The sequence below is a fragment of the Peromyscus eremicus genome, chromosome 19, assembly GCF_949786415.1.
Source record: "Peromyscus eremicus chromosome 19, PerEre_H2_v1, whole genome shotgun sequence".
NCBI classification, from domain to species: Eukaryota; Metazoa; Chordata; class Mammalia; order Rodentia; family Cricetidae; genus Peromyscus; species Peromyscus eremicus.
The window spans coordinates 30,938,003-31,081,322 of record NC_081435.1 but is presented as its reverse complement, the minus strand read 5'-3'; the positions used below and the strand labels follow the sequence as shown (position 1 = coordinate 31,081,322).

The 143,320-nt window shown below is 43.8% G+C and overlaps 2 protein-coding genes and 2 long non-coding RNA genes across 9 annotated transcripts in view; 3 read left to right on the top strand and 1 right to left on the bottom strand.

Annotated features, from left to right (window-relative positions):
• The window catches only part of Plac8l1 (PLAC8 like 1), a 14,615-nt gene extending 11,747 nt beyond the window's left edge, over nt 1-2,868 (top strand). The window contains exons 3-4 of the mRNA XM_059246766.1: nt 664-800; nt 2,621-2,868. Coding sequence (XP_059102749.1) covers nt 664-800; nt 2,621-2,761 — 278 coding nt within the window. The 3' untranslated portion in view covers nt 2,762-2,868. The remainder of the gene's footprint in view (nt 1-663; nt 801-2,620) is intronic.
• A 24,679-nt stretch (nt 2,869-27,547) lies between these two features.
• Nucleotides 27,548-133,177, bottom strand: Sh3rf2 (SH3 domain containing ring finger 2). Of its 5 annotated transcripts, none has more exons than XM_059246762.1 (10): nt 133,067-133,177; nt 131,439-131,925; nt 79,222-79,491; nt 77,175-77,270; nt 70,011-70,334; nt 43,694-43,785; nt 42,107-42,277; nt 34,300-34,562; nt 30,407-30,765; nt 27,548-27,895 (listed from the first exon to the last, which is right to left on the bottom strand). In XM_059246762.1, the coding sequence occupies exons 2-10, from the start codon at nt 131,814-131,816 to the stop codon at nt 27,620-27,622; spliced, it is 2,229 nt and encodes a 742-aa protein (XP_059102745.1). In that variant the 5' UTR covers nt 131,817-131,925; nt 133,067-133,177; the 3' UTR covers nt 27,548-27,619. The 5 variants fall into 5 exon arrangements, 4 of the variants coding, with proteins under 4 accessions (XP_059102745.1, XP_059102748.1, XP_059102746.1 ...); XM_059246765.1 differs by having other exon boundaries at nt 34,318-34,562; XM_059246763.1 differs by lacking the exon at nt 133,067-133,177 and adding an exon at nt 132,595-132,698.
• Nucleotides 38,486-81,991, top strand: LOC131896178 (uncharacterized). Its single transcript, XR_009375373.1, has 3 exons — nt 38,486-38,866; nt 53,998-54,182; nt 81,794-81,991. It is a non-coding gene; the product is annotated as an uncharacterized LOC131896178 (long non-coding RNA).
• On the top strand, nt 40,895-43,212 carry LOC131896177 (uncharacterized). 2 transcript variants are annotated; one of them, XR_009375371.1, is made up of 2 exons: nt 40,895-41,496; nt 42,229-43,212. It is a non-coding gene; the product is annotated as an uncharacterized LOC131896177 (long non-coding RNA). The 2 variants fall into 2 exon arrangements; XR_009375372.1 differs by having other exon boundaries at nt 42,057-43,212.
• Nucleotides 133,178-143,320: the final 10,143 nt, after the last annotated feature.

Here is a 143,320-nt window from a genome sequence, read left to right as displayed (position 1 = left end):
TTAGATAGAATCCATATTAGAGAGTCCACTCAGTCTGTGTAGCAACCCCTACCAATAGTGAATGGTGAATGAAGTAATAAGTGGAAACCATTTCCAGTTGACACTCAAGGGTCCAGTTGCCTAATAGTTTACAGATTAAAATGGACAAATGTCAGTGGCTCTGTGAAGCTAACAAAAAATTAGAATAACCTCTGACTTGAGAAATAGAAACCTGATAAGAATAGGAAACAGATTCAGTGTCTACCCAAAAGTTTTTGTATCATTTTTATAGAAAGGGATATCCATTATCCAAGAATAGTCTAGTCTTCTAGGTCCATGTTAAGTAATGAAATTGGATAGAAAAGCATAACAAGTATGTTATGATTAAAACATTAGTTAATGTTTTTGACAGAAAAAAAAATTCAGTTGCCATGATCAACAGTAACAGAATTGTGTCAGATTCAGCTTTGCCAATATTTAACAAAAGAACACAGTTTTGATGTGGCTAGGTAATGGCAATTTTCTAGCTCTGAGTTTTGAGAATTGTTATTCATTCTTTGTCCCTGGTTACAGGCAGACAATGCAGTGTTGAATTGATGGCACAGGGTTGCGAATCTGTTTAAAATGGGAAGTCGTTCCCTGAATATCTGAGAACACTGGTTTCCTTTTATGTGCCGTTGACAGGTTTCTGTGGTCTCTTTTGTCCCATGTGTCTTGAGTGTGACACTGCCAGGCATTATGGAGAGTGTCTTTGTTGGCCACTGTTACCAGGGTCTACCTTTGCATTGAGAATTGGCACCAGAGAGAGACATAAGATACAGGTAAGGGCAATTGAGGCATGTATGAATCTAAATATTTGTGAGAATTTGGATGCATTTCAAACCTTTGATTTCCCAAAGTGATTGGGAAGGAGAGAAAGAGAGAGGGAGGAAGGGAGGGAAGGAGGGAGGGAGAGAGAGAGAGAGAGAGAGAGAGAGGAGAGATACATATCAGTGAAGATGCTTAAAAATCTCACATTAATGGAAAACTGTGGAGAATAAAAGTTCTGATTTCATTATTTACTAGGAGTTATTACTTAACTGAAATGCTGTATAATGAAGGATATTTCCAAGAAGAAATAATAATGCTGGTTGTTGGTCAACAGGTTTAGTCAAATCACTGGCTAACTTACACTTCCCAGGATGTACTTTGATGCCCAGAAATTGGAGGTTGTAGCCACTATCCCCTCCCATCTACAAAAATAAAACCACACCTAAGTCTCTTATTACTTCAAGACAGGGCAGATGGACTCAAACCTAAGTACTTTTTGGGAGGTCCAACTTAAAGTGTAGCCCATGTGATACATGTACAATTTACTTTGGTGGTTCCTTGGCATCCTTAACTTCTAGTAGAGCCAAGACTGAAGTCTGTGAGAGGGTGAGGAGAGGTGGGTGACAACACACACAGACACAGAGGATCTTCAAAAGGGACACTTCTGCACTGGATACATAGGCACAGGCACAGATAGACAGACAGACAGACAGACAGACAGACAGATGCTCTCTTTGTTTCTCACACACCTAGTATTTAGGTATTTTGTGGGATGATCTCTACAATACCTTCCTATGTGAACAAAACAAGACACAGACTTGTGTAACTATTCACACATAAGGATGATACGTGTATATGTTTAGGCCGATAAAGTTTGCCTGGAAATGTAACTGGTAACCAATGATTGTCTCCAGATTGGGTGGCTGGGGACAGCTCTGGGGGAGGAGAGGGGAGATTTTCTTTTCACTTCCATCCCTTTTTACTATGGGGATTTGGGACCATTCTATTTATTACCTGAAGGGACACTAGCCCTTCACTAGAGTATGTGGCTCTGGTAGGCCTTGCCCTTCTCCCCAATTCCCTCTGCCTTGTTAAAAACCATTAGATTACATTCCTGAATCTAACCCCCAAGGTCTATTCCATTATTTGGCCACTTCCTCCTCCTGAGGCTGACTACCAGGGTCCAGCTATGAAAATATTGAAGTCTAACAATCAAAAGCCCCCTTGGCTCATCTAATTAACATGCTCAATTAAAATTAAACACCTCACCCTAACACGGGGTTTCCCATTTTACCTTTAAAAGCTGCCATTTTCTTATGTGCCATGTCTGTCTCCTCCCGGTCCAGTGGCAGTCCTTTGTCTGTCCCCGCTCCCCAGGGATAAATACTCCTGCCCTTCTCCCTTGTTCCCTTTCCCTTCTCCCTGGTCCTCTATCTCTTGGTTTGTTTTTTCTCTTATTCCTTGTCCTCTGTCCCTCTGGGCCTAACGAATCTTTGTTCTGAGAACTTAGTTTTGGGGTCCTGAGCTGATACTTTTCCTTTCATTACCTACTACAGGAGATAAATATGATGATTCTAAGAGACACTAAAAAGAAAAATCGGAGGTTTCAGTAAGAGACACGTGTCAAAAATCGAAGGGGCAGGGCTCTGAAGTGCAGATATTGACCAGCCACTGCTTGACACTTGGACTACCCAGTGTCCTAAGTGTTGACTTAAGGATTTGGTGGATCTTGGAAGCAGAGGGTGGGATGGGCCAGCAGGTAACATTACTCAGGTCCTTGAGAAACCAACGGTCCTGTATCATTGCCAATAGTAACCAAGTCTTGCCCTAGGGGACACTCTGTGAAGACTGGATGGTGGTGCATTGCTGCTGGCCTTTCTCGGTCTGTCAGGTGGCCCGAGAACTCAAGATGAGAACCCCCCAGCTCTACGAAATCTGTGCAGTGCCAGCGCCCAAGGACACCCTGGTTTGACAGCACTCCTGCCCTCCCTCTGCTGCGCTTTCCTCTCAAACCTGTCTTAGATTGTTTTTTATTCATTAGGTTCTCACTGGAATAGAATAAATGATTTACTCACCGCTGCCCCTGCTGTGTTGATTCCCCCGAGGTCTTGAGTATTTTCTGACTCTGCTACTTTGGTCCAGCCATGCAGAGTACCTTCTAGTGTCCCTTCAGTACCCTGGGTTTTGGGAGGTTGACTTGTCACCTAGTTTTCTGATGCTATCCTTTCCTGAGAGGTGACTGTGAGGCTGGAAAAATTCCCATGTATCTTTATTGTATCAACCCACTTTCAGTGATGGTGACGTATCAGTGGTGGCCCGGCATGATTAAGCAGGCACCGATGTCTTTGAAACAGTAAGCCATTGCCCTTCCCCTGGCCCAGCTCCTTCAGTCTTAGTTGCACAAGAAGAGAAAGTCTGAAGTCGGTGCTGATCTTGAACTCTTCTCCAACACTTGCAGGCTCCTTGCTCCAGGCTCAAAAATCATAATTGGGCAAACATTGCGGATTAAATTGTATTTCCTGCTTCTCCTACACTCCACAAAATATAGGTTGCAGCCCAACCCCTAGTGCCTGTGAAGGAGACCTTATCTGGGAACAGTCTTGGCAAATGTGATGAAATCAAGATGAGATCAGCTGGGTGAGGCCCTCATCCAGCATGACAGGTGTCCTTCAAAGAAGAGGGAGAGATAGAGACACACGTGTGAAGTCACATGAAGACTGTGGGGGAGACTGAAGTAATGATGCTGCCAGGCAAGGACTGCTTAGGGATGCTGAAGCTGGAAGAGGCAAGGGAGAATCCAGCCCAGAGGTGTGGAGGAAACATGGTCCTGCCAATATCCTGCGTTTGAACTTCACCCTCTAGAAATGTGACAGAGTAAGTTTCTGTTGTTTCAAGACACCAAGGTTGTGGTGATTTATACACCATCCCTCGGAGGCTAGTGTGGCAGCCACCTACCTTGTGAGTTGAGTATGCCATCTAGTTCTTGTCAGGTCAACAGCACGGAGCCGAAGGGTCCAAACACCTCGTAACTGATCGTGCATCTATAGGCAGCTTTGCTGTGTCTCGTTTCCTCATGGATAAGAGGGTAGTGATAGCATTGATCTTAAAGGGCTGTGAAGTTATAACAAGTCAAGCCATGTAGTACTGTGTGGAGTGAGTAGCATTAAGGACTCAGTAAATACACTATTTCTCTCTCTCTCTCTCTCTGTTTCTCTCTGTCTTTCTCTCTCTCTTCCTTTGCTTTTTTGTTTATTTGTAGATGAACAGTCTTATTAAATAAGAAACACAGAGCCAAATGCAGAGTTAATAGCCCAAGAGGTCAGAACAATAGCTAAGAGCTAAAAACCTTACCCTTCACTGCCACTGCTGTCCTACCTCTCCGTAAGAGACCTACTTCCTGTCTGTCTGTTTTTTTATAGACTTTCTATTCTGCCTTCTCATTGGTTGTAAACCCAACCACATGACCTCCTCATCACTGCCCATCTATACAGACCTCCAGGTCTTCTATGGTTGGTATTGAGATTAAAGGCATGTGTCTCAATGCTGGTGGTATCCTTGAACACACAGAGATCTGCCTGTCATGTGATTGGGATTAAGGGCGTGTGCTATCACTGCCAGACTTCTGCTATGGCTTACTATTAGCTCTGACCCCCAGGCAACTTTATTTATTAACATACGAATAAAATCACATTTCAGTACAAATAAAATATCACCATATTTATTTTTTATTTTTTTATTTTATTTTATTTTATTTTATTTTATTTTATTTTATTTTATTTTATTTTATTTTATTTTATTTTATTTTTTTGGTTTTTTGAGACAGGGTTTCTCTGTGTAGCTCCTGGAACTCACTTGGTAGCCCAGGCTGGCCTCGAACTCACAGAGATCCGCCTGGCTCTGCCTCTTGAGTGCTGGGATTAAAGGCGTGCGCCACCACCGCCTGGCTTTATTTTTTTTTAAATTTTTTATTTTTTTTTATTTCTCTGTGTAGCCTTGGCTGTCCTGGAACTCACTCTTTAGACCAGGCTGTCCTCAAACTCAGAGATTCTCCTGCTTCTGCCTCCCAAGTGCTGGAATTAAAGGCATGTGCCACTACTGCCTGGCTTTTTTGGGGGGAGGGGGGTGTAAATGAATGGAACATAAATTCATAATACCAGCCAAAAAGTTTATGAGAGGAGGTAAGTCGTAACAAGGTAAGCATACTGGAAAGTGTGCTTATAATAATCATAGCATAGTTTAACCTCCATAAAGCATCTGGTCTACACCTAGAAGACTTCACAACCAATGGATACTTTGAAGTAAACCTAGCTCTAATAAACACAAACTGAACTATTTATAATACCATAAACTAAAACATCCAAACCAAAAGAAGGATTGGAGAAGGAAACTTTTCTTAGGAACTATAGAGAAAATACCGTAAGAGTAAGATGAAAGATATATTAATAGTAAAAACAAGCGAAGATTAAACCTTGTACCTTTTGCATAATGAGTTAACTAGAAAATCCCTAAGAGAACTTTAGCTAGAAGCCCTGAAACCAAACGAGCTACCTAAGAGCAATTTCAAGAATGAGCCCAACTATGTAGCAATAGTGGGATGGCTTCTAGGTAGAGGTGAAAAACCTAATGAGCTTGGTGATAGCTGGTTACCCAATAATGACACTATTGATAATTTATGGCTGTGGTGATTGGAAAGAAAATGGCTCCCAAAGGGAGTGGCACTATTATTTGGTGTGGCCTTGTTGCAGTAGATGTGGTCTTGTTGGAGGAAGTGTGTCACTGTAGAGGCGTGCTTTGAGGTCTCATATATGCTCAAGCCACACCAGTATCTCAGACCACTTCCTGTTGCCTGTGGATCAAGATGTAAGAACTCTTAGCTCCTTCTCTAGCACCATGCCTGCCTGCATGCTGCCATGTCCTGCAATGATGATAATAGACTAAACCTCTGAAACTGTAAGCCACCTCACTGAATGTTTTCCTTTATAAGAGTTGCCATGGTCATGTGTCTCTTCACAGCAATAGAAACCCTAAGACAATGACTATCTTACATTTGTAGTAAATTGTACTAATTTTTATTTATAGTTAGGGCATAAAGTTTCTTAACTGCTGAGCTATCTCTCCAGCTAGATGTAAACTTTCTTTTAAAATTAAAAAGGAAATTATTTTATGTGCATGGGTGTTTTGCCTGCTTGTATCTCTGTATACTATTTGTATGCCTGATGCCCATAGAGGCCAGAAGGCATCAGACCCCCTGGAAATGGAGTTACAGATGGTTGTGAGCTGCCATGTGAGTGCTTGGAGATGAACTTGGGTCTTCTGGAAGGGCCAATGCCTTCATGTCTGAGACATCTCTCAAGGCCTGTACAGTTTCTTTTAAAATTAAATTCCCCGTGAAAATGGAGTCAGTTAAATAGGCATGATAGTTCACACCTGCAATCCTAGCACTTGGAAGACTAACTCAGGAGAATTACCATTATTCAAAATAAAATAAGTTAATCGCATAGCTGGTAGGTGGACGTAGCAAACACTCTGAAGGGGTAAAACTCTGATTTCAAAAAAATAATTGTGCTAATTATTATTCTTGCGTATTGTGTTGTATATTCACTCGGGGTGTATGTGTGCCATGGAGTGTATTTGGAGACCAGAGGGCAACTTTTGGGAGTCCTGTCACAGGTTACAGGGATGGAACTTAAATGATCAGGCTTATACGTTAAGTGTTTTTACTAACTGAGCCATCTCAATGGCCCAACACTAACAAGCTCAAAGTGCTCTGCATATTTTGAGTTATTCAACCCTTAATATTTCTTCTTGATGAACACTTCAGAAAAGAGGCCTGAGCCCCAGAAATGCAAGTGACCTTCCCAAGGCCCCATCGCCCCTTAAGCCCACATGGTAGCTCAGACTAGAACTTTCTTTACAAAGGTGAATTCTTCATGGTCACCTTTGCCAGATATACATGCAGGCAAAACACCCTACACATAAAATAATTTCCTTTTGAATTCTAAAAGAAAGTTTACATCAACTGGAGAGATAGCTCAGCAGTTAAGAAACTTTATGCCCCAACTATAAATAGAAAGTAGTACAATTTACTACAAATGTAAGATAGTCATTGTCTTAGGGTTTCTATTGCTGTGAAGAGACACATGACCATGGCAACTCCCTGTCCCTAGTCATTTCCACAAAATCACTTTGGATGCTCAGAGCAGTTTCTAGGAGCTGGGCCTCTTGGGGAAAGATTAAATGCTCCATGTCGACATTTAATCTGTGATCAACCAACAACGGAAAAAAGCAGACCCAGTGGAGAAGATGGTTAAATGAAAATAATCTGTTTTCATTGTTTCATGCTAAAACACATACCAGGCTTCACGGGCTCAAATTGGCAACGTACTTAGTTTTGGCCAGGAACCCTGGAGTAACCTCTGTGCTTTCACACAATGGATCCGGTCTGAAGAAAGCGAAGATGGCGGATCATGCCCAGGACTTGGGCGCAGCCTGCCTCTCTGCTGATAGAAAGGATGTGTGTTAGTGGACCTTTCCCCCAGGGAGCCCCTTTCCCATTTGCTGCTTCTGATCAGTAAAGAGTAAACTTAGTGTTTCATCAGAGACAGGTCCAGGCAAGTCAAACTCAGGGCTCTGAAAACACTGTATCTACCACAGGATTATAGAACATGAAACAGAATTTATACGATAGTTCTTTGCACATAGTACAGAGTAATCCTGAAGGGAGATGGCACTGGGCCACAACTCATGATTTTCTCTAAAAGAACATGTCAAGGCCAAGATAAAGAACTTGACAAAAACTTGTGCTCCCTATGAGCACCATTATCCAATACTAGATGTTTCTGTGACAGATAATAACTGATATTAAACATCCATCAGCTGCATCCACTCACCAGCTGTGTGAGTTGGACAGAACAGAGACCCTGGCCCTGGCATGGCCCTAGGGAACACTGTATAGATCGGCTGGTGCTACTGTTGGCTTTTTTCCATTTGTCAGGTGGTCTGAGAATGCAAGACAAGAACTTCCCAACTCTATGCAATCTGTGAAATTTGTGCTACAAATCTGAAAATTACCCAACGGTGAAGGCACAGTCTGCTTATCATAGACAAATTCCTCTCGGTTTTACCAGGATGCAAACTGTGGAACAAATCTCTGATGACTCCCTGTGGGGCTGCGAATGCCAACACACAGGCAAGAGATGTTCCAAAGTAACCTGCACAGAATGTCACGCATCACAAACCCAGGACACAAGCCAACAGAAAGCTCCTCAACAGCTCTTCTATTTACAGAATAAACTAAGGACAGAAGCTGCATTTTTTTTTTGGATACTTTTAACTTTTTGGAACAAAGCTATGAAAAGTTTGGATGTCCTTGAGTGTCCATTCTCCAGTGCAATCATTTTTATCTGTTTATATATTTCATATAGCTAGAATTTATTTATTCCATATTCCATAATGACTTTCTGCATGACACCCCTGTTATGAACATTATTTACAAACATATTAACTCAAAAGTATCCCCCTTTGGTCTTTTTTTTTTAATCCCTTTTATGCCACCTAAGAGAAAAATTTCTATGCAAGAAGGAAATCATCTTACAACCACAAATTACATGTTTTTCAGAAACAAATTAAAATCTTTACACAGGAAGAAATCACATTATGATCACAAGTCATATGTTTTTCTTAGAAACCCACAAGTAGTTAAACATTTTTCTTTGTATTAATTTTTCTACCATAACATCTTCACCCAAAGCAATGTTTTTTTTAAATTTAATTTAATTTTATTTTACAATATAATTTAATTCTACATATCAGCCACGGATTCACTTGTTCTCCCCCCTCCCGTCCTCCTCCCCTTCCCCCCAGCCCCCCCACTTTGGTCTTTTAAAAGCACTGAATTTTTTTTTTTATTTTTTTTTAAACTTTATTTTATGTGCATTGGTGTTTTGCTATGGATATTGGGTCCCCTGGAACTGGAGTTACAGACAGTTGTGAGCTGCCATGTGGGTGCTGGGAATTGAACCCAGGTCCTCTGGAAGAGCAGGCGGTGCTCTTAACCACTGGGCCATCTCTCCAGCCCTGAATTTTTTTTTTTTTTAAAGAAGTAAGCAAAGATAGAAGACTCTATAGCATTTCTGTTTAAATTTCTGTAGAGGAATTAATATTTCTTCCAGTCTATTTTCTTGGTTCATTTTCCACCTAAATGACACTGCTTCTGCTTGACCAAATGCAGAAATAAGAAGCGATGCTTTTTAGATGGCACTCAGACTATCATAGTTAGAAGTCTATCGTAGGCCAAATCATGGCTGACTTTATTATAATATTCAACCATACTGCTTTTTTTTTGCTCACCTATTATCTTTTGACCCATGATTATTTGTACTCTGTATAATGGAACTGAGTCCAGACATGAACACCTTAGAAAGCGAAGAGATTTTCCAAGCTTCCAGATTTGGCTAGGAATGAATGGATTTTTTTTTTCATCTTAGGTGTTACATAATTTGGTTTACTGGCTAACATGGGTTCAAAAGATGAACTAAATCTTCGTGAAACCTTTCATATGATCCATAGAAAGTTTCCAGAAACAACAAAACAAAACAAAACAACAGCATGTGTAAACATGTGGAGCAAATTCCTGTTGCTCACACTGTTGAGAGTTGGGAGCCATCTTTGTTCTCTATGAAATAGGAAATGTGGACAATGGGGCCAGGAAGACAAGGCTGTTTGTAGAAATATGGTCACTGGTTCCTGGGGACTAACTTAGACTATCCCCTAATTTTTATGTGGAGCGCTTGTCTCCACTCGGCTTTTCTTAACATCAAAATTCCTCCCAAATGTGGAATTCTGTGATGGTGCCCTGGCAAGTGCACTCGCTGGGACTTAAGTATTGGTGGCACATAGCTGCTGAACGGACTAGTGTCACACCTAAGGAAACTTTCTGTGAAAGCCCATCCTCATCACACTTCGGCTGGTGTTCACTCTTGTTTACAGGCAGGATGGGATGGAAGACTGAGAAGGATGCTTCAGTGTCGAATTAGGACCCCCCAACTTTAAAACAACCATTATCAGAGGTACTTCTTCGTTACCTCTGATAATGATGGTACTGAGTCCTTTTAAAAACAGCATTCTTACCAATGTCTTAAAAAGGGAGGAGATGGAAATACATGGTTAAAAAAAAAAAACTATTTGTGAATTTCATTTTTCTGAGCAATGTCTCCCTCAGGCTAACACAAGTAACTTGAAAATTGTATTTTAGATTGTAGTTACACACACACACACACACACACACGCACAAATACACACACAAACTTACACAGGAATAGACTGTCTTCCATTGGCTTGCCTTTATGATGGCTTTATAAACATACAGTTGTTTCTACTTAAATAGCCCCTCTGTAGACACAATTGTAGATTTAACCAACCATCTTATTAAATAAGAAACACAGAACCAATGCAAAGAAGAAAGCCAAGAGGTCAGAGCTAAGAGCTAAAACCTTACCCTTCCTCCTGCGGTGGTCCTACCTCTCTGAAAGAGAGCTTCTTCCTGTGTTAAAGTCTTTATAAAGACTTTCGGTTCTGCCTTCTCATTGGTTGTAAACCCAACCACATGACCGCCTTGTCACTGCCTGTCTGTACAGACCTCCAGGTCTTCTATGGTTGGTATTGAGATTAAAGGCATGTGTCTCCAATGCTGGCTGTATCCCTGAACACACAGAGATCTACCTAGCTCTGCCTACCAAGTGCTGAGATTAAAGGCGTGCACCACCACTGCCCAGCTTTCCTATGGCTTGTTAATAGCTCTGACCCCCCGGGCAACTTTATTTATTAACATACAAATAACATTTTAATACAAATAAAATATCACCATACACAATGCTCTGTGATATCTGTCTTCTGTAATCCTGGGGTTTTCTATCTGAGGTTCTTGGGCACAGTTCTTTATTTCCTTGACCATTATGTTGTAACACCCAGCTTCTTCAGCTGTTGGTTGCCACCTCGTCTGGGACTTACGTAACTGAATGTCAGGGGTTATGAAAAATGCAGCAATCATGAGTGGTTTCCAAACACAACAAGCAAGAAGCAATTCAGAATCAAATGCATAATGAATTGGAAGTGTTTCTGGCTGCCCTTGCCCATGATGCATTCATTGTGTGACCTCACTGTGGCTTCGGTTTTGAATGTGCGACCGAGCACCAAATGTGCGACATGCCGCGCGATGCCAATGGATGCTGCATGAACACCTTGGCTTAGAGAATATTGATGGATTTCAATATTTTTAACCCACGTGCAGCATTTTCTGCTCCCGTTTATTATGGAAAATAAAGATCTTTAATATTTTCTTTTTTTACCATCTTATCTTTGGGTTGCATTGTGTTAGAATGTTTCATTTTCAAAATTGCTCTGTGGGTTGCTGGTAGTTTCATAAAAGTTGTTTAAGTTCGGTTTGGGATTAGAACAGCATTCCCAACAGTTTACAAAATGGCTCTAAACATAGTTCTGCCACTATGTACTGTGTATTTTTGCAGAGTGACACTCAGCATTGATGATCATAAAATCAAAATATTGACCAAATCTAAAAACATTGAAGATACTGTGACACTCAATATCAAATTCTTATCCAAAATTAATTTCTTTTTCGCTTTGTGTTATTTTTAGGACAGGGTCTCATGTATCCCAGACTGGCCTTGAACTTATTATATACCTAAGCATGAACTTGAACTCCCGATGCTCCGGATCCTTTCACCTCCCAAGTTCTGGCGTTGCAGGCATGTACCGCCATGCCTGGTAAAATTCAATTCTTTATGTACCAATCAAAGAGCACATCCACACTAATAAGTCTTTAATAAATGGTAAAATTATATGTATACCAAAGACCTGTTTTAAAATAAAGTTCTTTATGACTTATTGTCAGTGTTTGATTTATACACCTTTTAAAATTTATCTATATACCCAGAATTGCATAAAAAGTTCTCAAACAAAGAGGTTTCAAGTGGAAAAGGTTTAGGAAGCACTCTTCTAACAGACATCCTCTGAGTCAGAAAGTGTCACAGGAAAAGACAGAGTGGTTAAGCATGCAGGCTTCTTGGTAGGGAGTCACAGGTAGAATGGGCCTAGAGGACACTGTACAAGCAGCAACCTCTCTGGATCAAACCTGAGAGAAGACTAGCACGTCAGCCCCTGCATTGCTCTCAGGCATGAGCTGCAGAGGCAGGCAGACACAGAGCTGCAAGGCATAGGATGGTTTTTTTTTTTCATTCGTTGGTGAGGTGCGAAGCTGCGACAATTGACAAGGTCAGGTATCCCAGTGAGTAGACACCAGAGTGAGTAAAACGGGAGGGGTGGGATGGGGAACGTACAACAAACAGCACGTGGCTCCCTTGCTTTCCTCCCTCCTGGCTTATCACCCATCAGGGACTAAAGGCCGATGTCTTCCTGTCTTGGAGGCTGGACTCTTGGTCTTCCGGTGCCATCCCTGTTGTTCGAAGAACGTCTCGTGCCCGGCAGTCTTTCATTGGGAATCTTCTATCCAGTGGGCTGTTTGCTTCCTTCAGCACCTTAAGTGTACCTGTCTTTCCGGGAGCCGATTAGCACACAGCCTCTGTGATGGTGGAAACAGATTTCAGAGTCTATTAGGGCAGGGATGCAGCCTGGAAGAATGATAGTTCTTTAAAACTCAAGCAGTCTGGGTAGGGATTGGTCTTTTCTTCTTGTAGAAGTCTGTCTTATCAGGGGGTGTTTAGGACTGTGTTTCTCCAGTGCTGGTGAAACTGATGGAACTTTTGATCCCTGAACTATAAAGTTGCCATTTCCTCCTTTGTGATTAATAAACATGTTGTGAGGTGATGCCCCCTGCTTCTTCAAGCTGTGACCCAACTACTGTTAACATCTATTGATGGTTCTTGTCTGAACCAACTATTACTGTCGTGGCCAAGCAATGATGTCTTAGTTCTACCAGTTTCTCTACACTTAGCACTTGTATTCTGTAACAAAGAGTTTTTTTTCCCTCTTTGTATCAGCATGGATACAGAGATCCTATCTGATCCATTGGATTATCCTGTTACTGTCCAAAGTGAAGGATTGTGTCTAATGATGAGGAAATAGAAGACAAAGCCTGAATGAGAGACATCCTATAAAACACATGCTACTTTTCAAAATACCAAGATCATGAAAGACAGTCTTGAGCTGTTCCAGATTGAGAGGGACTAGAGAGCCATGACAGCCGTACTCCATACGTGGATCTGGAAGGGATCCTAGACAAGGGTTTTGTAAAGATTTTCTATAAAGGAAAATAGGACAACTGAAAGAAAAAAAAAAACTAGTACAGCAACTGAATAAGATCTGGACTAGTTAATAGCACCCTGCAAAGCCAGTGTCCCGATTTCCCTAGCTGCACTGAGGTTGTGTGTGAGCATACCTTTGTCTTTGGGAAGTGAACTCTGAAATATACAACCACAAGTTGCCATTTGTTCCCCAACCTCCTCTCCAATGGTCCAGAAAAGAATAATCAAAACCAACACGGTAAATGGTAACGTTTGGGGAACCTACTGGTAGGGTGCATGGGAATATTTTGTACAGTTTTAGAAAACACTTATGTAAGCCTGAAATTATTTTGGTAATAAGTTAAAATTCATGAGCTCTTAGAATTTCCAAGGCCTTAAGCATTTGATTTCGAATCCCAAACCCGACCTGCATCCTAGCCATCCTTATGTAACCAATTGGGCTCCATTCAACAATCCCTTTGCTGCCCAGTCTTTTGAGGTGTTTGCTTAGGAGAAAGTGCCACCCTGCATCTCTGGCGTCCTCTTATGCAGAGAGAGCAAGTGGCCTGAGTGGGCACACTAGGAATCGGCTGGTACCAAGGACTGTTGCCAGAGCGTGCGACGAAGGAAAATAAGACAATTGGAAAAACCCCTGGTAGGACAGCTGTTTAAGATCTACAGTGCAAATGAAGTCCCGACTGGCTGTGCTGAAGGGGGGAAAGGACACCACTGAAAGTGTAAGGACAAATAGACAAATAACAACATCTGACAAATGCTAAGACTCGCTTTCTTTCTTTTTTTTTCTATTAATTTTACATACCAACCATAGATTCTTCTGTTCTCCCTCCTCCTGCCCCCCAGCTACCTCCACCCCACAACCCACCCTCCATTCCCACCTCCTCCAAGACAAGGTCCAAGACTCCCATGGGGAGTCAGCAGAGCCTGGTACATTCAGTTGAGGAAGGTCCAAGCCCCTCCTCCCTGCACCAAGGCTGTGCAAAGTGTCCCACCATAGGCACTAGGCTCCAAAAAGCCAGCTCATGCACTAGGGATGGGTTCTGATCCTACTGCCTGGGGGCCCCCTAAACAGTTCAAGTTAAACAACTGTCTCACTTATCCAGAGGGCCTAGTCCAGTACCATGGGGGCTCCTCAGCTGTTGGTCCACAGTTCATGCATTCCACTAGTTTGGCTGGCGGTCTCTGTACTTTTTCCAACCATGGTCTTGATATCTCTTGCTCATAGAATCCCTCCTTTCTCTCATCGATTGGACTCCTGGAGGAGCTCTGCCTGGACCCAGCCATAGATCTCTGCATCTGCTTCCATCAGTCACTGGATGAGGGTTCTATGGTGACAGTTAGGGTATTCGGCCATCCATCACCAGAGTAGGTCAGCTCAGGCACCCTCTCGACTATTGCCAGTAGTCTATGGTAGAGTCATCCTTGTGGATTCCTGGGGACCTCCTTAGCACTCTGCTTCTCTCTATTCCCATGGTGCCTTCATTTATCATGGTATCTCTTTCCTTGTTCTCCCACTCTGTTCCCATTCCAGCTAGAACCTCCCATTCCCCTAAGCTCTCATCTCCCGACCCTTGCCCTCCATTACCTCCCCTCACCCCCAGTTTGCTCATGTAGATCTCATCCATTTCTCCATCGCTGGGTGATCCACGTGTCCTTCCTAGGGTCCTCCTTACTAGCTAGTCTCCCTGGAGCTGTGAGTAGCAGTCTAGTCATCCTTTGCTTTACATCTAGTATCCACTTATGAGTGAGTACATACCATGTTTGTTTTTCTGAGTCTGGGTTACCTCACTCAGGATGAAATTTTCTAGTTCTATCCATTTGCCTGCAAACCTCATGATGTCATTGTTTTACTCTGCTGAGTAGTACTCCATTATGCAAATGTACCAAATTTTCTTTATCTATTCTTCAGTAGAGGGGCATCTAGGTTGTTTCCAGGTTTCAAGACTCGCTTTCTAATACACACCCTCTCAGTTAGTCCAAAAGTTCCCATGAAAATCCAGCAAAGCAGGAAATAAGAAGACGTTGTTTTCCACGTCCCTGCCTACTTTCACCTAAAGCCTGACTTCCAACCAGGGACTCATGTTGATGTAACAGGCTAGTTTGGCTTAATTTTGGAAAATGCAGCAAGGACAGATGTTGTAAGCCAAGTTCGTGGGATGTCTTGCCATACCAGATTTGGGATTCTTACCCAAATCCCTTGTCTCCAAAGAACTATCCTCTGTGGCTCCAGAGCCTGAGAGGATGAGGAGCCCAAGCTCCCCAACAGTCCATCAGGGCTCAAAGCCAAGCTTCTTGGAGTTTTCAGGGGCCACATGCTCAGTTAGCCCTTCCTTACTCACCAGCAAACACGCTCCACCCAGCACACTGGCGACCAGGGCCACCAGAGGTGCCTGGTGGCTGCTTCACATTCAGCAGAGGAAGCAGGCGTGAATATAAGCCTGTGCATCCCCAGCTGAATTCTGTATCACTGTGTCACTAAATTTCAAAGGAGTTGGTGCTAGGTCGTCTTCACTACAGAACGTAGGCAGATGTTGCATTATGTTATTCACGAAGTTTAGCTCTTACAGGAGAACTCAGTTTGTCTCAGGTACATCCTGTCTCTAACATGTTTCCTGCATGGATGCCATGCTAACCTTTTGTCCGTGAAGGGTCATCTCAATCCAGAAAATGTCCACTGCGATGTGGTGATATTTTATTTGTGCTGAAATGTGATTTTATGTGTATGTTAATAAATAAAGTTTGTCTGGAGATCAGAGGTCATAGCGAACCATTGAGCAGAGTCAGGCGGTGGTACCCCACACCATTAATCCGATCACATGGCAGGCAGAGTCTCTGTGTGGTCAAGGACACAGCCAAGCATGGTGACATGAGTCTTTAATCCCAGTACCAATCATAGAGACCTGGAGGTCTATATAGACAGGCAGTGATGAGGAAGTCATGTGGTTGGGTTTAGCGCCCATAAGAAGGCAGAACAGAAAGGCAATAAAAAGACAAGTCAGACAGGAAGAAACTCTCTCTTAGGGGAAGCTACTGCTGGTGGTAAGCTAAAGCTAGGTGGCTCTTGTTCTGATCTCTTAGGCTTTAACTCTGTATTTGGCTCTGTGTTTCTTACTTAATAAGATTGTTTAGAAATTTGTCTACACTGTGATCTGCACATCAGTCTTGGTATAAGCTGGGGGAAGAATGTCCCTCTCAGAGGGAAGGCAAGGTTACTGGAGAGCACTGTGGGTGGGTTCCACGAAAATCAGGTTGATTCGTTTGCCTTTTTAACGACATTGGTTGTGGTGTAGTGTTTCTGAGAGCTGCTGCAAGGCCTGGGAAGTCATAAGGAAGGACTCTCAAGGGAAGGCCACTGCCGCATTAGTCTGACACTCCAGGTTGAACCAAATGATGTAGAAAGAATTCGGACTCTGAGAGCCATTGACATTTTAATAGGCACCTGCAAACCCCATGAATAGAGGAGATGTGCATTTTCCTAGGCTAGAATCATGAAGGACCTCGAAGCAGCCCTGCTTAGAGCGGGGGCTTTCAGGACTGGGCAGGGTGTAACTCTTTACTTCCTGAGTGCTCAGAAGGCAAACCGATCGGAAGAGACAAAGCAAGCTTTCCGCTGATCCGCTGATCATTTAGATGAGGTGGTGACCAGTTGGCAGCCACAGACTGGATGCAGATTGCTTTTTTCTCCCCCCTAAACTCCATCAGTCCCCAGCCTGTGATCCTGTGGATATTAATTTCTGTATCCTAACCTTCCCTGCTGGTAACACAAGGATTGTGATAATACTCTTGTCAGGGAGTGTTTTAAGTGTCAATACACGTAAAGTATGCAGAAGACTGGCCCATAGCAGGGGTTCTAGAATCATTGCCTCAAAGATAGTATTATGAATGTAAGAGGCTCCTTGAAGGCTATGCATCATGATCTTGCTTCTTGATTAAAGGATGGAAATCCTGTACATGGGAACAGATCACCAAGTGGTGGCTCCTTGTTGCACATATAACCAGAGTTCCCTTTTGCCATTAAAAAGAAAATACCCTGTTTCAGTTTCCTAGAGTTCTTAAAAAAAATCGTACACTTTAGTTTATAAAACAGAGATAACAACAGAAATTAATCCCATTACATCAATGTGAGAATTGAGTGTCAGAGAGGTAATGTGACTCCCCAAAGGTGCACAGCAAGTCATTCTTTGTATGCAATCCAGGTGTTCTAATTCTACAGCCTAGGCTCTTATGTGCAATGTCAGAGAAACTGGGGAAAGAGAGGAGGAGAGAAAAGAAGAAAGGCAAGGAAGGGCAGAGACTGTCATCACTGAGTCTTTTCTGAATGCATTGGTGGGTGTGGGACTTCAGTAAGTTTACCCTGACCGTAATAAAAAGATGACATTTCATGCCTGTATACATAATTCTTCCTTCCTTCCTTTCTTTTCTTCTTCCTCTTCCTCCCTTTCTCCTTCTCCTCCTCCTTCTCCTCCTCCTTCTCCTCCTCGTCCTCCTCCTCCTCGTCCTCCTCCTTCTTCTTCCCTCCCTCCCTCCCTCCCTCCCTTCCTTTCTTTCTTTTTTCAAGACAGGGTTTCTCTGTGTAGTTTTGGTGCCTGTCTTGGATCTCACTCTGTAGACCAGGCTGGCCTCGAATTCACAGAGATCTGCCTGGCTTTGCCTCCCAAGTACTGGGATCAAAGGCGAGGAGACCACAGGCCAGCTTGTATACACAATTCTAAATCACTGGTGATTTGGACTTTTCTGAAAGTCCCTGACAGAGTTGTGCAGTCACTGTCTTAAAGAGCCTCGGGAGTTGGTTCGCTGGGAAATGAGTGCGTAAGACCCTGAAGTTTCTGGTGCCTGGACCAAGCTTTAGAGATGGAGCCCAGAGTGACGGGTGGAGGTGAAGGTGAAGAAGAGGGAAACAACCTTTTATGTTGCCATGGTAACTCAAGAAGCATCTCCAGAGACTGTCTTTCCTACAAAGGTCTTTCTTGTCGGAAAAGAGGATCTATCTCCCTTCCCACTGTCCTTTCAAGAAATCATTACTGTAGCCAGGTGGTGGCGGTGCACACCTTTAATCTCAGCTCTCGGGAGGCAGAGGCAGGCAGATTTCTGTGAGTTCCAGGACAGCCAGGGCTATACAGAGAAACTCTGTCTCCAATAAAAGAGAAAGAAATCAGGGCTGCAGAGATGGCTCAGTGGTTAAGAGCACTGACTGCTCTTCCAGAGGTCCTGAGTTCAATTCCCAGCAACCACACGGTGCCTCATAACCACATGTAATGAGGTCTGGTGCCCTCTTCTGGCCTGCAGAGACACATGCAGGCAGAATACTGTACACATAATAAATAAATAAATCTTTAAAAAAAAAAAAGAAATCATTGCTGTGTGATCAAAGATGCTTGCTGAATGGAGGACAGTTAGTGGAACCCAGCCTGGGAGCCTCCTGGCACTTTTTCTTTTTTAATTCCTGCTCTCTTCTCCATGCTGCGTATCTGATTCTTTCCTATCTTTCACATGTCAATTTCGATGTCACTTTCTTGGAGACACCTTCCCTGGCCACACTGCTCACACCTCTCAGCCATCTCTGTCCCATCTCTCTGCTTCCTTCTTAACCTCTGTCCTGTAACAGTTGTGTGTGTTTGTTTACTGTGTGCTCCCTTCAAGGATGTGGAAAGATGGCCTGCCTTGTTTACTGTGGTGTCCCAATCCTATACAACAATTGCTGGCACACAGTAGGTGCTCAGTTAGTACAGCTGAATGAAAAATAAGTAGACTAAATAAAGTTGGTTTTTTTATCCAGGAAGCAAGTGTTCTGGCTCTAAGTGGGAATAGGATGATAGAGATTTTGGTCCAGATCCCATAGGCCAGGACGTCACATCCAGCAGGGGTTAACTAAAGAATATCTTCATCTTCTGAGCTGCACGGTGTGCCAGAGACGTTTGATTTCTGTTACTTGGTATCAAAGAGGAAGAGCTGCTATTAAAATCATCAGCCAGCTGCAAGCTTGCCCTGTCAGACCCATTTGCAGATCAGAATGGACATGTCACAAGTCGTGTCTACCCTATGAAGCTGAAAGTCCCTAGGGGAGACCAGTGAACCTACGAGCTGCATTCTGAGATAGAGACAGCCCTAAACATAAAACCTCCTTCAGATGAGCTGGTGAGGGGACAGAGATAACTGGAAAGGACTGGTGAGGGCCACAGACTGAAATGCATTTCAAAGTAACTGTCATATTACAGCAACCTCGTGTGTTCACCAGCTCAGCTGAGAGGTAAAAAGAGGTCGCCTGCTGCTTCCTAAGTGTGACCTTAGATGAATGAACGGTTTATCCCCTTCAGTTGTTTGATCTGTGAATAGGGAACCCGGTACTTAACTCATGGGATGATTCTGAGGATTAGATGAGAAAATGCATGCGGATAATAATGACAGCATTACAGGGTGCTTTCTGTGTGTTTGGCACAGAGCTAATGACATTGGGCATTATTTAATCCTCACCAGCCGGTTCAAGGACAGCACACTTTACACCTGTGTGTTAAAGCACTCTCCTTAGGCTTCCTGTGTGCTTATTTGTGCGGGTCTCCTGAATGTCAATAAATAGCTTTGATAATCCCCTCACATAGTTCAGGAGTCCTTGTTCTCATGGGAAGGACCTTAGGATGGCTCTGGCCTGCAGGATCCCAGCCATCTATGGCAGTCACACCCTCACGTCACGGTAGCTTCCGTGAAGTCAGCCCATCAAACTGGCACTGGCTCCAAGGTGTCCACACAAACTGCACGCCATGCACAAAGTAACGTCTGCAAACGCCTCTTGCTTTCTCCCTGCGTCCTGGCTGACATCGTCCCAGTCCTTGCCAGGCTGCGGTGCTTGTCTGTCAGCAGTGACCCTGTTTGCATGATCAGCTTACCTCTGATCTGGGGTGGGGGGAGGGCTGCCTTTGAACTTTGTATAAACACTAGCGTGGGACACTGGAAGATGTCACCACCGTGAGCCCTCTTGTTCTCGGAGGAGATGAAAATAGGATTTCTTCGGAAATCATATCCTTCTTGTTCTGGGAATCTGCTTTGTGTCATTTAGTGTGAGGACAGGCGAAGCCAGAAATAATAGCAGGGAGAGGGGGTGATTTCGGGGATGCAAAACGGCCCCTGTGCTTTGGCGTCCTGTTTCGTGTACTGGGCTGTGTCTGGCAGCTCTTACAGAAGGCCTAGCTTTGCTCTCAGCCTTCCTCCAGGCAGAACCCTCTCAGTTAACTTCCCTCTGCCCGAGACTTCTTAGAAGGCAGCCACACTGACCGCTCTACCACCACCTCAGCATCTCACTCTTGGACAAGATCTTACTTTGTTTTTACTCTGGGAAGGCTTGACCCACTGAGATGTGCCTTCAGCCTGTCGCTGGCCTAATCTTAGTGATCCCAGCGACACTGACCCTTGGTCTATCTTTTCCAACCTCAACTATATTAGAAGTGTGTGTGTGTGTAGCTGCCATTGAAGACAAGGGAGGCTGTGATTTAAGATGGAGGCTTGGGTTTAGGGTTTGTATTATGGTCCTTGTGGCCTTGAACAAGTCATTTGAACCCTAAGCCTTAATTCCACTCTCTACAATGGTGTGATATCAAAGCAACAGCTCTCATAGGGCAGGGTAGGTTTAGATGGAATGCATGAAACATGTAAAACCCTTTGCGTATTGCAGGTGCTGAGTAAATGATGACAATCCTCTCATTGGATGCGGTTTTGTTTGTTCTTTGTTTTGTTTTGCTTTTTTTTTTTTTTTTTTTTTTTTTAAAGTTTCCACTCTATATCCACCTGATTTTTTGACCTTACACAAGAAACCACAACATTCTGCGTCTCAGTCTTCTGATCTGCAGTTTGGGAACCAAAACAGATTTTCTTTGCATACTTCACAGGGTTCTTATGGGAATTTGTTGATGTTATCGTTATCATCGAGATCGTCATCAGCATCATCTCAGCAGCAGCAGCAGCAGCAGCAGCAGCACTACCACCACCACCAAGACACTTTTAATTTCAGATTCTTTTGGTTTCCCTAGTTGCCTACTCAGAGGTGCTAGGCAAAGGCTCAGAAGAGAGGTGCCCCAAAATCCCATTCTCAAACAATGTAGGCATTGCTTCAACTTAGAAACAGCAAACAGCTGTTCTTGGAAGAGTTCTTGAAAAATCCCCATGCTAGCATCATCTCAAAACCAGACACGTCAGTTCATCTGTTCCCAGCGACAAATCAAAGCCTTGGAATCCCAGTGGCAGGAGCCAGATGGGGCTGCAAATACTCGGAATGTTTACAGCATTGTGTTGCGGTATTCATTTGACTGTTTACTGAGCATCTCTGCAGGGAGTGCTGAGAATTCCATATACCACCCTCACCCCGTGTGTGGGAAAATTACAAGGCGAAGATAAGCATGGAACTCTGGACTGTGGTTGGGAGGGAGAGAGGAGGGAAGAGGTACACAGTGGGACCTCAATAGTATTGGCAATTACTGTGCTTTAAAAAGCTGTGTACAGATATGGTTGTTTTATGATCTCATCTAATCATAAAATGGTTTAAATCTATTTTGTATATATGTAACATTTAATAATAAAAAGGGGAAATAACAAAAGAAGCCCCAATCTAGAAACAAGAAATCCCACACCGTGCAAGCCATATCTGTTTTTGTCTCCCATTAACTAGTGTGTCCCTATCACTTCTAAAGCGTGGCCCAAAGTGACTGATGGATAACTCCACTGTCTGCCATACTGTTACCTGCTCCCCACTTCCCTGGTGTTTTATTTGAAGGTGTACCCTGGATCCTACCTCTGCAGTTTTCTATTTGTCAAAGTGTAGATCAGTGGACTGAGGGCCTCCTGGGAACATTTTGTTTCTGCTCCGGTCTAGGACATAACTCTGGCAGACAGCTTGATCATTTACGATTGCTCTATTTTAAGCAAAATGTCCTTGTGTGATTTATCCCCAATGACACCAACCTGCCGCAAGAATCTCCGGTGCTAACCGGTTTAGTCCTTCCTCCCAAACACGTACCCTAAGCAACCGTCTTTCATAGTCATATCAGAAGTGACTGGACCTGTGAATATTCTCTCAACAAAAGGGAAGACTGGAGTCTTTTCCTTTCAAGGCTTAAACAAGGGAAACATCAGTGAATCCAGTGTTGGTGATGCCATTTTGCCAAATGTGTGGTCTTGGTAGGGGAGCTGTGAGGGCATATTTGCCATCCTTCTTGTCCCAGCTCCTCATTTCCCAGGGAGTCTGGAGATGTGTGGCAGGTCTGTTTGTGGCTGGCAGGGGTGAAAAGGATAAAGGTGGATGCCTGGTCATCTTTGAGATGACTTCCACATCTGCCAATACCATGTGTGAGGAGTTGCTGGGAAGCACACAAGCATTGCGTATGCCTCTGCAGTGTTAGCTGGAAGAGGCAGGCTGAGGGGCGTAGGTCACCTTCACCTCGTCAGCTTCTTTCCTGAGCCAGGATGAGGTTGGGAAGACTCCAGGGCTTTCTGGCAGTGCTCTCTCTTTCGAGTGACCTCTTTGGCCCTGTTCTGTATCACAGTGCAACAGCCAGGCTTTCAGTAACCAGACCGAGGCACTAGCCAATCAGAATGGAGAAGGGATTGATGGTGGAGAACTCCATGGGTCTGGCTAGATGCTGGGTGGTGGAGGGGAGGAGAGGGTCTGGGGGGAAAATCTGGGTGTGGAATGGGGAGAAGCTCCAAGGAGTTTTGAGCATCTGCCATTCAGTAGTTGGTACAGACCTATTTCAATGTTCTAAGAACTGGTGTAGCCATGCTCCTGCCCATGCCAGAGGTGGAGGAGCTCCTCTTCCTTTATGTTCTTCTGAGCCACTTGGGGGGCTTGTTAAAAACTTAAGAGTGCCTGGTTTTCACCTAAAGATTGCTGACTATGACTCTCAAGGTCCCAGATTAAGACCACTATACTAGGGAGATCTGAGAATCCTAGGACAACTCATCTTTGGTAATTCAGCTCTAACTTTAGAGGGGTTTATGACGTCAGGGATGGGATCCAAGGGGGAAGTATGCCTAAACCAAGCATGGATCATGTGCATGAGTGAAACAGGCTTGTGGGACTGGCCAGCTGACAGATCCGTGGCTATTTCACTGAAGCCACCTTGAGCCTGCCCCAGCTGTTTTAGGCTGCTGCAACACAGTAGACCTGGTGTGGGTGGACATTCTGACTTTTCAAGAGATATTGAGACTCGGAGTCACTGGGTCAGTTTTTTGACTCACCAAGTCGACACTGCTTCAAATTCTTCTGTTCCAAGAGCCCTACCTTGGAGATGGGTGAAGGGTGGGGATGCGGGTGAACCCATGCGAGAAAGGAAGGTGAGCTCTGAGGGAAGATTTTGGTGCTGTTTAGCTTTTTCCACAATATGGCCCTCAGGCGTGGTCCACTGTCATCTCTGAACTGTCCTTCCATTTCCTCCAAACAAATCCTACCCTTAACCCCTTTGGTGCCAGGGCCTGAGCCTGAAGCAACAACGGGGCGCCTTCCAGGGCTTCTGATGCATAGCTGGGAGGTGTAGTGTGTACAGGCTGGAATTTTCACTTCAGACTTGGAGTGTTGGCTTTTTGGAAAGTTCTACTAAGGGGCAGAATTGTCAGCGGAGCTTGGCTTGATGGCTCCACTGAAGCCCAATTGCCAAAGCTTTCCTTCTCCTCAGAAGCCCGTTTCTCTGTTGCTCATTCTTTCTCTTGCCTTTCCTTCAGGCTTCAGACTGTGTTCTGAGCTCTGAGACCAGGCTGTGTGGATTTCCTTTTAACTCCACAGTGCTGGACAGACCTTTGTTTTAGACATTCCCACCTGAAATTTAAAAGTCTTTTGTTGTTGTTGTTGTTGATTTTGTTTGTGTGTTTTGAGACAGGGTCTCACTATCTAGCTTTGGCTGGCTGGGAACTTGCTATGTAGACCAGGCTAGTCTTGAACTCATATAGAGATCTTCCTGTCTCTGCCTCCCCAAGTGCTGGGATTAAAGGTGTATGCCACCAGGTTCAGCAGTTCCATTTTCTTAAAAGCAAGCAAGTCTAGCAGTTGTAGGTATTAAGCATCATTTAAGTTGTTTTCTTATTTCAGGAAATCTCCACAATAGTGCAGTGAGATTGGCACTATCACCCCTATTGATGAAAAGGAATGCCTGTGTGATTAAGTGGGATAGCCTGCCCAGAAAGTGATAAACAGAACCCTGAACTCTGTGTCCAGCAGAGCCTGCTTCTTTTCTGAATTTCTAGACAAAATTGCACTATGTTGCTGCTAGCATTTGGGATTCATTCATTGTCCTGGAGTGAAGGGTGGCCTTTTGGTTCATATACTACAGTCCCCAGCTGGACTTTGCCATCAGATTGTTTGAGTTCTCAGCCTTGCCGCAGCCAGTCTATGGCCATTTTTCAAGTTTCCCTTTCCTTGGCTCTCTAATAGGAACAGTTTTGTTGCCCCACGGAGTTTTACTGTAAGTGTAGAAAAAGATGAGTGTGTGATTCTCATTGCTGTATCCAGCGTGGAAGTAAATGTCAGACACGTGTTGGTGGAATAAAGGAGTGGAAGATGCTTGTGAAGAATGCAGCCCACAGAATCAACTCACCAGAACTGCTAGGGGCTCACAGAGACTGGAGCGACACTCAGAGATCCTGTATGGGTCTGACCTTGGTCCTCTGCATATATGTTATGGTTGTGTAGCTTGCTGCTCTTGTGGGACTTCTAATAGGAGTGGAGGTTGTCTCTGACTCTTTGGCCTGCTCTTGGGACCCTTTTCCTCCACTGGACCCCTTGACTCAATCAGCCTTGATATGAAGGTTTGTGCCTAGTCTTATTGTAACTTAATACGTTGTGTTCGATTGATATCCCTGGGGGGCCTGCCCTTTTCTGAGGGGAAACAGAGGAAGAGTGGATCTGAGGGAGAGGGGAGGTGTGTGTGTGCTGGGAACGGGGAAGAGTAGAGGAAGGAGAAACTGTTGTCAGGAGGTAATGTATGAGAGAACATTAAAAAAATATACCTGGAGAAGGCCAGGTGGTGGTGGCACACGCCTTTAATCCCAGCCCTTGGGAGGCAGAGGCAGGCGGATCTCTGTGAGTTCGAGGCCAGCCTGGTCTCCAAAGCGAGTTCCAGGAAAGGCACAAAGCTACACAGAGAAACCCTGTCTTGAAAAACTAAAATATATATATATACCTGGAGAAAACACAATAGGCTTTTGTTTACAATCAACTGTCAGAATACACTTATCAATGCTATGGTAGAGCTGATACATGAATAAAGTTCCATTTTCATAAAAAAAAGTTCATGAAATCAACTTTTACTTAGAACTATCAGCCCACCCCACTCAAGCACTCACAAAGCTCTTGTGGTATGCTTTGGGAGGCAATTGACTGTGAGAATGGATGGGAGGCTCGGTGGGTGCCATGGAGGTGGCCATCCTTGTAGCTATGCTCATTTCTCAGGGAGGTTATCCTGTAGAGATAGTGGGAAGTGAAAACCTTCTGTTTCATGTTCCATATGCATTTCTATTTCATAGACATTCTTCTCTGCTGCCCTTTAAACAATCTACTTGATAGCCACAAACACTAAAAAAAATTAACTGGACCTGTTGCCACCAAAGAATGGGCTAAAGAATTAGCTGGCTCATTAGCTGGATATTTGCTACTCTGGGTACAGAGGGACTTGCTACACTTAATGAGAATGCTTTTCTGGGGTAAAGGTGAGGCACAGGTGCTCATACTTGGACAATTCATAGTGTGTTTCTGTCCTTGTGACTGGACCATTTCTCCATCTGGATGGCTGTCCTGAGTCAAGAAGGCACAGAGTTGAGCATGCTGATTTCATGGTGTAGACATAAATCGCAATCTCACAGAAATGCAAGAGTAACATGCTACTGTGGGCTTCACCAGCGCCAAAACTCTGGCGCACGTGTCGTATTCCTTGGCAGGATTATGGTTTTGTTTTATTCTATTAATGTCTGGAAAAGCCTACAGATAACTCAGTTTGCCAAGTGTGTGGGTGGGTAAAAGATGTATATTCGCAATCCAGAGACCGGCAAGAACTGTCTGCGGTAAACGGCTAATTAGACCTGCCTTTTTTTTTTTCTTAAGTGGCATCCAGCCTTAGTAGCAAATGGCATTTATGCATCAAAGTGTCCACACTGATGGGCCTGTGATGAATGTTAAGTCACAACAATTACATTTAATGAGAACTAATGGGCTGTCTTAGAGCGGGGCCCTGACTCTTAGGGCTGCCTCCCCTGCTCCCCCTCCCCCCCCAGCCCTGTTCACAAGGCTCCTGGGCTGGACCCGCTCACTCCAGCCCACCCAGTGTGGAGTCACTTTGTTTTGACCCTTACTCCATGGCAGACTCTGCCCCCTTTTCCCTTTTTGTAAATGCTGTAAACATGGCTTCCACCACACCTGTTTTATATCCTTCCTGCCCGGCTCTTCTGTATTTGTTGCATGCATGATACTTCCTTTATTCCTCCTATCTCCCTTTCCTTCTCAAGCCTTCTCTGTCCACTTCCTTTGGTCACAGCTCTCCTCCAAGAACACCCCTTCTTGCCCTCCCCCATTGTCCCATAGGGGAAATGAGTCATCTGCCCCAAATGATTAGGAGCCAGGGAGAACAAAAATGTTGGAACGGAATCAGAACATAGATCTAAACTCACTGCCCATTCAAGGTTGCTTTGAAGCACATTTTGCTTTGAGGGGGAAGGATGAAAAGTCTATAATACCACACACACGTCCCTTATCTGCCTTTCCATGCTCCCTGCTTATCTACTGTGTAGAAATATATGGGAAGAAACAGGCCAAGAAGCTTAACGCGTGATAATCTTTTGGCATTTGGTAGTCAGCATCCTCTCTGGCCTTGTTTGTAGCAAACTCAGAAAGTCACTCCCTTCAGTTTTAGTGGGTTCTTATAATGTTCAATACGTCCATCTCGTACCATAGCCCCGCCCTCCCGCCCCCCAGTTCCCCCTTTACAGCTGGAGTGGTGACTTGGGAATGAAAAAGACTCAGCCTCAGAATGTGGCAGAGGCTTTTCCAGTATGATGATAAGAGACCGGGATGGTGGTGAGGTTAAAGAGGCCCTGAGAACAATTTCAGCACTGCCATCCTCTGGCTGTCCTAGGATACAAAGACATTTTACAATGAGCACACAGGATGAGAGGCCAAACCCTGCACTCGGAAGGCACAGACATCAACATTTCCCTACTCTTTGGCTGTTATCAAATCACTAAGTTTAGAAAAATGCTGGGTGGTGGTGGTGCACGCCTTTAATCCCAGCACTCGAGAGGCCGAGGCAGGCAGATCTCTGTGAGTTCAAGGCCAGCCTGGTCTACAGAGCCAGATCCAGGACAGCCAGGACTGCTACACAGAGAAACCCTGCCCTGAGGGCGGGGGTGGGGTGGGAAGAAAAAAGCCAACCAACCCAGGCAGGAGTTTCCACTTCCCATTCCTTCAGGTTAAAATGGGAGATGAGGGAGACTCATCCTTCGAAGAACAGAAGGATGCGTTGCAGTGGAGGCAGGCTGTATTTACATGTAATTCACCTCTTTTGTGTCAAAGAAAAGCCACGCAAAAAGAATCATTTGCTCGCAAATACGGTCTGTGTGGATGAAGCAGTGGACACTGGGGGCATGGTCTTGCCCGTAGCTGACTTTTTCCGAAGGTCCATCTGTTGTCCAGAGTGGCAGCCACTTCGATGGGCGAATAGGATAGTCATCTCTGCTCCTGAGGGGACTGCTTCAGGCTGGGACCCCTTCAAGGTGGCTGGCTGTTCGTGCTTTCCAGAGGTGGGATGGGAGGTATGATGTTTGGTGGGAGGAGGGCTGTAATTCTGAAACCTCACGGTTTTGACTTGCTGTAAAATAGAAAGCAGAGCCGAGGACTGTGGGTGAGAAGATGTGTATGCTGGCCCCACCCCCTTGACAAGAGTTGTGTGCTTTCTCCACAGTTGTCTCCACTCAAAATGCCACATTTACGTGATGTTATTCAGCCAGCATGTGTGTCTACTATGCATCATGTAATGTACCCTGTGAAGTATGGTTGATCTGAGTGAACAAACCCACACTGGCCATTGGGGAATTATAACCAGTGCTGTGATGAGAGAAGAGTAACCAGCTGAGGCAGTGGAGTAGCATCTAATAGGCAGCTCCTCAAGGAAGCCTTTCTTGAGGCAGAAGGATTTAAGAATAAGAGTGAATAATTTGGGAGCCATAGAGTCAGCGGTGGTCTTCAAAAGGACCCTTCTAGAAAACACAAGTTCACCTTTCCTCTCTCCCCTCTGCTTTTCCTTAAGGTCTATCTCAAGGCCTGGCTCTTCCTCATCAGTTCTCCTGAAGGCTCCTCTTAGAGGTCTCCAAAATTGCCTTAAGAGTGCTCATCACAGACTTGGTTCCCTGGACACTTGCTGTTACCATCCAGCCTTCCGAGCATTGACTGACATCCCCATTCATTAAGACCATGAGACAAATATACAGACCAGAGACAAATATACAGACCAGCATATCATGTGTGTCTTTAAAAGATGGAAGATTCAGAGTCAAGTGCACAGGCACTTGGAGGCTGAGACAGGGGGATTGTGAGTTTCAGACCAGTTTGAACTACATAGTGAAAATTTGTCTCAAAACCCCAACAAAACCTAAACGGAAACATCAGAAGTAACCTGAGATCTGGAACTCTGGGCCTCTCCATACTGGCGACACCTGGCTGAGCTGAGGACTAGCTCCCTTTATATGAGGCAGTGTCTCCAGTTTGCTCGAAGCCCCATCTCTCTTCACTGCCTCTCCTGTCTCCTAGGCAGTTGTGCATCTTGCTTGGCAACTGCAGGTGTTTGTTTTAGCTAGTCACTGACCCAGGGATTAATCAAGTGTTCTTTCTATGGTACTTCTTAGGAATTACTTCTTTGTGCCACGAAATTCTCTCCTTTTTGTCCCCAAGTTTCCCATACTTTCTGATTCTCACTGTTTGCAGTGGGAGCTTGGGACTTCGGAGTTTGGGGGTTGTGTCTGATGACTTGGGATATTGGACAACTGGGTTACGGAATCCTTTAGATTGCATGAACATCGGAAGTTGGAATAAACACTCCCAACTCTTCTGTCATTCACCATGAGCTTTTCCAAATGCAGTTCTGCACAAGCTTCGTGGAAAGAACCTGGGCTTTCCTATAGGATACAGATGTCAGCTGTGTGGCTTTGGGCAATGTCGTTTAACTCCCCAAGCCTCTGCTTCCTCATTCTAAATGAGGATGAAAATAATACCTACCTCAGAGGGTTGTTATCGAGGTTTAATGAGATGGAACACATGGAATTCTGTGCATGGTGTCTGTTAGCATATTTAGTAGTTAGTAAAGGCTTAACAAATAGGAGGGAACTCCATCCCATCCATTTTGTAGGGAGTGGGTAATGGTGGGACGGTGGTGAGGGTGGTAGTGAGGGGGAGAGGACTGATGAGTGTGGTGATGCTCAGTGAGCTGAAGGATTGTGATGACCATCACCTGATTCCTTTAATGTCACCTTCTCCTTTTCATCATCTCTCTTGTTTCAAGGATCTTATAAAAATCCATGTCTTCTAGCACAAAAATCTCCAGACTAGATGTTAACAGATCTGATGAACATCACAGCTGTCTCAATAAGTTAGCAGTTAGAATTATCATTCGATGTGACTTTGACGTCACTTAGATTCTCCCTTGTCTTAGTTGTTCCTGTCATCTCATGAAAAAAGTATGTATCAAGTCCGGTGTAAGTACCACACATGTTTTATATAATGTCATCTCCAAACCCTTGTACGGCCATTAGACTTTTAGGTTTACTTTTATTTACCTAACATTTTTTTAGATTTATTTTTATTTTATGTTTATAGGTGTGTTTTGTTTGCATGTCTGTATGTGCACCATGTGTGTGCCTGCAGAATCAGGGGGAGGCATCAAATCTGGAACTGGAGTGGTGGGTGGTTCTGAGTCACCACAAGGGTGCTAGGTACTGAATCCAGGTCCTCTATAGGAGCAGTAAGTACTCTTAACTGCTGAGCCATCTCTCTAGTCCCTATCTTATTATTTCTATGGATAGGCAAATAAGTAAATAATGAACGAATCAACAAAGCCCCAGAAGGGTGAAGTGTTTTGGCCAGAGGCACCTAACCAGAGTGGTAATTCAAATCAAGCCATGTTTTCTCCAGGCCGTTTCTGGATCACAAAAGAAGCATGTGTCAAGGGAACGAGGAGTATGTTTATCAAGGAGAAGGTGCAATGAGTGGGTAGGGGTGTGTTGTGTGTGAAGATCTTATTGGCGGCTGCCAGTGTGGTTGGCAATGTCCGTGGTGTGCAAAGCTGGGAGGCTAAAGGGTGGGGCTCCCAATGTCACTCCATTCCTACCTTTTCGATGCCGTTTTTTGAATTTTCTGGTTTCACTAAGATGGAGGGTGGGGCAGATGCAGGCGGCTTGGGTGGCGGCTCACTCTTGACGGGCATTTCTTTGCCTTCCATGATGAGGGAACTGGCTGCCGAGTGGCTCCTGGTCTTGCCACCTCTGCTGATGCAGGTCGGGGCAGGCTCCCCAGTGGAAATGGGTTTAGACCCCACGTCCACCATCATGGGTGTTGGGGAAGAGGTCATTCCCTGTGGCCGACAGAACTGGAGCTTCTGAGGCCGGATCACCATGGTGGGACTGCGCCTGAGGGATCCCACCATGAAAGTGGGGATTCCTGAGTGGACTGCTCTCTGCAAGGATCCATCTGGGGGATGAGAGAGCAGGCATCAGCAGGTTGCATGTGGGCTGGGTATGCAACGTGTCCCGATCTCCCAGAATAGACAGGTAAGGGCTTTCCTAATGTGACTGGGCTCACACACTCCTAGGGTCTTTCAAATGTGACTTATTCTTTCTTTCTTTTTTTTTTTTTTTAGTGCTATTTGCTATTGCTGGCAGCAGGTAAATGTCTAGCTGAATGCTGTGTGAGGTATCTAAAGGTGTGCTGCTTCAATTTACGAGTGTCTATCCCCCCGCCCCCCAACCACACCTTCTCTCTTCCTCTAGCCCTTTTGGATGGCTAGGGAAACAGACACACGAAGTTTCACAGTGAGCAGTAGACACAGAGGCCGGCAGGCCGAAGAAGAAGAAAATGAGGAACACAAGTGAGCAGACAGCAGAGAAGGAAAGCCGAAGAGGGAGAGGAGGCCACCGCCATTCGCTTGCTGAAGAAATGGTTAATAGAAACTTTAAGTGTGAGGGTGAGGCAGCAGCTGAGAACACTACCTGTACTCATTGTCCGCGTTTACTTCCTGCTCAGAGAAGGTTCCCAACCACAACGCAGAGTGTGGACTACGTCTTACGAGATGTACAAACTGCCAGGCAGCGCCTGAAGTCACAGATGTTTACTGGCTGTCACTATTATGTGACGGACAGAGCAATGTGAAAGTCCAACGGTGTGGGTTTGTGCCTTACTGAGACAGTCCTTTCTCAGTTAATGGAAACCAAGTCCTCCCCAAGAGACTCTAAGGAGGAGGTCCCATCCCTTAGGCGTAAGTTCTATAGATGACCAAGGAAATGGGAGGCTCCTTGCCTTTGGAGAAAAGACTAGGAGTTACTCTTGCAAAGCATGTGGGGCCAGTCTCAAAAGGTCTCCAAGCATTTGAAGAACCACACATTATTGATGATGGTCTTTCCTAACAGTTCTTGTATACATTTTTTTTTTCCCTCCAAGACAGGATTCTCTGTGTAACAGCCCTGGCTGTCCTGGAACTCACTCACTCTGTAGCCCAGGCTGGCTTTGAACTCACAGAGATCTGCTTGTCTCTGCCTCCCAAGTGCTGGGATTAAAGATATGCACCACTACTGCCCAGCTTGGACGCATGTTTGAATCAAAGCCACAGAGGGCCTGAGCCAAGCCACACTCTGTATTGTGGTTGTAAACCTTCACCAAGCAGGAAGTTACGGTGGACAACGAGCCCAGGTGTATTCTCAGCGGCTGCAAGCATGTTGGCATTTGCTGAGTCTGACCTTTCCATTTACACATTTGTCTGTCACCCCCTCTCCCCCACAGCCCCCTGAGCTGTACCAGCCTTTGGAGAGACTGACAGCTTGACCTGCCTCACCTTGGAAAAAGGGAGAAAAGAAAGCTTCTGGAATTAAGGAAGGCAAAACAACACTAAGCAGACATGTCCTTGGCTTCCATGGATGTGGGGTAAATCTGGCTTCTTGCCTATCTGGTTAGCTGGTTAGTTTCCAATTTTCAAGAGATCTAATGCTCTTTTATTACATATGCATACAACACAAGCAGTCAAAGCTCCAGGTCCATCAAGAGTTGCACAGCAATAAAGAAGCAGTGTATAAAAAAAAAAAAATTTGAGCAGCCGGGTGGTGGTGGCACATGCCTTTAATCCCAGCACTTGGGAAGTAGAGGCAGGCAGATCTCTGTGAGTTCAAGGCCAGCCTGGTCTCCAAAGCAAGTTCCAGGAAAGACGCAAAGCTACACAGAGAAACCCTGTCTTGAAAAGCCAAAAAAAAAAAAAAAAAAAAAAGTGAGCTGTCATAAGTGGAATCCAATTCTTTGTGTTGCTAAGTGGTCTAGACTGAGGGACCATTTCAACCCTAGACAAGCTCATGATATAGATGGACCAAAGATAATCTGCTTAGTTGTAATAGTAATGAAGTGATTTATATACTAATAATTAAAGTTACTTTACTAATAAAAAAAGTCATGTTCTCAAGAGCTTGTTATGTGGTAGACACTGTATGGTTAAGTCTATTCGTTAAATCTGATAGAGATACTATGCCAATATTGTATAACACAGGGAGGATAATGAGGTGGGTATTACTATTTCCATTTTACAAATGAGGAAAATAAAGAGGACAGTCATTTGTACAAGGCTGTTATGGTGAATAATCGGTAGGGGGCAGAAAGAAGGGGCTGAAGGCTGAAACGAGGTACGGGTGGGTATGAGAGACCATGGTAGCACCATGGTGGGCTTCTCCTGACCCCAGCCTCTACTAGGCCTGAGTTTCAGTTCAGTTCAGTTTCTGTTTAGATCTCAGTTTCTGTTTCAGTTTCTGCTTTTGATAAGGCAGGGAGGGAGATATTGCATATCAGGTGTGATTCAGCACTTACAGCCCCAGACAATCAGAAACATATTAATGTGGCTGCTGCTTGCTTGGCCAATCATGTTTAGGATGACCTAATCCCCTCCTGGTTGTCTAGAAGAGGAGCCTGTTAACTTCTCTGGGGATTGTTGCCATTTTGTTGTGTGGCTGACCCTTGCATGCAAGAATTCTTCTCTGGAGAAATAAACGCTCTTGCTTTTGCCTATGTGAGTGGTGGTCTTTTGTGGGGTGGTCTGTGGACCCTAACCGGTACAGTTAGAGGCTTTGCAGGTGAGTGAAGACCCTTGCTTTCTTTTGTTCTTGGAGACTTGCCCTTTTGACATACTGTTGCTTGTGCTACTCTTCTGTCCTGCAGGGTTGGTTGCATTTCATGTTTAATCATCTGTTGAGATGGCAGGAGAGACTACAGGGCCAGTTTTAAGTTGGGGATGTAGAACAAATCGTATGTTCCACACTTGGATTGTGGCAGGAAGGAATCCTTCTTGTTTTGTACAATGAGGTTTCAAGATCTTTTCTGAATTCCCTGCAAATGAAATCTCATGCAGAAGTTTAATATGTTGAGGTATTAACAACAGCATGGTATTAATGATAGACCTGCATGTACTGCTATGTGCTCAGTGTAGATGTTATATAGGGAAAAAAGAAAGTCTTGGAACAGTGCACAGAGTGTGACTAGAAGGTGTCTTATCAGTCTTGAAAAATTTGGACCTGGTGGGTTCAGGATGTAAGTTTTACTTTTATGTAGCCTTAAAAAAAAACTTCTCTGCATGTATTATGTAAATAACATAGTAGAAGACAGGGGTTCTGAATACTGTCTTTAGAATCTTGTCTTATACCCCTAGCTCCTGCCTGCTCAAGGGGTGTCTCCAGACAACAGTCTGAAAAGCATTGAGCCAGCCACATCAGTCTTCCAGCTGGTCTTAGGAAGAAGCAGCACCCCCTTGGCTACAATGTAGTCACATGGTGCCACTCAGTTTGGTATCACCCCCTTCATGTATGTATGAGTGGACCCAGACAGTGGCCTTCAGTTGGTCTAGGCTACACTCAATAAAAGCACTCATCCCTTGGGACTTGAACGTTTGCAGAGGCTCAGCTCAAAACCAATTGTTTTTGTGAAAAACTTCCAGTGTGTCCCAGTTGGAACCCCCTTCATTTACCTCTAGGCACATACCTCTCTGCCACCACTTACTCTTTCTCATGCTGCTCCGCCCTTTCCGAAGAGACCCTTGTCCCGAAGTCCCTGGGCCAGGTGGACTTCCTGCAGGGTTAACCACGGCAGTAGGCACAAAGACAGATTTGAAGGGTCTGCTTTGCCGGGGATCACCTTCTGAAAAGCTACCCTGGGAGGACACAGAGGAGGTGGGTAACGCCCATGCGGTGTAGACAGTAGGGTTCCGAGAATCTGGAAAACTAGACGTCTTTCTAGTTGTTGAACTGTTTTTTTTTTTTTTTTTTAAAAAAAGAGAAGAAATGGAGAAAGAAAATGTTCAGTCAAGAGTCCCATTTCTTTTTTTAAACAGCTCCCAACCATATGAATGTAGTCACTCTTAACCACCCACACCCACTCTTTTGTAACCCACAGACCTGTCTAAGTTGATCCCACCTCCCTGCACCTTAATGACTATGTGGGTCCTGACGGCAGGGAGAAGGGCTCCTGAGGTCCTGGTGGAATTTGCACACCCAAACTTCATTCTTCCATATAGCTCTGATCACCCTTCACCCCCACACTCCTTCAGCCCAAGTTCAGGGCACAGGCCTTAACATGAACTCACTGTACTTTGCTCATTTTGTTTATTAAGTCTTTATTTAGTAGCTTTCCCACTAGATGCTAAACCATTTGAAGGTGAGGGTTTCTATGGCTCGTTTTACAGCCTCCATGTTCTGCACGTACTGCTGATTAATGTGTGTGTTGAGTGTGCTCGATGTCTTCCGCACTCCTTCTAGCCATTTTGGTTAGCATATGTTGAGTGCTTACTGTAAGCCAGACGCTGGCTGGATACTTCACGCATATTAAGGTGAGTTCTACATAACAGTTTTCCAAGATAGCACCGCTATTGCTATGGCTTTATAGATGTAAAAAAAATCATATAGTTTATGGGACTGGAGAGAGGGCTCAGTTGGTAAGGTGCTTTCTGTGAAACCATGAGAACCCAAGACCAATATCCAGCATCCATCTACAAAAAACCAGCCATGCTGGGGGTATTTTGTAATCCCAGTTCAGGGGAGGTGGAGACAGGCAGATCCCCGGAGCTTGCTGGCCAGTCAGCCTAGCCGAAATGTTGAGTTCTAGGTTCTAGTGAGTGACCCTGGCTCAAAAGGCAAGATGGATGATTCCAAAGGGATGACACTTGAAGTTGACCTCATCTGGCTTTCACACCCACTTACACATACATGTGCATTCTCTTACACACACACACACACACACACACACACACACACACACACACACCACACGGGGCGGGCGACGGGGGGGGGGGGGAGGAGCGGGGAGAGACAGATAGACAGACTGACAGGGAGAAAGAGAGACAGAGAGGCAGAGGAGAGGAGATAGGCAGACAGAGACTCATGGTTACTTGTCCGAGCAACTACCAGACTGGAAGTCTGAAGTCAGGTCTGCGCCAGCTCCTTTTGAACTATACCAACTCCGGGGCTAGTTATAGAGACAAGAGAAAACTCTGTCTTGCACCTGAAATAAACTAAGGCAACTGGTAGCCCTGAAGTGACTTTGTAAGATGCTAATGCTTCAGCCTTGGGCTGTGATGTCATGAACAGCACTAAAGTTTTATAAACAACAAGCTCATGGCCACTGTTTCCAGTCTGCAACCCCTGTGCGGGGCATGGCAGGAGCTGTTACTTGACGTGTCTTTCTCTCCCTCTCAACTGGTCCAAACCTGGCATCTTATCTCCTATGCGTAGCCCATCAACCACTCCATCACTCTGCTGATTAAATAGCCCCTGATAATTCCACAGAAATAACGAACTCCACCAGGGCCCTGGTGTAGAAAGCCCTTCTGGTGTCCTACCCCCCCAACACCCCCACTACCCTCCATGGTTTTCTTTAGGCTGTTCCCCTAATTCCTCCTCCTTTTCTTTTTCTCTCTGTTCTGCTTATTAAGAAGCCACAATGTGTATTATAATAATGAGTCAGTGTTGCATGAGGTAGGCAAGCTATTGTTTAACTCTGGCCAATGCTATTCAAGAAACATACGCGGCCAAGGGCCCTAAGAGCTGATGCCTGCAGCAAGGGACCTTGAATACAGAGCTGTCAACCTTCTCTGGTCTCCATGGTGTGGTCAATAGAGAGTGGAGGAATCACTTAGTGAGAAAACAAGTCTGTATTCTAGAGACGAGGCCTAGGAAGTGGTGAAGATCTCCAGCAACTAACTGGCTTCCATAGCAGAGTGCAGCTGATCCATCCGTCTTCTGAGCAAGAGGCCTCTTGGAGTTACTTGCTGCAAAGTGCATCGGCAACAGGCAAGACTAGTTCTATTGGTGGAAGTATTACTAGTTCCCAAATCGTTTCCAGCAGGAGCAACAGAAGCAAGGACAGAACACAGCTAATTAGGCTCAGGTCAGTCTTACTCCACCAGTCCCTTCTTTGAATGACTGTTGATGGCACCAGGGATAAGCTCAGCACTGGGCTTAATTCCAGGAACTCCTAAATTGTGATTTTTCCCATCCAGTGCTGACTCCCTCTTTGTCTTTTGGCAAAAAGCTTAGCACTTAGCTAGCGTTTTCTTCCAACATCAAAGCACTTTGCTAACATGTATTAATTAATCCCCAGGAAACTCCAAACCTGAAGACATTATGATCCTTGTTTTCCAGAGAACACTGAAAGACATTCTGGGCTTAATTGGGAGGAGTGGATATTCTGGTTTGCTTTGCTAACAGGTCCCCGTGTCCCTTTCTGTCTGTGATATTAGCCCTTGTCCTGTTTTCAAAGACAGCATTCCACATAGCAGTTTTGTTGGTCTTGCCATGGGAAGCAGCCTCCTACTAAGAAGAAATGTTGAACCTTAGCCATCTTTATAGTATCTGTGTGGGGAATGAAAGGCCAGGCAGTGACGGCCCCTTGTCACCTTCCTCCACCCATAAGGCACAAGACAAGGCAGGCATACTTGTCTGTGAAGGCTACAGTAAAGAACCATCCTGCCTAATTACATAGAAATGAATTTATTGGGAGTACAAGAGCCAGGTGGAAAGGACCTGGGAACAGGATGCAAGTGGGCAGCTTAAGGTTCCGTGGTGGATCTGAGGCAACAGTATGGATCAGATGTTACTGCTGGCCTCACCATAATGACTTCCAGCTTCCCTCCCTGGATCCTGTTTCAAAGTTTCAAATAGGACTGCAAGATTGGCCAAGTTAAGCTGGCATGGTGGCACGCACCTGTAGTCCCAGCACTGGGGGATGGAAGCAGGACGATACGTATCTTAGTTAGAGTTTCTATTGTTATGAAGAGACTCCAAGACTACAGCAACTCTTATTAAGGAAAACATTTAATTGGGGCTGGCTTACAGGTTCAGAGGTTTAGTTCATTATCATCATGGCAGCATGCAGGCAGACATGGGGCTGGAGAAAGAGCTGAGAAACCTACATCTGGATCCTTAGGCAGCAGGAAGAGAAAGACTCTGGGCCTGGCTTGAGCATTTGAAGCCTCAAAGCCCATCCCCAGTGATGTACTTCCTCCAACAAGGCCACACCTACTCCAACAAAGTCACACCTAATAGTGCTACTCCCTATGAGCCTATAGGGGGTTATTTTCATTCAAACATTAAGGAACTCAAGATCAGCTTTATCTATAAAGTAAGTTTAAGGCCAGTCTGGGCTACATGAGACCCTCTCTCATGTACTACCAACCTTCAGGTAAAGAAAATTAGTTGTGGGTGGGATGAGGAGAAAGTTGAGGACCACCGCCTACTGAGAGCACACAGGACAATGACTCAAGTGGATGTTGGTGCTGTTAAGGAGGGGTTTGGATGCTGAACAGATGGACATTTGACAACTGCTCTGTAAACCTTGCATATGTCTTCAGGGGCAGAAGAGAAGAGACTTCAGGGAAGCAGAGGTTTAGCTGTGGTTAATAAGAGAGCTAGACACTTTGGAAGCTGGAGTATTTTTTTTTTCACTATGGGCAGTTAGAAAGGCCAACTTATTGCATTTTAAATAGAAACCTTGCCATTTTTGTCATTTTTTTTTCGATATTCTTGCTGTGTAGCTCTGGCTGGCTTGATATCCACAACATGGCCCAGCCTTGTCTCAAACTCATGCCAATCCTCTTATCTTGCCTCCCAGAGTGCTGGGATTATAGGCATGTGTCACAATTCTCAGCTCTGGTCAGTTCTTAGCTGTAGTTAATCCCTAAACTGTGTCTCAGTGTGTCAGGGCACGATGTTAGAAAAGCAAAGGTTTCAGCGCCCAGGGGACACCTCACGTCTCTGAGCCCCGGACTGTTGGCATTATACACCGAAGGCACTAAGGGCACTACAGAATCATCGTTGTAGATTGGAAACAAAGAAAGCAGGTGTCAAAGGGCAGAAAGGGGCCTTGAAGGTGCTGTCCAGCCTACCGGGTTCTCACGTAGAACTTGGTAACAATAGCAGAAACGAAGGTGACAAAGGACAGTATGTTCCAGTTCTGAGGACTGGGAGGATGAAACATAACACACGGAAGGGTGGGTAGGACCAAGGGCTAGATGTACCCGGCTGGACACGTTTGGCAAATGTCATTCACCTCTAAGGTGAGTGAGGACGGGAGCTTTCTTTGTATGAGAAATAGACCGTCAAGGAAATAACACTCAGATTCTCTCTAATGCAACAGCACTTAGGAACAGAGATTTTTGTTCTTCTTGGGAATGCCCCTTCCCCATGAGAAAACCATGCCCCAGCCTTAACACCTCGTGATCTGATAATGTTCGGATTTCTGCAGACTTGGAGACAGCCTCAGCTCACTGTCAATCTGTTAGCACTGGAACCCCACCACTGTCTGGCATGCAGCCATTTGAGAGGGGTGAGCACAGATCTGCATGGCCTACTTGAGGGCACCGGCTGTCTACCCAAGAGAAAAATCAAGGATGAGAGAATGGAGGCAGGAGCACTGGTAGGCTGGAATCCCACATGCACACGGTGACCACACATCCCAGTTATCCCAAGACACTGAAGGCTTTCCTCCGTTTATATTTACTCAGAAATATTCATGTAGAGATGGTAAATAGATGATCACTCTCATTCATACTAATACTTTGGTGACTCATCCCAGGCTCTGGACTAAGGCTGATATATAAGCAAAGACCTTGGCAGTCTGATCCTACAGAAGATCAGCATCCTCCTTGCCCCTCACTGCTCTTTCATGGTCACTCCAAATTCTTTCAATACTTTCTAGCTTTCGTTCACCTCATCAGACTCTACCACCCCTGGGAGCTGTTGCAGTCACCTCCCCTCTAGGTCTGCCTCTCCTTTTATTCCTTGAGGATTTTAGCTTCTGGCTGCCTTATTAGTCTCTTGACACCCCATCACACCACAATGATCTCATCTAATCTCATCTAATTAACGGCTTTAAATAGCATCTCAAGACCAGGACTCTCTCTCTCTTCAATACTAGACATGTCTACTCAGTGGCTCACCGGCATCCATACTTGTGTTACTAATAGGCACCTCGCACTTAATCGGCTGTGAAGTAAGTGTTTGCTTGCCCACAGCTCAAACCCAGCTGTTAGTATTTTCATCGCTGTCATCCAGATAAAAGAGACACTCTCTTTTGGTTAACCAGAGGGGGGGAAAAAAACCCCTCGCCTTCACCTTGAATCCTCTACCCCTTCATACCTGATATTTAGTGTGAGAAAACCACAGATGCCTCTAGCTTTAAGGTGTCTGTGGAATCTGCATCTGCAAATTACCACCACATATGCTGACAGCGTGATGACTTACCCTCTCTGTAGGATTGTTAGGGTATTCTCTTAGCTAGATTTTCTGTCTCTACTCTTTCTTCTCTACAGTTTATTCTCAACCCAGCAAACAGAGAGATTATGGTTAAACACAGGTTAGATCATGCTACTCTTCTGCTCAAAACCCTGCTATTAAGTTAAAAACCAAACCCTTTATTATGACCTAAGAATTCTAGATGACTTGGCCCCATTTACCATTCTGACCTCATCTTCTCTTGGTCTCCCTCTCATTTGCTCTTGTCCAGTCTAGTTGGTTTTCACGGCAGGTACATTCCTACCCCAGGACCTTTGAACTTGCTGTTTCTGTGGCCTGGAATGTACGTCTCTTCAAGATCAGCTTGGCTTACTTCCCCATTTCCTCATTCTCCTTTCTTCTTGGCAAGGCCAGATCCTTACACACACATGTAGTTGTGTGCATGTGTGTGTTTTATTTACTAATATTTTCTCAGGTCCAGGAAAGGTATGGTATCCGACATATAGTTAACATTAAGGGACTGGAGAGGTAGCTCAGTAGTTAATTTGTTGTTCCTACAGAGGCCCTGAGTTTGGTTCCCGGCACCCAGATGGTAGATCACAACCATCTGTAACTCAGGCACCAGGAGATCTGGTGCCCTCTTCTGGTCTCTGAGGGCACCAGACCTGCACACAGTGCACATGCGTGCATGCAGGCAAAAATGCTCATACATATAAAATCTATAAAAACATTCAATAAATATGTTTGAGGAGATGACAGCATCAGTTTTAGTTTGCCATTCTCCCGACAGCTTCTAAGTACCTTGCATTGAAAGGAATAGCCATGATGACAACTTCTGTCACGTTAAAAAAAAAACAAACAAACAAGAAAACAAACAACAAAAAACCCTTTTCATGTAACTCTGATCCTTGAGGACCTCATCTTTGTTCTCTTCTAGAACGGGATCCTTTGCCTCACCAGCTAGCCATGTGGAGGAAATGCTATCCATGAAGAATGGAGCCTTTTATGGAACCCAAACCTTCTAAGCTGTGTCTCCTTTCCTCAGCGCCCACTCATGGCCTCAGTGTGGTCTGGTGCACATCATGCTCCCTTTGTCCTTTGTGTTCCACAGGTAACCACCCCACTTCCTCAGTCTCTTCCACGCTGCAGTCTCTTCTTTCCTCACCATGGTTGCCAACCCTCCTCCAGACACAGTGCTCCACCTAAAAGAAGGTCTGCCAAAGCGGCAATAGGACCTTGATGCTCACAGAGTCTGTCCCTTTCCTGGAGTTCATGACCCTTTTATGTGTCACAAAGACAGGGCTTAGTGGGTGACAAGGGCCTTTTTGCCTCATAGCTGGGCAGGTGAGCGTGGAGGTAGGAGGAATCACAATCAATCTGAGGACTGTGTGAATTGATGGGCACAGCGTGAAGAGGCAGGACAACACCCCCCCCTGTCAGTGGCACTGATTAGGTATGTCACAGGGAAAGCTAGGAGGAAGGGCTCCTTCAGGGTAACTGGTCTTTGATCCGGGGCATGGCTGGACAAGTATTGAATCCATGGAAATTCTGCCTCCTACTTGAGTGTCCTGAGAACCTTCCTGAGATGCTCCAGGGAGGCATTTGGTCACATTTTCCAATTAGTCGGTCAATGGTATTGTTTTGGTGTCAGATGTGATGTGGGAAGTCTGGGACTCGGCCACAGAAAGCTTCAAAGGCAATCCTAAGCAAGCTACTTCACTGCGTATCAGTGCCTTCATCTAGAGAATAATATACACCAGGCGCTTTGCATGGCCAGAGAATTAAATGAGGCAAAGCTGGGCGCTGTGTTTCACACCTGTAGTTCTAGCACCTGGGAATCTGAGGCAGGAGGACTGTGAGTTTGAGGCTAACTTGGCTAAGTTCCAGGCATGTTAAAAAAAAAAAAAACCCAAAAAACAGTGAGACCTCTGGGGGGGAAGTTATAAATATTTTGTGAGTAAGTTAATGGGATACGAAGGCAAAAGCTATTTCTTGGCTTTTACTCTATTAAAGGCACGGGGTCCATCCTCAGTTCAACCCACAGAAGGGTCCTGGCGATGTACCTGAAAACAGGGATGACGTAGTCGCTTGGAAAGATGCCAGCTCGCCCCGTGACTAAGGAGAGACCCCTCAGCCAGCCATCTTGGTACTTCCCCAGCACCCTGATGCCTTCTCCTTTCTGCAGGTCCAGCTCGTCAGGTCCGTGGGCTGAGTACGAGTGCAGGGCTACACACCTGGAAACACAAGGAACTCGTGCATAAGGGAGGCGGAGGAGGATGCTGAGGAGGGCGCAGAGCTGAGGAGGGGCTGGGGGAGGCCAGTCCCTCCAGCTCACCTGCCAGCACCTAGCAACAAAAACCATTAAAAATGGAAACTTAAGCATGGGAAGGCAGACAGGAGTGGAACCACCTGGCTGACATGCCAGGGGACATCCTGCTTTCGTCTCTCCACTCCATAGGGCACCGCATGGCTGGAAATCAGACGGGCCACCGTGGGCACCGTGGCAATGGGGAGCTGGCCTCCAGCACGTTAGAGACTTGAAGGACAGGGTCCGTGGGAGAGGTGTGTGGGAGTCTACCTTAGTGCTTTCTCACTACTGTCTCCTGTTGTTCTGAGGACAGCAAGGCTCGGGGAGACAAGAGTCATCACAAAAGCCTCTCTGAAAACCCTCTGTGGTGCGGGACTGCGAGGAGGGCTTTGTTTGACTTCCAGGAACGGCCTGGGAGATAGCTGGGTGCCAATTGTAAAGTGTACGTTAGGAAGTCGGAGGCAGGGGTGATGATCCTTATTATTTTTGCACACAGTGATTCCCACTGGCTGGACAGTAGGTGGAGGAGAATGGGTTTTGTATCATGGAAAAATGTGAGTGAGGAGAAAATAGACACTGTATTCTAAAGTTCACACAGGAGTCAGGGAGGTGGCGTCCAAGTATGAGTCACGGATGTGAGGACACTGGGGAACAGTGAGGCTGAGGCTGAGGACATGAGAACAGCTGCCTCGTGAGAGCCATTAAAGGAAGAACTTGATTGCCTTGCTGGATTCCGGGTCACTTCAGCCAGGCATGTCCAAGCCTTTGACATTGTGACACGATGTTGTCATCTACAAAATTTATGCCCAGAACTGTATAATTGAGTTTATAAAAAATAAAAAAGCAAAATAGATCTGCTAATGTTTTATGTCAGCTTATGATTTTGTGTTGGGCTGTATCCATAGCTCTGTTTGGTCTCATGTGGCATGTAGGCTGCAGGTTAGACATGCCTGGTAGTCCTTTGAGATCCTAAGGACTCGGAGACACCCCTAAACTCGTTATCAAAATGGATCTTATTTGCCAGTGTTTTTCTTACCTCCAATGCTGAGTCTATTTATTGTTTTTTTTTACTGATTATAGTAAGTCAATATTAATTTATGACCCAATATTTTAAACCTGAAGGGAGACAATAGAGACTGCTCAATATTCAGTCTCCTAGCAATGCTGTAGTTACTAATCTGCATTTTTCTCATCCGAGCTCATCATCATCAGTGGTGGAAAAGGAAGTGGGGTTAGTTGTTTGGATGCTATGGTTTGGGCATGGAGACTAGGTGGTAAAGGGTTGTAAAGATGAGATCTCTGTGCCAGAGTTGGAGGAGGGGGTGCTGAGCTTTTTACTCACATGTTAGCTGAGAGGTGTTGCTGGGAGCTGGGCACACTGACCATGGCGGTGGAATGTCCCAGGGAGGCAGGTGCAGGGTGAGATGTGCTGACCTATACAGACAGAAGAGACAGTCAAACAGAACCAGTGAGCACTCCAAGCCAGGTAGGTGAACAAATCACAGAGCAGCCTGACACACACAACAACAGCCATGCCCAGCACAGCCCAGCCAGCCATTTCTCTGGATTGTGGCCTTGGGTAGAGTGAGGTGGAGCAGGTGTCTTATGGCCTGTCCAGGTAGTGTTCCTGGGCTGAGTTCTCAAAGGATTGCAGCAGAGTATGGCAGGGTGCCAACTTAGAGTCTGCAGAGCTATAAGCTTCTCCTGTCCCACCCCACCCAGCCCCTGTGTGAAAACCTGCACGTTTAAAACAACAGGACATCTAACAGAGACTCAGGACTTAGCTCTTCCCCCGTATTTTTAAGTGCCTTGTAAGTATCAGCAAATTTAGTCCTTACCAGAGGTAGTTTATTAATCTCCATTTTTTTTCCATCAGAAGCTGAGACACTTTGGGGGGACAACAGGTACTTAACTAGGACAAGCACAATTTAAAATGAAGTCTAGGATATGAGCCAACCTGCTCATTCACTACTGATAGTTTTAACACACACACACACACACACACACACACACACACACACACACACACACACACACACACATGTCTTAATCTTAGCAGTGTACTCAATAACTTACAGAACATGAATCTGAATCCTTTTCATTTCTTCCAGCTACAACCAGAACAGCAATAACAGAAGCCTCTGAACTCTGCCTTCTCTTCTAGGATTCTTCCCAATGTCTAACAGGCTGATGCGCTTAAAGAAAAAAGTGTGTGTGTGTGTGTGTGTGTGTGTGTGTGTGTGTGTGTGTGTTTGTGCGTGTGCACGTGTGCATGCATGCATGCACACACAAAAGTGGAGGTCAGAAAACTATTTATAGGAATCAGAATCGGTTTTCTCCACTATATAGGTCCTGGGGGTAGAATTCAGAGCTTAGATCATCAGGCTTGGCAGCAAGCACCTTTACCTGCTGAGTCATTTCATCAACCCTTACCTTGTCCCCCCCCTCCCCCACTTCTTTCTGTTTTGAGACAGGATCTCTCATTGGGACCTGGGGCTTGCTGACTATGCTAGGCTGGCTAGTCAGTGAGCCATCTCTGGGATTACAAGTACACACCACTACATCTGGGTCTTTTATGTGGGTTCTTGGGATTGAATTTGTCTTCTCACTTGTGTGGCAAGCATTTGAAAGGCTGAACAATCTTAGAATATTTTCCTGCTTCCCCTTTCCAACCTCACCTTCTGTCTTAGTTAGGGTTTTTATTGTTGTGACGAAACACCATAACCAAAAAAAAAAAAAAAAAAAAAAAAAAAAAAAAAAAAAAAGTTGAGGAGGAAAGGGTTTGTTTGGCTTACACTTTTACATCACTGTTCATCATTGAAGGAAGTCAGGACAGGAACTCAAACAGGGCAGGAACCTGGAGGCAGGAGCTGATGCAGAGACCATGGAGGGGTGCTGCTTACTGGCTTGCTCCCCATGGCTTGCTCAGCTTGCTTTCTTATAGAACCCAGGACCACCAGCCCAGGGGATCACACTACCCACAATGGGCTGGGCCCTTCCCCACCAATCACAAATTAAGGAAATGCCCTACAAGCTTGCCTACAGTGCTGATCTTATAGAGGCATTTTCTTAATTGAGGTTCCCTTCTCTCAAATGACTTTAGCTTGTGTCAAGTTGACATAAAACTATCCAGCACAATCGACTTCTTGGCAACCTGACACACAAACACATCACTGTTAAGCCACAACCTTTCCCTTTTTGTTCATTCCCTAAGATGACACATTAATACCAATATTACAATATAAAACATTTTATAAACTTAAAATGTCCCACAGTCTTTACAAATTCAAACACATTAAAGTTCAGTTTTGTTTTTTTAAATTTCAAAGTCTCTTTTACAGCCTACAATCTCTTAAAATTTAATCTCTCAGCTGTGGAATCTCATAAAATCAAAAATAAATTAAATACATTCTTACTTTAAGAATGAAATACCAGGCTGGAGAGATGGCTCAGAGGTTAAGAGCACTGGCTGCTCTTCCTGAGGACCTGAGTTCAATTCCCAGCAATCACATGGTGGCTCACAACCATCTATAATGAAATCTGTGCCCTCTTCGGGCGAGTGTATAAATAAATAAATAAATAAATAAATAAATAAATAAATAAATAAATAAATAAATAATAAATATATTAAAAAAAAGAATGAAATACCAGGGCACAGTCACAGTTAGATCAAAGCAATGTCCACTATCTTGGATTCACTCATAATCTTCTGGGCTCCTTCAAAGAGATTGAGTCACTTCTCTAGCCCTGCCCTCTGCATCACACACACCTTGTCTTCCAAACTTGGGCAGGATTCACTACCCACAGCTCCTGCTGTTCTTGATGGTCATCCCATGGTTCTGGCATCCGTGGTGATATATTGTGCACCCCAATAAAGACTATCTGGGGATCAGAGGACAGAGCCAGCCACTAAATTAGACATAGATGTCAGGCAGTGGTGGCACACACCTTTAATCCTATCACTAGGGAGGCAGAGATCTCTCCGGATCTCTGTGAGTTCAAGGCCACACCAGGGTACTAAAGAGAAACAGAACCAGGCAGTGGTGACACACACCTTTAATCCCAGGAAGTAATATGGCAGGACAGGTATATAAGGTGTGTGGAAACAGGAACTCGCTCTCTTGAGGCTGAGGATTTCGTAGAGGTAAGCTAGTGGCTGGTTGTGTTGCTTCTCTCATCTTTCAGCTTTTACCCCAATATCTGGCTCTGGGTTTTTTATTATAAGACCTTTTAAGATTCACGTTACAGGCATCTCCAATGTGCTGGGGTTTTCTGCTGTACCTGGGCTGCACTTTCACCAATAGCCTCTCATAGGCTCCCTTTATGGGGCTAAGCCTTAACTTCTTTGCATGGTCCATTCAGTTCTGGGTCTTCAATTACTACTGAGGCTGCACCTTCACCAATGGCCTCTCCTGGCCTCTCACAATGCCAAGCCTTAGCTGCTCTCCATGTCCCTTTGTGGCTTCAAAATCAGTACCACCTGGGTGACTCTTGCATTACCAAGTCCGGCTACCAGCTCGAGGTACAACCTTGGCCACCTCTGGAACACAGCTTCTGTGTGCTCTCAGGAAACACTTCCCAGAAGATTTCACCTCACTGATATTGGCCTCCCCCCCCCCCCCCCATAGGTTTTCTCTGTGTAGCTTTGGAGCCTATCCTGGAACTTGCTCTGTAGATCAGGCTGGCCTCGAATTCTTGCCTACCTCTGCCTCCTGAAGTGCTGGGATTAAAGGCGTGTGCCACCACCACCCGACACTGGTCTTTTTCTTAATCACCAGTAATTTCTCAGCTCCAGCCAACCAGCATTGATTACACCATTAAAACAATGGTGATTTAGTGGTCCTGGTCTCTAGTTAATCACAGCCGATTCTTCAGCCCCAGCTGGCCAGAACTACTGATTCTTCACACAAAGGACCTGGTTGAATCTTTGCTTCCCTCTGAACCTTCACAAGCCAGGCCGTCATTGTCTGCACTGCTCTCAACATTCTTGTCTTCAAATCTCCGACAAAACAGCTCACTGAACTCTTAATACTCAATGACTCTTCTAGCCCAAAGTTCCACAGTCCTTCTTTAGGCCTCCCTAAAACCTTGTCAAGTCCGTCCCAGCAATATTCCACAATCCTGGCACCAACTTCTGCTTAGTTAGGGTTTTATTGGGGTGAAGAGACTCCATGTCCTGGGCAACTCTTATAAAGGAAAACATTTAATCGGGGCTGGCTTACAGGTTCAGAGGTTTAGTCTATTATTATTATGTGGGGAGCATGGTGGCATGTAGGCAGACATGGTGCTGGGGGGGGGTAACAGAGTTCTACATCTGGATCCGAAGGCAGCAGAGGCTACACCTCCTCATGCCACTCCCTAAGCATTCAAATATATGAGTCTATGGGGGTCCTTCTTATTCAAACCACCACACCTTCCTCTACTCCTGTTCTTCAGCTCAGCCATGCGGTCTCTTTGGCCACGCTGTGTTTGTCCTTTACTCTCTCCTCTTTCTTGTTACTTCTATTTCCTATTAAAAATCTAAATCACAAATACATCATGTGCACAGCAAGTAGATATACGATTTTATGTACCACTTACATAATAGTATAGGGGATGTGTGTATCAATGCCACTCAACTCAGACTACAGATGGAAATTGGCGATTGTACTTAGCAGCTCTCAGCATCTCTCTCAATAGCCACATGGCTCCCCCCCCCCACCTCTAGAGCAGCGGTTCTCAACCTGTGGGTTGTGACCCACAGGGGTTGCATATCAGATAGCCTGCATGTCATATATTTATACTACACATCATAACAGTAGCAAAATAAAATAAAGTTACAAAGTAGCAAGGAAATAATTTTATGATTGGTGGTCGCAACATGAGGAACTGTATTACAGGGCCACGGTATTAGGAAGGTTGAGAACCACTGCACTAGAGGTAGTCATAGTGATAAAATGTGAGCTAATCATTCCAGGGCTTTTCTGGGTAGCTTCTCCCACTCTGGCACACATCCTTGCACACGCTTCTCTGTTCTGTCTGCTGTGACCGTTGCATGAGAGACCACACAATCAGTGCATTCAGTGACAGGGAGGTTTGCTGTGTGTATTGTGGCTCCTGTCCCGTATTTCACAGCAGGAATATACCACCATGGGACTATTCTATTGTTTATATGTCATTTGGGCGGCTTTTAGTTTGGGGCTGTTATGAACAGGGTTGCTCTGAACATTCCTGTACATGTCCCCTGTGCCCATGGACAAGAGTTTCTCCAGGATATACACCTAGGAATGGAATTGATGGGCCGTAGGGTAGGAGCCTGTTCCGTTTTAGTAGGTAATAACAAATTGTTTCCCAGTGTGGCCGTAACAATTTACACGTCTGCCAGCAACCAATGACAATTCCTGTTATTTTAGAGTCTTGCCAGCATGAGGTAACACTCAGCTCTTTAATATCTGCTCATGTGGTGGGGTGAAATGCTAGTTCATTGTGGTTTTACATTCACATCTCTGAAATGCCAATGAATTTGAGTTTATTCATTTTCCCTGTTTTCAAATGTTTACCGACTATTCTTATTACTTGAAATGCCTGTTCCTATCCTTTGTCTCTCCAAAGCCCTCGGGTTATTTATTATTTTTCTCATTAAGTTGTGGAATTCTATTATTTTTAGATATAAATCCCTTGTAGCTTGTATTTTTTTATTATGTAGCATCTTTTGATGGACGGAAGTAATTATATAATATTTTGCTGTACAGTTCTCACTTTTAAAAAATCTTGGCCAAGATGCCTTTTAATCTCAGGGTCCTGAGGTATGCTTCTACGTTGCCTTCTGAAAGTTTTATGGTTTTACCTTTCATATATAAGTTCTTTAGTCCACATGGAATTGATTTTTGACGAGGGAGGAATCCAATTTCATCCTTTGCCCACATGGATACCCAATTAGCCCAGCGTTGGAGCTCATTCTTCGCTTCTGACCCGCGGAGCTGTTTGCTATAAATCACGTCTCCACACTGTCTGTTCCCAGGTTTTCTAGCACGTTCCATTGGCTTAAAAGAAGCTGGAGCTACGTATGAACACGGCTGGGACTTGGTTTTAAAGTAAGAAGCAGCGATGTCTCATCAGCAGGCTTCAAGCCCCGTCCCAAACAAACCCCGCCCCTTCTCTGTAGAAGTCCCTTTGCCCCTGGCTTTTCGTGGCTCTGTCTCAATGTTAGAGTTACTGTTTTGAGTTTCATGAAAACGAACTCTGGAGGTGTTGAATTTGTGGATAAATTTGGGGGGAGTATAACTACTTTAAGATATTGAAATATAGGTGTGATGGCACATGCCTATAACTCCAGCACTCCGGAAGCTCTGATACGAGGATCATGTTTGAAGGCCAGCCGGGGCCTCTCCTCAACTCCCCGCCTATTCCCTCTCCATCTCCTCTTTTCCTCTCTCCTTCCTTCCTTCCTCCCTCCCTCCCTCCCTCCCTCCCTCCCCCCTCCCTCCCTCCTTTCCTTCCTTCCTTCCTTTCTTTTTATTTAACTGTTTGAGACAATGTAGCCCTGGATGGCTTGAAAGTTGCTATTTGGCCATGCCAATTGCCTGCTTCAGCCTCCTGAGTGCCACCCGTGGGCCACCACACCTGGACAAGACACCATTTAAAAAGAAGTACTGAGTTTTCCTGGCTAAAAGCATGACACAATTCACCTTTTGTCTTTTTTGATACTAAGCACTGCAGAACACTTGACATTCTAGTGCCTGTCTGTAATCCGTGCACTGGGAAAGCAGGGGCAGGAGGATCAGAAGTTCAAGGTCACCATTCTGCAACAAACCAAGTTCAAGGCCGACCTGGCCCTGTCTCCAAAAAAAAAAAAAAAAAATTACATTTTAAAGGTTGTAACTTTACACCCAGTACTTGGGAGGCTGAGGCAGGAGGATTGCCATGAATTTGAAAGCAGCCTAGATTACATGGTGAGTCCCAATTAAGCCTGAGCTAGAGAGAGAGACTCTGAAACAAGCAAGCAAGAAAACAAACAAAAACCAAAAAGAAAATTACCTTCCTTTTTTTGGTGTATAGAAATGTGTTTATAAATACTAATTTGAGACTAGTAACCTTGATAATGGCATATGTATTCTCAATGTATTATTCTAGATTCTTTTGAGTTTCCCATATAGATAATAATAATCTTCATATAATGACAAATTTTCCTTCAAATATTCAACCTTTACTACTTCTTGCTTAGTCTGTTGGCCAGGCCCGTAGATAGGGTTCATCAGAAATGTGGCAGGTTCTCTTCTAACCTTCACCATTAAACAAGGTATTTGCTGTAGATTTTTGATAGATTCCCTCTCACTGAACTCTGTTAAGAATTTTACTCCTACTTGATAAATTTTCTAGCGCATAATAAACAGATATAGAATTCTATCAAGCATTAACACATGTATTATTTTTTCCATGCTATGTTTTCTCTGTATTATTTAAAATGTCACATAGGTTTTCTTCTTTAACTCATTAACATGATATATTAGTGGAATTAATTTTCTTTCCATTTTTATGTACTTTTTTTTTGGTATGTATGGGTGTTTTGCTTTCATGTCTTTGCACCATGTGCATGCAGTTCCCGCAGTGGCCAGAAGAGGGCATCAGGTCTTCTGGAATTGGAGCTACAGACAGATGTTGGCCACTTCGTAGGTGCTGGGAATTGACTCAGATCCTCTGCAAGAGCCGTTTCTCTAGCCCCATGTTTTTATTTATTTATTTCATTTTATTTTTAATATAAAAAATATCCTAGTCCCCATGAAACACATGGAGGTTTTTTTTTCATGTTTGGAAGTGTTTAAACACTATTGTCTCAAAACTGTGAAAGAACTAAAATATCCACCTGTCAGTGTTTCAAGTTTTTGTTGTTGTTGTTGTTTTGTTTTTGTTGTGAAAATTCAATTCCCATCCTTTCTTCCTGTCAATCAATATTTCCTTTTTTTTTTTCTTCTTTCTGAAAGGGTCTGGATCTATAGTCTAGGCTGGCCTCAAACTCAAGACACCCCGTCTTGGCCTCCACATGTTGGTGCTACATCACACTTACCTTCCTTCATTTTCTTTAATGGTTATATTATTCTAAAAGATGTCCCAAATGCATACCACACACATGTACACTTTCACGTTCATACATCTACTTCCCCAACACACACACACACACACACACACACACACACACACACACACACAGGGTTGGGGGTAGAAAACAAGGTACCTCACAGGATGGAGGGTGCTTTGTATCATACCTGGTTCATAGATGGACCCAATAAATTTTATTATTGAGAAAAAGAGGCAGGTGAGAGGGCTTTCTCAGTAGGACCCAATTTTAAAAGGAGGTCCAAGAGTCAATCACAGTAGATCAAATTCCCTTACAGAAGACCCAGTGATGGGCAGCTGGCCTCCTGTCTGGGAACATGTATATAGGAATTTTTACTCGATGGTAGGGTGTGCTAGTCTCATGCATCTCGAGCTTCCAAGGAAGGTGGAGGACCAGTGCTTCTCTACAGCTGTGGTTCGAATTGGCATATTTGGAAAAAACTCCAAATCTGACTCACAAGTCAAACCACAAAGACAAAAGTCCTCTCCCCTGAGCTGGCTTATTTGGTCAGGTACAGAATGTCCTCTGCCCTGCCACCTCCACCCTTGCCTTCCTTAAGCTTCCCTGAGCCCAAGGATCTGCTGCCTTTACAAAAAGATTTGGGTTCCAAGGCAGAGATGGTAGGCACTATAATATTTTTGAAACATCAGGGCACACCAAATCCTTAATGATTTGGTGTGTCCTTAGTAATCAATTAATTAATTAACCTTTGTCCTTATTATAACAGTCCACTTGAAGTGTTATAGCTTGTAGTGTAACCACAACATTTAAATAAGCACAGATCCTCTCAAGTCTGTTTTGGGTCCCCTAGCGGCAGTGGTATTTATTCACAAAATATGTCTGTTTAGGATCTGCTAGGGAATAATGGGAATTATGATGGGGTCATTCTTCTCATGTACAAGGTAGACTATGTACTGATAATGCCATCTGCCTGCAGCAGGATCTTGCCTTCCCATTTTCCAGATGGGATCATCTCAAGATGAGATGTGTCAGAATGTCTAGTGGTTCCCATGATTCACCCACCCCGACACAAACAAAAATACCCTCCATCCTTAGAAATCAGCTTTTTGTGTTAGAAAGAGTAGCAGTGAAGTATATTTTTCCAACTGAAGAAAATGGCCATGCATGGAGAGTTGGGTGGATTCAAACCAGTCAAGAGACAATACAACATTTTTTTTTCCCTAGAAACTGTTTCTGAGTTCAGATCCCTGGGGAATAGGACTTCTCTGTTGCTTTTATCATACAATTACAGTTAAGTGGACCTGTATGGTCCTTAACTCTTCCATCTGATTTAGGTGAACTTTAGTAAGTTTTTCTATGATGAGTTGTCAAATTTTTAAGTCTTAGAGTCTCACTTCAGGAGAGATGTTAGGGAGGTTAGCTAAAAAGAAAAGTTTGTTAAAAAAATTTTTTTTTGGGGGGGGGAGAAATTCAGAGAGCCCAGACATCCTTTGACAATACCACGCCCATCTTTGTGATCTTTCCAAAATTTACTATTTGTATTGTTTATTGACTCTCAAGTTAAAAAACCAATAACAACACTTCCTTAAAGTTATTAAAAAAACAAAGGTGAGGACTTTTTATGAAGAAAAGAAACAGGTCAGATCCAGTAGTGTGTGCCTGTAATCCCAGCACATGTGAGGTGAGGCAGGAGAATTGTGATTTTTGAAGCATGCCTGTGCCACATAGCAAGATACTTTTCCTCACTCCCCTACCCCTTGAAAAAGAGAAGAGGAAAAAAAAATAACCAGGACTCCCTGCATTATCAAACCAGCTGTCCCTGTTCCCTTGTGAGCAATTGAGTTCCCTTAATAAACATAAGCTCATAGCCTTAGAAATCACAGACATAGCTTTCCCATGGTAACCTGAAGCTGCCTGATACCTTCTTGGTGGCAGGACAGCGTTCCTCCTTGAAGTATTTTATGGGAGACCATTAAAAAGTACCTCATACTCAGGCTGAGACCTTGGTTGGCGGTGAAATAATCTTTCCTTCTCCTGGGACTAATAGAGCACGGATGCTAGGTCCATCAGCATCCTGGCAACCTCTCTAGAGACACGCTCAGAGTGTGTGCATGGAAGGGATTTTAGCATCTTCTCCAAAGCCATCTCTTAAAGCCCCTTCATGGAAGCATGGGACTGATTTTGTGTAATTCTGAAGTCCAGGCTGTTCTCCATGTTTCTAACTGGATTTAAGAAGCTTGAATTGGCTGTTCCACAGGCCCACAGGCCCTGCCTAGATGATCTAGCCTGCGGCAACTGAATAAATTCAGTTGCCTTGCAAGTAAACTTCTGCTGTCCTTTTCGGTCACTGAGTCAACCACCCCAGCTCAGAGCCCCAGGTTGTTTGGACAATGTCTACCTCTCACCTTCCAGATTTCTTTTGTATCTAACAGAGATAAAGAGAGCCTGAAACATTTCAGACTGTCTGTTTCCAAATGTCCTGATAGTTTTTTTTTAAATCTCATTATGCTAAAAAGATATGAAAACGTGGACCTGATTAAAGAGGAAGAAATCCATAGGACAGTTACGTAACTTCGCTCTTTGTACCCCAGCTTTCTGAGCATATCTGAGCATCCCACAAATGTCCACTGAGTTCTTCCAAGAAGACTGGTGTCTAAACCACCTGGGACAGATGATGAGTGGGACAGTGAAGAGATGGCTTCTCTTACCCAGTTCTTCCTTCTACTGGCATTAAGAATTCGGCAACACAAGAAAATTGAGGTGTATTGGAAGTTAGGTAGTATTGCTTTTTGCTTTTATTTCTTTCCCCTTGAGATTCCCTAACTCAGCCTCTTTTCCCAGAGGATGATTTCCCACAAACAGGCATTATTTCCCTCAATGGTGGGCCTGGCCAGATAGACAGGTATTCGATAATATGAAGCATCAGTTGGGCATGTCTGATTCCTTCCAGTCAGTGAGTTCTAGTGGGGGTCATCTATGAATGAAAAGGGTTTGAAAAGGAAGGTACAGTTCCCTTGTTTGAAGGGCTGTGTCATCCCATTGAGATAGAATGGGAGGGACCAAAATACATTTCTGAGAATGCAACCATCACAAAAGTTCATGTTCACAGACTATTCAATAGAGGCCACACATTCCTAAGTATTTTCTCATGTAATCTTTATAGTAAGTTAAAAAGAGTGCTATTTGTGTGTGTGTGCACAAGTATACACATGTTTGTGTGGTGCATGTTAGTGGGTGTGCACAAACGTTCATGTGGAGGCCTGAGGTAAAACTTGATGTCAGTACCTCAGAAACGACATCCCGCCTCTCCTTTAGACAGGGTCTCTCATTGATCTGAAGCTGGCCCAACAGCCTAAGCTGGTTGACCAGGGAGCCCCAAGGATCCACTTGTCTCTGCTCCTCTAGTGTTCCAAACTAAGTGCTACTATTTCTTCCTCATTCTCATTTTCCTGCCAAGATTGCTAAAGCAAACATATTACCACAGGGCCAGGTAGTCAGCAGAGGAAGGATCTGAACTTAGGAAGGATCTGAACTTGAACAGTCTGATCCAGAGTGTCACCTGCAATGTCTAAGGTAGCACATGTAGTTTGGAGGTAGGATCAAGTGTGCCCGTGATAGGGCTGGAGAGTTCTCAGAGGACAGGCCACAGTGAGGACTGGAACCACAGGTAACAGCCTCACTAGCTTTCCAGTCTTCATTTGCTAGGTTGAGCCAGGACGGGTTGGCTCAGTTTCTGAGAGTTCTGCAAAAGCATCTGGGACATTTCCCAGCCATCTCTCTCCTGAAGCTTTTATGAGTGCACTTTATGGATTTCACAAGGCATAGGCAACAGAGCAGAGCCTGAGGGAGAGCAGTCACAGCATATGGGTTGGTTCACACACAATGCTCATTGGACAAAACAGATGTCACCATACCTAGTGCTGCTTTGCTCCTGGTCAATGGCCAGGTTAAATGGTCATCCCCTGTCTAATAGTCCAATATTTTTTTTTAAGAGCTGTGGCCAAGGGCCTTTGGTTTTTATTAATTACATGAATCTTGAAGAACCAAAAGCCCCTAGCTTTATTATTTTTCAAAAGATTTTATTATTTACGTATATGTCTGTTTGTGTGTGGGTGCACGTGTGTGCAGGTACTCATGGAGGCCAGAAGAGGATGTTAGAGGCACTGGAGCTGGAGTTACAGATGGTGTGAACCATACACTGTGGGAACTGGAACTGAACTCAGGGCCCCCACAGGAAACAGTCTTAACCACTGAGCCATATCTCTACCCACAGCCTCTGGTTTTAGAATCCCAGTATGTGAGAGCCCGAACAGACCTTAGAGACATTTCAATCCTGAGCTCCAGGAGGGCAAGTGGCATGCTGATGGTCACTGGTGGAGTTTAACATCAGTCAGGCCAGGTCTACTGTAGGGTGAGGGACCATGTCCTGGATGCCGGTTGAAGCAGATGCTGGGTTAGCTTTCCAGGCTGTTTCACTTATTCCTAACAAATCCTTAGGGGCTTTCCCTGTGCTTTTCCCTCTGCCCTCATGATGCCTGCCCACTGAAGAGCACAGGCAGCACAAGAAACCTAAGCAGAAGGGATGGAGGCTAATTAAATGCTTTCTCTAAAGGAACTGGAGTGGAGAGGTAGTGAGAAATGTTTCTGGTGGCCTTTCCTTTTGGACTCGGCTTTACTATCTGGCTACAATGAACTTGGCTATGAAATTCATCCACAACTAACACATTACCCCACACCTCATGCTTGGAATGTATACTTTTGTGGAGCCCCTTACCTTTTGGGGTCTGTACTATTCACGTATATACATGGAAAGGACTGGGGTTGGGGACATATTCTTCCCATATATAGGAGGCTATACTCTAGGAAGCATGGTGGCCTGACCTGAGGCCCAGGGTTGCAGGTGACTTTGCCCTTCTGGGGATAAAGCCTAAATATTAAAGCATGGACACACTGTCCTCAAGGGAGGGTATTGATTAAGCTCAAAATTGCTGGCAAGGCATGAGCCAGGATGACAAAATGATGAAACCACTTGAATGGGGCACCAACACCCTTTGTCTCCTGTGTGTGACCTACAAAGCCTAGATTCGCCTGTCACTCATCCACCTAGAGACTCCTCTCCTCCATTCACACATTTCTTATTCAATTGTTTACCTTTATAAGAATTCCCTCACTCAGACACTCATCCACATCTTTCTTTTATTGACTCCCTCCATCACTGAAGGATTTATTCATCCTGTCTCTTGTTGACGCCCAGTGGCTCACACACAGGCACAAATACATCCAAGAGGCTTCATTCATTTGTCCGTTTGTGTAGTCGACTAACATTTACTAAACTTCTTGTCCTGCCAGGCTCGACTGGACTTAACCCTGGAATGGTGGAGGCCGCCAGTTACCCTGGCCTTGCGGAGTTAAAAGCTGTAAGATAGCATGAAGGCAAACTCCCAAACAATGCAGGAAGTAAGAGAGGTTCCCGGATGTGTAATCAGGTTGTGTATTTAGTCTTCCTTCCTCCCTACAGGGCTCAAAGTGACCAGACATACATGCTCACAAAGCCTTACAAAAGAAGAAAGATCAAGGTTCAGGGCCACCTAACCTTTTTTTTTCTTTCTATAAAGTACCAGAGGAAATATTTTCGGCTTTACATTGGGTTTCAGTCAAAATCACCCAACTCTGTTATTGTGGTGTGAAATCAGCCACAGATAATATTCAGCGAGTGAGCCTACCTGTGGGACAAACTTTACTTTTGAACACTAAAACGAGTGTTAATTCTTACCCACCATGCAATACTACTCTTTTGATCCCCCCCCCCCCCCAACACACACACCCCAGTTCCAGGCAGGGAGCCGGCAGCACTTGGCCCACAGGCTGCTGGTTGTCAGTATTGTTTTAGGTCAAAGAAACCAATGAGCGGAAGATGATTTCCAGGTGTAACAGTGGGCGGGCAGCCCTGCCCTGGAGACTGCTTTCTTTAGGTTGCTGGCTGGGAAGTGTCTAATACCAGGCTCAGGCACGAAGGCCAGGAGGGTCCCAGTTGTGTTCTGCCACTTGGGCCGAGGCGGGTGGGCGATTCAGCCAGCAGACTCTCTGTGATCCAGTGTGCGCCTGCTCACATCTGTCGGGGGATTGCTTCCTAACTGCACGTCCAAGCTTGGCATGGAACCAGGCCTCAGTGACTTCTACCCAGATGTTATAAAGAACTGGCACGTGCCAGGCCCACCACGTTTGTGGACAGAAGCTGAACGACAGCCAGTGTTCTTAGCTGGTCTGACATAGGGAGAACCAAAGGCTGTGAGGAAAGGGGCAGGAAGACAGGGAAGCACTCGAGCTGAGCCAGGCCAGTGGTAAAGACTTGGTCTCCTCTCTGCCCCTGGCCTTTCTGTGCCCAGCGCCCTACCTAGTAGTCAGCATGGGAAGGGAGTCTTGGAAACAGACACACTAGTGTTTTCAGAGTTCTTTGCTACGTAAGTAAGCAGGTTTTATTATGCACCAATCTGTCCGGTATCCCGCTACTTGCTTGATTGTTTGAGGTGAGGAGAAAGTCTATATCTCTTAGACTCGGACTTTGAAATACAATGAGCAATTTTTTTTTAAATGAACAAAAATGCCCCATTTTCTCAGAATTTTCCCTATTGTCTTCTTTTCTTAGAGTATTGCTACTTACCAAAAGTAAAATTGCTAACTTGCTCACAAGGGCTGTGATGGAGAACGGGGTTTGCTTTCCCACAGAAACAATAGAATGTCCTGCCCCTTCTTTGCTCCCCATTGAAACTCCATTCTTGAAGAAGGCCTGTACAGAGTAGCTTGTTTGTTAAACAAACTTGGATGTACCCCTAACTCCATACAGCCACCCTAAAGCGACAAATAAAATGACAGTAGAATTATGGAATCTTAGATTATAGACATGTTCCATGGCATATGTGCCTCATTTCATATGCCTGGGCCATGACAGACATTACTAATCAATTCCAGTATTTCTTCTCACCCTGCCTGTCTGCTTCCCAGTAATCATGCTCAAACCATTTCTGTGGATAGTTGAGATTCCCACTTCAGCTGCTGGTATAGGGAAAGACTTGGGAAGATAGCCAAACTTGGGTTCTGATCCAATGTTTGAGAGATACCTACTGAATGAGTTTGAGCTAATCATTGGGTTGCAGTTCCTTTATTTAAAATGGAAGCAGTACTATCTATCAGCAACACCTAAAGGTAGGGGTGGTATTTAGGATTATAGCACTGGATCTGTCACAAAATGAGTCCCTTTTCCTCTAGGATTCTGGATTTGAAGTGGAAAGTGGCCCTAATATGATGATTCGGTCGCTAGATTCTTTCAGGCCTGGGGTAGTGTGCTTGCACATGCCCAGGGACAGGACACTGACACACCTATTTGCCCCGCCTTTGGAAATTTCCAGGTTTCCCCAAAGCTCCCATGGTCTCCCAACGTATGTTTGAAAAGCATGGCTTGTTGGAGTGTTCAGACAGGGCCCCTGTCTCCACACAGGTTTTGCCTTAACTGCCATTATTTCACATTAGTCACACGTCTGGTCTATACTTTGCACACCAGTGACCGTCATCTGGGGGTGACTCTGAGTTCAGGGGATGTTTGACCATGTCTGGAGGCTTTTTTTTTTATTGCCACAAGAGGGTGACCAGTTCCACTAGAGGGACAGTATGTGAGTCTGAGGTCCCTTTGGACATCAGTGAGCCCTGCACTCAGCCTCAGAGCTCAAGAATCTCTGTGAAAATGCTGAGGTGCAGTCTAGGTCACTCCCTCTTTCACCCAGACAGGGCTGGGTCTCCTCAGTGGTTCGCCGGCCAGGATTAATTGGGCAAAGCGATGATGTCAAGTTTAACCACTCTTTGGAAAAGTGCTGAATCAAAGAGGCAAACGAGGTTAATTACCCAACCTGCTCTAGTCACCAGAAACCAGAGAGGCTTTCTCTAGAGGACCCTGGGGAGCGGGGCAGGGCTGGGCTTGGAAGTGGACACAAGTTACCATGCTCCAGGGGCCATGCAGTGCTTTGCAGACTGGAATCTGGGCAGGGAAAGCTGCAGCAGGACCCTGGCCTTTTGACAGCTAAAACCTCTCAGTCTCCACCTGAACACTGCTTCTCCTAGGCAACCTTCTTGCCTCCCAGACCAGGTCGACCCTTCATCTCAGATTTTCTTCATGCCTCACCCTCAGACCTTACAGCATTTTGTATACTTACAACCATGAACGCAATGTTTAATACTTTAGTATGCGTCTACCCTGTGAGCTTGGAGTTTCCCTAAGCGCAGTGATCAAGTGTCTTGTTTGCTGTGACATCCGTGTGTGGCTCAAGTGTTTGGTACACAGTGGGTAGCTGACAACTCTTTACAGACTGCTCCATTGACAGGCTGTAGGGGAAAACAGGGCTCGTTCTTGGCTTAGAACACTCACCAGTTAAGGACAGGACTCACCGATAAAGCTAAAAGGTGTGTACGTGTGTGTGTGTGTGTGTGTGTGTGTGTGTGTGTGTGTGTGTGTGTGTAGAATGATGGACAGGGAGCTGGTCCTATCTCAGCCTACATCTCCTTTTTCCAAAGTCTTTTCTCCTGTGTGTATTTTTGGTTTTCCTTGCATGGATTTACATGGAATTATAGCTGAGGGTCTGAGCTTAGCAAGTGGCATTGTCCCAGGGGACACATGGACAGAATACCAAATTAGACTCCAGCACTTTCGGAATGATCACTGCCTGTGAAGGAAGCAAAGAGGCTTCTGGAAGCCCCCACATACTGCCTCTAGCAGGTCATTCCTTTGAAGTGCACAGCTGAGGACTCACAATCCCAGCAAGGCCAGTCTATGCAGGTCAGCCCTGAGGCAGAGAGAGAGAGGATGCTTCTAGCTTCCTGGTCTGACCTAGTAACAACAGAGGGGATGTGCACTGGGTCAGTTCCCATTGCTCAATCCAGGTCACTGTCTCCAGGACTTGGAAAACTGAGGAAGAAGTTCAGGAAGGAACAGGGGGATCCCTTCTAAGATCTCGGGGATCCCAAAGCCCGGAGTTTTGCACAGCTCTTTGTCTCAGGGGAAGAAGCCTTCCTGACCCTCACCTCACCGAGGCTGAGAAAGAACACTGCAGTAGCTGGGATGGCACTAGATGTGACTTCTGTGAAGGTGTGTGTGAGCAGCAGAGAGGAGGGATCCCAACAATGGCCATCCTAAACTATGTAACAGGAGCAGCAGAGAGGAGAGATCCCAACACTGGCCATCCTAAACTACAGAACAGGAGCGGCAGAGAGGCGGGATCCCAACAATGGCCGTCCTAAACTACAGAACAGGAGCAGCACAGAGGAGAGATCCCAACACTGGCCATCCTAAACTACAGAACAGGAGAGGCTCTTCCCTCCCTGTCTGTCCTCAGATGCGCTGTTAAGTAGTGAAGCCGCATCATTCTCTGTTAAGTCAATGTCACCTGTCTGTCTCCTTAGGCTGGACACCTGGAGGGCCACATACTGAAGAGGATTCCACTCTCTTAGGCCCGATTGGTGTCACATCCATCAGGGTTCTTGTGCAGACAGTCACCACTGCCACCTGGGATGACATAGCTCAAGGGCTAGGCACCAAATTTTACACAGCAGGCCCCTTGTTTCTGTTTTAGATAGCAATCAGCTGTCTATTTGATGAGTTGAGGAGGCCTGAGTCTGTTAAGGAAGGACCACTTCATGCCAGTTTTCTTATATGTAAAAGAAGATTAAGCGCCTCCCCCCCTCCCCTTTACTAACAGTTGTTAGGGATCTCTTGACTCTTAAAGCAATGACATTCTCAAAGCCCTACTTTGGGGAAGAACAATGGCTACAGTTTGTTGAGCTACTACACACTCTGGCACAGACTCTTCATGGAAAGATTTAGCCCATTTTGCAGAAGAGAACACCGAGGCTCATCACATTAGTTCAAGGTCATCTAGAGATAACATTTTGCCATATGAGATGGCAAGATCCAAGGCAAGAAGCTCTGACTGAGTCAAATGCTTGACTTTTGATTCTTATCTGTCTCTCTGTGTAAGAGAAATAATTGAAAACCAAGCCAAAACATGATAGTCACAAATGCCTAGGGGCTACTAGTGCAGTGGTTCTCAACCTGTGGGTTGCGACCCCATTTTGGTAAACTTCTAGCCTCAAAAAAAAATTTACGTTATAATTAATAACCATAGCAAAATTATAGTTATGAAGTAAAAACGAAAATAATTTTGTGGTCAGGGGTCACCAAAACCTGAGGAACTGTGTTAAAGGGTTGAGTGTTAGGAAGGTTGAGAACCACTGCTCTAATGCTTTTGGTATGCAGTGTCTAACAGCCCAGGAGATATGAGAGCTTTCTCATTGCATGTTCCCACAGCCTATATATTTTGATTTATGCTCCTTTTTGCTTCTCAACACAGCCACGCAATTCTGGTACGCAAAGCCACATTTGGAAAGTAAAGGTCATCATTCATCCCCACACCAACCTTGAAGCCATTTCTTCTCCAGATTGCACAAGCTCAGGCCTTCTTCTCCTGGCCTTGGCCCGAGTGTGGAGACTAGACCTTGGAGAGGGTAAAGGGGTGAACACACAGCCAAGGAACCTGGGACACTTGGGCTGGCCTGAGGGCAATGATAAGGATGTAAACAAGGGGACTGGCACGGACAGTCAGGGCAATGTGAGTCCAGCTGGCAACAGCTAGTGGAAAAAGGGTTAGCAGTTCAGTTATGGCAAACATGCCAGGCGGGACACTGGTGAGAAATGAGTCCTGTTTTTGAGCTGGAGAATGCTCAGGAAGAAATGGGGGTCAAGGACGTGAGCTTTGGAGTCCCCCCCTCATCTGTGAGCATCTGACATGCAGGTGTGGGGTGCAGTGTGTGACCCAGGGAAAGCTCTCTGGGTGCTGTCTGACACACAAGGTGCTCTCGGAAGCAGAGGTCAACATTACAGAAGTGCTGCAGTTTCAAAAGAAACCCAGCAGGAAGGATGGAGTTGGAGTGTCACCGTTTTGCCACCCAGAATGAAATGATGTTCAAATCATTTGGTAGGAAGACTGATGGGGGGTTTGATAACCAATGGAGCAGGCTGGTGACATCTCAATACGAACACATTCTAATTCGGAAGGAGATGCAATCAAACGTTCCAAGTCTCTTGATGTGTTGTGATAAGTATTTAAATTTTAACAAGAGTGTCAAGTTAACAAAATGGGGATGTAATGGCCTTTTCAATCAATACTACTAGGACAACTAGATATCTATATGGTAAGAAAGAATTTGAACTCTAATCTCATAACATATACAAAAACCAACTGCACTTGACACAAATGTAAAAAATAAAATTGTAAAACACCATCAAAGAAAAATAAAGTTAAATATTAAATTTTGGTTATGCAATAGTTTCCTAGAGTAGATAAATTAGACACCATCATATGAAAACATTTTTTGTGCTTTAAAAAATATTATGGAGAAAGTGGAAAGGCAACCCACAGAATGGAAACAATTTTGTAAGTCATATATCTGATCCAGGACTTTTTGTAGAATATGTAAAGAACTCTTTTACAACTCAATTAAAAAGAGACAAATAACCCAATTATAATATGGACAACACACACAAACAGGCCTTTCTCCAAAGAATACTTTTTCAGTAAACTTAGAAACACTTGCCCAATGTCATTAATCATCAGAGAACTGCAAATTAAAACTGCAGTAAGACACAGTGACATGTACCTGTAATCTCAGCTCTTGGGAGGTTGAGGCAGGGGGATAGTGGGTTTAAAGACATGTGAGATTCTGCCTCAAAACAAAAAGCCCAAACCAGGAAAACCAAACACATACAAACAAAATTTTACAGTGAGATACTGTTCTTCATATCCACTAGGATGGTTATAGTCCATAAGACAGACAGTAAACACATGTTGGTAAAAACTGGAAAAATCAGAAGGATTGTGCTATATTGGTGGAAATGTAAAACGTGCATTCAGTTTGGAAAATAGTTGTGAGTTTTGCAAGCAGAATTTTGTGAAAGAGAACCATTATATGAAGGAACTCTCAGCTCCATTCCTAGGTTTATTTGCATATGAAAATGTACCTAGACAAGAACTTTCAGGCAAATGCTCCTAGCAGGATTATTGATAATAGACAAATAGAAGCTATCCAAATGCCTACCAGCTGATGAACCAGTGAACTAAATCTTACGGCATTTCCATACACTGGAATGTTATTTGGCCATAAAAAGTACTAATAAAGTACTAATACAGGTTGCTTATATGGGTAAACCTTGAAACATGGACTACATAAAACGCTGTCACAAAACAAAACAAAGCAAACAAAAATCAAAAACCACCGTGTAGTTGCAACTGGCAGTATCCAGAATTTTTTGAATTCAGGAGGACAAATGGCTTGTTTTTTTGTCCCCCAAACCATGTACAGTGCGAGGGATGAGGAGGTCAGTTATAGAGTATAGAATGAAATAAATGTGGGGGAGTATCAAGCCAATGAAAAGTGCTTACGTCATCTGCATCTCATTTGCATAAATCAACCGAGGAGAATGTTTGTAAGGCAAGAGTAGAAATGGAAACATAAGATATTGAAAATATAAAAGACAATTTTGTTTGCTATTTGATAATATTATGATAGTGCTAAAATATCTTAAAAGGCACAGTTACTACAATAGATAATTTGACCTGAAGTTGGGGCTTCTATTTATTCCATGAAGGAGTTGGGTGGAGGGAGACTAGGGGGAGAAATTGGCCTGAGTAGGCTCATTATAATATTTTTTAAATTTTTTTATAGATTTGAAAATTTTCATTGTAAAAAAACTAAAAATGCATAGCAAAGACTGGACAGCAATATGACAACTTATCACTAAGAAAATTTGAAAAGAAACAGTGAAACTGAAAGCCAAGTACTTATATCTACATTTACTCTCTTTTGATTTTCCCAGCAACCTTATAAATCAGAGTATACTTATTAAAAATTAAATATTTTAATTATTTTATCTTTTCTTTTTGAGAACCTTATACATGAGCACCGAGTACATTTTTCCCACCCCTTATCCCCTCGGTTTCCTCCCATGTCCCCCCAACTTCCCTCCAAAATTCATGACCTCTTCTCTGTTATTGTTACATCTATACCTCTCCTTCCTCTCTGTGTATAAATAATACTTATGGAAGCATCTAGTCTTGCTTGAATGTACATGTGTCCAGGGCTGAGCCCATTGGATAGGATAGCTGCACCCATAAAATCTCAACAATAGGTTGTCTGTCCAATGTGGACAAGGGAAATTCTACAAGTTCCCATCTCTAGATGAAGGGTGGTCAATGGCTGCTGAGAGAGGGAGAATCAGTTTTCTCCAGGCACAAGCTCCCACAGAGATCGTTCAACCCCAAGCATGCTCCTTTTTTGATGGGAGACTGGAGCTCAGCATGGTTACTGACTTGTCTAAAGCCTCAGCCTGGGATGAGGAGAGGGGCCCAGTTCAAAGACTGGCATGGCTTCTCTGCTCAGTACTGATTGCTACTTGGCCAATAGCTGTCCTTCATCTTGTGGTGTCTTCTGGAACAGAGACAGGTGGGCCTTAGTTCATTTCCTGCTTTCAAAGGCCTGTCAGTGATCTCCTTCTAAGACATCAACTGATAATCCATGAGAATAATTTAAGGATATATCTCTACTAAGGGGCATGTTCTCAAAAAGTTAACAAACATGTTTCAAATACCCATGAAGACTCATAAAAGATATTCTGGACAGATAATGATAGTATGTAATAGAATGTTTGATGGTGGGTGTCTTATTCAATGCAAACTTACTTTCTTCCTACAATTCCTCAAGTCTACACAATTCTCATATGATCTACAAACATCATTTGTGAATGTGAATTCATTGAGTAAGAAATGTAGAATGAATGAAATTTATATTGGGGAGATATTAACTTAGGAATCTTAGCATCATTTATCTCTGTAAATGATCTTAGGGGTGGGGTTAGCTAAGAATCTTAAGCATAAATTTGCATTGAGAGAGAGACAGACAGACAGACAGAGAGAGAGAGAGACAGAGAGACAGAAAAACAGAGAGAGAGAGAGAGAGAGAGAGAGAGAGAGAGAGAGAGAGAGAGAGAGAGAGAGAGAGAGACACTGACAGAGTCAGTCCAAGGGGGAGATTATCTTAATACTCAGTAAAAATGCTTTCATGCAGCCCTGAGCACCAAGTTGGGGTAAAAGACCCTAATAGAAGATGAGACACCCACAGTGCTCAGTGCTCCAAGTGCTCAGGTCTGACTCCGAGTCACTCTCAAGTGTGGTCATGTCCAGCCCACAGCTGTGCTGTATCTTTCAGGTTAGTACTGCAGAGTCTAGCCAGGACTGGCAAGTGGTTTCCCCACAAATAGGAAGACATGAAGACAAAGAGAAAATGCAATCCCTTTCTCTGCTTTTTGGTGTGAAGGTAACAGTTATGTGATGAAGACTTGGGCAGTTCCAGCCTTGTTTCTTCACAGAGGGAGCCAGGACACTTAACTGGGGTGACTTCTAGGCTGATTCTGTAAAATGGCTTCTTGTTTTTCAACCTCCTTTATGTTTTGTTGGTGGGAGCTAGATATGTTTTACAACCTCTCTAAAAGAAATTTCCAGGACCTTTTACTACATAGTCACATAACGGAATAATACTCAAGTATCCTTGGCAGGGCATAGTGGTGCACTTTAATCCCAGGCCCTGGGAAACAGAGGCAGGCATATCTCTGTGAGTTCAAAGCCAGTCTGGTCTACATAGTGAGTTCCAGGACTGCCATGCATGCATGCTCTGGTTACAGATGTATTCACTTGGGATCAGCATGATCTAATCTGTATGGTAGCCCACCTTTGTAGTTATATGTACCTTTATTAACTTACTGATCTTTAAATGTGGAAAATCTAAATCAAGTATCCAAACATTTTTCCATTTTTCCTATGTGAACATAAAATTGATATTGCTTATAAGGCTTAGAGGCACTTCCTGCAACAAAGTAGAAACGTGTTATTTCTCTACTTACAAGAAAGGCAGTGACTTCCTACAGGATCTGAGGCTGTTCTCTTTTTTCCTTATTTATTGGCTATTTCTGAGTAGCCAGTGCTTGAGGGGAGAGGGTGTTACAGATAGACTGGAATGGAGCTGAGATCTTGGTATCCTAAAATACCCCATGGAACACTGTAAAAAGGAATGGGTTATTCATCCTATTCTTTTGTGTTATTAATTTCTGAGTCCCTAAACCACCTAAGGTAGTGTGGGTGCCATCAGGGTCCTCATCCCACTTTAGAGAGCCTGGTCTCCACTATAGTTAGCTGTTGAGTTTTGAGTCTCTGCTAGATTGTGGATTCCTTGATAACTTATTCTCGATGCCCTTAGCAACGTACAGCATGAATGCTCAGGCACAGCTGGTGTTTTGTAAGGGACAAAGTGTCAGTAAATGAAAGCCTTTAGGTGGAGAGGAGACAGGGGTATTTTTTTCCCACTGGGAGGCATGTGGGGACAGAGTAATAGAAAGTCTTGTAGTAAAAAAAGAGACTAAGGAGGCCAACCAAGAAGAGAGGATGTCAACTTAAGATAAGCCACACTGGCTTAATGATGATGCTCAGGTGATCTTTGCTGACAGCACACTGAAATGCCCATCTTAGACAGTACTAAAATCAAGACAGACTCTACCATGTGAACTTGGCTAAATCATTTTTGAGAAGATAGGAAGGTAGATTTTTTTTATTAATAAGACCATTTAAGATTCATATTATACATTTTCCTTCTGGGTCCTTAATTACCTTGATGTAAAGTGGTTTTATAACTCCCCCCCACAAAGTTCTTACCACACCTGTAGTATGGACAGCAGGGCTTTGGAGACTGGACCTGTCCTATCAGAGTATCTGTCTGTCTGTCTGTCTATATGTCTAATCAGTCTATCTTCTATCTATCTATCTATCTATCTATCTATCTATCTATCTATCTATCTATCTATCTATCCATTTATGCCTTTATCATCTACCCACCCATCTGTCTCATACAGGCTTCAAAATATTTTAGATTATTATTATGGCCTTGATTTTGGAGCAGGATCTCTTCACTCATTGTGTTTACTAGAACATTATATACACTCTGTGTGGGGGGCCATCTGACCCCCACATTTCTCCAGAGTAGAAGCAGCAGGAAATATTAGATAGAAGGATAGAGGGGAGAGAAAAAGTTAGAAAACACAGGATAGCCTCGGGAGGGCCTGGGTCCAAACCCACCAGCCCCTTCTGTCTCTACTAAAGGGCTTTTTAAAGGAGTGCCAAGGGGTTGAGCAAAAGACAACCCCCCCCCCCCAGTACAGCAAAGTGTAGACCATCCCAGACACCTGGTGACCTTGCACGTGGTCAAACCATCCCCTAATGCAGCTCTGCTGTGTAAAGCAAGCTCAGATCTCACTAGGAAACCTTGGTGGGCTTCCACAACTCTGGATATTTATTAGTTGAAAGAGTTACAGTAATCTATGGTCTACAAGAAAGAAGTTCTTCCTTTCAGGTTTCCCTAAGTATGTATTACCACCTGCTCAGATAATTATGTAAAATATTTTGATCATTTGACTTATTGAATATCTACTTTGGTCTAAACATTGTGTGAGGGTATGGTGTGGGGAAGGTAGGGAGAACTTGGTGGGCTAGACCCAAACCAGGCTCTCAACAATGTTAGAGGAAAAAGGAAGTGGGAGAGAAAGTTTTGTTCAATGCTCCACTTATCTTTAGTACATGGGGCTTCTGAATATGTTTTGACAACACCTGTGCCATCTATACAAAAATATTCACCATTTACAACCATCTGCATCGGCAAAAGGCTATTGGTACCGCCCAGTGATTCCCCGTAAATGCTGTGGTTTGGAATTATCATTCTTTGTGCATATTTGGAAGAAATAAGATTTGTTTTGAGTACTACTGGGATTCTCCCACTCTGGTTCACCCTCTTAGCAGATGAGGTAAACGTCCAGGAATAAAAATTTCAAAGGCACAGAGAACAGGTCTCTTGGATACATCTTTTGAAAAGCCAACTCATGGCTGAGCTCACTCATTTATTTTTACAGAGTGTGGGCTGCACTTTCTATACCCATGCCTCTATATAAAGAATGCTTTAGAAACTTCTGACTTTCCAGCTTCATGTGAGTCATCAGGTTCTTGTTTTAGAGTGTTCATGTGTTCGTGTATGCATGTGTGTTAGAACAACTCTGGGCAGAAGGCATGTATATACTCATAAAAATGTGTTTAGAATGCATGTTAGAATTTTTTTAAATAAGGAGAGTATATATGGAGTGTATGTGTGTTTGTGTGTGTGTGTGAGAGAGAGAGAGAGAGAGAGAGAGAGAGAGAGAGAGAGACAGAGACAGAGACAGAGACAGAGACAGAGACAGAGACAGAGGGGAAGGAGAGAGAGAGATGCAGTACAGGTTGGGGATCAGTTGCATCAGTTACATGAGAGGCTACACTCTTAGCAACTCAGACAGTGGTATAAGATAGAGTGTTAATGGAGGTGACTGTTTTCCTTGCAGACCAGTACACAGGTCTTTGAGGAGCCCTTGACTTTCTCCTTCTTCCGTGTCTTGTTATAAAGGGATTAGAGTCCAATTAAGCCATTTAATCCCAAGGTAGAAATTCACGTTTAAAAACAAGATTTACAGCTTCTTAAAAAAAAAAAAAAGACACCAGTGCAAGTTGAAGTCTGTCCTTGCAAGTTGCCACCTGCATGGATCCAAAGAGCATTTTTAGCTGAGCACCCAATACATTCTTAATTACCTTGCCTCATACCTCTCCTCCTTCATCTCTTAAAGTGCCCTTCAGCCTAAATAGCCACATGCTGTCGGAAATACTTCAACTTCTGGATTGGTGCAACTCACCTAGGCTTTTCTCTTAGCATCTCAGTGAGCAGGATTGATAATAAGAACAGTACAGAGAGTAAGTGCTGACTGGTAGCTTAGCATGTGCAGACATCCTTAGACTGAGTGCTTTATGCCCATTACCTCATTAGGTGCCCACTGGGAGGTATGACTCGTGTAGTCACTTGGGGCCACCACCTGACTTAATACGCTGTTGTTGTCATCTTGAAATTCTTAATCATTTTAGAGCAAGGGGCTTGCGTTAAAAAATTACAAAATGCAGAAATGGGCATCGGACCCACAAGTTATATCATTATCCTGAGAAACACCTGCTAACCCACAAGTCCTATTGTTTTCTTTCTATGTGATGCCCGGGCTATTGCAGAAGATGTGACAGTGAGTCTCATATAAGGTCAAAACCCTGTCTGGAAAGTGTCTACCAACATCTCCTTAGAGGGGAGTTTTCTGATGAGCAGGCAATTATGTTTACCACACTACAGAAAAGTGCAAAGTATCTGGGAATTTGGGTAAGTTGCTTAATCCTTTGAACTCTCAGTTTTCTAACCTGTAAAGTAGGGATAATAATAATAAACATATTTAACTTACAGGATGCTTAAGGATAAAATGCGATCACAAATATCTGCAGTACACATGGCTTCAGTTAATATTCTGTATTCTGAGTGCCCGGCGAGTACTTAGCATCCAACAGTGCTTGTGGCATGGGGAAGCTCTCTTGCCTACCACCAAGGTGCCAGCGGATTTACTCCTTACCTGTCCTGAAGAGTTGGCAGGGAAGTCTGCCTTGTCCCCATGCTGAGTGAGCACAGAGGGGCTGCTAGAGCTGATGAGCACTGGGGTGCTGATTTCCACCATCTGGTGACCTTCAGGAGAATGGACCATGCGGTTGAGTGTGTTCAAAGCTGTTGTGATGGAGAACTGCCCAGACCCCTTCCTCCTGGACCCAGGGCTCTTTCGGAGGGTGAGTGTGTTGGTTGCTTTGCCTCTGGATGGAGAGGACATCAGGGACAGGTTTTTCGTGCGTGATAACTGATGTCCTTTGTTCTTCTCTAAGAGGTGTCTTGCTGCGAGGTTTGGCTGCAAAGATAGGTTCGATGAGAGTTACTCTCTGACATAGTACAGTAGCTAAGTCTCACACTCATTGGCAACTGATGCTAGCTAGCTTCTCAGCTGCTGGCTCGGATGGCCATCCTTTGGTCAGTGGCTGGGTCAGATGGCCATCCTTTGGTCAAAATAATAACACATTCTATCTTCTATCCATTTGAAGTTCATACATTTGATAAGCTTTGAGACATAGTAGACACATTCAGGACCTTGACTCATCCTTCTGCTAAACCTGTTTTTTTTTTTTTTTCCCTATTTCAAATATTGCTATCTCTTCACTTTCCTGTTCTTTGTCTCTAACATCAGTTGTTCTGGTAAATTACCCAGGGAAGAAAAAAAACACCAAAAAGGATGGAAAAGTCCCAGTGTGTAGTGTTATCGATAAGCCAGCTGTTTAACAGCTGGCTAGCACAGTTTCTGAAACTGTAACAAATGGTGTGTCGGATCTGCCACCAGCCAGCCCAGTGTATGTTACTGTAGCCTTCCCTAACATCTGACTCATTACTTCTAAAGGCCCCTGGGGGCTTATAGCCTTTGGAAATATGAAATCTGTTGAAAAAAAAAATGAGGGTTCCTATGAATCAACACTTTCATTTCAGGACGATTAGTTAAATTCCTATTATTACAATAGTTGCCAGTCATTCTCCAGAGCGACATGTCTCATTCTAATTTAGACGTTCAACTAGAGAGGGGGAAAAAGAACGTTCCCTTTTACGAACTTTTTAAATGACAATGTGCAGAGGATTAAAATAGCGGAGAGAGAAGACTTGGAAGAAGAGGTGATTCTTGTCTGAAAAAGCCTGCCACATTGTGAAAAACTCACCAAATAGGTGCTTAGTATTATTGTGCTCATATTTGTGTATATATGTGAGTGTATCAAGGGCGGAGGTCAACCTCTGCTCTCTGTCATTCCTCAGGGGAAATTCCCCTTGTTTTTTCAAGCGGAGTCTTTCCCTGGCTTGGAGCTCACCAAGTGAGCCTACCTAGTCATCTCCCCAGTGCACTTAAAAAAAAAAAAAAAGTCTATTTCAAAGATAAGAAAGCTGAGGCCCAGAAGGAATGATGTAAGTGACAGAGCCCACGTGTAAACTAGTAAACAAGAAGCTGTCAGATGATAATGTCTTCCAGTGTAAAAGGGAGAGTGAGTGGGGGATATGGCCACTTCACACTGGGCGGGGTGGGGGGGTCGGGGGTTGGGGAGGGGGAGTATCAACGAAGAGCCTCTGAGAAGGTGGCATTTAAGCTGAGGTGAGTGGCAAGAAAGAGCCGGTTGTGTGGAAATGAGGACGTGAACAGGCCAGGCAGAAAGAAGTAGGAAGGATGGAAGGGAGCAGGTGAGGAGACGGGGAGGGGAGGCCACAGGGTTGGCAAGCACCGGATTGCACAAGGACTCAGGAGGCTTTGACTTATTTTCAGTGTAACAGGAAGCTCCTGGCAGGTCTGGGTCGAGGAGTGACATGATCTGATTTATGCTTTTTAAAGCTCGTGTTACGGTTTGGCAGTTTCTCACAAACACATACTTAGCATCTGATCCAGCAATCCCACTTCTGGGTAATTACGCGAAGAAAGAAAAATGTATGCTCAAACCACAGTTTCATTCAGAGTTGCCAACGACGGGGAAGCAACCTCGACGCCATTTATTACCAGTTGACTGAGTGGTGATTTATATATGTGTATGAATGTATGCGGCGGTCAGAGGCCACCCCCAGCCTTTGTTCCTCAGGAGCTGCCCATCTTGGATTTTAGGAAGGGTTTCTCAATGGCCTGGAGTTTGCCAATGAGGCTGGCTGGCCGGCCTTTGAGCTCCAGGGATCCACCTGTCTCCCCTCTCCGGTGCTGGGATGACAAGTGTGTACCATCATAACCATTTTTTTTTCTCTTTTTTCTTAAAACTTGGGTTCTGGGATTGAACTCAAGTCCTTATGATTGCATGGTAAGACTTAACGGACAGGATTGTCTCTCCAGATGCTATCTCTGGAACATCTGTGCTTTGAGACACTGTTCACTAACAAAAAGATGAGCTGTGGATACATGGCACAATACAGATGAATGTCAACTGTGTTAAGCAAAAATGAAAGAAGCCAAGCTCACAGGGCTATGTTTTATGGGGTTCCATTTATAGAACATTCTAGAAAAAGAAAGCCATAGGGGCAGAAAATAGATCACTGGTTACTAGGAACAGACGAGATGGCTCAGCATGAGGAATTTGGGGGGCATGTTGGAACTTTTCTACATATCGACTATAACGTGTTTATATAATTATATGTAGTTATCAAAAACAGAGATCCAGATCCATTAAAAAAAAGCAAAAAGCAGGTTTTACTCCATATAAATAATGAAAATATGATTCTTTAGAAGTAATGCTGAGAAGTAGGGATACTGATTAGCAAGATATCTCTTTTGTTCTGGCGAGCTCTAACGGTGTCCTGGACTAAGGACAAGCCCTTGCAAGGCCCCACAGCACCTGTTCCTCCACGGTTTGCACAGGAAGGAGGACAACTGATACCCTTCAAATTGAGGGAGTGACTTTCCTTACAGCCATCTGCAGCCGTAATATCACAAGTTAATTCTTTCTTATTCGCCCTGCCTTTCTGCCTCCAGGTGGGCAGCACCATCACCTTTCTATTATTATTATTACTATTATTATTATTATTATCAGTAACACCAACAAAGGGCCCTGTGAGAATCTGCTTTTGCCCTGTCCTCCACCGGCATGATTGACAGCTCAGCTGGGGAGGGACTGTGTGGCTCTTAGGTTTTCACCCATTTGAAACAATATCTTTGAAGTTCATTGGGCTGGACGAGGTTCACACAATGAGACTACCCTGTGGAGAAGTCCCGACAAGAATGGGGAGAAGCTCAGCTTTTGTTTAACTATCCTTTGTGCAGGTGCTGCTCAATAAATCCAATGATGCATTAACAGGAACAATCTTATTTATGCACCAAAAAAAAAAAAAAAGAGTCCATGTTATCCTTATAAGAAAGCCTTCCTTTCCATCGCTCTGCATAGCACTGGCAGCACAAACTTCATTTAAAGAGTTCTTAGCACGTGCTGCTCTTAATGAAATTACTGGAGTCAAAACTTTAAGTACTGCTTAAAAAGCTCAATTTAGATTTGAAGTAATGTTTGAAAAGTAGGTTCCCAATTAGACAAACCACTTGATTATCTTCTTCCTCCCTCCTAGCAATTAGGAGAACAAATGAAGCCATGGCTAGTTTAATGATAATTTTGAGGCTTCTTGTAATTACTAATTTTAGAGGTAAATGGGTAGTGAGAGTATCCAAATGAATAATCATTAAATACAGAAGTTTTGAAAACAGCAGTATTCAGAAACAGGTGATGAAATTAATGCGTAGCCCTTCACCCCAGAGCTATGAGGAAGCATCTCAAAATAATGCGAGAGATCAGACCAAAGTCTCCCACCTCCAATGTGTGCAGTTAGGTACCTAGTGCAGGTCCTGGGAGAGTGACCATTCCCCTAATCACCCTTATTGTTTCTACCTAGCAAATGGCCCCACCACTGACCTAGGCACACAAGTCAGAAAGTGGAGACGCCCTAGGCCATTCCCTCTTTCCCATGTCCTCCACCTCTGCAATTCCCAAATCTTCAAAAGAGGTAGAATTTGAATTTGCCAATTTGTTTCCAGTCTAGCAGTCAGAGTTACATCATTTCCAAACGGAACCATGCAGCAGCCTGCTCATCTTTCTGTATTTCTCTCTTCTCTCTCTCTTTTTAAATTTGTTATTTCCATTGTATCCCAGAAACCAAAGTCTGGGCCTGATGGCTCACATCTGCAATCAGAGCTCTTCGGAGGCTGAGGATGGTCGAGGCTAGCCTGTGCTGTCCATTCAGTTTCAGTCTAGCATGGGGTATACAATAAGACCTTGTCTGAAATAAAAATAAACACGTCAACTCCGACCGACCAACCAACCAACAAACAAAAAACAACAATTAAACAAAACCAACCAAGTCTGATCAAATCATTGATCTCTGAGTCAAATTCAAATTTATAATAGTAAGATATACAGGATCTTCACCATATATCCCATGTGGTCCCCTTTCTTCTGCTGACCTGGAGCATTGTGACTGGTCCAGCCATTGGACAGTGAGTGAATGTGAGTAGTGTTCCTTCAGAGGCTCTCAGCTGTGAATACACAATCCATTCTCCCCTCCTGTGGGAACTAGGAAGGACACATGCTCCAGATGTCACCAGCTAAAAGACGGCCCAGTTAGTGTGTGTTAGTGTGGGTTCCCAGGTGGCTGTGAGTAGAACTACTCAGCATCCTGTGCTGAACATACAATGTAGGTAGGAAACAGCATTTTCTTTGTGGAGCCACTGAGACGTTGGGGCTGTTTAGTATGCCAGCATCACTCAGTCTTTTCTGTTTACAAAATGGTTTGTAATTACTACAATTTACTTCTTTAGCTTAGTGACTTAGCTCTGGATCTGGTAGTCTCTGGGTCCTCTTGCTACATCTACGCCCCCATCCGCTGTTCCCTCCTCCATACCTACGTACCGAACCTCAACTGCTTCTCAAGTGGCTCAGTTGGCATTCGCTGACCTCCCAGATGAAGTTGCGCATCACAAGGCCTTAACAGTTCCCTCCACTTCACTCTTTGCATCATCCATCATCCTTGTAATCAATTACCCGAGTGCCTGACAGTGTGCTCTCTGCGATGAGGGACTCGTATCTACCCTGTATCTTTAGAACTTTGTGCGGAACCTGATAGAGCAGGTGCCAACGAAGCATTAAATAAATGAGTGCACAGGACAGCAGGGTCAGAATGAATGGTTTATTTTTTTTTCTAACCACCTTCAAATAGGTTTTCATTTATTCAATTAAATGACCTAAAAATTATTGTATTGTTACTGGATCCCAAGGCCTTACATAAGCTGGGCAAGCTAATTTTTTTTTTTTTAGTGGAGAGCCTGTTCTGTGTTAGCTGGCCTATAAAATGTAACCAACACACCTGCCACATGTTTAGAGAAGACAGAAACCAGTCAAGGTTCACTTGACTGCTGACATGTTCTGGACATTTTTTTTTTTCTTTCCTAGCAGAGCCACACAAAATGAGTGAAATTCGAACAGGTGGGAAGCACAAGGCCGGGTGAGTCAGGAAGAGGCCCAGGAAGAGACAAAGCATGAGGCATGAGAATACCTGTCAGTGCACACACTAGAGCACAGCCCCCCTCCACCCTTTGGTTACTTTGACTGGCTGAGTGAAGGATGTACCCAACACCTTGAAAGCTGGACAAGGCTTAGGATACACCCTTTGCTGCAGAACCTGCTTTGGCTTCCATGCACGGAAGAATTGGCTTCTTCTCCCCAATTATGCCTCAGTCCCATTTTCCCCACCCTGCTGGAGGGTGGGGACACTGCCTGGTACTTCTTTTTATAGCTCTCCGATACTCACTTTTAATACATTTATGCATGGTAAGCACCCAGTGAACACAGTTAAACAATGAAAGATCTCTTTTGAATTTGCAATGACTTGCTTCAAGCTAGGGTGAGGCTCGAGGCTAGTAAGGTTAGAGACCAGAGGTTAGGTAATTATACTGGAGAAACAGATAGCCTAGCTTGTTTCTTAAGTCATTTTTAAAAAATCCACAGAAGTAAGGCTGGGCAATTAGCTCTGTAGGTAAAGGGCTTGTTGGGCAAAAGTGATGACCTGTATTTGGATCCCCAGACCCTGTATAAAAGCTGGGTGTGGTGGCACATGCCTGAAACCAGTGCTGGTGGTGGGGGTATGGAGACGGGCAGATCCTGGGTGCTTGTTGGCCAGCCAGTGTTATCAAAACAGGTTCACTAAAGACTCTCACAAAATAAGGTAGGGAGCTGAAGAGGAAGAAATCTGATATCAACCTCTGGCTTCCATCTGGGATTTTACATCTAGTGGTCACTAATCCCAATATGTTGGTATGTGTTGGTGCACGTCATTGCAATCTCTTCCCTGCTTTTCCCCACAAACACACATTTTTAGAGCTGCTTTCAACTTAGTTCAGCTTTGTTTCATTGTTTTATGGGTTTTCTAATATTTCATTCATTTTAAGTGTCTAGTTCAGCAGGGTTAAGTGCATTCACATTGTTTTGGACAGATCTCCAGGACTTTCTCATCTTGAGGATTTGAAAAATCTATATTTATTCAGTTTGTTGTCAACTCTACAATAAATCATATACTTTCCAATAATATCTAGTATTTCACAATATTATTAACATTTAAATGGTATATATAAAAATTTTCTGGTCCATAATAAAGAGTAGCCCCGGTGTAGTGGTAGTACATGCTTTAATCCCAGCACTCAGGAGACAGAGGCAGGTGAATCTCCGTGAGTTTGAGTCCAGCCTGGTCTACACAGTGAGACTTTGTCCCTCCCTGACAAAGTGAGTCTTCACTGTTGATTATTTAGATTATTTCTGCATTTCACTATTATGTACAATGCTATGGTAAACATTTTGTGTGTTTGTATCAACAACTTTATGTGTTTATTTAAGTATTTCCTTATAGCCAGTTCTCAGATGTGGAATTGTTAATTGTTAAACCAGTGCACACTTTAAGTTTTTTTAAAATATGGGTGAACTTGCATTTCAGTGTGAGAAATTTGACCACTTTACACTGCAAGAAACAGTGGAAAATACCCATTTCTCCATATTCACCAGAACTGAGTGTCATTGTGTAGACTTTTTCTTTAGAGGTTCCAGTGAGTTCTAAGCCTCATGTTAAATAGGAATTTCCCTCAGGCGTCACTGGGGCGGGCACACAGACCCTTTTGAGCATGCTTGACTCAGCTGTAGATGGGAGACTCACATACCTCTACGAACAAGATGGGGAAGATGCCCACTTTATCTCCCAGCTTCCCTTCCGCCCAGTTCTCATCCACTCGGCTGATCACCGTGATGATGTCATCCTGCAAGAGAAAGCCTCAAGTCAGCTCTACCCTTCACTTTCAGATGATGAAATCTTCTATGGAGATCAGTTTGTAGCAGGGAGAAGGTTGTGTGGGAAATACCTCTGCCATCGTAAAAGGCAGTGTTTGAGTCACCAAGATTTCCAAGAGGAATGGAAGGGACTTGAGGATCAGTGGAGCCTGGTAGGAAAACTCAGAATACTCCAAGCAGAATCTGTGGTTTTCGTTTAAACTAACTTGATGGAGAAGCCAAGAGAGAAGCCGTAGGTGATACAGCTCTAGCTTGGCAAAGGGGAATGACTTTTATTCCCATTTTGAAGACTTTTGGAACTGACTCCGTTTTAATATGTCAAAAACAAAGCAGCTTTTATTCAAAATTTTTCTCACTACACAAGATAATATGTAAAGTTGCAGAAACATTCAAAATACTGATAAGAAAAACAAGTGGATTCTGTCCACCACGGTGTAGGTATGGCCACTGCTAACAGCTTGCTTGACATTTTTTTCTAGATGCTTTTGTAGTAAGATAAAAGATATATGCGTATAAATGTGATTTAAATTCTTTTCAAGACATATATTTATGCATTCAATAAAGTGCTTAAGTCTTGAAAGTGAGCTGGAACAGTCAACTATAGTTATGAACCCTTATCCAAATCAAAGTATGAGACTGAGCACCCCCTTTGTGCTTTTTCCCACACTCTAGCATCATGACCTCTGGTACTGTCCCCTCATTTTGTCTACTCTCCTACTTCATACAAATGATGTCTTACTTAATACCTTAACAGGACACTTTTTGTTACAAATCTTTCTCCAGTGTGTGTGACATGTACCATGGTGTGTGTGTGCAAGTCAGAGGACAACTTGTGGGAGTTGGTTTTCTCCTAGAACTACTGAGCTATCTCTCTAGCTACCACACCCTCTTTTTGTTTTTGTTTATGGTTTTTTTTTTTGAGAGAGAGAGAGACTTGCTATAGAGCCCAGACTGCTTTAGTGATCTTCCTGCCTCAATATCTCAAATACTGAGATTACAGACATGCCACAACATTTGGCAGAGAGAAGACCTTTGGTTGAATTTGGACATGCTGGGTTTAGGACTACCCTAGATTTTTCTAATGAAGCGTCAGTGTTCCACAGTGACAGAATGGACAAAGTCCCCTGCTCTGGGCTCTTTGTCAAACTTTCCCACTGATGTGTGTGTTTTCCATTGGACTCCCAGTTCAACAGAAAGAGGGACATTGCTCCATCACTTTGTTCCCAGTGGCTGAACTGTCAGATGGGGGGAAAGAGTGATGACTCAGTAGTTAAGAGCACTTGCTCTGGCAGAGGACCCAGGTTCGGTTCCTAGCACCCACACAGTGGCTCACAACTATCCATAACTCCAGTTCCAGAGATCCAATGCCCTCTTCTGGTTTCCATGGGTACCAGGTACATACATGGTACACATACATGCATGTGGGCAAAATACTCCCGTACATAAAGTGAAAGTAGATTAAATTTATTTAAAAGAAATTGCTAAATGAATGGGCTTGTGGACTTTTGTTGAGGAATTATAACAGTACCACTTCATGTACTTACATGTTGACCTGTGACAGCAGCAACTAATAAGGTAACCCCAACTTGGGTTTCTATGAGGGGATTTGGACACCTATGGTACAACAACTTCTGAAAATACAGTTGAAGCCCCAATTAAATACTCTCTTCTATAAGTGTTACCATGCTCACATGTCACTTCTCAGCAATAAGACATTGGCTAATACACAGTCCATGTAGTTGAAGTCATACACACACATCGCTTCCATATGTGCACGCGCGTGCACACACACACACACACACACAGAGACGCATGCACATGTGCATTCATGTGTAACATGCATACTCTTTAAAAAAAATCAGCAAGTACTAAACAACGGCCTGTGGTTTCTCCCATCATCTGTCTGTGGTCTGCGATTACCTTGAGGAAGGTCAGGCAGTCCTGGTTCTCACTCTTATCCTTGTCTCGAAGGTCGAAGTTGTAGAGGGCCCTGCAGAGTGGTGGCGGCTGGGGCAGCTGCTTGATGACTTCCACGGAGCTGGCTGGGAAGATCCCACTGACCCCATTGATCTCCCCCTGGTACCAGTTCTCATCAAGCTGTCTCCGGAGGAGGATGACATCTCCTTTATTAAACTTCAGGTCACCGGGATTCTTCCCTCTGTAGTTGCACAAGGCCTTGGCTCGAGGCACCTGCAAGTGGCATGGACCAGAAAACAGCAAGTGAGCGTAGGGCTGGAGGGGTGGAAGGTCTCACAAAACCAGCTGCTAGTGATCGTTGTGTGTGGACATCCAGCTCATTTGGTGTAGGTAGCCGGCTTATTTTTCTTTTCCTGTCCTGTGATGAGGTACTCTGACAAAAATAATTTTAAGGAGAAAGAGTTCATTTGGCTCATAGTTCATAGTACCCATCACGATGGAGAAGGCATGACAGCAGAAGCTGGAAGCAGCTGTTCACACCACAGCTTTGGTCAAGAAACAGCCATGACCGCTTCCAAGTGCTCAGCTCTCTTTCTCCATTTCACACAGTCCAGGATCATCTTCTGCCCAAGTCATGATCCTGCTCACAGTTGAGATGGGTCTCCTCACATTGGTTAGCATAATCAAAATAACCCTCATAGGTACGCTCAGCACCTGCTGTCCACCTCTTAGATGATTCTAGAGCCTGTCAAATTTTCAATGAACAACAACCATCGTAGTAAACCTCTCCTTTTTTTTTTTTTTGGACAAAGATCTTCTTATTTTTGAGATTATAATACAATGATCACATTTCTCCCCTCCCTTTCCTCCCTACGAATCTCTCCACTCTCCTCAAATTCATGGCCTTTTCTTTTACCAGTTGTTTTTGCATGCACATCTGTATTCTCCGGTACAACCAGGTCAGTCCAGATGATGTTACTTGCATGCATGTTTTCAGTACTGACTGTTGGGCACTGGACAACCAACTGGTGTGTTCTTCCCTGTGGAGGACCACCTCTCCTGCTCCCAGCATTCCCCGGTTATCTATAGTTCTTTGTGTAGGGTTGAGGCTTCGTGGGATTTTCCCCATCCATCTTAGCATACCTTAGCAACATCTTGGTTTAAACATTGATTTGTGGCTATATTTGATTGTCCCCACTTATTTCTAAGATCTATGCAGTTTATTGTATATCTATATCTCTCTATCTCTCTATCTATCTATCTATACCAGAAAGAATTTTAAATCAATGTTTATATGCATGTATCTTTTATCTTACTCCAAAGCTATCTGGAAAAACCAGTGGCATCATCCTTGTTCAGCTTTTATTTGGGTAGCATGTTGGTGAGACCTCATGGGGACAGCTTCTGGTATGAACAGGAGACACAATCTCACAGCAAACTCCCTGATCCCCGGGCTCTTACATTCTCTGCCCCTCTTCCACAATGTTCCCCAAGTCTCAGGTGTGGGACATTGCTGCTCAATTTACCATATCTAGGAAATGGAGACAACATAGTAACCTTTTGAGACCGAAGTCTACCATCCTATTTACTGAAGAAGCTGATTGAGACACTGTGGTTTGGTAACTTCCATAAGGTGGCACACTTGGGGGACAGTAAATATCAGCAAACATCAGCTCTGAACCCAGGCTACCTGAGTCTAGAGCTTTTGTTCTTAATCCTGATAGCAGGAATAGGGTTTAGACTTGACTCACAGCTTTGTGAGTCTGACTGAGTGTCCTAGTCAGGGTTACTATCGTTGTAATGAAACACCATGACCAAATGCAACTTGGGGAGCAAAGGGTATAAACCCTTTGGATTATACTTCCATATCACCGTTCATCATCCAAGGAAGTCAGGACAGGAACCTGGAGGCAGGAGCTGATGCAGAGGCTGTGGAGGAGTGCTGCTTACTGGCTTGCTCTCCATGCTTGTTCAGCGTTTTTTTTTTTTTGGGGGGGGGGTTGAGACAGGGTTTCTCTGTGTAGCTTTGGTGCCTGTCCTGGAACTCACTCTGTAGCCCAGGCTGGCCTCGAACTCACAGAGATCCACCTGCCTCTGCCTCCTGAGTGCTGGGATTAAAGTGCTGCCTGGCCAGCCTGATTTTTTATAGAACCCAGGAACTACCAGCCCAGGGTGGCACTATCTACAATGGGCTGAGCCCTCCCATATCAGTCGCTAATTAAGAAAATGTCCTACAGGCTTGCCTATATCCCTGATCTTATGGAAGCATTTTCTCAATTGAGGTTCCCTCCTATCAGATGACTTTAGCTTGTGCCAAGTTGACATCAAACCAGCCAGTACAATGAGTCAATGATTCTTTCTGGGTCCATACTGATTTTGCATTCTGGTTGTACCTCTCTCTCCTTGTGTGATTAGGGTTGTTTAATATTTTTTGAACTATGTTCATGTATAAAACAGGGTGTTAGTAGAATGTCTACCTCATTAGGACTTTTGTAAGCAATAAAGACTATCCATAATGCATTTACCATCTTGCCTAGAATATAATATGTGCTCAATGAGTGTCTTCCTTTATTAGCATCATGTTTAATGGGGAACTGATGACACCAGTTCTGCATGCTCCTCAGCATTGATGGGAAGAAAATGGAAGTGGAAACCACCTGCAAATAGGAAGTGGTTTGTGAGAAGCATAATTTGTCTCCAGTCTTCTTCAGAAACTGTAGACCTCATGAACATTTGGATCATTAGGAAACTCAACTGAGACAAGGAAACAATTACTCAGGAATCAATCATAGCTTTTGAAAAAAATAAATAAATCAGCTTGTGAATCATCATTTGTCAGATCAGTCATCTGCCTAAATAATTTATTCAGTCAAATGTTCTCCCTCCCTCCCTCTCTCTCTCTCTCCTTATCCCTCCACCCCTCTTTTTCCTAATTGAGACTGTTTTCTCCACATAGGAATGACCTCAGTGTGGTCTTATTTGAGGTTGGCTTGGCACACTGCAAGTTCTAACAATTCGGGTTCCAACAAAAGCCTTTCTCTCTTTCTCTCACCTGAGATATTTGTGTGTGCTTTTCTGGGCAGTGGGATGAAATGGCTCCCTTGCATTGGGATATTTTGCTGTTCCTAGGGGGAGTAGGATGGCTTTAATTCAGGTCTTCCTGAATTTTCTGGCTCTAGGACGCTCATCTGAAAACGGAATTCCAAGTAGATTGTAGAGAGGAGAGCTCAAATCCCTTTGGAGGTGGGATAACTGAGCTGTGGATATTTTAAGGAGAGCCTGGGGCTGAGAGAAGTACAAGGGCACAGCTCACTGTGGGGAAGGAAACTGGAGGGCAAGTGAGCAAGCCGTGGAAGTGGTTGAATAAGGGATAACAACACATTCACGTGGTGAGAGTTCTGTCGTCATTAAAGCAGATAATGTTGATCTATAACCTTTAGCGTGAAGCGTCACTCTCCACACGCTGTTCCGTGTAATAAAAGTCAAAGACAGTTGTGTAGACTAGGTTTTCATCACGTATCAACTTATCTGCTTGGGGAAATGTTAGATATCTGCTCCTCAGGACACTGTGATTATTTCCCAGGGCCAATGTTTTTGGGTGTTGAATTTTCTCCTAAGTGTTTAGTTCTGGTTTTGAACTCTTATAACGAAGCGATTGTGCTGCCTATTAAAATTAGTCGAAATTGGGGGGGAAAGAATGGAGTAAAGCTTACTGGTGAGGTGTGTGTGTGTAGCTATGGAAGGCATCTGGAAAGAAAATTAGCCAAATTGAGTAGGACGAGTAATTACGACCTGCCTTGAGGAAGATGCCGTTTGAGAAACCAGCACGCAGGAGGATGGGAGCAGAGGATACCCAGGAAAAAAACTGAATCTGTGAGGCATCCTGATTTGGAGACACTAGCGATCAATACCTGTCCTTCCAAATTCCTTCCCTCCAATTTTCCATCAAAACACAAGCCACAGTTTTCTGGGCAAACGACTACGTGTAATACTGGTTGGTTACACTTTTCAGTCTTCCTGGCAGCTGGAGACTGTCTTCTTTTCCCTGGCTCCATCCTGCTGTGTGGGATGCAGCAGGAGCTCTGACAGCCGTCTTGAATCATGAGGATGAAGGCCACTTCTAAAAGGGGAAAGAGGCTCTGCTATATTGCCCTGGACTACTTCACTTTTAGACTTTGATTTGAAAACTACATAAACTTTTATCTTAAAGCATTATTCTTCTGGATTTATGAAAGGAAAAGAACGAAATAATAAAGAAACAAAAAAAAAATCCAGGTCCTTTAAACAATAATGGTAATATATATAATAGTAGTATTTTTTGTACATACCAGATACCATTACTCCATAATGTATTTTATTTAATTCTCACAGCAACCATTGAAAAAAAATATAAATAAATTCAAATTTCAAAACTTAGAAAACTTGAAATCGGAAGTTAAAATTTGCCCAAATTCACAAAGTGAGGTGCAGTGGATTCAGGTTTTGAATGTAAGAGTCTCTTTAAGCCCACAGTCTTAATCATTAAGCTCATGTTTCTCAAACTAAAACTTGTGGTTTACAGGTACCAGAATTCTGGAAGATGTTGAAAACACATATCCCAGACCCAAGCCCTGATTTATTTGCTTAGTCTTTCTTGGAGTAGGATTTCTTTTTTTTTGTATTTTAATTTTTTTTTTTTTTTGGTTTTTTGAGACAGGGTTTCTCTGTGTAGCTTTGCGCCTTTCCTGGAACTCACTTGGTAGCCCAGGCTGGCCTCCAACTCACAGAGATCCGCCTGCCTCTGCCTCCCGAGTGCTGGGATTAAAGGCGTGCGCTACCACCGCCCGGCTGCATTTTAATTTTTATGAAGCTTTCCTACCATCCAGGTTTGATGCTACTCATCTGAGCTACATCTTTTCCAAATCAAATGGGGGCAATGGAGATTTGATATAAGCTTGTAAATTACTAACCCACTTTCTTCTTTTCCTTCCGGGAAGATATTTCTGGCGCAAGTGGCATACGCATTTTAATGAGGACCGAGGGAGTGTATTAAAGCAAAGTTATATTAAAGTGCCTAAATTCCTTTGAAGCTGCCTCAACTTTGGAAGTCCGCGTTGGTGCTAATTGTCTCCCTCTTCCTCACTTCTTTTCTCCATTCCTCCTATGTGGACATGAATTACAGAGTCTATATTCAGCACGAGGCTTTCCATCTTCGTCCTTCCTTCTGGATAATATGTCCCCTGTTTATTCTTGGGACTCCCGTTATAGTGACAGAAAACACTGTCTTCCATGTGCAGCCAGGGTAGAGGGAGGCAGGAGGGGACGGCGAGGGAGAGAGGGGGGAGAGACAGAAACCGACTCTGGAGGGAGGAGGAAATGGACACTCTTCAGGGTTCTTTCAGGCCACTGAAGTTTTTCTTACATCATGGGACTGAAGTTTTCATCTATTAATCTCAGTCCTGTGGCCTCACAACCCTGTGAAGTAAATGGTGTCATCCTATCTTATTGATTAGGAATTCCTGAGATGGTAAATGTCACCAGACAAGTTCCACACCCAGCCAGTGTACACCAGGTCCAAGAAAGATGGGCTCCTCTGACCCCAAAGCCCTGGTGTTTCGGCCACACTCCTCCTATTCCAGCTAGAGTCACCAGAGTGTTTTCCCATTATAAAAGTCACCGGGACTGTTTAGTAATCAAAATCTGAATGAAGTGTGAATGCATTTGCCTTGATGTTGGCTGCATTAGCATGAATTATTGAACTCCAGAGCCCTCACATAAAAGCTAAGCACCTGAAGAGTCTCAGATGGTTGATTCTATCCGGCCCTCAACTGTTCCCTCCAGGGAAAATGACTCTAAGTTCTGCATCAGCTATTACCCGTTGTGAGCTTGGCACCAGCTTTTATTGCTCATAATTTTTTTTTGTCTCTGCAGGTGCAGGGGTGTGGGGTGGGGTGGGGAATAGAGTGGAAGACTCAAAGATCATTATCCAACTTTGTCGTGGTGTTTGATGGAAGAGTAGATAATCCATCTTGTAATGGAAGCTCATATGTGCCTAAAAAGCGTTCCTTTCTTTGAGATTCAAAAACAAACAAACAAACAACAAAAGCTGAAGGATTGTTCCTGAGCCCTGTCAGTTTGTTTCTCTTTTTCAATTGGCTTGAAGCTCCGGGGCCATGATTTGGGTGGCTGGACAATGGACAGAGCTCAGAAATAAACAGTGGTATGCAGAGTTAGCAGTAACACAATTGGGCTGTCTCTCTGTGTGTGAACAATCCCTTGCTGAGGAACTTTCTGCTTGTCTTCATCTTCTGGCAGACACATAATGACATTTGGTCTAGTCACACCTCACATTGGATCATGGGGCCCTTGCCAGCCAGTCAGAGAACAGATTCTGCTGCTCCCCAGAATAGATAGTAGGGGGCAGGCATAGGCACCATTTGGGGTCAGCTAGTATCTTTCTTGAGAATTGATGTTTAAATGGAGGAAGACTAATTCTTACTTTTGGATCATGAACCTTATTCTTGTAGCTCTCTGATGTCCAGATCAGATATTACATGCAAACTGTGGTGTTATTTCTTAACTGGTAGATACACCTCCCTGAAAGAGGCCACAGGCAGCACCTGAACCAGAGATTAAGTGAAACAGTGGCTAGTCTGTTTTCCATTGCCATCACTGGAAGTAATGCAGTAATTTATAAAGCAATTATAAAAAAAATTATAAAGAAAACAAATTATTTGGTTTGTGGTTCTTGAACTTCAAGAGCGCAGTGTTGGTCTCTGTTTGGCATCTGGTTAAGACCTCATGTCTGGATAAGGACATGCAGCAGGCATCACGTGGTGAGAGAGAGCAAACAAAACAGAGAGAGCTCACCTACTGCTCCCTCCTTCTGGTAGGTTGCAGTCTACATTCATGTCACATGCATCTGTTTTCCTCCTAATCATTAAGACCGCACTTTCTCTTCTCAAGGCCCCGTTTTTAGTTTTATGACGTATCTCCCATATATACAAATATAAAAAATTAAAATACAGGCTCTTCATGTGAAAGAATACATGTGGTGTTTATCTTTCTTTGTCTGACTACCTTCACTTAGTACTATGATTTATAGTTCAATCCATTTTTCTGCAAATGCCTTGATTTTGATTTTACTTAGGATTAAATAAGAATGCATTGCATATGTGCTATATTTCCTTTATTCATTCATCTGTTGATGGACATCTGGGCTGGTTCCATTTTTTGGATTATTTTGTGGATTAAAAAAATCAAGAAGTATGGATTTGCAAGTATTTCTGTGGTTGGGCAAAGAGTTCTTTGGGTATTTAAGTATGATACAGCCGGATTATATGGTAGAAGAACATATATGTTTCAGTCAAATAAGATACTGGTTTGTATTTCAGCTTTTGTGACTTTGGCCAAATCAAGGCTTCCTTGATCCCTAGAGCACAGCATTAAAAAATTAGGGTCAATGCTTCTACTTCCCTATGCTCACCACACTGCAGCAAGCTGGGTTATCCAAACCTTGCACAATCTAATAAAAGGTCTAAGGCAGGTGGTGGTGGTGCATGCCTTTAATCCCAGCATCGAGGAGGCCGAGGCAGGCAGATCTCTGAGTTCGAGGCCAACCTGGTCTTAAGAGTGAGTTCCAGGACAGCTATACAGATAAACCTTGTTTTGAAAAAAAAAAAAAGGTCTGACTTTTTGTTCTGGGAGGTAATGTCTAAGATATTAGACTATGGTACTTGCTCAGAGAGATTTAGAGGCCTCAGGCCACATTAGAATCAGGTGTGCCCAACCTTTTACATAATAATATGACAATGTCATCTACAAAGTTCATACTCAAGGACCATGTCGCTGAGTTACAAAACAGAAAATCACACACACACACACACACACACACACACACACACACACACACCTCACAGTGTTTTAAATGAACTTAGGATTTTGTGCTGGTTTGCATGCCATAGGTTTGACATGCCTGCTGTACAGTTCAAGGTAGCAACGTCATTAATGCTAGAATGAGGACAAGCAGAAGAAACTTGATCTCTGGAGGAGCTGGAGACTACAGTAAACCTCACAGGTGGCCAGTTGCCCTTACATGGCCTCTAGTGAGATTCCTGGACACCAGGTCTCAGGTGAGCATCCCTACAGGGCAGATTGTCTTGAGTCACTAACTGAAGGGGAAACAGGCATGCCTCTCTGCCTTTGTGGGGGGCGGGCCTGTGGAAGCACTATACGGCACCCTTCTTGGACTCTGCCTCATGTGCCCCTTTCCACTGCTTACTTTATTCTGTATCCTTTAGCTGGAATAGACCAGCTTCACCAATTCCCAGTGACTTGTTGATCTGAAGGTGTCCTGGGGCCTTTGGACACACTTCCTCATGGCTATGTCGAGAGGACTAACGAGACAAACCATGCAGATTCTTTAGTGGAATGTGTGGCAATAATAAATACCACACAAATCAGGATGCTTAGAAATTCTTGCCCAAAGGAAGAAACAGGAGGAAACAACCTGATGTTAACACCTCTTGGCTTGTCTTTCTCAGCTCTATTTGTCATAAGTTTGTTTTTCTTTCAACAAGTATAATTGGAGAATCCATCATTCCAGGCATTGTACAAAACCTTTGATTGACCTTATAGTCCACTTGGTCAAACAAAAACAAATGTATATGAATAAATATAAAATTGCAAGTTAGAATACATTCAACAACAGAAAAGATTAGGGGACCAAGAGTCCTTGAGATAGGAAGGAGGCAGCAAGGAAGATTAGCATTGTCCTTACAGATGTATCTAAACCTCCACTCTCTCTATTCACATCTGTCTGTCTGTCTTTCTGTCTGAGGCCCTTTGTTCTAGCCTCCACCTCAGTACAGGGACATCACAGGTCTCCTTTATGTACTCATTTCCTGCCACGTAGAGACATGGTATCCTTCCTCTCAATTCCAAGAAGACACCAGCCAAATACTCAGCCCTCTTCCCCTCTGCCCCCTGCACCCCCCTAAACTTCCTGAATGCCTGTAGCCAGAAGGTGAAGGGAAGCAGGGGTTTGTGTCATGTGGGCAGAGAGCAGGCCGTTCAATCTGTCCCTGCCTTTTAAGGGCTACCATTCATGTATCTTCCTGTTTTCTCCTGAAACATTTCCCCAAGTTTGATTTGAAGTGGTTTCATTAATCTACCATTGAGGATAATGCCAGAGATGTACATTGCCGTGTTCCAGGCTCCAAAGACAAGCTGGTTCTCAGCCAATAACTTGGGATTGGTTTGGAAGTGGGCTACGTGCCAAATCCTGGTGATGGTCAAAGAGACAGCATTGAACTTAGAAATCATGTGTGTCCGCCACCATCTCTTCCTTCAGGAGGGCAGAAGGCACCCCTGGGTAGGTAAGTATTGGGGATGTCTTTCTGTATGCTGTGAGTGTGTTGCTCGGATTGATTGATAAATAAAATGCTGATTGGCCAGTAGCCAGGCAGGAAATATAGTATAGGTGGGACAAGCAGAGAGGAGAATTCTGGGAAGTGGAAGACTGAGTCAGAAGATGCTTCCAGCCGCTACTGCTGCCATGAGAAGATGTAAAGATACCAGTAAGCCACAAGCCACGTGGCAAGGTATAGAATTATAGAAATGGGTTAATATATGATATAAGAACCGGATAGCAAGGAGCCTGCCACGGCCAAACAGTTTATAAGTAATATAAGTCTCTGTGTTTACTTGGGTCTGAGCAGCTGTGGGCCTGGGTGGGACTGGAGAAAACTTCAGCTACAGGTAGGAGGTGCCCTGCAGCCTGAAAGACTGGGAAAGCATCATCTCCCTCAGGTTGGGAAGCAGGTCTGCTCTCTCCCATTATTTCTGTTTCCACAGTAAGCTTTCCCAACAAGTGTGGCATGCTCAGATATCTCTTTTTCCATGTGGCTGGAGAAGCGAGCCAAACTTACCATGCAGAGTGAGGAAAAAGAAGCTAAGTGGCCATCCTGCTCTACCACCTTTCCCCTAGCTTGGGAAAAAACAACGTCCTGGCTGCTCTCCTTTGGCTTTACCCCCTAACTTACTACTCCCCATCACCTCCGTGTGGAGGCATCTGGAGAAGAAAGAGGAACAGTGAATGACAGCAGAGCCCAGGAAACAGCAGGGCATTTCTGAGAATGGGGCCATCTAGGCTGAAGTTCTAGAGGTGGGCCCTATGTGGAAACCAGAGCTCGCGCACCATGTACTTGGATGAAGCAGTAAATTCTCTGCATCCAGTTTCTCCTTATTAAAAAAAAAAAAGTGATTAAAAAAAAGATTCCCTCCAACTCTAAGGATAACAGAACTTTTTAAAGGTGAAAGACTCTAGATGTATCTTTAAAATCCTCTCCCCACAAAGGTAATGAGTGAGATGAAATCTAATTTTCCAAATGATTCATGTTGGACTGGAGTCATGGGTAGAAGGCAGTTCAGTATGTTATTCTGTTTTTATGTATGTTTTTGGTCCTTCTTGGAATTTCCAGTGAGGGTGCCACCACTGGGACAGGCTGTGGTGGCAGGGAAAGAAACAGTCATAGTCCCCACAACCTTGGAACAGACCATTGGGGAAAGTGACTTTTGAAGAGAGATCTTCAATGTTTCAATGCAACTGGAGACATCTGTTGTTACAAAGTTAGGTGTCTTTGAGACTTGCATGTGTGTGCACATGCAGATGCCTGTGGGTATGAGGTGTGGTCTCCTAGGGGACTCTAAATCCAGGTATGCGGACATTGCAGATGAACCACCACAGGCCCTATTAAGACATACTCTTCTGCATCTTCTTTTTCTTCCTGCTAGATTGTACCTCTTGTTTGTGTGAGCCATCCTATACATCTTCTAGTACAGCACTCATCTTGCCTCCCTGAGTTGGAATTGCTGGCTCATTTGTCCGCATATCAGACCTAGTTCTGTTCAGCAAACACTGACTTATTCACCTCATATTCTCTGTACCTGGCAGTGATGTGTACACTCATGCAGTCAGTGGACATTTTTTTGAGTACTCACAATAATAAGACAGACCCAACTTTTGCCTTTATGGAACTGACATTCTACCAGCACCTAGTAAACACTCATTAATTTGTTGAATAAGTGAATGATCAAGTGAACATTTAATCAAGCCATCCCTCTTGAGCACCATTCAGATTCCGGCATTTTGTTTATAGCATTTTTCCCTATGAAGCCACATCATATACAGCTAGTTATTTCCTTGAAAGTGGGGACTAATCAGACATGCTAACCACAGACAAATATTGCATTAAAAGAAAAAAACCTGCCCATTGAAAAGGTGCCATCATTTTAAACGTACTTTTGAATTATATACCTGTTCAAGGTTTTCTAGAGGCATCTGCCTTGGAGATTCTTGCTTGTGGTGGACATTTTCTTTCCCAGCATGCCTCTCTGCATTAAGTCCCTGATCTCCTGTGCAGGCAACCATGCTGAGTGACAAAAGCTGACAGATGGCGGTTTCAGTGAAGGGAGCAGGTGACAGCAAGGACCTATCTTTTTCCGCCGATTCAGAACACTGAAATCCAATTTCTTGCTAGCCACATGCGCCAAAGAAAGCAGTTCTCAGCAGCTGTTGACCTGAGAGGCTTCAAGCTCCTCTCCATGGGTTGGGTGTCACTGACACTCCTCTGCCATGACAGGGAATAGGTTGGCATGAGGAAGTGGCCCTCCCAGTCTCATCCCTGTGGGCTGACTTTGGGTGGGCCTGTCTCCTGTGACAGAGAACTGTAGCATTCAAAAGTCACACCAGAACCGCCTCGCTCTTTGTTGTGGGAAAGCATTTCTTGGCAAGTGTGTCCAGGGTCTCTCCGGTTCTCACTCCTTTCACACTCACTCAAAACAATACGTAAATTAACCTTTACCAAAAGGCTCAGTTTGAGCACTTGTCCAGTTTCCCAGTGTGAGCATTGCTGCCTTGTTTGCCTATGTGACGTCACTGAACGTGGTGTTGGGAGGAGATGGGCACTATTACTCTTGGGAGTCAACAGAAGCTGTTCCAAGGCACCTGTGCAGGGATCCTTGAATTTACACTCAGACGTGAAACACCGCCTCAGCCCAGCACCATTGCCATTCCACAGTAGGACTTTAAAGGACAGTTTGCATCACACTTTTGTACCCCCGCCACTTGGTTCTAGATGCAGCACTGTACGATGTTGTTATGCCCATGTGGTTGTGGGAGAAACTGAGGCCTGAGGACACGTGACTTGGCTCAGCTCACACTGCGGAGTTTCTTCTGGTTATGTCCACCATCTCTGGGCATCTTCCTCTCACACTGCCCACTGCAGTCTCTTGGAGCTTCTTTTTGTACTCCTCATGACTCAGGATTTCTTATGTCTTAAGTACTTTCCAGAATGTTCTCCCCCTCCTCTTCCTCTACTTCCCAACTGCTACTTGTTGTTTAGGTCTCAGCTTAAACATCACACCTTTGAATAGCCATGTTGAGTTAAGGATCTTCTCACTTGCCTTAATGACATTTTCCACCATGGCATCTGTCAATTGGCATTAAAGTTGTCAATTGGCATTAAAGTGTCTTGTGTATTTACCTGCCTCTTTCACTAGACTAGATTTAGTAGGGTCTGAAAGTTTTGTTTATCTCTCTAGTGTTCCTAATGCCTAACACAGTGTCTGACCCAATACATGTTTTTAAAACAAATGAATTCATTAATGATGACATCTTAACCTCAAAATTTCCACATTCTTTCCTACTACAAATCCCAAATATCCAGTCCCTGTAAACTGGTTGAGGTTTCTTTCATTTTAAAAAACATTTCTTTGCATTTATATGTGTGTGTATCTGTGTGAGTGTAGTTGCCAGAAGGAGGAGTCTGGTCCCTCAGAGCTGGAGTTACAGGAGGTTGTGAGCTGCCCCATGAGGGGGCTGGGAACTTATTGGGGGATTTTTCAAGGCAACTCCACATAGTTAAAAAGGAGGTTTATTTTGGGGGTAACTTACAGCCAGTAAAGAGGTTGGTTACAGGATCCAGGAGAGGTGGAGTACAGTCCAGCAGTGTTCTCTGGAGAACTCTGCTTGGTCTTACCATCCAGCATCCAGGATCACAGGAAACCAAGAGACCTGGCACATCCGAATCTCAGGTCTTAAGGGCTCCCATCTTGGCCCCACCCCAGGGGCAGGTCATAGGTAGGCGTGGGAGTTACCGGAAGCCTCACTGGGGCAGTACTTCCAGGTCAAAGCTGGAACAACTACCCACTACAGGAGCTGATCTTAGGTCCTCTGGAAGAGCAGCAAGTGCTCGTAACTGCTGAGCCATCTCTCAGGTCCCATTTGTTGAGATTTTTTTAAGGAGCTGGGTAGGTTCCTGCTAGAATTCTCCATGGGGTGAATCATGTACTCTGACATGCCCCATCCTCAACCCCCAGACTTTGCAAAGTGTCACAGGAGCAAGCTGAAGCCTGCTTAGTGTGCTAGGTAATATGCTTTCTGCACCCATGCCAAGACAAAAATACAGCAAGGAAGAAACCTCCAGAGACACCTGCAAGGAAAGGGTATTCTGGAAGCAGCAAGCCTTTTAATAGCTGAGCTTTACGGATAGCACAAATTCTCTCAATTTCCATCTGAGGAGGCAGGAAAGGGCCAGGCTGCTTGCATGCCGGGGAACTGCTGGCTCTCCTAATAGCATCTAATCACCTTCTGTAAACACAGATGCTGCCACTCAAAACAGACAGGAGTAGAATTTGGCGCATACTGCTTGCGTCTCTTATATGATCTGAGCATGCGTGTAAAACTAGATGCAGAGTGTTCATCTTTGCCATTTAGTGTACATGGGGAAAAAAGGAGGTGACAGGCATGAGAGGATCTGTTGAAACTTCAAGAAGCACCGCTGTTCAATAAACTTCCTACTGTGAGGGGAACCTGGTGTACAGTCAGTAGTACTCGCCTTGTAGCGAGTGCAATGTAAGAACTGAATTTCAAATTTCATTTACTTCAAATCATGTAAATGAAGACAGGCCAAATGTGCTACTGTGCGGGGTGCATATGCTTGTATCTGTCCATTACAAGAAATTCAGGGACTGAAGAACATATCCAGTGATGCCCCAGGGATGCAGTAGGTGAACATATCCAATGATGGCCCAGGGATGCAATAGGAAAATTTCAGGAGGTTGGAGAGTCTCAGGGAAATCTAATCTTTGCTTGTGAAAAAACAAGATTAGCTTTGCTATGGGGGTAAACCTACAGATTTAAGAACTTAACAGTATTGACCAACTGCAACAGATGGAACTTGGTGGATCCTGATTCAAGTAATATCTATCAAAAAATTACGAAAGACCAGTGAGATGGCTCAGTGTTTGAGAGTGTTTGCTGCCAAGACTGAATTTTTATATGTGATTATGATATGGGAGTTGTGTTAAAGAATAGATCTTGATCTTTCAAAGGCAGCTGCTCAAATGCTCACTTAGAAGATGGAAGAGTATAGTGTATGGGTTTTGCCTCAGTTCCATTCTAATTGGAGGACAGTGCATGGAGTGTAGATGGTCTATGAAAGACCTCAGATTGACAGCTATGTGAGTATGTGCTGAATACTCAACATTCCTTATTATTGTTTCCCCTTTATATTTACAAATTCTCATAACAAAAAGCTTTCAAAAATCAGAGGAATTGTCAGTGCTGTTAAAGGTATGCATAGACACCTCTCTTCTGGAATGCTGGGAGCTTAAAATGTCGCAGTGGTAATTTGTGTACATTAGGTAAGATCTAAACTACCTATTGCCATGGACCTGGTAGCCTTAGTTTTGTGAATTTTCCCTGTAGAATCATGTTAGAATTCCTGGAACAATTGTGTAGAGCAGGTTGTTTAACAGAAGACTGAAAGCCTAGACTGGTGAACTGCCCTAAAATGTCTTTGGAGTCACATTCATTCTCCCACTTGTTACCTATGTGACTTTGTACTAATTATTTGGGTCCAGGTTTTTCACACATGAAGTAAAAGGAATTATCAGTACGCTTCTCATGGCTGTGAGCTCTCAATAGGACAGTACATGTTAAGTACCTGGAAGAGGGAAGCACTCTCTACATTTCTGCTACCATTATTTTCTTTGCAACCTCCCTATGTTCTCATTTCAATCCTCTGATAACCCCTGTGAGTTGATATTGTTGCTGTCCATCCACAGTATAGATGAAGAAGTTAAGTCTTGAGAGAGTGGTGAGTTGGAATCATCTTCCCTGTGCTTATGTGAACCAATTGTTGAATTTTCTTGAAAGTTTCCAGTTGACAGACAGCATGTTGATTGCTTGAAGGCAGGAGAGTTATTGATTGACGCCTTGGAAATGAACATACATGGCATCCCCCTGAACCACTTGTTAAACTTTCAGACACAGAGATCAGTTGGGTTACATGTCTTAGGCCCCATGACTGCACATGACTAAGCACACATGAATTGTGTGGCTGTGTATGAACATGCTTCATTTAAGTCAGCTCTTCCTTGAGTTAAATCTTGGGACAAAGTTGCTAAGCTGAACACCATGGCACTAGAGAAGTGATGCTCACATTTTGGAGTATACCAGAATCATCTTGGGGGTTATTCAAACAGGTTGTTCTCCTCACCCACTTACTTATACAGTAGGTCTGAGGTGGGACCCCAAATCTAAACATCTTACCAGTTCCCAGGGATGTGGTTGCTGGCCCAGAGTCACACACCTCTCAAGGTGTTTATTGTGCAATTTGTCATAATTCTATTGAGGTCCCTACAGAGACCAGTGTGATAGGAAGAATCTGTGTCCCCAGAACCCTGAGCACAGGAAGACAAGAACTGACTCTCAGTGCCTCTTTCTCTAGCTAACCCTCATTTAACTCTGGCGGGTGTCCCAGGAGCTGGAACCTCTCTCTACACATAACAGTAGGCAAGTGAAAAAAATAAACATTTCAAAGTCTATCTTTAAATCCTGGCAGAAAGTTGCCCTATAATTACCCCAAGTGAACTAGTTATAACTTCTCTCTTATTGAGACAGAATTATGTGATTGCTCACCCTGTCCCATGGGATTCAACACATGAATTTAGAGCTGATTAAAACATACATACATACATACACACACACACACACACACACACACACACACACACACACTCCTTCTGGCTCCCAAATATTATAAAAACACAACCAGAAAAGAAAAATGAGACAAACTCTGAATTGATGACATGTTTCCTTAAATGATGGCTGCATTTTTCTAAGTAGCTTCTGTATGCAAATTCATAAAGACTCTCTTGGGACAGCCATGGGATCTAGAAACACTTAAGGGGTGACCTGACCCTCCAAGTTTGTGCAGTTAGCTTTCCCTGCAAAAATTTCCTCTCAAGTAACACTAGCCAAAGTCTTAGGAGGAAATGGACAAGACCAATGGGCTTCAGTGGTCACTTTTACTATCTCTGGTTTGGGAGACAGAAAAGGCACCCTCGGCTTAAAATGTACCAAGGCCTTTATCATCTGTACTTGTGTGGACTCAGGGAGTCAGAGAACATGATTCTAGAAATAGGAGCTCTTAGAAATAGAACATTTGTTGGTTGGTTGGTTTGCTTTTCAGTTCTGGGGAATCAAACCTCGGGCTTGCAAATGCAAGCAAGCACTGACCACTGAGCTGTATCCATAGTTCTGGAGTAGAATACCTGCAGATAGTTGGAATCTCAATTTCTAGAGAGTAGGGAGTAAAACTTACTGCCCATTATTATAAATCACATAATTGGTGTTTAATAAACTACACACACACACACACACACACACACACACACACACACACACACACAAAATCTAGCCCCCCCATCCCACAAAAAGTAAAATATACTCAATAAATAATTATAAACCACTTATAAGTGACAAGATGCTGTTGTGAAAAGAACAAGTGCTTTCTAGCCAGAGTGTTTTGCACTCAAATTCCAGCTGTAACCCAGCTATAGTGGATGGTTTAAAAACAGTCATTTGTAGCCTCTTCCATACTTCACTTTCCCATCTGTAAAGTGAGGGTTAGACCAAAGTTACCAAGTGCCTGTGTATGACCACACTGCTCTAGAAGCTGGGGCTAGTCAGTGAGTAAGTAGTCAGAATTCCTATGCACAAGATGTGTGTAGATATAACCCTGCCTCTCAGGAAGGCTAACTATAGGCTATGGATCAGTCTCCTGCCAATCATTCCTGTCAGTGCCTATTACAGTAACACCTAGTGGCCAGTCACAACTGTGTCCCAATGTAATGATGTACATATTCTAAGCCTCACAGTGACCCATGAGGGAGGACCTTTTGCTATCTCCCCTTGACAGAAAAGGGACATGAAACACAGAATAGGACTGGATGGCAGCCCCACAACTGGAAAACAGCTGAGCCAGACACTACCCCAGGTATGAGAACACACAATGTTTCCTGTTTGCTTTTCTGTGCGCTAAGGTCTTGGTGCTTCTGCATAAAGTTGGAACTCAAAACAAGTTTATCAGTGGGTTGGGTTCTAGCAGGGTTGACTGAGAAACACAGAATGTAGGTTTTTGGGAGCTTTCCCTCTGGGTAGGTGAACTAGACAGACACAGAGGGAATCAGTGTTTGGTTTTTTTTTTGTTTTTCCTTGTCATGTTAGAGTAAAGGCAGCTAGGGTGGGTGCTGAATTAGCTGATTTGCCTGTCCTGTGTTGATATTAGAGGGGATCTGAGGTTCAAATCCCTTCCTCTCCCCTGCGTGGCTGTGAGTCACCCACGTCTGCAGGAGGTTTCCCATGGCATCTGTAACTATCCCTTTAAGACAGAGGCTCAGGCAACCAAGAGGGGAGTCAGAGCTATGCCGTGTCCAGCTATCCTCCTTCGAGCAGGTGCTGGAAAATGCTGCCTTCCCAGGACTGACGCTGGGCAGCACTTCTGGAGCCATCTCGTTAAAGTGGCTGTTGGGAAATAGAGCTCTAATGTCAGTCGGGAAGGACAGAGTGTCCAGGAATAGAATGGGACATCGCAAATGAGCTGTGAAAAACAAACCCAGACCTTGGCCTTGCTGCTGGAGCCCAGATGTGCTCCTGCAGAAGCTTGGCAGAACGTGCATGGAAGGCACTGCATGCTTGAGCTGAGCATCCAAGTTTCTGCACACAGCTTGGCTGCAGGGTTTGGCTCTAGGTCCTGCAAGGCTAAGGTGGGCCCAGAAGGTTCAGAAGCATGATCCTTAACTAGGCCTCTACCAGCTCTAGTTTGAGTTTATGTGTTTATGTGCATGGTATGTGCAGAAACTCGACAATACATTGTAGATGTATGGGTTATTTTCTTTCCTTCCTTCTTTTCTCACCCCCCAGCACCCCCTGATGCCCCATCTTTTTGATAATATATCATGTAGCCCAGGCAGGCCTGCAACTCACTGTGTAGCTGATGTTGATCTTGAACTTCTAATCTGCCTGCTTCCTCCTCTGAGTTCTGGGATTGAACCTAGTTTTTTTTCTTTTTCTTTTGCATCTGGGGTGAGGACTCTAGCCACCGAACATCCCCAGGCCCTGATTGCCAGCTCTTTCGGGACTGAATTTACAAATGGCTTAGAAGCTTTGTTCTCTCCTGTTCCTTCCTCCACTCCCTCTTTTATTCTCTTCTCTTATTTACCCCACTTCTCAGACTAAAGCACACAGTCAAAGCTTGGTTTATGGTCTAACAGAAATGAGCATGGGCCCTGCTTCTTCTTTTTACGTGTGTGATCCTGGAAACTTGGCCTCACTTTGCTGAGCGCTGGTTTGATCTCTTGTAAAGTGGTGATAATAATAAAATGGCCACATAGGGTTTGGAGGAAGATTGAAATGTATGTAAAATGAGGAAATGTATTGAAATGAGGAAATGTATGTGAATAATGGACACATTACCTTACAAGCAGCATGGCATTAATAAACTGTATATAAATATAAATAAATAGAGTATGTATAGATACATTTCCATTCTCTATTTTTCTTTTCTCCTTGCCCCCTCTTTCTGATTCCTATTCATCTATGGCAGACAGACTCTAAGGTGGCCCCCATGATCCCTGCCACCAGCAAAGTTATTCATCCTTTGTGTGATCCCTTCCCCCAGCCGTAGACAGGAACTGTGAATTTCGTCTAGCCATGAGAACAAAACAAAAGCCATGAGATCTCACAGCTGGGGTTAGTCCATGGTCACATCATTATGTGGTGATGTTGTTGGAGCTATGTTACTGGATAGCTCCGTGGCTGGTGGCTCTGAAGAAGTGCACGGCCATGTTAGCTGGTCTGTATGGCAAGGAGCTGAGAACCATCTCTGGGAGCTTACCATGGCCTCCAGTCAACACTAGTAAGTTATGGATATTCATAAATGGATTCTGTGATATGAATCTGTGCTCAGTTGTGCTTTCAGATGAAAACTCATCTTAACTGTTGTCCTAACTGCAGAGGCTCCAGCTGGTGAGGCTGTACAGGATTCCTGGCTACAGAAATGGGGAGCTTGAACATGTTCGCACTTTTATGCTTCTGTATTTGTGATGATTTGTTATACAACACAGAAAAAGAATGAGACACATCCACATCCTTCAAACACCTTTGCTTTCATAGTCTCTTAGAAGGTGACAAACCAACCTGACTAAGGGGTAAAAATGAAGTAGAATTAAAGCCTTTACTATCCTGGTAGGATGCTAGAATGTTCCCTCATCTCCTTCCTTCCTTCCTTCCTTCCTTCCTTCCTTCCTTCCTTCTTCCCTTCCTTGATCTATTTTCTTTTTCGAAGGAGTTGATGCTAAAGTAAATATAAGTAAAAATGCTCAAGGTTATTGGATTGTGAGTAGTATAAGAACAGTTCCAACAAAACCCATCCGTCTCTGTCATCCATGCATCTCATTCTTTAAAGAGAAAAAGATCTGACTCACATCCTTCTTCAAGGTAGGTGACCTTGGCCTGTGTCCTCTCCTAAGATGAGGAGGATGATAATAATATTAACTGTATGCTGTTCTCATGGGACTGAGAAAGAAGGCCCATGTATCCATAGTTAAGACTTACTAAACACACAGACTGTTAGTCTCTGATATTGCTACTTCTCTGTCTACCTCTTCTGTCCTAACTGTGGGGCTGGTAGCTCAGTCTGCCCATCCTAGATGTGAAAGCCTTGACAGTCAATGCTCTGCTAGAGTCAGGCAAAACCACAACATTTGATTCTTCAGTACTTGATACCTAGCACATGGCAGGCTATGGCTGGCATTCTGCCAATTCTTGTGGACTGACTGACAGGGTGTTCAAACACCTTCATGCTTATTTTATAACCTGGGTACTTTATATTTCTATTTAGTCTCTCTCATCCCAGTGATTGGCACAGTATTAATCAGTAAACATAAACTTTGGGGCCATTGGAGAGCTGGGAGACCATGAAAAATGACCTGTCTACTCTAGATTTCAGTTTCCATGCCTGCCATCTTGGTACAGTCATTCTGAAGGTGAAATGATGCACGTTTACTGGCCGCTCATCTCTTCCCTCAACTAGCTCCCACAACCAGAGCAGCAGTCTTCTGACTTCTAAATCCAGGCACACTACTGTCTTTCGGCTTGTTGCTTCACTTTCTTGCAAATCAATAAATCCAACCAGCCTGCTTTTGGTGGGAGAAAAAAAATTTCCAAGCTCAAGGGCTTAATTTTTAGACAGAACAATTATGAGTCTCTGTAGGGCTTTCAAGTTCTATGGCAGCCATGAAGGTGACAGTCACAGGATGCTTTGGGCTGGATTTATAGTTTCTTGGCAGAGAAAGCAGAATTCTGGTCAGAGAAGAAGCAGTCCAAGCCAAAAGAACCCCAAAGGCGACAGAGTGCTGAAGCTTGACAGGCCTTGGAACACAGCACCCATTAATATTCCTGATGACTTGAGAATGACCAAAAGATCACTTTCCTCTATTTTCAACTGCTCTGGAATAATGTGAAGATCAAATTGCATTTGTAACCATGTCAGTGAAAATTACACGCTCATAAGTTATTGGAACTTCTTCTAATAGACACCCAATCTATAATGTTCATTTCCCTCTTAGAAAATGTCCCCGTGGCACTGAACTCATGCTATAGCCTGGGAACAGACAGATCTCCTTGTTTTTTACTAACTGTCTTTTCAGTTTGTTAGGGGAACAGAGGGTCCAGCGGATACTTCAGTGCCAGCCCTGACAGGCAATGGGAATCTGGGCAAACAAGTCACGTACTGTACTCACGTCTTCGTTTCCTAGCCTTTAAAATGTTCTAAATAAAGAAATCGAGATACTAGAGCAGTGGTTCTCAACCTGTGGGTTGCAACCCCTAGGGGGTGGTGTGGAATGACTGTTTTACAGGGGTCACCAAAGACCACGGGAAAGCACAGATGCTTATTTACATTATGATTCATATCATTGTCAAAATTACAGTTATGAAGTAGCGACAAAATAATATTATGGTTGGGGGTCACCACGACATGAGGAATTGTATTAAAGGGTCGCAGCGTTAGGAAGGTTGAGAACCACTGGACTAGAGGGTGCATCAGGAGAAGAGAAATTGCTCTGATGCCTTCTTCCTGATCCCTCTCTTCACTGGAGACAACCTGAACTCAAAGTTAGATGCGCGTGCTTCTAGACTGGACTGTAGGCCAGCTGCCAGTCATGTGTGACTGCAGTACTATGGGTAAAAATTTTCCACTGGATTTTGAAGACACTTTTTTTACTAAGATGGAAAAAATAATAGTAAATATCTCATTAATAGTTTTTGTATTATTATATGTTGAAACACTACTATGATAAATCAGGTGAAGTAAAATATATCTTTAAAATTAAATTTTCTTTTCTTTATAGATGATGCACTTATTTAGATTGAGACAGGATTTCATTTTGCATCCCAGGATGGCCTGTAACTTGCTACATAGCCCAGACTGGTCTTGAACTCTCAATCTTCCTCCCTCAGCCTTCCAAATGCTGAGATTACAGGCAAAGGGTACAATGACGTGTGTGTGTGTGTGTGTGTGTGTGTGTGTGTGTGTGTGTGTGTGTGTGTGATATTTAGTGCAGGTGATTGCATTTGTGCTTGTGTGCATAAAGAAGACAGAGGTTGGTGTCAAGTGTCTTTCTCAGTCACTATCCATTTGATTTTTTTTTTTTTTTTTGAGACAGGGGACAGGGTTTCTCTGTGTAGCCCTGACTGTCCTGGAACTCACTCTGTAGACCAGGCTGTGATTTTTGATACAGAGTCTGTCACTAAACTTGAAGCTCTCTAATTTGCCTAGGTTGGCCAGACAAATTCAGTAATTTGTCTGTCTTTGTCTCCCCAGAGCTGGGATTATAGATGTGTGCGTGTGCGCTGAGATCCAAATTCAGGTCATGTTTGTGTAGCAAACACTTTATTGGCCCAATATCCCGAGGTCCTTTTTTTAGTTTTAACATAAATCATGCAAATTATTCATATTAATGGAATAAGAGTAGAATGATGTCCTAAATTTTTCTCTATGAACACAAAGCCCCATATAGGTACACAAACATATAGTTTGTCATGGTTTTGAAGAACAGTATATAAATGTGTCCTGCCACTTGCCTTCTGTACTTAGCTGTGCTGTGTGGACACACTTTGATAGCACACTTAGGGCTGCTTCATTTAAAACATGCCTATAGAGATACAAGATTATTTAAGTCCCTACGGATATGGTTTGGGGTGTTCCTGAAGTTTTTTTTTTTTTTTTTTTTTTTTGGTTTTTCGAGACAGGGTTTCTCTGTGTAGCTTTGCGCCTTTTCCTGGAACTCACTTGGTAGCCCAGGCTAGCCTCGAACTCACAGAGATCCTCCTGGCTCTGCCTCCTGAGTGCTGGGATTAAAGGCGTGCACCACCACTGCCCGGCCTGAAGTTTTCTTTTATTTCGTAAACAATGTCATGGTGTTTAAAGCTTTGCACAATCCTGTTAAACACTTCACTAGTGATTCACAGTGACATTACGAAATTAGTAAGTAAAATACTTTAAATCTTGAGAGAGTAGACCAATTTGTTAACATTTTAGGCACATGGAACCTCGTGAGATTCTGAAGAAGACTATGGACATTTTCAGGAAATTGCCATAGGGCAAACATCCCGGTGGTTTTTTGGTGTTGGGAGTTCATGGGTATCTTGAAAGAAGTTAAGGTCTGATGATTGGCTGGGAAAGACAGAACAAGTCTCATATCATGGTCCAACACAGGCTCATAATCCTCACTTGTCACTCACAGTACCTATAATCACGCGGATACTCAGGACTCATGCACATCACTTCCTCCTCCAGAGAGCAGAGGAGCAAGTGCCTCCCTCAGGCACACACACTACAGAGGCTCAGGAAATATCGCTCTCTTCTTGGCATTTTGGTCCATTTGTTTCCCTTGAAGCACCTGCTGATTCTCAATGGAGTTAACGGAGCACTGCTCTGCAAAGCTGGCGCTCACAGACTGATGTCGAATGTCTAAGGAGCTAGCGAGATGGCTCAGTGAGTGAAGGCACTCAGCGCCAAGCCTGCCGATCTGAATTGAACCCCTAGAATTCACCTTTTCTCCATTATGCCATGGCACAAATGTTCTGGCTCCTCAAATAAATAAATAAAATGTAATCTAAAAATTTTTTTTAAAAATGCATAGATGGACAGAGAGGAATCAGCTATGTATTTAGAGTTTACTTAAAGACTTAGTGTCTTTTTCCACATTACCTACTGTTTTTTTACTTTTGTTATACTTTTTATTATTTAAAACAATTTATAAATTTAAATATATTTCAATCCTGTTCTTTCCTCCCTCAAGTCCTTCCAGATCCTCTCCCCTTCCCTACCCACTCAGCTTTAAGTTCTGTCTCAAACAAACAAAAACCCAATACAACAACCCCCCAAACAGTAAAATAACACCCAAACAGAAAAAAAAAAACCACCAAAATGTAACCAATAAAAGGACACACCATTATCTATTGTTTTAAAGTAGTCCTCTGGGGCGGGAAGGGGGAGAACAAGGGAATCTGTGGCTGATATGTAAAATTAAATTAAATTATAAAATTAAAAAAAAGAAAAAAAATAAAGTAGTCCCCTAAACACAAGCCTTAAATAATGTTCAGTTCATACTAATTTCTATCACATCATTATTTTCAGCTAAATTACAAAAGCCTTTGATGGCTCGTTGAGTCTCTGCTTATGAATCATTGCTTCTAAAGAATGGGATTACTCCTTCATCTGTCCCAGAGGTTGTTCTGGGTGCCAGACCACAGCACCCCTCTTTCACGTGTTCCCCCACAGTGGGTGCCAGACCATAGTTCCCTCTTTTCATGTGTTCTCTGACAGTGGGTGGACCAGTGCTGGATATGGAAAGCCTATTTTTGTCCTTGGGAACTAGAACTACTTTCTTGGGGTTCTCAGAAGAGAAAAAAAAAATGAAATCTTATGCAAGTAACATACACTGGCCTGGAAACACTAATATGAGTATTTATGGCGTGCTTATAGTATGCTAGGGATGCCCATAATGCTAATACTTGCCCGGTTTGTGCATTTCTACAACCCTGGGTACTACCGTCACCAGTGAGATTGAGTCTTCAGACCTCAAATATCATTACTTTGTCTCCCTGTGTCACTCTGTCCTCCCCTTTTCATGAAGGTGGCTAGAAAGCTCTTTACAAAATGCAAATTGGACAATATCCTTCACGTTTATAATCATTCAATGGCACCCCCATTTTTTTAATTGGGTAGGTTCTTGGTCCTCATGCTTCCCCTATGACCCCTCTTTCCTTCCTCACAAAGACATATCCTCTCACATCTCAGTTCCCCTTCATGGAGGTTCCCCCAGCTTTGTCTTGGACACTTCTGCCCAATTCTTTATTTTTTGTTTTGACCTATCCCCAATTCCTTAGAAAGTTCACCTTTTGAACCTTGATACTAATTTTAATTCTTTCCTACCCCAATATTCCTCGTGAAATAGACCAGAGCACCCAGGCCTTTCCCTTCTTATTTCTAACCACACTTTAGGATGATCTATTTATTTGTGAGTGAGAAGAGAGACCAGCCACATCTCTATTTTTCTCCATGTTTACCTGTGGCTTCACAGTCTGTCTGGCATGTGGTGGTTGATAGGTAAATATTTATTGAAAGAGTGAATGATATTTAGAATAGTTAGCATAAATAATAATTATCTTGATTCTTTTCAACTTTGAAAACCCACAATGCTAAATCTTAAGCACCTTACGTAAGAGGCAATGTTTGTTTAAATGAATACAATCGAATCCCCATTTTCATCTCCTCTCAGTTTAATAGAAAACTGCCATAACCCTAGTCCAAAAACAGTGATGGATCCAGCCAGTGACAGGATGGTGTCTCAGAACACCTCTGAGTTGTAACACAGCCTGTCGATTGCCCATTTTTCTGGGGCTGACCTAGGCCCCACATAACTAAGGGAGCCCACAGCACTTTTTACTTGATGTCTGTCTGCCGAATCAGCTTAGCCTGAGGGTAAACAGCACTGACAAAACAGGGCCATGCCATTTCTAGGAGGAAAATTGGAAAAAAAATAATACACTTGGTCATGGAAAGCTAGTTCTTCTGTTTTTGTTTTTAACAGTCTTGTCAGAAATAACAAAAGCCTAAAAATAAGTCTGCCACTCTCTTTAACTATTCTCCCAGCATACAAGATGTCTTTTTACTGGAGTGTGCTTTGTGAGGACCAAAGCAAGCCCTGTTGTGGACTCTGAAGGAGACACAGTTGCAGTGGACGAGAGCAAGTTAGCTTACAGTCCTGCAGCTTAGTGATGACCAAAGTTCAGGGACTTCTCATTGATAAGCAGATACACACTAAAAACCCTGCAACTAAAGGAGATTCTAGAGAACCCTAGAGTTGGTGGGTATGGTACTTGGCATTATTTGGGCCAGGCTTCTGTCTTTGGTGGAATTGGGAACTAGTGACAAATGGTGGGATGGACCTGGAGTCTAATCATCCCCAGAGCAGAGAGGTTTATGTGGAAATGAAGCATTCTGGGCAATAGTTAAAATGAATCATGCTCTGTAAATGGATGTTTCCTGTCCTGACCACCCGGTCCCAAATAACCTACTCAAAGGTTGAATATAAATTATAAATGCTTGGCCAATAGCTCAGGCTTGTTACTAGCTAACTCTTACACTTAAATTAACTCATATTTCTTAGCTATGCTTCACTACATGGCTCATGGCTTGTTACCTCATTTTCTACACATCCTAGACCATGTCTCAAAATAAATAAATAAATACAATAACAAAGTAAAATTTTAAAAATTCATGTTTTATCTGTTTTCAGTGTGGTCATAATATCTTCTAGTATGAAATGTTTATTATGATCTCACTGGTATTAACTCCTTTATTGTCTGGATGTCTTTCTCAGCAGAACAAGGGGAAAGTTGATGTCAGAAACCATAGCTAACTCTATATAGTTAGTAATTCATACATCTAGCATGGATTCAGGATTTAATTTTTTATAAATATAATTTCATTGGCTTTTTCCACCATACATTTTGAGAATATTCTTTTCCTTCCCCTCAATTCCTCCCAGATCCTCCCTACCTCACTACCCATCCAACTTCATGTTCTTTCTGTCAGCAATAAAACAAAACAAAACACCAAAACCAAAACACCCCTCCCCCACAAAAAACCAAAGCAAAACAAAAAGCACACACAAAAAACATGGTGTCCGTTTTGGGTTGTCCAACTACTGCTAGCCATGGGGCCTGTCCTGGAGTATGGGTGATATACCCAGTGTCATGCCATTGGAGCAAAGGAGCCTCCCGGGGCTCTGTATCCACTTCCCCTTTCTCTTGTTGATTTTTTGGTCTGGCTTGAACTTGTGCGGGTCTGTTTGCACAGTCACACTAGCATTTACTTCATTGCAAAGTGATTTTTTTTTTTAAGGGAATAGTTGAATATTGTGAAGTGATTGCCAGTTAGGAACTCCAGAGTAAGAAACCTGTAAGAGGCAAATGCAAGGGCCTGGGGAAAGGGCTCTGTGGCTAAGAATGCTTCTATGCAAGCATGAGGACCTGAGTTTGGTCCTTTGCATTCACACAAAGAGCTGGGCCTGATAACTTGAGTGCTGGCTGCTAGCTTAGCTGCAGGCTAAGTGAGATGTCTTAAGGGGAAAAAGGGAGGGAATGATAGAGAAGCAGGATCCCTAAAGTCACTGGTTTCAACACACACACACACACACACACACACACACCACACACACACACACACACACTGAGAAGTAAACAAGAGGGAGGTAAACTGTTAGCATAGAAGAAGCGCTATCCCTGGCAGGTCTTTTTCTTCCTTCTCCATGCCCCCTCACTTTATTTTATAGTGTAGATGGTGGTGGTGTGGGGCAGGGCAAAGAACATAACCACACCTATATAAGACAATAAGGGCAGGGCAGTGAATGAGTGAACGGGCCAAGGGATTCTTGCTTTAGGGTCTGAGAGGTAGACAGTCTCAGGAGGCCAAAGGGGTTCCTTCCTAATCAGGTGGTATTTGAACAAAACCTTAAAACCTGTGGGCAGGATTTCAGTGGCCTGAGCTGTGGGGTGGTAAACGGGTTGGATAGAAAGCCAGATAAGGCTTCACAGAATTTTGTTTTCCTTTTGAAGTATTAACTAACTCTGAGAACATACTCAGGACTTAACCGTGTTCTTCCTGAGAGATTCCATCCACATAGAATTTCTTCCTTTGGTGAACCATTTTCTATATTTATTCCTTAGAAATTCTATTTAGTTCATGAAGTATCAGTGGGCTAACCAACAACATGCTCAGGCCTCTTGGCTTCAGGAGCGACCACATGATTTCATTCTGGCCAATCATAGTAGTCCTTGTACTCCAGCGTGGTTCCCAGAGACATGTAGGAGCCCAGCAAAGAGAATTGGAGTGTCTGTGGTAGAGCTGTCATGGAAGACACCATAGTTTCTCTATAATTAAGTCCTTGAACAATGCTGTAGATGTTGGTTGTGGGGATTTTGTTCCCAAAGAATCTGCTTGGGAATGAACCAAGCAACAGCAGACAGAGCTGAGAGAGACCCAGAGCCAGATTGTAGTACTCAGGGTCCCTTCTTCATCTGGGACATGGAACGGCCAATCTGAAAATCATTTCCTCCATTTTTTCCCCCTTAGTCTATTTGAGGAGAAGTTTTGCAAATTACAGTTGAAAAATTCCTTCCACACAGAGCTGATAAACTGAGTCAACACAGAAAATTTCCCTAGATAAGTTGATTTAATAGGTATTAACATCTGACTTGGACAACTTTTCTTTCTTTCTGAATTGGTCACCTTAGTTCATTACTTCAGTTAGTGATAAAAACCCCTGCGGTTACTGTCCATGGCCAAGTGACTGCTGAAATTTCTTTAAATCAAAGCTACTAAGATTCTTTTAACACTCCTTATGTTGATTGTATTTTAAGTATTCAAGAACTTGCATTCCAAAGAATCCTCAAATAGTTTCTGGTCTGCAGCTAGAATCCTGAGAAGAGTTCCTTCATCTACCTCGGAAATGTCCTCTCTCCTCAGCTCTCTAGTCTCCTTGGGGCCAGAAAGAGGTAACGGTTCTTACGAAGAAGTTTGTGAGAAACAAAACAACTCTAACTAGTCATTACATTCTTCTGTCTGTTGCAAAGGAAGGGAAACTGCCCCTGTGGAAGCTGAAGATGACTCCCTCCGGGTTCCCCAGACTACATTCCCTCTGAGATTGTCATGAGGCGGCTAGATGAAGATGGATGCAGGAAGGTGGTGGCTCCTGAAGAATCCCGCTGTCTTCAAGAATGTTATCAATTTGCCCTCTTCATTTTCTCTCCGTGGGCAACTTGGCAAGAGTCAAGGTTGGGCAGTGTTCTCTGTCGGAGTCTGTGTTAGCAAAACTCATTTCAGCATTTGTATAAAATTTCCATCAGCGTCTTGCTGCTACCCAATACGACCCTACCTGGGAAGGCTCTTGGAGGGACTGCATTTTAAATGCCTGCCTTGTTTTCCAGCGAAACAGAGTACTGCTAACTGCTTTGCCTATTGGGTTCTTTTGATCCACACTTTGACCCTGCTAATGAATCTTAAAGTGCCAATAGCAATTTCACATCCTGTTACTATTCTTCAAAGGTGAGAACCTCATTTTCTATTTCAGTGGAGCTCCACTGGTAACAGCACCAGCCCCCCCCCCCCTTTTTAAATAAATAAATAAATAAATAAATAAATAGTCTACCTCTTTTTTTTTTTTCCTGATCACAAAATAGAAACCAGAAGTTAGACACAAGTGAGGTAGGGCAGTAGTCTGTCCGTCTCTAAGCAAAAGTCCAGGTGACAGATATTGGAGACATGAAGAAAACAGGGGGAGATAGGATTTGATTTCTTCTTAGTTTTGTCAATCTTAGACACAAAAGAATGTTTGGATTTAGATCCAGGCATTATTAAGCTTCTGGGGCCGGGCAGTTGGTGGTGCACGCCTTTAATTCCAGCACTTGGGAGGCAGAGCCAGGCGGATCTCTGTGAGTTCGAGGCCAGCCTGGTCTTCAGAGTGAGATCCAGGACAGGCACCAAAACTGCACAGAGAAACCCTGTCTCAAAAAAAATAAAAAACAAAACAAACAAACAAACAAACAAACAGCTTCTGGGCAGTATCAGATTAGTAGATCTTTTTTTTTTTTGAATTTTTAAATTTATTTTACATACCAACCAGTTTCCCCTCCCTCCTCTCCTCCTGCTCTCCCTCCCACCTTCTTCCTACCTCTCCCCCATCCACTCCTCAGAAAGGCCTCCCATGGGAGTCAACAGAGCATGGCATATCAAGTTGAGGCTGCTCCCCTCAGCATCAAGGCTGGGAGAGGCATCCCACCATAGGGAGTAGGTTCCCAAAAACCAGCTCATGAGCCAGGGACAGATCCTGGTCCCACTGCTAGGGGCCCCACAAACAGACCAAGCTGCACAACTGTCACCCACATGCACAGGGTCTAGGTCAGTCCCATGCAGGCTCCCTAGCTGTCCATCTAGAGTCTGTGAGCTCCCATGAGCTCGGGTCAGCTGTCACTGTGGGTTTCCCTATCATGATCTTGACCCCTACTCCCCCCCCCCCCCAACCTTGCTCATAGAATCCCTCCTCCCTCTCTTCAGCTAGGCTTCTGGAACTCAGCCAGTGCTTGGCTGTGGATCTCTGCATCCGAGATCAGCAGATCTTAATTAAGCACCATTTATCAAACTAGGCAATATTGACAGAGGCTTTCTTTCTAGGGGTGGTGGTGCTGGAATTATGTGACTTTCAGCTCTTTGATGCCTTGATTGTGTGTGTGTGTGTGTGTGTGTGTGACACCTGCCTGTGATTGCTTTGAATGACCTGCACCCACTTCATGTGTTTTGGTGGCTGGTAGGATCTTTTTCAACACTGGGAAGCTGAGCATCATCACTCTCACTGTTAGTTAGGGATCTAGGTTGTGTCAGTGGGATGCACCTCATCTGACTTTCAAGTTGGGAATTAGTAATGCAAAAAAAAAGTATCAGGGAAGACTCCTTCCCTACTCTAAGTGCATTGACTTCCAATATACCATTGGGACTAGGACCAAGGGGAGGCCTTGTTCTTAGTGTGAGTAAGGTGGAAGCCAGCAGGGGTCTTTTGGAACAATTGCTCCTCATAGGACGGCAGATTTTTCTAAGCCTCCCTAAAACTCTGTGACTGCCTAACATTTTTTTTTTTTTTTTTTTTTTTGGTATTCTTTGGAAATGATTTAAAAAGTTACAAAAAAACAAAAAAACAAAGAATTTAGTTAGGTTGGGTAAATACTGCCTAAAACATGTTTTTAGAAAATAGATAAAAGGGATATTCCCTAAGAGCTTATACTTACCTTCTTCATGGCATCTCTATTACATTTTAAAGATAACTTTATTGCTGTTTCTCTGGACAGCTTATCCCTTGCCCTTTTCCTGGAGCCTTACTTAGAAAACTGCCCTTAGAGGTTCAAAATCAGCATGAACTGCCAGGCCATACAAACACCTATTTGCTGAGCTCAGGAGGTCTGAAGGCACCCTGTTGCCAAGCACCACCCATAAGCTCCATACGCTCATATTTCAAACATATCCTTTAGGGTGTCACCTGCTTTCAAGGCAAACAAACCAAATGGCCTGTGGAAGAGGTGAAGTAGGTTGGGACTGAGAGTAAGAGGTGAAGTAGGTTGGGACTGAGAGTAAGAGGTGAAGTAGGTTGACTGAGAGTAAGAAAATCTAGGGTTTGTTCCTTGTGTACCTCACTGGCAAATGGTGTGACCTTGGAATCTCCATTTCTCTCATTAAACAGTATACTCCACACTTGTTTGGTAAGACATCGGAGCAGATGTCATTTTATTACCCTCTCTTCTTTAAGAGTTTTTCCACACCTGCGTTTTATGATTCCTTATCACTTGCATTTTAAAGGAAAGTAATCAGAGAGCTTGGTTTAGACTGCCCTTGCAGCTCCCAGTTTAGACCAGGCCTCAGGGAATCATGGGAAGAATCTGTTAGATGGTCCTCCTTAGAAGACAGCTTGGCCCCAGGTCTTTAGGGTGAAGTCTCCTGAGCCAGCTCCAAGGATCTGGATTTCACTCCGCTATGACTCTGCTCTTGGCTGAAGGCAGTCAGTTCTGCTTTCATTCTCTGGTCTCCACGGAACTGTCTGCCTGTCATTCTTCAGTATCATCATAAATGTGTCCTCTGCGGAGACTTTATTTCCCCATCCTCAACAAAGGGCTTTGTGTCGTCTATTCTGTGACTTTTGATGTCAGTAGACACATCAGAAGTTGTGATTATTTCTGGTGTGTGTGTGTGTATACAACTGCATGTGTGCATAAGTGTGTTGCTAACATCTCTTCTGAGTCCTTCACCATTTCTAATTTAGTCATCTCATTTTCTTTCTTCTTTTTTTAATTACTAACTTTATTGAAAGTAAAATTGAGGCTAAAGTATGAGACATTTGGAATCTAAGATAAAAAAGTCATTTTTTCAAAACAGAAGTAAACATATATAAACACATAAATACGTATTTATCAATCATCAGAAAATCCTTATGTATCATGTTAATTAACCTAAGAGGATTCTAACGGTATATTTGGTCACCCAGAACTGGGTAGACAGACTGAAGAGAACTAGTAAAAGTGATTTCAACAGATGACCATTGTACTGTCTATTATTATGTCAACTTGACACAAGCTAGAGTCATCAGAGAGAAGGGAGCCTCGATTGAGAGAATGCCTCCATAAGATCCTGCTGTAGGTAAGCCTGTAGGACATTTCCTTAATTGATTGATGGGGGAGGGCCCAGCTCATGGTGGGTGGTGCCATCCCTGGGCTGGTGGTCCTGGGTTCTATAAGAAAGAAGGTTGAGCCTTCAAGCCATGGGGAGCAAGCCAGGAAGCAGCCCCCCTCCATGGCCTCTGCATCAGCTCCTGCCTCTAGGATCCTGTCCTGCTTGAGTTCCTGTCCTGACTTCCTTTGAAGATGAACTATGATGTGGAAACATAAACCCTTTTCTCCTCAAGTTTCTTTTGGTTATGGTGTTTCATCACAGTAATAATAACTCTAACTAAGACAACTATAAAGAAAATGAAAATTTATTTTTGGTCAAAATAATTTTATTGCACTTCTAAAATGGAAATTTCAAGCCTATAATAAAATATTGAGTAGAAGTATATCTTTCTTTTAAAGATGTGCATAATATAACCCGATTACATTTATATAAAAATTATCTATAGGAATAAATATATGAGTTAATGTACAGTAGAAACAGAGTCAACAGTTTTTAAGTAATCACCAAAATAAAAAGATCCTAAATATTTAAGATGAGTCAAGAGATATGGAGGATAGAGTGTAAGTAAAAGATGGTATTTGGGGATCGTATTTGAAGAATTTCGCAGAACTTTTGGAGAGCACTGTGTGACATCTCTGTAGTTGTCCTAACAAGTAACTGGCTTAGAGCAACAGGACTTTGTCACCAGTCCTGGAAGTTGTAAATTTTACAAGAGTATCACTGGGCTGAACTCAAGATGTGGGACGGGAGCACAGCTTTCTGGAGACTCTAGGGGGCATTTTACTTCCCTTCAGCTTCCAGCTTTCAGGAATGGCCTGTACTCTGGCTCAGGCCCCCTTTCTCCATCTTCAAAGTCAGCATGAATGGGCTGAGTTCTTCAACATCAGCTCACTCTGAGCAATTCTTCTATCTGCTTCTTTCATTGTGTGAACAGTTGGTTATGTCAGGCCTACAAGGATAACCCAGGGCAATCTTTTCACTCAGGGTCATCTGATTAGTGACCCAAATTAATCTATGGTGTTAACATGGATTTTTCACTGGGGATTAAGACATGAGCACCTTTGGGGGGCTATGTTTCTTCCCATCACTGAAACAGACATCAATATACAGATTTAAGAGGCTCTACAAACTCCAAGTAAATAATCAAACACGCGTGCACGCGCATGAGACACACACACACACACACACACACACACACACACACAAGTGCACTAGCTGAAACACATCATAATCAATGTGCAGACCAAAAATAGAAAGGAGTGGTATTTGATAGAGTCAGATAAGAAGATATAGGTTACCTTAAAAAGAGTAATAAAGCCTGGCGGTTGTGGTGCACACCTTTAATCCCAGCACTCGGGAGGCAGAGACAGGCGGATCTCTGTGAGTTCGAGGCCAGCCTGGTCTACAGAGCGAAATCTAGGACAGGCACCAAAACTACACAGAGAAACCTTGTCTCCAGATAAAACAAAACAAAACAAAACAAAAAAAGAGTAATAAAATCAGACAATTGCATATTTATTAGCACCACCAATAAAAATCAGAAAGTCCTAGAATGATGTCTTCAATGTGCAGGAGAAATACTGCTATTGATTTGTAGTTGACAGGTGTCAACAATTACCAGAATAGTACTTTATACAGTATAAATAAGTGTTTTAGTCCTAAAATAGAAGTAAAGAGGTTTCTAGAAAAAAGAAGAAAGAAAGATGTACAACTAAAAGATCCCTTTAAGAGGCATCTTTAAAAATCTACTCAGGCAAGATGTAGTGACATACCCCTTTAATCCCAGCTCTTGGGAGAGTAGATCAGAGGCAGGAGACTCTCTGTGAGTTGGAGGCCAGCTTTGTCTACATAGTGAGTTCTAGGCCAGTCAAGGCTACATAGTGAGACCCTGTCTCAAAATAAAAACAAAATCTACTTTGGCAGAATATAGTGACCCTAACCCTAAGCTGGAAACTGAGATGAAGAACGGAGAAGAGGCCACTATTTCAGGAAACACGCTCTTTAAATGTTAACATTTTGTGGATTGAACTGATCTTAAAGTGCACAGGAACAACACAAAAGATGTTGCATCATTTTGTAGCATAGCAAAAATTTAGATATAATGTTTATTCAATGACAAGCATTAGTTCAATAAATTAAGGTCATTAATTCAATATGAAGCCATCTAAAATATTATGCAAGTATGTTTATTCATAGGCTTACTGTATTTTGGGAGCAGACTACTAAATAGTAGATATGGAAAGATCGAGATAATTTCTTATTAAAATATAGTTAAAGATTTATATATCAAAAAAGGGTCAAAAGAATATTCACCAAAAACAATAATTATTACTTTGAGTTGGAATAATGGTTTATTTATATTTCCTTGTTTATAGCTTATTTATATCTTTTTATATTTGGTCTATTACTTAAAACAAAAAACTTTGCTTAGATTCACAAAAAATAACTAGGATAATAAAAAGATTTCTTATATAGCCTGTATCCAGTTACACTTGTGGCTATGTTTTACATCCAGATGGTAGATTTAATATTAATAAACTAGTATTTATAAGTTGTTAACCCAAAGTCGTACTTTAGTCAGATTACATTTATTGTTTTAAATATTTACTTTATGTGTATGTGTCTGTGCCGAGTATAGATACTTGGACCACGTGGATGCAGGAGTCAGCTCATTTTCCACAGTCAATACCTGCAGTTTTGTTGGAACTCTTTTCTTTGTAGAACTTGGTTTGCTCCCAAGGACCACTTTTAACCAACAGCTCATAGATGGGGCTATAAATCCACCATGTCTATCACCTGTTAGTAGAATTTACCAGCTCCCAGAGTTTTACCCGGAGGGCTAAGCTTCAGTACCAGGTTGCAGCTGGCTTCACTGTGTAACCTTGTAGTTCATCTTCTCTTTCCCAGACAATATCTCCACTGCCCTGACAGTGTTCTTCTAAATAATCAGGGAGAGGACCCAAGTAAGAACACTGGTGCTTGTACGTGTGTGTGTGTGTGTGTGTGTGTGTGTGTGTGTGTGTGCATATATTGCGGTTCTTTCTGCTTATCCTAACAGAGCATATGTCAGTCTGTCTTGTTTGTGATTATATACCAGTGCCTAGTTTAGTGTCCAGTTTGCAGAGAACACTCAGAATAGATTTTTGTCACGGATGAATGTCAGTTGCTGCTGTTACTGAAATGCAGAATTTCCTTTGTTCACTGAGCTTAATTTATAGCAGTACACACACACACACACACACACACACACACACACACACACACTATGAAATATATTCTCCAAAATGGAAACTAAAAATATTTTTCCCTAAAGGCTTTGAAGAACAGCATACCTGTTAAGGTGTTGTTTTAGCAGTTTGTAATGGCTAGAGGCTCTTTACAGGGAAAGGGTGTCAAGAAAGATTCTCTTAGAAGTGCGGTGCTTCTTGCTGGAGGGACCTGAACCAGTGGTGTAGCGCCGCTTCAGAGGTGCTTCAGGGGACAAAATCCCAGCATGCTTATTGATGGGTGGTTTAAACAGAAAGCAACAGGACCTTGGACCAGGCACACACAGTAAAATAAGATGGATACTTGAATAGAAGTTGTGGCCAGGCGGTGGTGGTGCACGCCTTTAATCCCAGCACTTGGGAGGCAGAGCCAGGCAGGTCTCTGTGAGTTCAAGGCCAGCCTGGTCAACAGAGCAAGATCGAGGACAGGCACCAACACTACACAGAGAAACCCTGTCTCGAAAAAGAACCCCCCCCCCCGAAAAAAGAAGTTGTGGCAATTAAAAAAAAAAACTAATAACACATATTATGAACATGGGTCTTTCCTTGAATATATCAGTTTTCTCAGAGCTGATATATGGTGTGTTGTATGTTAACTCCATTCTTAATGAACAAGAAAAGCTGGAATTTGAAGCCAATTATGACGACTTTAAAGCCTTCCCCCACCTCTGCCCTATGCTCCTAACCACTGCTCTATACTGCTCCGTGTGTCAACAATACTTAAAACTAGATCATTGGCTGAAATCAGTGAAATCTTCAGTTGGAAAGAAATAAAATTGATAACAAGATATTATTGACAATAAAATGCACATGCTCTGAGATGCCTTCAAAAAGTTCTAAGCTCCTGTTTAAGATGGAACAGATGTGTCTGGTGACTCAACTTCAGGAAGACATTTCAGGAAGAGGTGGAGGGAACAGAGCACACTCAGGCCCCGCAGGTGGACCTTTCTCTGGGAAACCAAAGAGAGGACTGAAGCATGGGAGAGGTAGCCAGCTGGCTTTAGAGGACCTTCAAAATCTCTTTCAGATGTAAGATTCCAGAATATAAGAATGAGATGACTTACATAGACCCTGCGTGTGTGGTTGGGGAGTACCAAGACTTCAACTAGTAACAGGACTCTAGAGAAATACATGAATCCATGGTAAGTAAACAGCTGTGTGCTACACATATTCTTTGCACAGGCAAGCAGCGCTTCACCCTGAAGCCCCACGGTGTGAGTGCCTAAAGCAGTGGTTCTCAACCTTCCTAATGTTGTGACCCTTTAATATAGCTCCTTTTGTGATGACCCCAGCCATAAAATTATTTTTGTTGCTACTTCATAACCGTAATTTGCTACTATTATGAATCATAATGTAAATATCTGTGCTTTTTGATGGTCTTAGGTGACCCCTGTGAAAGGGTTGTTTGACCCCAAGGGGTTGCGACCCACTGAACTAGAGTGTGGATTTAGAGTCAGTATACATGTGTGGCCTTGGACATGTGTCTTACTTCTCCTGAGTCCTAGTTTTCCTGTTGTGAAAAAGTACTGCTCTGCGGCTTAAATCATCCTAGGCCCTTGAAAACTGGAAGGGCTCAAGATGGTTGATATATTTTTTTTTTTCCTGAGAAACTTTGAATTGAATTAAAAATTTCCTTAAAATTTTATGTTTCTTCTACATATTCTCTAAAATTGGAAGGGGAAGATTTAAATTTGGAATGCTAGACTATTAAGAAGGAGAATTTAAAGCTTCTTTCCAAACCATAGTTCATTGCTAAGGTTTGTTCGCGAACAGATGCATCTGAAGTCCCATAATTGTTTTGCAGCTGAGACAGGGGTAGAAGCTGAGTTTCCTGACGTTCAGGCTTGGCTGCCTGCCACCTGCCCAGATGACAGGTTTCTGTAGGGAACAGAACATAAATATTTTGCTCTAACTGTTTATATTTTGGGGGAAAGCAGACTAGTTCTGGACCAGAGCTTGTCATGACTCCTGTTGAAATATCTCCTCCCAATTTCCTTGCACATCTGATTTCTTATTGGCTTCCCCCTCTGTTCTCCTCATGCCCAGTTCCCCACAACATCTAGACCTCCTGTATATCCTTCCCACCTCTCTCCTCTACTTTCCTCTTTTATCTCACCCAATCTCACCTCTTTTTTATCTCCTTCTCTATTCATCTAGACTCATTTTTATGATTGAGATTCTTAAATTTCTGACCAAGCAGTCCTGGTTAAGACGACACATCTCCACGGAGGTGCGATAGGCAAAGATTAAGCTTCATTCTGGAAGCTTCTCAGAAGCATTAGAATTCAGAGATGGGTGCCAGCAGCAAGCGACCAGCAATGCCAGATTGTGCAGGCTCCACAGGGTTCCAGGAAAACATCCTGTGTTCCTGGTCCCCTTGGTTGCCCTGCTCAGTGCCTAAGCCTTGGCTTCAGGCGGATCAGGTTCAAGTCCTGGCCCTGCCGCTAACTAGCTGTTTTCTCATCTGAAAAATGAGAAATATTGCAGACCTCCAAAGAACAGTGGGGGAGTAAAGGAAATTATGTTTATTTTGCACGTTTAAAGCAGGTTGATTATAAATGCAATCTCTTTCTAAAGAAGAAAAGGGAATAGTTTAGATATGATACAATAAAAGGGTAGATTGATGAACCTACTTTTAAAGAACAACTTGTTTACAAATGTTTTATGTTGCTGTAGATTTTAGTTTATTGATATAAATTTGAAGTTAATTTTGTTATACTGTATATATATTTCTACTCTTGTTTGAGGTATTATGTTTATGTAACTCATTTAGATTGTAATGGATAATTAAAAAATATAGATTAATAATTAATCTTCTATGATAGTCAAACTTGTAGTCATGTTAAGTTTTCTAGGTATACATAGATATAATTCAATTAGGTAGGTAATCTTCAAACACTTCAAAGACCTACAGAATATGGCATTTAAAATGTTTTAAAAATTTATACTTTCTGGATAGTGAGACATGTCTGCTCCTGGCAGCACCAATTTACTTCAGAGACGAGGATGGGCATTGAAGACATTCTATATGGAGTTTATCTTCACCTTGGCAAAGATAGCCATTTGGACAAGAAACTGTTCTTGCCTGGACTGCTTGATTGACTGGACATGCAAGACCCATAGGAAGGTGACCACTGAACTTTGCTTGGTGAAATGGTCCTTCAGGTTTCTGCTTCGCAGAGGAAACTGCCAGACATTCTACAGGACACAGAGAAGTAACTGAGAGACTCTAGCCCTGTGGGCTGAAGACAGATGCCCCAGTTTTACAGAGGAAATTTGGATGACTGTCCAGGCTGCCAGCTGTCTCTGTCTACTCTCGAAAGACTCCCGAAAGTTGCTTGTGTCTTTCTCCCATTTCTCAGGTAATAGTATATCCTTCTAAGGTCTTTGATGTAGTTGAAGACCAGATAGTTATAATTTTCCTTAGTTATGATAAAAGATAAGTTAGATATGAAACCTTAGACTCACAAACATAGGGTAGATAGGTTATCTTCTTTAATTTTGCCAAATTCAAATAAACTAGATATTATAACTATAATTCTTGCTTGATAATTGTTTTGTTATATGTAATTTTACTATGTGAAAGTTAAAACCTTTTTTGAAAAAAAGAAAAGGAGAAGTGCTGTGGGATGTTCCATATGCTGTGAATGTGTTGTGCTGATTGGTTAATAAATACAGTGCTGAGTGGCCAGTAGCCAGGCAGGAATTATAGGCGGGACAAAGAGAGAGGAGAATTCTGGGAAGTGGAAGGCTGAGTCAGGAGACACTGCCAGCAGCCACCATGACAAGCAACATATAAAGATACCGGTAAGCCACAAGCCACGTGGCAAGGTATAGATGAATAGAAATGGGTTAATTTAAGATATAAGAACTAGATAGCAAGAAGCCTGCCACGGCCATACAGTTTATAAGTAATATAAGTCTCTGAGTTAGGTCAGCCTGGTCTACAGAGCAAGTTCCAGGACAACCAGGGCTATACAGAGAAACCCTGTTTAGGAAAAACCAAGATGATGATGATGATGATGATGATGATGATGATGATGGTGTTTAATGTGAAACATTTTTTTCCAATATAAAGGGAACTAAGAAGGAAGGGATGGGAAAATTTTGTTCTGTGACTACGCTGGTTCCTGCATCCTGAATGTAACTTTTATCTACTCTCTCAGGAGGGAGGCAGCACTGGTGTCCCCTTCATCCTTTCACCTGGATCCACCTTCCTTTAAGCACAGAGCCAGTTGCCTTGGACTTCCTCCATCCATGGGAATTCTCCACTCCAAGGAGACACTTGAGTTTTGGAAGATCACCTCTATTGCTTCTCGAGAGAAGAGGAAAGAGAGTTTTTCTCTTTCCCTGATCCATTTTTCTTATTTATTAAGCAAAAGTCCCAAATAAGATTTATTGTCACCCTGGCTTTGTTGTATCCAGGCAGCTTGTTAATATTGCAGATAAACATCATTCCTGAACACGGCCCTGCACAGTTCTATTCCTGTTCTGTGCCCAGTGATTCTGTTGCATTGCCTTGGTAACCAATTAAAATACTTTTGTGTGTATGTTGATATCATTCCTAATTCTGCGAAAACCAGAATGACTTACTGAGAAGACATGCTAGTCACCTGGTGGTGTTCTTGCAAATCTGCTCCATTCCATTCTGGTTTGACTTCTTCTTCTTCTTCTTCTTCTTCTTCTTCTTCTTCTTCTTCTTCTTCTTCTTCTTCTTCTTCTTCTTCTTCTTCCTCTTCTTCTTTTCCTTCTTCTTCTTTTTTTTTTAAACCTTCTGAAATCCAATTACCTTTGAATCCTCTGCAAGAACTTACATGCCATTTCTAGAACACCTGGACCTAAGTCAAGAAACACCCTTGTCAACCAGACAGTGGCTGGTAGGGATTCTGGGAGAAAAATGGGTGCTATATATCCTTCTGTTAGCCTCAGGGGGAAGCGAACAGGAATTCTTCGGCCTTGAGGCTGATGAATCTGACTGTAGTTTCTTACAGTATGTTAAACATTATGCATTCAATGACTACTTAGTGAGTGATGATTGCAGTTAGTGGCTGCACTAGATACAGAGGGAGATAGGTCACTTTCTTACCCATAAAGCTCAAGGTCAGTGGGAAAGAGACAGTATTGTGCAGGCTGTAGACGCTGAGTGGGTAACAACAGGGGACCCTAGGAATCTCAGGAAGAGCATAAGACTGACCTGGGGTGTGAGATGGAGGACTGGACTCCCAGAGGAATGAAGGCTACACAGACCCCTGAGTGATCCCAGCCACGTGGGGGTCAACTTCCTGATTGGCAGATGTCTCATTCTTGCCCTTCTATCTGTGGCCTTTTGATGGATGCCTTCAGCTTGGGTGGTCTGTTTCAAGATCTGTGGGATTATCTGCTTTATTTCTCCTTCTCCAGGCAAGTGTCCTCTTGTTAGCCCTTTGGGGGAAGGGTTATACTGAATGCTCTAAGTTGTTTAGACTTTCTCTTGACCCCGAATGCTTATGTATGTGAATGGTACCCAAAGCCACATTTTCTCAAACCAGAAGCCTTGGGGCCAGGGGACCAGGACTCAATACTCAGCATATATGCTTCAGTGTATTCTGAAGTTTGTAGACTCAATGTCATCCATCAGAGCTTAGATAATTAGTGACCCAGACCATGAGCGTTAAGAAAAGGTGCAACCGCCGGGCGGTGGTGGCGCACGCCTTTAATCCCAGCACTCGGGAGGCAGAGCCAGGCGGATCTCTGTGAGTTCGAGGCCAGCCTGGGCTACCAAGTGAGTTCCAGGAAAGGCGCAAAGCTACACAGAGAAACCCTGTCTCGAAAAACCAAAAAAAAAAAAAAAAAAAAAAAAAAAAGAAAAGGTGCAACCTCAGAGGTTGTGGGAGTATCTCCACCCAATGACTGGTCCAGCCTGAGATCCATGCCATGAGAGTGAGCCCACCCAAGACACTGCCTGGAGTGCCAGAACCCAGAGGTTAGATGGTCCAGAGACATAGGATAGAACCAAACACAATTGGAGAAAAAACATGTCAACGTAATGATGCCTACTGATGCTCTGCTATACTCATAGATTGGCGACTATTCCCAGTAATCATCAGAGAGGCTTCATCCAGTAACTGATGGATATGGATGCAGAGACCCAAGCTGAACACTAGGCTGAACTCAGGGAATCTTGCTGAAGAGAAGGAAGAAGGATTGTACAAGCCAGAGGGGTCAAGGACATCATAAGAAAACCCACAGAAACAACTAACCATGGCTCATAGGAACTCACAGAGACTGAACCAACAACTAGGAACCTGCATGGGACTGATCTAGGCCTTCTACATATATGTGACAGTTGTGTAGCTTGACCTACTTGTGCAACTGCTAACAGCAGGAGCGGGGGCTGACCCTAATGCTTTGGCTGGCTTTTGGGAATCTATTCCTCATACTGGATTGTCTTGCCTGGACTTTACACAAGAGGAGGTGCTTGGTCCTACTACAACTGGATATGCCATGCTTTGTTGATAGCCATGGGAGCCTGCCCCTTTCTGAACAGAAATAGAGGAGGAGTGGATTTGTGTGTGTGTGTGGGGGGGACAGGGGGAGCAGAGTGGAGATCGGGGAGGGAGTGGCAGGAGAGGAGGGAGGGGAAACTGTGGTTGGGATGTAAAAGAAATAAATAAATTTAGTTTAAAAAAAAGTGCAACCTCGATCACTTCCCTGAACTCTCCCATAGCTGGTACAGGGATGCTAAAAGTTGATCTGCAGTCATGTTCTCCTATTAAAATAGTAATACCAGCACCAGCTGAGCCTGGAACCACCGTGGATAAAGCAGAGGTTCCAGTAACACTCACATCAACGGCTGCATCTAGATGAAGTGAGAGTCTTTGGGCTGGAGAGATGGCTCAGCGATTAAAAGCATTGGTGCTCTTCTAGAGGACCTGGGTCCAATTCCTAGCGCCTCCACGGGGGCTCACAACTGTCTGTAGCTCCAGTTCCAGGGGCTCTAACTCCCTCTTTTGGCTTGTACGGGCACTGCATCATACACTTGGAGCACAGACATACATGCAGGGAAAATACTCATACGCACAACAATGAATTCGTTTTTACGAATTAAAAACACATGAAATGAGCGTCTGTGGGTTGAAGTGCTCTGCTCCAGGAATTACACGCAGGCCATCCACTCTACACGGACTGTGTTGGCAGAGAGGACCAATCCCTCACCCGTGTTACCTTAGCACACTGTGCTACTTTTAGGTTTTATTGACTGCATCACCATGGTTAGCGTATTCCAAGGGTCACGTTTCATTTGCTTTCATCTTCACTGAAGTCAAAGAGAAAGGCGGCATGTGCCTACAAGAGCTTAATATAAGGCCCTGTGCTAGACAATCCCTTGAATTTTTCTTGATTTAGCCTTCAAGTGGCACCGGGATCACTATTTTATTTAATGTGTGGGTGTGTGGGTGAGTACCTGTGCATGTGTGTGGCGGCCAGAGGACAATCTCAGGTGCCATTCCCAGGAAGGCCATCTACTTCCTTTAAGACAGGGTCTCTTGGGCTGGAGAGATGGCTCAGTGGTTAAGAGTGATGGCTGCTTTTCCAGAGGACCCAGATTCAATTCCCAGAACCCACATGGCAGCTCACAACTGTCGTCTGTAACTCCAGTTCCTGAGGATCTGACACCCTCACACAGACATGCATGCAAGCAAAACACCGATGCAAGCAATTCCTGGAGCAGAGCACTTCAACCCACAGACGCTCATTTCATGTGTTTTTAATTCGTAAAAACGAATTCATTGTTGTGCGTATTTGTTTAAAAATAAACAAAATATAGATGTATATAAAAGACAAAGTCTCTCATTAGGCTGAAGCTCACCAATTAGGTCAGTGAGCCCTGGGGATTCTCTTGCCTCTGGCTCCCCGGTGTACCACCATGCATAGGATTTTGACGTGGGTTCTAGGGATTGAACTCTAGTCTTTGTACTTGAAAGGCATTCCCCGGCCCTCAGGATCACGCTTACCTCCATGCTCACAGCACAGAAGAGCCATTTAGATGGTAAGTGGGATAGCATTTTTAACAGATACATGAGGCTACCTGGATGAGCATAACCACAGTTAACCTTGCTAGGAGCTAGACCATTGGGTGGGTACTTTATAAACACGGTCTCATCGACAGTTCTCCAAATCATTCTGTGAGGTGTGCCCTGCTATTTCTATCTGATACCAACAATTCTCAGAGTTGCTAAGTAACTTAGCCAGGAGCGCACCACCAGTACATGTCAGGGCCTTTCTTCTGAGCCACGACACTGTCTTGTTTGCTTATCTTAGGGAAAGCCTAATCAGCAGTAACCAAAAAATTGGAATATGTATTTTAAAATGCTACTAAGACATCTGTTCCCTTTCAGAAACACACAGGCACACAGACATACATACAGACACAGACACATAGACATACATAGACACAGACACACACAGATGCACACACACACACACACACACACACACGAGAGGTGGGGAGACATACACACATACCAGGCGCTGGGGGAAAGAACTCAGGCAAATTATTTTGGAGTCTATTCCCTTGTGGGATTAACTGCCAATTAACTCTGATGAAGTGCACCTATCAAGAACCAAGGAGTGTGTGTGGATTCGTGGTGTATGACAAAGGTCGGCCATATGCAGAGTGGCAGTTCCTGTCTTCAGGTTAGCAATTCATGACCCAAGTGATTCTGAACCTGACCCACCGTGTTTTCAACATTAAAAAGGTATTTAAAGAGGTGACTCACGTCAAGAGCATTTCAGGCACCATGTGCTTTGCCCCTAATATAGTGTGCAGCTCATTCCTCACATAGCTCTGTAATGGCTTAATTCATCAAGGGCTCATTTCTGCACTGCAAGGAGCTAGCCCGTGGTTCCATGAAGTCTACCGAGGGACATGAACTCATTTATTTATTTACTCTAACTTTCAGTAAACACGTTGGAGTTCTTACCACGGGTTAGGCTGTAGGCTAGGGGCTCTGAACACAGTGGCAGATGAGTTCTGTGTTCTCTTGGTGTCTTGGAAAAGGGCTGGAGACTTGACAGAAATCTGAGATGGATTCAGCGAGAGTTCCTAGCACGACTTGTCAGGACAGGGCCTGTTTGTGGCAGGCACTGAGCAGGCTGGCCTCGGAGCTGGAGCCCTAGGGTTGTGCATCAGCGGTATAGCTGACAAAGACCGCGCTGTGGGAAGCTGCTCATGAAGGACGGTGTCCTATGCTGTTTTTGTCACTTGCTTTGGGTTCTGTCACTTGCTTTGCTGTGAGCTGGGTTAACTACGAGACCTGACCACGTGACAGTGAAGAATGGCTCTGCCCTCCTGCTGCTTCTCCATTTCCCAACATGCTTAGCCGCCGCCGCCGCCGCCGCCGCCGCCACCGCCACCACCACCACCACCACCACCACCTTGGAGCACTGTTTAACTGTATCTCATTTGGCTGTATCAAATCTATCAAGTCTCTGCCGATATAACCGAAAGGCCACTTGCTGACATGTAGCCAGTTTGGCATGGCTATTGGAAAGACTTTATTACGGGGAGCGGCTGACATACACCTTTCAAGTGGTATCTAGTCGTCCTGATAAGAAGGCAGGACGCCGCCGTGCCTCCTCTCCATCTGTTTCCTCCTTCCCTTCCAGCTTCCATTCTAACGCAGTACATCTCAGTCCTGCCTTTCCTTGCAGCCACACGTGCAGGTCAGACTCCGCGTTTTCATCCCTTGACCCTGTCCTCCTTCAGTCTTTAAAAACGCCTATCTCGTAGGGAGTTTCCTTGTATTGACCAAGCTTCACTCCCCTCAAAATGCTCTACCTCACTACCTGACATTCTCACAGACTGTTAAGTTTGAGTCCAAGTCTTCTTTGTCTTAATCAACTTTATTGAATTATAACATGTATAAAGATGTATACGTTTAAGTATATAGGATGGTGAATTTTGATAGACTTACATACAACTACACTAAACATCTTCATTAACCTCCAGATCATTACCGTTCACTTTATATCAATGGAACGAGGCAAGACTGCTTCTAGCACACCCGAGCATTCCTAAAATCGGATGTGTCTTACTGTGAGTAGCTATGGCCCATGTTTCTTTTTTCCCCTGTATGCTGTAAGTACACAGATAGTATGTCTTATAATAGATATCACCTTATAATCAATATCTGATTTATACACACACACATCTGTCATACACAGGTTTGTTCTTGTATGCCGACAGCTGGGTTTCTAGCCACTCCGAGTTGGAGAGGTAGCCCTGGGAAGCCGATATCCTTCCTTCGCAGTGAAGGTTACCGTAGCTCCTGTGGCTGGAAACCGGTAGGAGCTAAATACCACAGAGACCAGAGAGAGTGGGTTTCAGAGTTGTTTAAAACTATGGTCTGTGCCGTGACCGAGCACTTTTCCAAGTTTGTTCTATCACTAAGGTCCTGGTGAAAGAGAGGAGAAAGCGATTCAGTATCATTGAAGTTTGGGAAATGAGCTTGCCGTAGTGCCCCAAGCCTGCCACGCTGGCTGCCTGGGAGGCTGAGGCAGGAGGACTGCAGGCTCAAGGCCCATCTGAGGCAGAGTAAACTCAAAACGAGCCGGGTGACTTATCAAAACCTTCCCCTAAAATACAAAACAAACAAGAGGGGCTGGGGGATGTAGCTCAGTAACTGGGTGTTGCTAGGCATGTATGAGGCCTTTGGTTCCATTTCCATCACCAAAGAGGAGGAGGGGGACGAGGAGTTTGAGAAATGGTTTGTATGACTATCTCCCACTTAGAGATTCCTAGTCTTTTGAAATCACAACACTATTCTGAGAAGAACGTTCTAGCTTTGAGGTTTGACCTGGTGCTCTGGGGGACATTCACCGAGGATTTACAGTTCACAGGTGTGACAGGCTGGTCTCTGGAGTTAACAAAAATGAGAAGAATGCAAAAGATAGGATTGTGTATTTCATCTGTTTGAGCAGAACCCTGGAATGGGTCAGATGAGGCTGCTCTTCATGGGTCATGAGCTACACAAGTACTTTCTCTCCCGAACCTCTTTATAGTATGATGAGACATGTGTGCAGCATCCTTTCATAAGCAGAAAGTAAAGCAACACAAAAATATGCATATGCTAATCCTGAGGTGGCGTTTCCCTTGTGGTGGATAATTGATGTTGACTAAGGAGAACTTTATGCCCCACCCACCTTCCTCAGAGCTGAGGCCACCCATGGGGAGAGAGCCAGACACCTTTAGCCAACTGCAGGAGGTCACGCAACCCTGGGCTCACTAAAACAGGGAGGAGCCCCCTGCAAAAATCACCCTGATCATCAGACCGATGGCAGAGTCCTTCCCAGTCACCGAACTGGTCCCGAGCCCATGGAGGGGAGAGGAAATCAGAGGAGGCCTGGTGGGAATCAGGCAGCACCAAACAGAGTGCAGACCGCACTCCCCCTTTTCAATATCCCTTGAAAATTTATCATGTGGTATGTTGACTATTTTCTTGGAGTTCATTTCTGTGATTTTTAGTGCATACACATCGCACTACCACCCCCATCAAGACTCAGAGTAATTGTGTCATGCCCCGGAATTCCTCACGCTGCCCTGGCACAGCCACACCTGCCCCCAGCCCACAAGCCCTGGCATCTACTGATAAGCTGTCCCGATAGCTTTTTGAGAACACTTTTTCCTTTGATATTCCCCCAAGTCCCCTTTACTTAATTTTTCAATATTTATGTATATACCTCATCCCCCCACTACCAGCAGACTTTTCTATTTTTTATTGTATTTTTAATTTTTCTTTTTTATCTGAATAGAGTTTCCCCTCCCTCTACTCCTCCCAGTTGCTCCCCATCTCCTCTCTCATCTGGATCTACTCCCTTTCTGTCTCTCATTAGAAAAGAACAGGTTTCTGGGAGATAACAACAAAACATGACAAATTAAAAAAAAAAAAAAAAAGATAAAATGAAAGCCATTGTATCGAAGTTAGCCAGGCCAAGCCAACAGAAGAATAAAAGAGCCCCAAGAGAAGGCACAAGAATCAGAGACCCACTTGTTTACACATTCAGGAGTCCTGAAAAAGTACTAAACTAAAAGCTCTAGTATTTATGCAGAGGAACCTGGTGCAGACCCATGTAGACCCTGTGCTCACTGCTTCAGTCTCTGTGAGCTCACTTAAGCTTTGCTCGATTGTTTTAGAGGGCCTTGTTGTCAGCAGACTTTGCTATGGCGACGCTTTATGATTTACTGTTGCTAACACGGCTTAGCACCTGTTGGGTACCAGGCACTTGTGCTAAGCTCTCAATGTGCATCATCACATTTTAACTTCATCGTGACCTTGCGCTGTATGCACGCCATTATTATCTCCCTTTTACAGTACAGAAACTGATGACAGATGTGAAGTGACCTGCCTAAGGCTTCACAGCTGACCAATACTAAACCCCAGCACAAAGGCAGCTCCATTTGAGCAGCAATCCTTGAACACAGTTGGCACTGAAAGGGAGAGTGGGTTATAACTAGGAATCGGTGCACTGAGGGGGCATGACAGCAGCGACATTCGGGACCCTATGTTTTCCCGAAGTTCTTCGCAAACAAATACGAGTAGAGCCGGAGACTCACCCGTGTCTCCTGATTTCTCAGCTGCAGCCTCTACCTACCTGAATTTTTCTACCTGCTACATATGGTCGTCCCAGGTGTCACCTGCCTGCTGTTTTTTAGGGACTGGAATGATTTAATCTCTTTGCACATTTAGCAAAACCCACCATCTGTATTACTACTTAGAACACTTCTGAGACCCAAGAAAGGAGCTCCACCACCTTGTGGTTTCTGCCTGACCTCAGCTCCCTTAGGTGCTTTTTGACCTCATTTTTTGCTCCTCAGTTGCTTGCAGCAGCAGCTGAATAAGTTTCTATTACAAAGCCACCTGGTCTCTGTATGGTGACAGCAGGTGTGTTCTCGCTGATATGAAGTATGATTGCTACCATGCTTAACAATGCAGGGAGAAAGTCCAGCCCTGAGAGACCCAGGGTGGTGACAGTTGTGATGGGGAAGAGAGAGTGGCAGAGAAAAGAGAAAATGCCAAGTCAATGAAGAATCAGTGGTACTTGGGAGGTTAACCAGATACTTGCTTTCTGTGCATGGTTTTAAAAATTTAATCAGTTTTTTTTTTTTTAACTATTCAGAGATGTGAAGTTTGTGACCTTTCTTCCTCCCATCAACTCATAGCTCCTAAGGGTTCTGGAATGGAGCTTCAAAGCCAGCACAAGCTGGGAAGTCACATTCCTGAATTATGGGCCATAGATCATTTGGAAGAAAACCATACAAGCCAGATAATCAGGGCACCAAGAACCATTTTGGGGTGGCACTTAATTCACAAGGGGGTGAGAGAGGGCGTTTAATTTTGCGTAGAAAGTGTTGAGTCACTTCAACAACAATCACAGCTAATATTTATTGAGCATTCAACGCAGGCCAGTCAATGCACTAAGAGTTAATGGATATGAATCATTGCATTTATATCTCAGCCCTCTGAGGTAGGTACTACTATTATCTTCAATTTGCTGATGGAGAATTGAAGGCCCCAAGGTTTAAGTGACTCAGTCAAAGTACACAACCATTGAAGGAGCAGACTCAGGGTTTGGATTCTTAATTTCTCAAAACCTCTATTACCTGTCTTCATTCAGAAATATTAAACAGAATGAGGAGGAAAAGAGATAAACTCTTTGGCAACTCATAATCCTTTTGGAGGCTTGTCCAATTCCTTTGGCTTGGCTGCACTGGACTAAGAACCATAGGGATTTTTTTTTTCATAAGGAGCCCACCAGAGCTCCCCATCCGCGTGGAATAATTGCATGCTGTAAAAGCCTGCAGCCACTTCTCAAGTTTTCTTTTTACACAACCAGCTTGGGAGGGATTTAGATGTGTAGGCACAATGGGCTAATTTTTCTCTCTCTTGGGCTGGCAGCACGAGGTGTGACTATCGGTTCCACCCTAACATACTTGCTGGCACAACAGGCATCAGGCCTCTTCGAGCCAACAAAGAGATCTTGATGAGCTTGTTTGGTGGATGAGCCTGGGCCAGCAGAACAGACTTTGGGCTTAAAAAACTTGTGGGTAGGAAGTAAAATGAACTCCTTCAGCGTGCCAGGCTGTGAAGGAGGCCTATGAAAGAGGTGTTTTACAAAATGGTACCCTACAACAACAGATTATTTTCCCTGCTCAGGGGAGTATTTAGAGTTAGTATTACTCCGGTCTGGGTTCACCATAGACTCATGTTTAATAACAATGCCTGTTCCGCTTTCCTGCAAGGGCTATTACTCCTGTGTTTTGCAGAATGCCTCATGTATGGCAGGGCACAATAAACAGCCAATAGTGATACTTACTATGATAACAATCTTCCAATGCCTTTCATCTAAGACTCTCAGAGTGCTTTGCAAACATTAATTAGTTAGGTGTCAAGGTGGCTCTAGGATTTTATAATACATTTTCCCATTTTACAGAATTTTAAATTGAGACCCAGCCAGCTTAAGTGGCTTGCCCAAAGTCATGCTGTACGTTTAAATTAATGATAATGATGGTGCTTTGCATTTCCCTGGCAGATGTTTTCCATGGTGATACAGCATGTTGCAAAGATAATTTCACAGTGTCTTAGAGAAGGGATGAGGGGAGCAAATATTATTGAATGTTGGCTCAGTTGGATAAACTGAGGCAGAAAGGGCAAATAACTCCAGGGGATTTGACTGATATTGCAAGTCCACTCTCAGAGTGCACCATCCATGCCTTAACTGGAAGGCATGCTGGTTTCATACTTACAGGAAAGCTAGTTATATTTTTACAAGCAGAAACAAGTTGTAGAATGACACTGTATTAACATCCAGGAATGGGCTTGCTCCTATCCCCATCAAGAGACAAGAGGCATGAGATGAACTCTTCAAAGGAAGAAATGAATGAATGGGACGATAGTGGTGAGCTGCCAGCTCCTCCCTTTGGGAAACATGAACCCGGCTTCTCTCTGAAAGTATGAGTCCTCAAGGACTTGAGTCTGCGCTTCAGCCCTGATGACAGGCCTAGGTCCAGGGCAACTTGGTGACTAGGCACAGACCCATCACGGTCTCCTTTGCCCCACATTCCAAGTCCCCATGAAGAGATTCAGGGACACCCACTATCTTAACGTCTTCCTATTTTCTGCTCTTAATCCCCCTTGTGGAGAAGCACTCTGTGCATCTTGTATGGTGTACTCCCCCCCCCCCCCCCCCCGCAACTGTGCATGCACTTTCCTTAGCAACATGGGGAAGATGAACACCTGAACAGAAGTAGGCAAAGCTGCTGATAGGGGCCCTGCCTTCTTCCAGGCAACATTCCCTTAGTGAATGATGACCCTCTCCTGAAAGGCAAGACAGACATTTATAGGGAAGGGGAGAGAAGAGGTTTCTAGGTGTTAGGAATTCAAGGGTGATTTGCCAACCCAGGGACAGACATCTTTTCTCTTAACGAGTCAGGTTTGAATAAAGTTTGTTCTCCGCCCTACTCTACCTTTGCAGGCCTGTGGATTCTGATTGATTGAGGAGACCTAGAGAGGAGTGAGCACCCATCCCTTTTCTGGAATGTGTTCACCTACAGAAAGAACAACAGCAATAAAAAAAAAATCTTCAGTGAAGAAACCACGCCAACTTCCCGCTCTCGTTTTTTGAATATTCACACACAACCCTACCACATGGGTGGCTTAAAGGTGCAGTGAACTCCAAGAGACTGAACTCTCCAAAGAAAACTTTAGGAAACAGATGTGAATGCACACTGCAAGCCTTTCTGTGTGAGGAGGGAGCCCAGTGCCGCCGAATGCTCCCACCCATTGCTACTCTTCAGAGCAGTCTTGGGACCCTGCTGCCAGCATTAAAGCTTGCTTTAGGCAGGACTTCAAAGAATGAGTCTTTGATTGCCTAAGTATGCCAACAATCTAAGCCATAGCTTTGTGTCCATTCTGGTCCCGGGAGTCCAGGGATGACAATGCAAACAACCCCTCTGGACTCACAGGATTTCGTCCTCCTCCTGAGGTGTGCTCCTGCACAGCAGCCCAGATCAAGTCCTCGGGGTGTGCTATCAGGGATAGACAGAGGAACATGGGGAACTTTAATCAGCAATCCAAAAGTACATATGCATTTGACTGGGTCTGTACTGTAGCCCTTGCCCAGCAGGCATTTTGTGTGTTCTCTTCACTCTGTAGAGACACATTGGCAGTGTTCCCATACACATCTGTTCTATTATATATTGTACCCTTTGCCATCCATCAGTCCACTCACAGATACAATTCCCTCTTGCATGATTTTGGGTGTCAAGTATCTCTTATAGCTTCGAACAGATTATGAATGATTATCATCGCAATGGCACTTTATGACAAGGGATGGGAAGACAGACAGGTAAAATTCAATCAACACCTGATATAGGGAAACTTCTCCGAAATCTCAAAAGCAACCTGTAGTTGAATTTATTTTCTTTATTCCTCACCCCTAGGGCATTTCCCATACACTGGTCTGGTTCCTTAGCCGCAGATGTGAAAGACCAGAAAAGGATTATCTACAAGCACTTAAACTCCCTCAAGACAAAAACTAAAGAGAATCCAGCAAGTGTTAGAAGTTCTGAGATGAACTGTCGGATAGGCTCTGAGTTCCCATTGTGTCTCAGTAAACTGATTTCTGGGGAATCATCTCTTGCACTCTGCTGGAAGTCTGTCTACATGAAGGAAGTCTGTTCCCTAGCTCTCAGAATACACATAACCAACTTCCAAATGCACATGGTAATAGCAAGCAACTTTTCTCTTACCCCATCCATGTGGATCCTGACACTGGGCACCAGCCGGAAAGGGCTGGCCTGTAGACTTCTGGGGCTGGTCTTGGTTTTCCTGTTGTCTTGCAAGGTCAGTATTCGAGGCCTGCGAAAAGAGCCCCCTTTCCAGGAGTTCTGTCCTGAGCGCACACCATCCAGCAGACGGACCAGCAACAGGTTGGCTGGCAGAGCCTCGATGCTGCAGAACACCAGGGTCCTGCATTCCGGGCACCTTAGCTCCTTGTGGGCCTTGAAAATCCTCTGTAGACATGGTTTACAGAAGGTGTGCTGGCAGGGCAGGACTTTGGCTGTGACATCGAGCTTTTCAAAGCACACAGGGCACTCCAGGAGATCAAGTAACGTCAAATCATCCATTTTATTTTAAAACTCCAGTCCCGAGCTGGAGAAGCAGGATTCACATTGTAGGGGCAGCTGAGAGCTGAGCGAGTAGAGCCAGTCTTTTGGGAGCATCAGAATTCCCTGCCTGTTTGAAGGAAGGAGGAAAAAAAAAAATGTGACTGCCCTGAGAGGTGTGTCCCACCTACATGGAGGCAGTGTCTTGAGAGGCAGCTGCAAGTACTTTGTTCTGGGAGCTTCAAGTGACTCATTCTGATTCAGTCTTGCAGGTTAGAAGACTTGTGCCTGTTGCAGGGATCAGAGGGAGTTAGTTCTGCACAGTGACTGAATGAATGCTCATTGCCGCTGAGTGGAGGGCCCCAGCAAGGAGAGAAAACCGCCGCCGGCCGGCTGAGGAGGGAGCTCCTTCTCTGCTGGAAGGACTGGAGGGGTGCTTTCTCCTGCCTGGAGCACAGTCAATCTTAACTTAGACTAAGGCCCTGACAATACAGTTTCTGTGAGGATATCCACCTACCTTCCCTTCCTCCCCCCCCAGATCGGCTTGTCTTCCTCTCTGCAGCACAGCAAATGAGCTTAGGGAAGTGCTTATCGACTCCCATGTAGATGTAGACTTCTCTCCCTCCAGTAGTTTTTCCTCCACTATTTTGTTCGAGCAATATACAAGAAAAATCCCTACTCCCCAATATTGTTTTGCCTTAACTCTGTCCCCTGTCCCTCTCTCTTCTCCCCTCTCCTTCCCTCCATGCCTTCCACCCGCCCCAGATTAGTGTAGCGCCAGAGACATTCTTCCTCCTACCAGGTGAAGTCCTGTGGCCTGTTTAGCTGCTTTGACAACTGTACTGGCCGGCTTTCACTGCAGCAGAAAAGAATTCAGGCTTGTGGTCACAGCCTACAGAAACTCAGAGGAAACAGCGTGAACGGGCAGGGGCGTGTGTGTGTGTGTGTGTGTGTGTGTGTGTGTGTGTGTGTGTGTGTGTGTGTGTGGTCCGAAAACAATCCTGCCTTTAGAAACAGTTTCATTTCAGATGCCTGAGAACCAAGTTTCCGGTTTCGAGAGGTCTCCAGGGTACAAGTCAGCCACGCCCAGGCTCCGGGGACCGCCGACTTCCCGGGTGGGCTTGGCAGGAGGGCCGGTGGCCCCCAGCAGTTGGCAGAGCAGAAGTGAGGTGCGCTGAACAGAGATAGTGCGCGGTGCGGGGTCGGGGTGGGGGTGGGGGCCTCTTCTCCAAAGTTGTCAGCGCGCTGGAGAGGTGCATGGGACCACTAACCTTGTGCCTAGAATTTCAGTTGCAATGTGCTAGCCCCTTTCTGGGCTCAAGGGGGCTGCTCCTTCTAACCGGCCAGCCTCTTTTCCTCCGAAGGGCTGGGCAGCCCAGCTGCCAAGCTTTGAAAACTTCCACAAAGTCCTTCGCGTTTCAAGGGATCACCTTACCCAAGGCTGTTAACACTGTCACTGCCAGCCGCTGCCTGCCAGCCCTCATACAGGGGGCTGATCCATCCTTGATGTCACAGCAGCTAGGACCAAGCAGCGAACAGTTTGTGGATCCACTTTCGCCATTTTCTCCCCCAGTTCGAGCAGCTTAAAGTTGCTTAGTAAGAAACATGCCAAGGGGTCATGCTTATTTTTAAACTTTTATGAGGATTTTCTGAGAAGGTCAAACATACTAATGATAGCTGTGGTTCAAAGATAAGGTAGCCTCTTGTAAAATACTAGTCTTAAAAGCGGTAATCACTCCTTGAATGTTGAGACGAGAAAGGCTTCAGTAATCTTTGGCTCGGTTTCTTCCAATTGAAAAAAAAAAAAAAGAAAGAAAAGTGCGGTGGGCGTGCACATACTTTGAAAATTGGAGCACAGGAAGATCTTTTAAAAAGGCAAAAGGAATGATCCCAGATCTCCTCTGCTAGTTCCTGTAGTCATTCCACACCCCTTAAATGATGCTAAAGCTCCATTTTTTAATTCATCAATAATGTGTTCATGTGAAGTTGCAAAGCAGTCCAATTGAACATGTAGGTGATGCCATTGCAGAACAGCAGGGTGGCCTCCTGTGTGTGGCAGCTACTATTCTAAACACTTTACCTGCACTTGCCTGCTTAACCCTTTTACCGACTTGAGGACACCACTACAGTTTACCTTAGCCGCAGATGAGGATGCTGAGATGGACAGGGAGGCAGGTCATCCCACTGACCAGTGTCATCAGAAGGAAGGTGGGTGGTCTGTGCTCTTAACTACTGTGCCGTGGAGTGAGCAGGCTTTCAGAGAAGAGAGGGTTTGAGGACACCCGACCTCATCGGGGATGGCAAGGATGGCAAGAAGTCAGGAGATAATGACCCAGATTGACCAATCAGCATGCCTTGCAGATGAGGCAGCTGTGCCCAGAGAGATCAAGAGATTCTCTCAAGTTGCCTGGTGAGTGAGGGCAAAGCTGCAACTAGAAACTGGATCTTCTTCTTTCTTTCCCCCTCCTTCTTTCTTCCTCCTCCCCCTCCTCCTCCTTTCCCTCCTCTCTACCACCTCCTCCACCACCATAACCTCGTCCTTCTGGTATCTTCTGGCTGGATGTGTGGTCCACACCTGTAATCATTACTTTACTGGGAATGCAGAGGCAGGAGGATCATGATTTTGAGGTCACCCTGGGCTATATTGTGAGAATCTGTCCCCTACCCCCAAAATACAAATCAATGTCCCTTTCTTTTTTCTTTTCTTTTTGTTCCCTATCCTCTTTCTGTCTATCTGTCTATTGAATCCTCTTACATTTAAGCATAGTGATAACAATTCTTTGGGGGGGGGTGTGTGTGGAGCAGGAGATTGAACCTAGGGACTCATACTTGCTAGCAAGGACTTTACCACTGATCTAAATACCCTGCCTGACAATAATTTTTTATCACAGAAAATCACTTAGATACAGCTCCTGGGGAAATCTTAAGAGGGAATCAAGAAGCCTTCAGGCATTTGTCTTTCTTGTGTTCTTCCATGTCAGTTCAAAAAAAAATCCAACGTGTATGAAGCTCAGAATGAAGGAGATGTCTGGAAGAAGCGCATGCAGTCTTCTCTTCTGGTCTCAGGCCATAATGTCTCAGGACATTCCAACACGTGTCCACTTCAGAGAACTCTTTTCCAAACCCCACTTTGAGCTCCAACAGCATCCCATCCCATTCAGCTTTGCCGTGTCTGCCCACGAGGGCAGTCTAAAGCTCTCTGCTGATTCTTCACCCTCCTTTCCGCTCGAATCCTCTGTGAACGGCCCTGCAGTCCCCTTGCCTTCTAGAAAGTACACACCAACACTAACACTTTTGTAGCAGAGTTTCACAGTGTTCCTTCCTTCTCTCTCTGATTCTTAAACACGTTCTATCTCCCTGACATACCTTCCCCTGCACCTACATGCACACACGGGCTTGTACAAGAAGCATGTATATGTAAACATGGACTATGTAAAACAATAATAGAAATGCTATAGATAATCTGATGTGTGCCCAACACCAGTGAGAAAACTTTAAGCAAATTGTCTCATTGGGTCTTCCAGCCACTCTAGGTGGGAGGTGATATAATGTTTCCAGAGCTATAAAACGTATGTACCATGAGTCTATTCATGTATCTTTACTGTATAAGTCCATATACTTTTACATACAAAGTCCACCACATGTATCCATCAGCAGATTTCAGGAGCAACCCGAGGAAGTCAGAGTAAAGGAAACGGGGTGCTTTGACTCTCACCTTCTCTGGTGTTCCCCATTTTACAGCCCCTCCCTGTTTCTGCACAGTCAGGGGTCTCAAAATTTCTTTGGAGTCCACCATCCCTGAGACAATTCAATCACATCCACTGGGTTCTAAGAAGGCAGGGCAGACCAGTGAGTTACCCTTTTCTAGTGTGGTTGGCAGTTGGAAATTCAAATCCACAGAGTGAGGATGGTAAGTTTTGGGGCACTGGAGCAGGACAGAGAAAGTTTACACTGACTGGGAGCAGGTGGTAGAGGTGGGATGGGGGTGGAGGGGCTCTCAAATCACACCTGTAGGTGGTCCCTAACACCCCCCACAGAGACTGTAGTCTCAAAAAGACCTTTTCTTTTGAAGTGTTGGAAGACAGGGATGGATTTAGATGGGGATTTTATTCTGGCTTTCCCAAGCACTACCTTGGCATCAAATCAGACAACTAGCTAGTTCCTAAAAAACAAACAAAAAGGTGAACTCTGCCTCCTTCCCCGGCTCCAGGCTCCCTACACCACACTCACACCATCAGCACACCTTACAAGGCAATTCCAGGCTATCTGCTTGTTTAATATCTGCACGGTACTTATGAGTTTATGCTGCTTGTATTTACATGTCAATGCATGCTCAAAGTAGGCAGATCTGATCGTTTGGTTCCCCTACTCAACATCCTTCCTACTGGCTTTAGGCTGAAATCCAAGTCTTTCTTCTGGCCCGTAAGACCGTGTAGGATCTGGCTTATCTGCCTGAGCTTGTGTGAACATATCCTGTCTGTATTCCAGAGGAACTGCCATTCTCCCTTAACACACACTCACTCTCTCTGTCTCTCTCTGTGGGTCCCTGTCCCTGTTTCTCTGTCTGTCTGTCTGTCTGTCTGTCTGTCTCTTTCCTTCTCTCTCTCTCCCTATATTTCACATTCTCTGTGACTTTGAGCTTTAACTAAATGCCCCTTCTTCTTCTTCTTCTAGGAAATGATCTTGATTTCTGTGAGTGGTGGGTTTGTCATCCTCTCTTCTCTTTTGTAAAGGATTTCATATTGCAGCTTAGTATTTTAATCATCCATTCACGTCCAACGCTCCCAAACGGAGCAGAAGGGAAGGAAGCATTTACTTGTCCAAGTATGAGACTGGTATGTAGTTGATGCTCAATAAATGTATGAGAATGAACTTGTGACTGGAAGAATGAATGCATGAGAGAATCAATGAATGACGCTTTTAAAATGTTGTTTTTGGAGATCAGGCATAGTGCCCTGCGCTTGTAATCGCAGTCCTTGAGGGGCTGAATCATTAGATTGTGAGTTCAAGGCCAACATGAAACACTGTAACAAAAAAAAATCATATTTAGGCCATTGTACATCAAACCTGTATTGTATCAGACACATCTTTGGAATCAAAATTGAATGCTGTAAGCCTACCTTTTACTTGAACTAAGAATCTGCACTAGATTCAGGTAGGTGCCACTTAGTGTCTTCTCTCAAGATCTTGCCATATACAAACTTCTTCCTAAAACTTCCCAGATATTCTCTGATGGTTCCGTGTGGGTCACCTTTGGGAACCTAATCACACTCATAGAGTCCTGATCCAGAAGTGGGAGTCTTCTTAGGTGATGATAGCTAATCGAGAAAGCTCTCATCTCTCTTCTCCTTTCATTGATCAAGGGTGATGTTCCTGGGATGAGCCCTGTGATCTGATCACTGTTCATCGACAGGGGGCTCCATACAAAATGCCTGTCTCTAATTTCTGCCTGAGTAAATTACCTTCAAGGAACCGGCTGCTCTCTCAGATTAAGAGAATTTCTTTCAATGTGAAGATTATATCACAAAAGAAGTGCACTTGGTTTGGATGTAATTTTGGAATTATAATTTTAGTGATATGCCAAATAGTAATTTGTGTGTGTGTGTGTGTGTGTGTGTGTGTGTGTGTGTGTGTGTGTGCATGTGATGACACAGATGTGGGGATCAGAAGACAACCCCTAGGAGTCAGTTCCCTCCTTCTACCAAGTGGTCCAGGGGGCAGATTCAGGTGGTCAGGCCCGTGGAGTAAGAGCTTTTGCTTGTGAGGCCATCTCACTGACCCATGTTAGTCATTTTCATTTTCTGCTCTTAGTGTTTGTATCCTCAGGATCTCTACCATAAACTTAATCGTTCATAATAAATCCTTAAATTCATCAAAAGGGTTCCCATGAACTCTGGTTCTCTAGAGTTAGAACTGTGACACCAGGAAGCCTCTCATGGCTCTCTCTGCATTCTGGAAGAGGCTTGCACTTCTCAATCTCTTTCTTCAGTGTCTAGTATAAATTTGCATATGCATTAAAATATTTAAATATAGATGTGCTATTTCCTGATGTTGAATTAGCCCCCGTGGTTTGATTTCCCAGTGAGTCCTTAGGAACTTTTGGAACTCTTCAGGGAGTAGAATGAATGTAGAAAATGGGCACCCCTCTAACAGTGGGTGTGAAAGCAGGCAGCACAAAGATCTGGCTGCCTGTTGGACATCCTGTCTTTCTTTGAAAGATGCAGGCCTGGAATGAAGTTACCTGAGGGATTTCTTCTCCCATCAGGGGATGTTTTCAGGTAAGGAGTGTATTTTAGGGTATTCCTTTGCAATCATGAGACCTGCAGGAAAGTGGTCCAAGCTTGTGACAAAGACAATGAGCTATTATTAATGTCCTCAAGAGGATCTGTGGTCCTTAAGTGTAATGAGAAGCAATTTGAATCCATGTCAGGAGCATGACCGAGGAGTCGGGTAAACCTGATTTCAGTCCCAGCTCCACCGGGTACTACATAGCCCACTCATTCCTCTATTCCTTGGATTCCTTATGTATCAGTTGATGTTACTAGTGGGATCCACTTCAAGGATTCCTTCTGAGGAGTCTGTTGACGCATACAAGAAGTCCTTACTAGATGTAGGATTCTCCCCCTCCTCCTCCCTTCCTTCTTTTTTTTTGTAAGCAGATATCATTAAAAAAAAAAACAAAAAAAAACAAAAAAAAACAAAAAAAAAAAAAAACAGCTGGGCGGTGGTGGCGCACACCTTTAATCCCAGCACTTGGGAGGCAAGAGGCAGGCGGATCTCTGTGAGTTCCAGGCCAGCCTGGTCTACAGAGCGAGATCCAGGAAAGGCGCAAAGCTACACAGAGAAACCCTGTCGTGAAAAAACCAAAAAACCAAAAAACAAACAAAAACAAAAAACAAAACAAAACAAAAACCCAAAGACTTTTCACTCTATACCAAATTAACCTCGAGGAAGAACATGGCGGTCTGTGTGACCAGCCAGTTCTTTATCGACTGGAGCACCTTAATGAACGTACCCATCCCTTCTCACAGTTGTATCCACTTTTGTGCCTCTCTTCATAGTAATATAGTTTAAAAAAAAAACATTAAATCACTTTTCTGATAAAAAATATCTCAAAAGGAAACTTCAAAAATACTTCTGCAAATGAGCAAACAGATTCCCTTGCTATAATTTGCAGGTGAGAGTAAATGCTTGTGTAATTATGGCTGCAAAGGGAGACTTGGCAAGTGTTAGCATGACGCCGAAGACTAGCTGTCGACTGGAGTTTCTTTGGTGAAGTCAGGAGTGAAAGAGCGGGGCAAGAAAGACTTTCTCACCTAGAGACTAAAAGAGATCCTAGGGTAACTGGAGGAGTTTGGGAACCTGCCCATTCTGTTTCATGAAGCGTAGTTTGCCCATCTTTGCCTCCAGTGAGAATCTTCCTCTTGAGTTTCAGTAGGCTAGCCTGCTAGGCACATCCATGTTTTCTCCAGAGACTAGAAGGCAACTTTAAAGGCAGTGTGTGAGAACAGAAAGAAGAAAATTAGGTAGGCATGCATCTTACCATTCTGTCAATAGTGGACAATGACTGGCCTGCTAAGTCCCAAGCAAATCTCTAGTCCTGCTGTTCATACAGTGCCAATGTTAATTGTCTCATGTTTATGATGTTCTATAAGAGGCCATTTCTGAGGAGGCTGTGGGAAGTAAGTGTACAAGGGGTCCTCTGTACCATTTCTGCAAACTCTTGTGAAAAAAACCCATGTATAGTCACAGCTATATAAATATATCCTGTTCACCCACTGCACATCCAGAAATGTATTTTGGCATAACAGACATGTACCCAAGTACATTTCTCAGCGTTACTGACACTAGTGGGCAGTTAAAAACAGCCTTAATATGCCACACTGGGAAACTGGTTAAAAACACGAGAATGCTACACAACTATTAGAAATGATAGAGAGGGGTATATTTTATGTCATGAACTAAGTGAACAGAAACTTGAAAGTCATGTGATTCCAGGCTGCTTCATTTTATTTACTTTTTTTTTTTTTTTTTTTGGAAAGGGTTCTTTTGTTTGTTTATTGAGACAGGGTCTCATGCTGTAGTCCAGGGCAGCAATCCTCTTGCTGTCTCAAGTGCTGTGGTAACAAGAGTGTGCCACCATGCCTGGCAGAGTCAAGGTCAGTTTGAAACCATGCACAGATATACAACAATATGATTAGGAGAATGCATGCCAAAAGTCACCAATGATAACTCAGCTTATTAGTTGAATTTTTATCGTTTTTAGCTTGCTTATGCATCTTTGTAGCTTTTTATTATATATAATATATATTATATTATTGTAATATATAATATATCAGAGCATGGTGGCTCACTGCAATCCTAGCACTTGAGAAGTGGAGGGGAGAGGATCAGGAGTTCAAAGTCATTCTCTGATGCATAGTGAGTTTGTAGCCAGCCTGAGCTACATGTTTTGTTTTTTTTTTAAACCCCAACAACAATAAGCAACACAAAAACAACAAAAACCAAACCAAACCAACCAATCAACCAAACAAACAAAATACTGTAACGGGCTGTAGTGATAGTAAAGTGCTTAGCACACAAGCATGGGGACCCGAGTTTGACCTTATAACCCTCCTGAAAAGCTAAATGTGATGGCACATGCTTACAATCCCAGATCTGGGGAGGTGGACACAGGTCACTACGGCTCACTGGCCAGCTACCTAGCCTACTTGCAAATTCCAGATCCCAGTGAAATACCTTATCTCAAAGAACAAGGTTGATAGTTCTTGAGCACGATATGTAAGACTGACTTCTGCCTCTACATACATGTGCACATATGTACATGTGCATCTGTACACACAAACAAACAACAAAACAAACCACAAACCCCCAAATAACTTAAAACATTTACTAAAACATTTGCAATGAGGAGAGGTAAATCTTATAATCCAAACAGCCTGCCCATTACACCTGGTAAAATAACCATTAAGACTCCCTGAAAGTGTAATTGGCCAACAGCAATCCAGAACAGGTACCCTGCCTGGCAAGAGGAAGGCTGTGGACACCCTCCTAACTGGACACCCTCTCTTCTCTTACTGTTTCCTTTCTGATGAAATCAGAAATGCTTTGTTTAAAACCATGAGCCTTAACTCATACGCTGAGCAGATTTGTGCAAAAGCTGATGACTTGCCGGGACTGTTGTGCAACCAGTCTTGCCATTTTGATTATACGGGTAGGGAAACTGCAAACCTGAGTCATGCCAACTGCTATGATTACTCCTAGACGTCCATCCCGAGCCTGAACTTCAAGGACGATACAGACGACACTTCAGTTTTTAAATGAAATTACTTTTCTGTAACCAAGTGTAAGCAACATTTGTCAAATCAAGTAGACACTTCTGAGGGGCTCCTGAGGGGTGCCAATTATACGTTAATTATGCGCTACACTGTCTTATTTACTTGCTTTTTCCTGTAAATCACTTTCTCCCACGTAGTCTCCATCACCTGGAGCAGGGACCACGTCTGACCACTTTGTGCCTGACATCAGTAGATGTAAATATCTGCTGAGCACTGAGGACGGCTCATCTGCATTTAATTATCACTGCATTCCTAAGGAGAAGGCTTAGGACTGGGCATCTGGAGACGCTGGAAACTCTGCCCTACCACCAACAGCTCTACCATCCTGTGAGCTCAGCAGCTCTAAGCCCCACCCATAAAAGCTGCAATCAGTGGCATCTACTTCTCAGGCTTCTGAGCAACACATTTCTTAATATGTATTGGTGTCACTCAGAGCAATACCTACCATATAGAAAGTGCTCAAAAGATATTGGTGAGAATACCTCGTGTTTTTGTTTTGTTTTTTGTCTTGGCTGTGTTCCTCTGGAGTCAGGTAACCCTAGCCATCTTATTAAATAAGAGTTAGACCTAAAGCTAGGCGTGGTGACACACTTTTGCAATTCCAGCATCTTGGAGGTAGAGGCAGGAGGATTAGGAGTCCAGGGTCGTCCTTGGCTATTTAATGAATTCAAGGCCACCCTGGACTACGTGAGACCCTGTGTAAACAATCATGTGTGTGATATTTAGGATGGCAATAATAACACCCTATGGGATTGTTGTGCACATACATACAGAGGATGCTCATAAAATGCTTCAAAGAGTGTGACACAGGGTGAGTGCTCAGTCAAGGTTACCCATTATTCCCATGCCTGGCCTCTTATTATATGTCATGTTGCATCTAAAGTACAGTTTAAAACTGAGCCTAACTCCTGGCTTTTACCAAAGGCCAAATGTTATTCATTTGGCCTTTGCATGACTGCCAATCCAGAGTGGCTGCCTGGAGGCTTCTTCCATGGTCTTGGGCACTGCAGCACTCTGGAGAACTTTAATAGGGGTGGGGTTGGCTGTTATGTTAGAATAAACAATAACAATTATTATTATTCTGCCAGATTCTGAGCTAAGAATCCTAACCCTTATCTTACAGGTGAGGAACAGAGTCCTAGAAAGGTTACGTGTTACTCTAGCTTCTTTCTGGAAAGGGAACCCAGGATTCACATCCGGTCAGTCTGTGCTCTGGATCTCCCTGCAGTCCATTTACTGGAGCTGTAACACGAAAAGAGATGTTAGTGTAATCAAGCTTTTAGAGTAACTTTGATGCCAGACTTTAATTTTAGTTCTAGTCAGTAGAGTTCTAGCCTTTGGAAATGTAACAACAATTTCAGGTTAATTTATAACCAGAAGAAAGGGAAATATGCCTGGAACAGAAAGGGGGAGAATGCAGAAGGAATGGCTGGGTGTGGCATGCGCACTGCCCTCTCAGCACTCGGGAGGCCGGGGCAGAAGGACTGAGGGTCAAAGTCAACCTGGGTTGGCTCAAAAGAGCCTAGCTAAGAAAAAAGAGGGATATGCCAGAAAAGTAAATAAAGACTAGTTGATGCAATACATTTGGATAAAAATTATTAGTTTTCAAATTAAAAATAAAGAATCTTACAGAGGTAACCAGAATCACCTCATTTTGTTCTTATGACCAATTTTGGACTGTAAATTACTTTTTATCTTCAAGTCTGAAAAATATTTGTTCTGATAGGTCTGACTTGTCTATCTGTGGTTTTACTTTGGGGTCAATCAGCTGTGGCTTGGACTAAGAATGTAGGAATATGGTCGCTGAGGAAGAGGGCTGAAGTGGTAGGCAGCTCCTTTCTTCATGCCGTTTTCCAATCTCAAATACTCCTTCATTGGCATGAGCCAACTGGGCAATTTAACATTATCAGTTAATTTTGTTGTTGCAGTCCTGAAGATCAAATCCTGGGCTGTGCATATGCTAAGTAAGCACTCTTTTATTAAAAATTTGTGTTCACTAAAGGTCCTTTGAAAAGTTGCAAGGAAACCTACTATTGTAGAAGCTTCTTAAAATATATAGGGATATAAATGCAATTTTGGTCGGGTGGTGGTGCATGCCTTTAATTCCAGCACTTGGGGAGCAGAGGCAGGTGAATCTCTGTGAGATCAACCTGGTCTACAGAGCTAGTTCCAGGACTGCCAATGTAC

Coding starts and splice junctions, on each gene's coding strand:
- Sh3rf2 (XM_059246762.1), bottom strand. CDS start 131,816: ATGGATGATTTGACGTTACTTGATCTCCTGGAGTGCCCTGTGTGCTTT. Junction 79,492..131,438: donor TCAGGATCCACATGGATGGG/GTAAGAGAAAAG, acceptor TGCCACTTGCAG/GTGCCTCGAGCCAAGGCCTT. Junction 77,271..79,221: donor ACTGCCTGACCTTCCTCAAG/GTAATCGCAGAC, acceptor TTTCTCTTGCAG/GATGACATCATCACGGTGAT.